A 112,635-nucleotide genomic window follows, 5' to 3' on the forward strand; every position below is an offset into this window, starting at 1 on the left:
GCACCGGGCTGCAGGTACAGGGCTCTGCTGGCCATGTGAGACCAATTTGCAGGAAGAATCTGAGTGAGGTTCAGTGAGGTCTTGTCAGGGAGCCAGGAGTTGATTCGACTCTGCCTGACTGAAGTGTGTGCTCAGAACTGCTGTGTTCCTACCTCGAGGACCTGCAGGGGTTACAGGGCCCCGCCTTTGGATTCCTTTTTACAACTGCATGAGAAGGTGCAGTGGGGGCTTTTTCTCAGCCAGCAGCTGGTAAGCACTCAGGGACAGGATCTGGGACTAGACCCCCCTCCAAATCCAAAGTTCTTTCTACCACTTTGTGCCCCCAGGACTCCAGGGCTCTCCCACAGGTTCTGCTAAAGCAATTCGCAAAGAATTCACACTCAGGCTGACCCCAAAACAGATGGCAGCCACGCCACAAGAAGGTGGGATTCCAGGGGCTGGGGAACATTTGTAGGCACAGAGGTAGGAAGGGGTGCTGATGGCAGCACTGACATCTGTGATTAAGACTCAGGGAGAGTTAGCACAGCCGTCGCTGTGTACTGGCTGGGATAAATCTCATGATGCTACCAGAAGCAGAGGAGACTTTGTTTTTTTAAGTCTGTGAAAGTCCCCGAGAAGTACTTCCCTGGTGGTCCAGTGGTAAAGAATCCAACTGCCAATGCAGGATGGGTTTGATCCCCGATCCAGGAAGATTCCACATGCCCCAGAGCAACTAAGCCCACAATTGCTGAAGTCTGCACACCCTAGAGCTCTCAAGCCACAACTAGTGAGCCCACACACTGCAACTAGAAAGTAGCCCTCACTTGATGCACCTAGAGAAATCCCATGCACAGCAATGGAGACTTAGCTCAGCCAAAAATAAATAAAAACATTTTTAATCCCCAAGAACAGTATGACTGAGACTACAGGCCCAGTGTTGGGGTATTATACACCAAATCCCTCTGGATGTGAGAAATGTTCCCGGCTGAGGCTCCACATTCTTGTCTGTGAACCAAGACCAAGGCAAGTACCTGTGCAGCCTGTTGGATGTTGTGCGGAGTCAGTGAAAAATGTACATAAAATGCTTAACACAGTAAATGGGAATTAATAACTGTGCAATAAGTGTTAGACTAAGTAAATACATTCTTGTTGATAGTAACAGCCCCGTGCCTTTTAGCAGGCAGTAGGCACTTCCTCTGCTTGGAGCCTGCTTTTTGTCAAATTATGATGCTGGGCAAAGCTAGCAGCCCTTTAGGCACCTTTCAACCCCTCTCCCTTCCTTCAAGTCTAAACTTGTTATGCAGTCTTATTGTCCACTCCAGTGCCAAAGTCACAAGTGAGCCTCCCAGGGCCTGGCACCCGCTGTCCCCTTAGCTGTTTGCGCCTTCAAGTCTGCAGGGGCCAGTTTAAATGCTACCTCCTCAGAGAGCCTCTTTCTGACCTGCCAGGAAAGTCAGAGGCTGTCTGTTCCTCTCATGCCCCTACCCCAGTGTGAAATCATTTATTTGGGTGTCTTCAAAGATCTAGTCTTTTTTTTTTTTTTTTTGCTTTTCCATGAAATTTGAAGCAAAAATGGAGGAGAGACGAAAATGACCTGCGGGGATGCTATGAGTTTGCGTGTGGCAAGGGGCTCTCTGTGGTCCTGCGCCCTCCCTTGGGGAAACCCACCTCCCAGAGAAGCTGCCTCTGGTGACCAGGGGGAGGTAGGGGTCTTCAAGCTGCATTTCAACCAGACACATTCCAACAGCCAAACCAGACCTCCACGCTTGGCCTTCCGTTGTCACAGCCACAGTGAGGACAGCTCCTGTCTGGGAAGGCGCTGTGGGAGGCCAGGCAAGAGACCAAAGAAGAGAAAGCCGGAGGCTGGGCCCCTGGAAGCTGGAGAGATGAAAGGGAGGCGGCCTCCCATCAGAGCCTCGAAAGGCCCACCCGCCAGGCTTCCTTCTAATCCAGCCCTATGCATGCAGCAGTAAGAAGCATGCTTTCCTTCCCAAGAAACTATTCTCTGTTATAACAGAGATGAAAAGGTGAGAGGATTGTGTGGGTTTAAGAGAACAGCTATTGCACAACAATATGGATGCACTTGCTGCCACAGAATGGTTAAAATGGCAAATTTTATGTTATGTGCATTTTACCACAATTTGAAAACCTAAACAACAAAAATGAAAGGCCAAAATTCTAAGCATTTACCCAACCCTAAATGAGATGGAATGAAAATGTTAAAAAATACTACAGGTGATTTTCATTTTTGTTATGCAATAATGCAATTTCTAAATTTTCCATTAGAAGTACTATTTTAACACTAGAAAAGTTATAAACACACACTAGTTTCATAGACAATTTCAGAATTCTTTATGACTTCATTAACCTCAAAACTCTGTGCAGTAACTATAAACCAAATGATGATGAAAAATTCTAAAAAGGCACAAACTATTAGGAACCGCTAATATTGATTCAGTGCTCACCACGTTCATTCTTCACTTACGCACGCCACACCTGTTCTGAGCTAGTTCTAGGCACAGGGACACCACAGGGACCACAGTGATGTCCAGGCCCCTCTGTGGCATCCTTCTCATGGGCAAGCCAACCAGATGGCAGAAAGTATGCAGAACTGGAATGTGGGTAGAAGAGGCGGGGCATGCCAGGGACAGGGTAGGGGACTCCTTTAGCTGTAGTGCCAGGGACATGCTCTCTGATGAGGTGGCATTTGAGCTGAGGCCAGAGGGAAATAAAGAAACCGTGGGAGGTGGTGGATTGCAAACAGAGGGAACAACATGTGCCAAGGTCCAGAGGCAGGAGCCGCTGGAAGCCAGCAGATGGCAGGGGTGAATAAGGAGGCTGGAGGTGCAGGCAGGAGGCGGAGCCCACTGGCCTGGGGGGTCCAGACCAGGATATGAGTTCACCCTGTGACATGGGAGCCATCGGAGCTTTTAGACAGAGGGGCAGTTTAGAGAGCAGGACTCAGCCTGCTGCAGGGCAGATGAAAAGGGGGCCAGATGGACATGGCCTCATTAGTCTCACCTCTACCCTATGAGGAATCAGCCTCGTGGAGATGATGACAGTCTTGAATCCCACAGCCCATGGACGCAGAGCTGGGATCTGGGCCTCAACTGTCTGACCCGATGCCCCACAACCTGACAGCCTCACTTGCTCCATGATCCCCTGATCAGGTAGACAGAGCAGCAAAATCCAGCTGCTGCCATTTTTGAAAAGCTCATGGCTGCATCCACCGTGCTTCACACCTTCCCGATCCCAGGAGCCCCAGGTGGAAGGCTGAGGGTTGCCATGTGGAGATAACCCTGGAGAAGGTACTTACTTAGCAGTTCAGAGCAGGGGCTCTGGAGTCTGAAGACCTGGTTCAAGTCTCAACTCCATCACTCCCTATCAGGTGAACTTGGCCAGGAATGGAAAAGGCTTTGGGCCTCAGCTTCCTCAGCTGTAAAACGTAGGCAAATCCCTGCAGCGCTATTGGAGGACCACCCAATGTAACCCAGGACCACCATCAGCTCCTAGCTCGGTTCCTCAAGAAAGAAGCTGCAAATAAAGAAAAGCCACTTTCAGTCTAAATAGACTCATTCTGAGATTAAATGTGCTGATGTGCTGAAAGAGCCAACTTATTTAATCTCATCAGAAAGCTCCGTAACAGCAAATATCATGAGCACCTACTAGGCAACTCTTCACCACAGGCAGAGCCACAGAAGTGACCTTCAGGATGGCAGAAAGGACAGCCCACCATCTGGAGCTGTTCACCACTGATCCCATTTCATGATTCAAAACAACTCTTTTTTAATTGGTTAGAGAGGTATTGTGAAAATGCACTATTATTACCCTCAGGCATCCAATTCCATCTATAAGTTGCATGTTCTAATTAAATGTTCCTGATGTCACATCTACTTGGCTCACTTCTCTTAATTACTGAATAAAACTCTCCTGTGAAGTTGGCTCTGCCTCATCCACCTCATCCATCACTCTCTTTTCCTGCTCTTGCCTGGCAGGCTGGGCCTCCTGTGTCCCCAAGGATGGATTCCTTTTGAGGACCCACTGTGGAGGCGTCCCCTGTGACAGACGAGGACCCACAAGCAGGAGGAAAAGTGAGTGTTGCTGAACAAACACAGTGAACCTGATCACTGCAGGAGGCCTCTCTGAAGTACCAGCAGGCCCTCCTGAAGGGATTCCAAGCCTTTCTTCACCAGCAAGGCCCTCCCACCCCTGGAGAGCCTTGACTACTCCACTGGAAGCGGGGCTTCCGATCTGGAGCCCCAGACACTGACATCTGCAGGGACTCGGCAGAGTGAGTTTCCTGACCTCTGAAGCCAGATGTTATGAGGCCCTGGATGCAGGAGGTGGTGCAAGAACCCACAGAGTAGCAGCAGAGCTTGGAGCTGCATCACTGCACCTTCCTGCTCGAGGCCATCAGTGGGGCACCAGCACTGAAGACAGCCTTCCCCATCGCACACCTGGAGGGACCACCACTCCTGCCCAAGGTTCTGCCCAGCAAGCCCCTGCCCCTACCCAGCCTGCTTTTCATATCCAGCACCTAAGACAAGGTCCTGAGGCCCAAGTCAGAGCTTCAGATGTGCTGACGACACTACAGAGAAAGACACACCACATCCTTGAGCCATATTTAGTCAACAATAACCCCCACTTGGCCCAGGGACAGCACATTCAGCTTGGGGTACATTGCTTTTCCTGCCCCAGGGGGTAGCTTTAAGGACTTGAGCACACAGGTACCAGGCTCTAGCAGGGGGACCTGGGGGCAGGGCTGTCAGCTCCCAGATGCCGCTGATCACCTGACCCTGGGCTGTCACTGAGCTCCAGGGAAAGGGCTGGGGTGCCCCTCACCATTGTCCACTCCAATGCAGAAGGACCCACAGGACCCTCGTAGTGGCTGTCCAGGCCAGGCGCCTTTCCCACTGTCTGCTGCAGCCGAGTCTCATACCTGGACCCTGGCCGAGCCCCAGAGAAGAAGGTGTCTGCTTCTCCTTAGTTGAGCAGCTCCAGTTCACCTCTCCCCGCAGAAGTCAGGGGACAGTGCTCCTTCCATGGGCCTGGCAGAGCAGAAGAAGTCACTAAAGCCTCACTTTTCTAAAGAGGAGAGGCTTGGCGCTCCCACGTGAAAGCATGGATGCTCCCTAGGGTTGGAGAGAGGAGATACCAACCAAGAGGCAAATTATTCTGTGACACAAGCCCCTGGTGGGTGATCCCCTCCGTGTTTGGACACTTTTGATCAGCCGAGAATGTTCACAAATAGCCACTGCCTCTGCCCCAGAGTGAACCTGGAACACTTAGGTGGAACAACAGTGGCTCCAACGGCAAGTGTGCCGAGGCAGGATTGTAATCATTTGATCACTGAGTCAAGCATGTGCTCAGGAGCAGTGGGAATGCACCAGTGAACAAGAAGACATGTCCTCCCCACACGATGCTTTGTCTGTAGTGGGGAGATTGATGCCAGGTTCATGGCTCCAGAAGCAGAAGTGGATTCCACAATGTGAGGTATAGGTGGTGCCTCACCAGCCACTGCCTGTGGTCACCACAAGGCGTGGGGACCAGAGCATGGGCTGGGGACCCGAGATGTCTGCACTTGAATCCTGGCTCTTCTGCTAAACATGTGAACTTGGCAAGTTCATTTGCTTCTTGGAACCTTAGTTTCCCCATCTGCAAACTGTAGGTAATATGTTAGCTATGCATAGCATTGTTGCAAAGATTAAACAAGTCAGTGTATATATAAAGTGCTGTGGGGCAGGGGGTCCCTGGCACAGAGCAAGGACTTTACAGTGTCTGCCTTTCCTGTCACTCAAGGAAGTCCTCACCAAAGACCAGATTATCAAGCTGAGACCTGGCGGATAAGAAAGAGTTGGCCAGATGAGGAGCAGGGGAAGGATGCTCCAGGCACAGGGAACAGCAAGTGTGAAGTCTGGCTCTGAGTAGGCGTGGTGCGTTGAGACTGGATCTGGGAGGCGGGGAGCAGGGTGGGAGACAGGGATGAAAACGTTGGTGAGAACCCCACCTCACAGAGCCTTAGGTCATGTGAAGACCTTGAACTTTGACCTGAGGGGCCATGGGGGTTTTATGTAGGAGTTGACTGGATATCACTCTGGCTATGACGTCAGAATGGATTGACAGGGGAACAAATTAGGTTTGCAGATGCTATGGTCCAAAGGGTTGGTGATAAAGATGGAGAGACGTGTGTAGGTATGTGGTGCAAAGAGGAAAGGAAATCAGAAATGATGCCAAGGTGTCGTCCTTCACGGACTGGTCCAGTGGTGGTACCATTCATTGGGCTTCATGTGAAATATCCCTGAAGGAGATGTTATCTGTCCTGGCCTGGCCATGTGACATCCCAAGGGAGAAACTGACTAGGTATTTGGATAAAGAGCTTCTGATCTTCAAGGGGTGGCTAACATAATGCAGGAGCTGTTGAAACCCTAGGTGGGAAGGTCCCTTAAGTTTGGAATCAGCCATCACTGTGCTGACACCTGCAAGGTACCATGCCCTGTGGAGGGCGCCAAGGTTCCAGAGATGAGTCAGCATCATGAGGTCACAATCTCACTGGCCCTGCAGCCGTTCCCAGGCTGCCTTGATGGTACAGAATATCTGAAGTTCTTCAGGAACTTGTTCACCAGAAACAAGTGGGCTGAAGCCCGAGCTTATCTGGAGCGTGCTAAGACACTGTGTCCACTTCCTCGTCAAGACAGACAGATTCCATTAAAGCACCCACAGCCCTGAAGCCCTGCTTCTCTCTACCGCCTCCCCACAAGAAGTAAAAGAGGAAGATTTAAAAATTACAAGTGCTATCCTCCACACTCCATCTCCCAAACTTCATTTCACAATGGCTGCTGACATCAATAACGTCGGACAGGATAATCAAGTTTGCATAATGTAGCTGCTCTCGAAGGGTCCCTCTGCACAAACACCCCTCCTGGTATGAATGCCAGGAAGCAAGCAGCCTGCGATTGCAGAGAAAAGGCCCTTAGAGGTGGGACATAAGAGTCTTTTACCATGGTACCCACGTGTGATCTTACAGGCATAACCTTCCATCAGCAAAGCTGGCTTCTTCTCCCAGTTTGACCCCTTACTAGTAGAGGCTTCTTGTTGTTTAGTCACTAAGTGTGCCCAACTCTTTTGCAACCCCATGGACTGCAGCCCACCAGGCTCCACTGTCCATGGGATTTCCCAGACAAGAATACTGGAGTGGGTTGCTATTTCCTTCTCCAGGGGATCTTCCTGACCCAGGGATCAAACCTGTATCTCCTGCACTGGCAGCAGGATTCTTTACCACTGAGCCACCAGGGAAGCCCTCCTAGCGGGGGGACCACAGACAAATCATGTCATCATCCTGTGCCTCCATCTTCTCCACTTTAAAACGGAAATAACCCTGAGGGATTCTAAAAGATCCAAGACATTGGATGCCATATTACTGCTGAGAGAATAAACTTCAGGAGATAGTTAAATAAGTTACTCATTGAATTACATAACATGTATCAACTTTTAATTTGAAAAAATAGCTGATCTTTAGAAAGACAGACCAACACAGAATTGCTGGACTTGAGTATATCCTAACGCAGACTCTAGATGAAATACTGAAAAATTCAAAAATTAGTGACACGTATGGGAAAATTAGGTTAAGATGATGAATAAATTTAAACGGCATCCTGTTGCATCTTGGTAAATTGTACAGGTTGGACTCTATGTCACTGGTGTCCAAATTAAGACGCAGATCCTAAAATGGATCAGTGATAAGCAGCTCAATGAGCCAATCTCTGAAGACACGGTGTCCCCGGCCATCACGTGTGACGCTTCAAGGGCTTCCTCGTCTCTCACTTTCCTTCCCTTTCTCTCGCTTTCCAGACCCGCCAAGTGTCCCCATCCCTCACATCTTATTTTCCCTAAAGCAGAGGCTCTGTGGCACAGTATGCATCAGCATCACCTGGAGGGCTGGGTTCACGTTTGCCGTCTGCTGGTCCAGGCACCACACTCTGAGAGTCTCTGGCCTGAAATGGCTCCCTGCTCCTCACTTCTCGACTCTGGGATTCCCGCTCAAGCCTCCCTCCCACCTGGACCCTCCAGGTCCTGCCTCCTCTCCTCCTCTCTGGCATTTACTCTTGGAGTCTCCCTTTTAGCCTCACTCGGAGCCTATGTCTTGCAGCCAAGGACAGGGTCAGGTCTCCAGGTCCCAGCCTCCAGTACACACACACATACATAGGGAGGACACCCATCAGGCAGGGTTGAGTGTAAGTCACCCAGTCTTCTCTTCTGAAAAGCTGGTGGGCGCTGCGAGAGCTTACGTCGTGTCAGTGGGCTCTGAACTCCAGGCTGCCTGTCTTCAACTGATGCTTGCCAAGGGTCCCTGGGGAAGCCACTGGCCTTCCCTGGGCCTCAGTTTCTCCACCTGCAAAAGGGCCACAATACCACTTACCCTAATCTCAGGAGTATCAGGTGTGATGGAGCAGGGAGAAATGCTCATGGCATGGATGAGGTGGCCTGTAAATGCTTATGATGGTGAATATACTTTTCTCTCTGGCACGAGGTAAGTCAGATGTGTCTGCTCCCTCAGCGGTGCTGGATGGAATTGTGCAGCTGGGGGTGTTCCTTGGTGGAGACAGGGCTGAGAGAGGCCAAACAAAGCCACTGAAAAGCCTGGTGTTTTGACCAGGAATATGGGTCTCCTCCAGATTTCAGCATGTTCTTGGGCCAGAAGCTGTGCCTTACGAGGCTGTCCCATTGCTGCCCACCCCCAACCCAGGGCACCCTGCACATAGCTGCGTGCAGGTCAGGGGCTCAGGCCTAGGAGAAGTGGACAGACTAATAAGGTTGATTTCCAAGCATGTCTCTTACCCTAACACAAATGCTTTTGCAACCGCTGCACCCCAAGCTCATGTTTCACACTGATGCAGGCCCTGGAGGCAGAGCTGAGCTGACACCAGGCAGCTGACCCTTGGAGGAAAGAAAGAACTCGATTATTCGAGGCCAGAATGGTCCAGCCTTCACCTCCTTGGCCTTTTGCTCTGGAACAAGGCCAGTGGAACCTTTCTGCCCCTGCTGGTGGTGATTTGGTTTAATCAAACAGCTGCGTGTCTGGAAGAGCTCCCTGGCTGCCTTGGTTACACATGCCTCGCCCCTGCCCAGCCTCACACACACTCTCGGGTCACAGTCACCCAATTTCATTCCATTTCTGTGAACCACAGGGCGGTCCATGAGGCAGTCCTGCAGCCCAGTGTCTTGGAGAACACTCTGTCTAAGCACCGCCACTCTGTGGGCTCTGCTTGGCCGTGACCTTGCTGCCCCGAAGCGTTTCGGGTCCTGAGTGGTGGGAGCGAGAGGGCCTAGCCAACTCTCTTCTCTTCTCACTGCTCTGTCCACTTGCAGCTGCTGGCAGTTTCCGGGCCTCTCCCCGTCACTGCCCACTGATGTGTGGGATGGCTGGCAGGGAGCAGGGAAGGGCTCATTCCCCAGGCACCTTCTTCAGCCTTTTGAAGGGCTAGCACTGTAGTTTGAAGAATTGCAACTGAAGACCCCAAAGCAGGATTTGTCAACCTTTCTGACATCAGAGATTGGCTCGTTTTTCTGCTAGGAGCTGCCCTGAGGACCGCGGGGAGTTTAGCAGCCTCCCTCCGCTCTCCTAGGTGCCAGTAGCACCCTCCCCCACCCCCCACATGACAGCCGAAGGAACCTGCAGACATCACCAAGGTCGCTGGAAGTCAAACTGCCCGGCCGAGACACAGAGACAGTGACGAGCAGAGCAGGGCCAGACCGCTCAGTGGGCGAAGACTCGGCGGTCAGCCCCAGAGACGCCTCAGAGCTTCGGCAAAGCGGGGAGACTTTCCAAGGCCTTGCTGACCCCACCAAGAAGCAATGCGCTGCCCAGGCCCACCCTCGGCTGCTCAGCAGGCCCCAGGGCAGAACAGGCCTCACCTTGGCCTTGGAGTCCCTGCACCGCTCCTCTCCGAGCCTGAATCCACCTGGGAGGTCCTGCGACAGCTCTCCTGTCCCTCTTGCCCACGGCTCTCTCCCCCCTCCCCAGGCTTTCGGCTTAGGGGTCAAAGGATTCATGACCCCAGCAGCCGCTTCCTCTTCTATTGGCTGGAAGCTCTGATGTTATTGTCCTCCCTTTGCCAGTATATTTTTGTAAATTACTCAGATAATGAGATAAAACATGTAAAAATGGGTAAAAACTGGCACTCATCCTGCAGGAGGCACTGGCCTATTCAGGTGAAGGGCTTTTGATGAGGAAGGTTTAAGGGCCAGACTTTCCCCCACAATTATCATTTATAGATCAGTTCAACTAATCTGTCCCAATTTACTGATCGGGCTCCTATGTGCATGTATAGAATAGCTTCATCTGACTTACAAAATTAATAACAAGAAAGAAAGGCTGACACTTGCGGATTGTGTGAGGACCTGGCCCAGACGGTCGCCTGTAAAAGCCGCCCATTCATTACGGAGCTCCCCGCAAATAGCTTAGGTATAATTGGCACATTTGACTGCAGATTGCCCGATCCTTTAAATATCTCTTCTGATGTGTTAAAATTAGCCTTTTCCTAAACCACAAAAAAAGAAAGGACTGTCCTTTTTAAGCAAATGTGCAGAGAAAGCTCCATTTGTCTGGATCAGTTGAAAGGGTTCCTGTCTAAAGTCAAGGTTGTATAACAGGTGACCTTTCAAGGCACCATCCCGACTTAAGATGTTAGAATTCTCCTCTTTTGATTAAGAAAAAAAGGTTTTTCTTGACACTTGAGAGTGGCTGACTCACAATGGGGGTTGGAGAGAAGGAAGGGAAGAGGAAGGGGAGAGAAGAGATATGAAGCGCCACAGAGTCTGGGTTCTGAGTTAGGGTGCCAGGAGGTGGGGAGGGGCCCATGGTTTGTTGCACACAAAAAGAAACTATTTGACAGCCCCCCTTCCTGACCTAAAGCAGTTGCCCATGGTGCCTAAGGTTCAAGGGAAAGAGCAGGGATGTGAACCCACGCCTGTCTGACTCCGAGGGCTAGCTGCATGAAATTGTGCCACTGATGAGGCCCAGGTTCTCGCTCAGAGCGTGCTGAGGTCAGGCTGTTAGGGCCGGACCTGGGGTCTGACAGGAAGCTGTGGACACCACCACCAATAATACCAGGTGAAGTTCAAGACCAGCATTCCCAAAGGGCTTAATTTTATTTTATTTTTTAGTCCAAAATGTGTTCTCTAAGTCTTTGGGGAACTTCTGTTTAATTAGAGAAACAAGCAAGATCGGGCAGGGTGTGCAAAGGCAGGTGTGTGGCCACTGCCCTTGGGACACAGGAGCGGGAGGAGGCACTGAGAAGGGTTGCAGGGGACACATTGTTCTGACTTCACTGCTACTTCAAGAGTCAGTGCTACACTTAGAAAAACAAGACATGAAAAAAAAAAAAAGAAAAACAAGACATGAAACAGCTAGTACAAAGTTTCAATCACACATCATGGGACAAAAATAGAATGGGAGGAGAACAGAAGAGATAAACATCCATGGATCATTAATCAGAACGGAGCCAAATGCCAGACTTGTCAGTTCTTGACTGGGAGACCTCACTCAAGTGACTCTAGCTTTCTAAGTCTCAGTTCACTCCTGTTATGTGGGGATGACTGGAACAGCCTCAGCTCAGGAGTATGTGGGGCCAGATCCCTAGTAAGCTGATGACAACACAGCCGGCACTGGTGAGCCCCAGGGTCAGAGCTGTATCATCCAATCCTCGTTCTGTCCCCTACATGCTGTGGCTCTTGTTTGGTCACTTCACTTACCTGAGCTCAGTGCTGTCATCTGGGAAAAAAAAAGATCAAGAGTGGAAACAAAAATGTGAAGGCGAAGGGAGAACCACCTCCCAGGTTTGGCCTGGAGACACACAGCTAACGGAACGGAAGCTTCTCTACAAAGTAGAAGAGGGCACACAACTAGGAGCAGGACTGCTGATGAGATCCTACTGACTGGGGCTGAGAATTCTCAGACTTCTTCCTCCTGCACCCTCCATCAACTAAAGACAACCTTGCTTTTGCTGGACCAAATTCTTCCCCTGCCCACAATGTGGAGACAGACAGGGTGGAAGAGTCAGGATCCAGTGTGAAGGGATTCCAATGAAAGGATTCTGGCCAGCTGGAAAAGTCCGAGGGTTCTCCTTCGTTATGAAGAATCTGGTTTTAGGTAAATTCAGGGGATGCTGCAGTGGCTGGAGAATCTACACAATGATAGGGCAGGCCAGGAGGAGGAGAGGAAGAGAGGATAGATCTGGGGTATCAGGAGATTTATTTGGGGGTTTGGCAGGTGAGAAGGATGGAGGATTTGAGGAGATTGGGGAGAAAAGGAAATTTGGAGAAAGGAAGCTTTGGGTTTCTAACAGGATCCCCATTAATGTTTGTGAAAAAATGTAAGAGAAGATCGCAGTTCTTTTCTAATCATTTTTAGTTGTGGGATTTGCTTCTTTGAACATGATTCCTTTCAAAGACGGGGCCACACAGGACGCTGATGTGTGTTAGGGCATACTGCAATGGAGTTCTAGGCTGATCTGTGGGAAACAGCTTTTTCACCATGAGGGCAGTTCATGAGATGCTCTTACAAGCATTTTCTCCTTTGAGTTTCTACTGAGCATTGTGAAAAATGCATAGTGTGGATTTTCATATGTGTGAATCCTTAGAGCTGTACCTATCATGAATACTAAGCTCTGGCCACTCACTAAATGTTAGTTTCTATTATTGCATTAGTAAATTTGTTTAAGGAATGTACACAAACATTCACTCTGTGCCACACACTGTGCTTGGCAAACAAATGTGGCCATGCATTGACTCCTGGAGGAAGCAGTACTGAAAACACTCCAGCAGGATGAACAGGAATTAGTTATGAGGTGAATGACCTGGGGAGTGTGTATGAGGCCAGGCAAGGATGAGGCGTATGTAATCAGGGCAGCCAGGGAGCTCTCCCAGACAAGCAGTTGTTTGATTAAACCAAGTCACCACCGGCCAGAGCAGACAGAATCAACTGGCCTTGTTCCAGGGCAAAAGGCCAGGGAGGGGAAGGCTGGACCATTCTGGCCTCAAATAATCAAATGCTTTTTTCCTCCAAGGGTCAGCTGCCTAATGTCAGCTCAGCTCTGCCTCCAGGGCCTGTATCAGTGTGAAACATGACCTTGGGGCACAGGGGTTGCAAAAGCATTTGTGTTAGGGTAAGAGAGGTGCTTGGAAAGCAGCCTCGTTAGTCTGTTCACTTCTCTCAGGCCAGAACCCCCAACCTGTGTGCAGCTCTGTGCAAGGTGCCCTGGGGTTGGGGTTGGGGGTGGGCAGCAAAGGGACAGCCCTGGAGGGCGGGGCCTACAATGAAACTGTCCGTGTCTTATGGGTTTCATAGCTGAAATGATTCCTTGCTATAATGGGTTGAAGGGTAACCTCCAGAAAAATATGTCCACACCTCAACCCCCAGAACCTTAAATGTGACCTTATCTGGGAAAAAGGGTCTGGTCTCTACAGATGTAATTAAGTTAATGATCTTGAGATTAGATCATTCCAAGCAGACCCTAAATCCAATGTCAAGTGTCCTTATGAGAAACAGAGGAGACACAGAAATGCCACATGGAGGCGAGGCAGAGACAGGGTGAGGTTGCCACCATCAAGGAAGTGCTGGAGCCTCCAGAGGCTGGAGAGGTGAGCAAGGCCTTTCAGAGTCTGTGGGGAGCCCACCCTGCCTACCCCTGGACTAGATAGCGATCAGGCCTCCAGACTGCGAGATAATGCCTTTCAGGAGTTTTAAGTCACCAAGCTTGAGGTAATCTGTTACAGCAGCCGCAGGAAACTGATACACCACCTGCCAACATACTCTCTGAATTACTTCCTTCCTGCTGAACACTGCCGTCTTGAAATGTGCCGTGATTTATTCGCTTACTTGTTTACTTCCCGTATTCACGCTGGACTGTGAGCACCAGAAGGGTGTATTCTGGCTCCAGATCTGGTTCCTTATAGGTGCCCTGCAAATTTCTTAAATGAATACGTGGAAAAAAGTGACATAACAAAGATTCAAACCCATCCTCGGATGTCAAACAGTTTGTACTGTGCATGTGAACAGAGTTGCTAGATAGATGGGAGGTCAGCCAGCAGTAGTACAGTAACATGCCCGGTGTGTGTTAAATCAACTAGATGGCCTTGATGCTGGAGCACACATCCCTTCTCCAAGCCCAAACCATTGGGTAAAATGGTGCAGAACTGGATAAATGGCTCACTGAGCCTAAAGCAAGCTTTCTTAGCCTCAGTGCCAGGTACAGTTGAACTGTTGGAACAGGATCCTTCTTTACTGGGATGGGAACTGTCCTCCCTGTGCATTGTGGGGTGTTTAGCAGCTTCCTGTCTCTCCCCACCAGATGCCAGAAACACAGTCCTCACCCACCCAACCCCCAAGCCAGGTGTGACAACTAAAAATGTTTCTGGGCATTGCCAGGTGTTCCTGGGATGTAGGAAACATCATTTAATGTTGAGAACCACTGACCTAAGGACTCAAATGGACGAATAAACTTGACTTCTTAAATAAGGAAACAAGAACACCCTCCCCCAAGCCACATATACGGACAGAAATCCGCCAGCCACAGTCAGAGCTGGGAGACTACTGAGGAACATGCATCATCTCAACTCACTGAGAAACTAGAGGAGAAGCTGTTAAAGCTGCCAGGGAGAAGGGGGACCCTCGGTGAGTGGGCTGTTCCCACAGTCAGGACAGAGGAGGGGGCAGAGCTACAGCCCTCTTATCACCACCAACCCAGCGGGGCAGGTCCTGAAGAGTAACCTGGGAGTCAGCAGCTAGTGGACGAAGCAGACCAGTGACACACACAGGGCCCAGTGAGAACTAGCGTCCATGCCCCGACTCCTCACTGCTGCCATGCCCACTCATGCCTGGAAATGACCACCGCCCAAGGGTGTCATACCCAGGCAGGGGGTGTGGAGAGTCTGGGGAGGCATGCGTAGTGCTGGAGTGGGGATGATGTCATCTCGTGTTTATGGGACACCTGCTCTGTCCTGAGCACTATGCCATCCAGGTCAGGGTACCCAGAGAATAACAGTAATCACCATCAGCCTCCATCTCCAACTCTGAAAAGGTCATAAGCAGGGGAAATGATCAGAGACATAACAGACGACTTTGGAAGACCTCTCTCAGCCCTTTATCTAGAAACCAGGTTAAAGCTGATAAAGGCAGCAGAAGCTGCGGTAAAGCCATAAATGATATGTGGTTAATATAGCAAATACCCATGTCCCACCACTCAGCTTTAGGAACTGCCACAATTGTTCTGTATTTACAGCAGACCTTTTTGATTTAGTGAATAAAATAACACCAAGACATGTCAAGGACCATTTCTGTTCCTTTCTTTCCCTCCCCAGTGGAAACCTGGATCCTTAAAAGTGGTCAATATCCTTCTTTTTTGTACTTTTGATAATATATGTGCATCCAAAAATCTTACCAGAGTGCTGTTTTCTCTGCCATTTTTATGCAAATCATATCTAAATGGACGTATTCTTTTCACTTTCTTCTTTCCCTCGTGTTTTGTTTTTGAGCATTTTCCAGATTGATATGGGAGATCTAATTCAATCACTTTAACTGCTACAGATTAATCTGTTGCATAAATTACCTTATCCAATCCCTGTTAGAACCTTTAGGTCATTTTTGATTTGTTAACCAAAACAACACTGCAATGAAAATTCTTGTACATGTCTCCCTGTACGCATAAGAGTGTTTCTCTAGGCTATAGATAGAGTGGTATTGTGGGATTATAGGGTATAAACGTTTTTTACTTAACTAGATATTAACAAATTACTTTCCAAAGTGGCTGAACAATTTATACTGTAAATAGCAGGGCATGAGTTGGTGCTTGCCAGAGTCCTATTTTCTCAAACCTTCAAGAACTGATGATCCCTACACTATTCCAACAATGCCAATGTATGGAGAAACACAAAGATCACTTGGCTGTTTGTATGAAACCTGTATAACCCGGAAGCCAGGACATGGATCACCACAGAAAATGTAATTAGAGGAAGTTTCTGCGAACAGCTTGAACAAAGAGCAACACACCGTGACAATTTGCATAGTCTAGGAACTGTTCAGTTTAGCAAACTTTTAAAAACACCTTTACCAAATTAACAGGGTAAAGGTAAACAAGCTTGCGATGATTTCTTTTCTTACAAGCCACAAAGACATCTCATGAAATTTAGACCCCACTTCTGACACTTGAAATGGAAATGGAGGATATCTCCTTACAAATATTTTTTAAGCATACATTTCCATCTAAAAATTACCGTCATAATTCATTGTAAAAATGCTACAAGCATTCCACTAAAGTCACAAAGTTGTGAGTACTCTTTGTCACTACTATTGTATAACATTTTTCCAGAAATGCTAAACAAAGCAATCAGACAAGAATATAAAAGCAGTCATGAATGTTGGGAGAGGCAAAACAATCATAATTTGTAGATAACAAGGTTGTATTCTTGGAACAATTCAAGATAATAGCAAAAGCAGGGACCATGAGATGGGAGCCTGCCTCCTTCAGCCCTGAGTCTCCACAGCCCAGCTCTGCCCTGGCCCAGAGTCTGCTTGATAAATGCCTGTGGATGGGCTCAGGGTCTTGAAGCCAGCTTTACCAGAGCATGCTTCCTGCAAGGAGCGCAAGCCCATTATAGAATAAGATACAACATGGACACGCGGGACTGGGGATCAAAACATCTGAGATCCATTAACATGAGAACACACATCAAGACCCTCCAAGAGTCCCCAGCCATCATGACCACAGAGCCCCTGGCTTGGAGCACTTTGAAATAACCTGTATTATGGAACATTTGGCATGGCGCATGTCCAGAAGAATACTCAGCATAGTATTAAATTAGGGGATGGGATTTGGGTGGTCGCTAGCTTCCCAGGTGTCACTAGTGGTAAAGAATCTGCTGCCAATGCAGGAAACATAAGAGACATGGGTTCAATCCCTGGGTCAGGAAGATCCCCTGCATGGCACTCACTCCACTATGCTTGCCTGAAGAATCCCCACGGATAGAGGAGCCTGGTAGGCTGCAGTCCACAGGGTCGCAGAGTCAGACATGACTGAGTAATTTGTGTATTGTTGTTAATTTGTCTTTGTACTTTGTGTTGTTGAAAATGTTTACAATGGGTGTGAAGTCGCTCAGTCGTGTCCGACTCTTTGTGACCCCATGGACTGTAGCCTGTCAGGCTCCTCCATCCATGGGATTTTCCAGGCAAGAGTGCTGGAGTGGATTGCCATTTCCTTCTCCAGGGGATCTTCCCAACCCAGGGATTGAACCCAGGTCTCCTGAATTGCAGGCAGACACTTTAACCTCTGCGCCACCAGGGAAGCCCTACAATGGGTGAGCAGGTATCATTTTACATGCACACAAAATAAAAAAAGAGCAACACTAAAATGCAATCTTTTGCTGTATCTCAAACCAATTTTATTTTATAAAATCATGAGTTCTACTGAAGTTGTTTTGAAATATGAAAGGCCAGCTTGAACCCAGTGGAAACTTGTAAAATAGTAGAATTAGATACTCAGTCCTTAAATTCCACCTCTCCCACCTACTTCTAGAGGGACTTTGGGAAAATCATTTCACCTCTTTGAATCTCATTCTGTAACATGAGTTACCTCATTGAGTGGAGGAGTCAAGGTGGTTAAGATGCAATAATCCCCCAATACTGTGTAGCAGAGAGAACTCTGCTTGGTATTTTGCAACAACCTAAATGGGAAAGAGTATATGTATAACGTATATATCAATTCAGTTCAGTTCAGTCCCTCAGTCATGTCCGACTTTTTGCGACCCCATGAATCACAGCACGCCAGGCCTCCCTGTCCATCACCAACTTCCGGAGTTCACTCAAACTCATGTCCATTGAGTCGGTGATGCCATCCAGCCATCTCATCCTCTGTCGTCCTCTTCTCCTCCTGCCCCCAATCTCTCCCAGCATCAGGGTCTTTTCCAATGAATCAACTCTTCACAGGAGGTGGCCAAAGTATTGGAGTTTCAGCTTTAGCACCAGTTCTTCCATTGAAAACCCAGGACTGATCTCCTTTAGAATGGACTGGTTGGATCTCCTTGCAGTCCAAGGGACTCTCAAGAGTCTTCTCCAGCACCACAGTTTAAAAACATCAATTCTTTGGCACTCAGCTTTCTTCACAGTCCAACTCTCTCATCCATACATGACTACTGGAAAAACCATAGCCTTGACTAGATGGACCTTTGTTGGCTAAGTAATGTCTCTGCTTTTTAATATGCTATCTAGTTTGGTCATAACTTTCCTTCCAAGGAGTAAGCCTTTTAATTTCATGGCTGCAGTCACCATCTGCAGTGATTTTGGAGCCCCCAAAAATAAAGTCTGACACTGTTTCCACTGTTTCCCCATCTATTTCCCATGAAGTGATGGGACCAGATGCCATGATCTTCGTTTTCTGAATGTTGAGCTTTAAGCCAATTTTTTCACTCTCCTCTTTCACTTTCATCAAGAGGCTTTTTAGTTCCTCTTCACTTTCTGCCATAAGGGTGGTGTCATCTGCATATCTGCACATCTGCATATCAATATCTTATTGATATTTCTCCCAGCAATGTTGATTCCAGCTTGTGCTTCTTGCAGCCCAGCATTCCTCATGATATACTCTGGGTATAAGTTAAATAAGCAGGGTGACAATATACAGCCTTGATGTACTCCTTTTCCTATTTGGAACCAGTCTGTTGTTCCATGTCCAGTTCTAACTGTTGCTTCCTAACCTGCATATAGGTTTCTCAAGAGGCAGGTCAGGTGGTCTGGGATTCCCATTTCTCTCAGAATTTTCCAGAGTTTATTGTGATCCACATAGTCAAAGGCTTTGGCATAGTCAATAAAGCAGAAATCAATGTTTTTCTGGAACTCTTTTGCTTTTTCAATGATCCAGCGGATGTTGGCAACTTGATCTCTGGTTCCTCTGCCTTTTCTAAAACCAGCTTGAAAATCTGTATATACATACACATGTATATGTATGAATCACTTTGCTGTATACCAGAAACTACCACAACATTGTTAATAAATTATACTTTTAAATTATACTTCAGTATAAACTAAAATTACAAAAAAAAAAATCATGTGTAACCACCAAAAAAAAAATTCCCCAATAAATATTAGCTACTTTCCCTGTCACTAATGTTGATGGACCTAAATTAAATTGTACCATCTAAGTATGTTTGGGTTTTTTTAACATGTATTTTTATTTATTTGGCTGCACCAGGTCTTAGTTGTGGCACATAGGATCTCTGATCTTCATTGAGACAACCAGGATCTTTTAGTTGTGGCGTTGGGGTCTAGTTACCTTAGCCACTGGACCACCAGGGAAGTCCCTGTTTGAATATTTGAGTTAAATGTATTTCAATCTGTTTAAGTCATCCTTTTCTATACCCAGACCCCCAAGGTTTGCTTAAAACAGACAAAGGTTTCACATGTGTCCCAGGTTTAATTATGCTCACATTCAGCAGGTTCCTCCCAGCAACCGCCCTTGTGGTGTGCACGCCAGCACGGGGCTATGGCCACGCTGAGCAGCAGTCAGGACCCCAGCCTGGGAGGAGACTTGGGGAGGCACATGAACACTGGGAAGTCAGTCCTACAGCTGGGTCTTCTGTTTGTAGAGCTGTCGTTACAGGAACATCTGGATTCCTTAGATGATACTGGGAAAAGCAAAGATTATGTTTGGCTGTCTGGTGTATTTTAAGGGCTGTATCTCTTATTCTGCGTGATTAGGAAGTCATCAGCAGCTTAAACTTGATGCCTCCCTCAGAGCCAATTCCATGGCTCTCTCCATCTTCCAGGGCAGGATGAGAATGTGGGGGAACTCCTTTTATTAATAAGCTACCATTGTCCACCCCAGATTTTTAGGCTCGAAGCAAACAAAACTTTCTGTCCTTCTGTTGAATAATTGATCACATAAGCCAACTTTTTCATGGGGCCCCATGGATCTTGGGAAAGGCAAGATGGACAAGTCAGCCAGTGGCCTGAGCCCTAACAAGCTGCACCCAAACAGTCCCATCCAGCTCCTACCGAGCACAAGAGGGACTACCTGGAAGAAAAGAGAGAAAAAAAAAAATCAGAATAAAGGCTCAACTACAGAGTAGTGTGGGACTGAAGGGATCTTCAGGCTCGTGACCGGCTTAATCTGTGCTCGGGTCCCACCTCCACTGCGCAGCCTCTATTTCCATTCAGAATCAGCGCTCTCCTCACCTGTGAAGCATAGCAGGTGACAGACCAACCTCATCATGCGATTGGAGAACCCATGAAGTAGACCACCCCCCAAGCCGGGTGTGGAGCATCACACATACACACGCACACACATGCAAGTGCAAGAACATGTGTGTGCATGCATGCACACATAAACCCCTGAGCCATGAATGAGGGTAAAGAGGGAAGCGCCTTCAGGACTGCTGTGAAGAGGAAATGGCAGAGTGCAACCACAGGACGTGGAATGAAGACTTGCATGTCACAAAAGCTCAGTGAACACTTACTATTGTTGTTATTGTTATTAATATTAGTCTGGTTTATATTTATTCACAAACCAAAATACGTCAAACTCCCCCCATCTCACTCTTTGGAATATACATGCTTGCTTTTTGCCAAGAAGAACTCTTGCCAAGAAATGCTTTTGCTCTATGTATTTAGAAAACCCAGCCTAAACTATTCTTGGCTTTATACCAGGAACTGAGCTAACTCTGCCTAAGACAGCATGTAGACCCTCCCCACAGGAAAGCCAATAGCCCCTCAGCAGACCGCCACTAGGCACCACAGCTGAGGAGAAACTCCAAATCTCAGACATAGATTCTCCCAACCTTCTCCATATAAAATGGTTTTTAATTTTTTAAACTGAATCTCATAAGTTTAAAACTCCTCCATGTGATTCTACTCCTTTCCCTGGCATTCTTGTTGAGATCAGGAAAAATACAGTTTTCCTTCCTGAGGAAAGGGAGATTAGGTGTGCACTGATTTTCTCTGAGTAACACAGCCTCAGCCCTGTAATTAATATCCCGGCCGTCCACAGCCTCATAATTAAACATGAGACGCACAGAATGGGGAGAAGTCATAGGAAGGCAGGAGGTAAATCACTGGGCTAGTTTCTGCCACCCATTCCTGGGAGCCACAAGGAAGGCATGAGGCCTCTTGGGGAACAGGGTGCCCCTGAAGCCAGCTGGAGGTCACCTGAGCCCACATGATCATTTATTTCCCATGGTGGCCTGTTTCCCAGGGTGCTTCATGGAACATTAGGCAAGCAGCGCCTGATAATGGCTGCAGAGTCTCTGTTCACCTCCTAACACATACACCGCCTGCAGAAGACACAGCTACTCCATCACCCAGGTGAGAGTCCATGCGAAAGGAAATGGAGGATTTGTCCTGAGTCCTTGCCTGCTGTTCAGCGAGACCATTAGTGTCTAGAAGAACGCAGGCAGGGAAAGTCTCAGGGAGGCTTCCATGCTTGTTTCCATGGGTGTGGTCACCCTCCCCTACGGAACGTTTGGCTCATAAGTATCTCTTGCGCCAGATCCTCCTGTTCACGCTCACCCAGCACCCTGCCTCCTCCGTTTTCCAGAAAGTTGGAGCTGTGTGGCCGGACAGGGCAAATGGACAAGAATAGAAACGGCACACAGGGCTGCCAGGCCGTGAAAGCCACACGCCTCCATTTTCTCTTGCTTCCTCCTCCTGGCAAACTTCGCAGGACATTTAGTCCAGATGAAGAGGCTCTGAGGTGGCAGAGCCCCCATTTAGAGGGAATGTGGCAAGCAGAGTTCCCCACCCATTAGCACTAGGTAAGGGTGAGCCTTGTGATTAAGAAAGAACCCTTTCCGAGATGAGCCTCCAAGAGCATCAGCCTACTGTACTCTTATTACCTCTTTAACTAAAATAAGCACCTACTATGTGCAAGGCCCTGGATGGAACACCCAGCAGCACAGTAGAAAAGACAGGAAAAACAAACACGGAAGCACGCTTTAAGCAGCCTGATCATTTCTGTGAAGGACACAGACAGGAGTACGTCTTGGGCAATAGTAGGGCACCCTCTGTGTTTTGTTTAAGGGAGGCCTCTCTGAAGAGGGATGATGGTGATGAAATTCAAGAAACCTTCCTGGCCGAGTGTGGGAGGAAGGGCAGAGCACTGCACCAGTGGAACCGTGTACGCAAAGGCCCTGGGGTAGAAGAGAGAGGGGGATTCTGGGAGGAGCAGAACGGCAGCCAGTGTGGCTGTGGATTGCTACAGTCGGTTCAGGCATGGACCAAGTGAGGGAGAGGACACAGGCAGGGACAGATGACCGGGGCTCCTATTTCTCCCCGTGAGAGGAGAGCCCATTGGGGGGTTTTCAGTAAGAGACAGACATGATCTGATTGACTTTTAAAAGGACCACCCTGGCTGCTATAAGGAGGAGCAGGTGGAAGAGGAGAGAGCCTGTGGGCATCATCCCAGTGGGAGGTGACAGTGCTCAGGGAGAAGGGAAAAAGGTCAGGCTTGAGAAAACTGTCATGGGGACTTAATCAGGTGCCACCAGTTCTGCAGATATTTCTGCCCTGCACCCCACACCCGGAAGTTCACAGTTCCCCTTGCTGAGGCCCCCGGCTTCTGCCAGCAGCAATTTGTGGCTTCCAGCCTGGTTCCATCAGAGGACACTATGACTTGACCCTAAGGAAAAACTGAATGTCCTTGGATCCAGGGGAGGGCTTGCTGAGAGGCAAGAAGGCTGCAGGTCACTGGGGGATTCTGAGCTCCAACAGAATCAGGGGGAGCTACCCCTAGGCATCTGAAACCCCCACCTGCTTATCAGAGGCCCAAGGTGCCAGGAATAAAACAAAGACAGTAATGGGCATGGCCATTTATCATGGAGTGTTTCTTGCTGTGGAGTTACAGGGAGTTGAATTGGGAGAGGATTTGGAGAACATTCCGGAAGGAGCCGATAGGAGGGCTCCGTGAGTCTCGGGAAAAGCCAGGTGCCTGCAGGGCAGGCCGGACCCTGGGGTCTCCAGGTCTCCCCAGGACCGCAGGTGGGCAGAGCTCAAAGGCAGAGGAGAGGAAGAGCAGCCGTGTCCGGCACAGGGACCACGGTCTATACTCAGGCAGTGTGTCCACTTCCAGGTTCTGTGTTTCCATAGCAACTCCAGGTCCTCACCCTCCCAGCCCTACTGCTTCAGGCTTTAAATGGGCAAATGAAAGAGAGAGGATAAAATCTGGCTTTTCGTTGAGCAGGACAGCAATCCAGGAATTAAATTGCCCCTATTTAAGGCTGTTCTCTCCCGGCCCTGTGAGAAGATGTAATTTCACAAATTAGCCCGAGAACCCCCGAATAAGTTAACCCCTCGGAGGCAGGAGTGGGGCCCCTTCCACCACAGAAGGCTTGGGCCCACGCGTTCAAAAGGCTTTCTGCTGCCCTTTCCCTCTGGGCCTGTTCAAGTCACTCCAGCTTCCTCCAAGGAGCTAGCTCAGTCTGGCCTGAGACGCTGCCAATTGCAAAAAGCCGTGAGCATTCAAAGTGGCGACCTGGACCAGCAAACATGGAAAGGAGGAATTCTGTGTGTGACTAATGGATCCCAGACAGAGCCATTCCCCAGTCACAGCCACAACTTTACAGTGAATTTCCAGTCGACTATAGCTGCCTGATTACAGACAGCTCTGCGCAGAGGTCGCCGGTCAGGCTCACTCCCAGATGCCTGGGTCAATGCTTTCTGAAGCAGCCACTCAGCCATTCCTGATCCTCCATGAGAGCCCGGCTCTCTCCTCCATCTCCCGGTCCCAGGATGGAATCTGGGGCTCCAGGTGTGGGGGGCTGCCCTGATCCATGGCAGATGGCAGGCGCTTCTCCCCGCTCTGCCTCCAGGCCCCCAGGTGAGTAAACGAAGAAAGCCTGTTTGAGTTCATTTGAGGCTGACAGGTTCTTCTGGTCGGCCTGACCTCCGCAGACACCTCCACAGTGAGATTTCTATTAGGGAAACACGACTTGAGAGTTTGTAATGTGCTTCCTGCCCCGATGCTGTGGTTTTAATTAACAGGGTCACTGGTGGCTGTCCCTGGCAGACATCACAGTGGAGGCCAGGGGGGCCTGAGGAGGAGGAGCAGAGCAGCTTCTGTCTGCCTGGATCCTGCCAACACAGAAGCTGCAGCTCAGAGCAGAGCCACTGTTCCAGGCCACAGGAGTATTCAGACGGAACCCGAGGTGTTTCAGCTCCCAGGTGCAGTGGGCACACACAGTCCACGCCCCAGTGTCAGGCAGGCTGTTGGCCATCCCCAATTTGTTGCAGGAATGGCTGCGGTGAAATCTTGGTTGCAGCTGGCTCTGGGGCAGGCCAGGCTGCACTTTGGCACAACAGACCCACCAGGCCTCTAGGGCCCTGGCATGAGTGCCAGCCTTGAGAAAATCAATCAGCTGCACTCTGATTAATTTCAAGTTCAGCTCACCCCACAGCTGGCACTGTGAGAGGCAGAGCCTGCATCCCAACCTGGCACAGCCCTAGGCTGGACCAGCGTCCAGCTGCAGCATGGCAGCAAGGTGCCCTCCCCTGCCAGGGTCGCGGCGGTGGGCTGCTACCAGACAACGAGCAGGGGAGCCCTAAGAGAGGGTTTTCAGCAGCTGATCACCCGGCAGATTCCTTGAGGCATTTCCTAATTTTCTGTTAATGACAAAGAGAGGCAGGGATTCATCATGTGGACCCCCGTCCTCTCCCCACTCTCAGTCTGTTTGGCCTCAGCCAATCATATGATGACCTCCACCAGCAGTTCAGACCAATAAAATACAGGTGCCCCTCATTATCCATCTATTATCAATTCCTGGAAATGCTTTGCAGAGTGAATTTTCAGACATCGGAAGCTCAGATCCCATTATGTAAAATGGGAAAAAACAATAATGCATTCCCAGACTGTTCAAAAACCCCCAAACAATTTCCCAAATACCTCTAAAATGCTCTGAAACACCCATGTAACAACACACTAAGGGTTCTGGCATAATGCAAACATGTAAAACACCTTCTTTCTAATTAGTCCACACTAAAAGACCTCACAGAGGGGAGTGTTGAGGTGCAATATTTAGCTGCACTGAACAGAAGCAGATTCAGGTTGTATTTTCCTTCTCCACTGCAAGGGGCACATATAAAATGTAGCCCCACAAATGCAGATTGAAGAAAGGATCTCCTCAGGTAGAGCCCATCAGGAGTGCCCCCAGAGCCCGGCAGGAGCAAGCTGGGCACCACGGAGGGCTCAGCCCCCGGGGAAGGGAGGCAGGGGAGGTCTGATAGGAGGAGATCCGGGGTAGCAAAGGGGTCCCTGCAGTGCCCACCTGGCCACTCAGCTGCATGCCCACACCGTGCTTTCCACTGGCCTATCCTTGCAGATCCGTCACAGGGACTTTTTATTCTATGGGTGAATTTGCATGAAATGTTGACTAGTCATTAAGACGACTGATCAGGTCATGGGAGTTTGGGTGGCATGGCGGTCAGTACTCGGGCTTGTCTCCCAAAGTTACTTGACCAATCGCTGTGTGTGACAAGAAAGGCAGTGACCACGGGGAAGACTCCAGCCCTCCTCTCCTCCATTACCTGTTCCAGAAAATGGTCCTGTGCTGTTTCCCCATCCACCTCCTCCCCACACAAGCCCCAGGCCGGGGTGTCATCACCAGGGGGAGGGACCAGGAAGGAGCAGAAAGCAAGACAAGGCCCCTGAGGGTGGCTCAGCTGAGGGTCTGGGAAAGAGAAAGGTTCTGGAAGAGGCACGGTGTGGAGGGGCATGAGAGAGCCTGGGGAGCGGAAAGCCAAGGAAGAGGGTTAGGTGTGGCAAGAAGTCAGAACTGGATCTTTTTAACGTCCTTTGAGAAACCCACACGGAGACTCCACTCACTTTGAGGGGTTTTGCTCGCTGGACTGTGCTCTCCTAAATGGGACACTGATCTGAGTCGAGACAGGTGGGGCCCCAAGTTCCAACGGCAAGTCTGTTTCGGTTTTTCCTCAAACTTACTTTGTTGTGTAGCAGCGTCCAGTTTCTAACAGGACCGTGTGTGCCGCCAGGAAGCCTCGTGTTTCAAGGGTGCCCCAAATGCGCAGCCGCGGGTCACAACGCCCAGTCACCTTCTCACTGAAAATGTGCCGTCACCCTGTCCGGCCGCAGGTGAGAACTAAGCCCACGGTGGGCAGGCAGTTCCCTGCAGGCCTCAGTGAACCAGGCTTGGACCCAGGCCGGCTGATTTATGCAGGTACATGTCTACATTGTTTGCATAGGCATCTATGTGTGCCCAGCTGTGTGTACAGGTAGGCATAGGTATACATGTCTGTGTACATGCATGTGTGTCCGTGCATGTCTACATGCACGCCTAGATGCGTGGGTCTGAGTGTGTATATGTGTATCTTCTATGTGTGTATATTTGCATGTCCATGTGTATGTCTATATGTGTATGTGTGAGTATACGTGTGTATGTGTCTATATAATGGGTGTGTGTTTACATGTACTTCACTGTGTGTGTCCACAGCTACGCTGTAAGATCCACACAGAGAGGAGGCAGGTGTTCCATGGCTGTGTCCCTGGAACACATGCTCCCAGCACCCCTCAGTGACTACCTGCTAGGCTCACCTCTGGGTCCCCACCCGCCCTCTGGACCCTGTCCTGGGGGCTCCCCAGCCTCAGCTCTGCTGCACGGGTCCCGGTTTCCCCAGACATTGCCGGGACCTCGGCTGCTTCCCTGGCCACATCGTGTGACTACAGCAGGCCAGGAGAGGCAAGGCCTTGAGAGGAGGCCCGGGAAGGAAGTGAAATCCCCTCTCACTTAACAGCCTAATAAGGATTTGAACCGAAGTCTGTGAGGAATTCTCAGTTTAACTGTTTTCTCAGATATGGAGACCACGTCTCAGCTTTCCAGCACCAGGGGAGGAACAAGTCAAGCTGGAAGGGGGAGGATGCCGGCCTCTGGCACCGGCTCTGCAGGCCCGAGCCCCCCGCCCATCCCCAAGAGTCCCCAGCAAACTGCTCAGGGCCTCCCTAGACCCGGAGCTGGGGGCGGAGGGAGGGGAGAGCCATATGTGCAGGTGAGGGACGGGTCAGCCACCTGCAGGAGACCATGGGGAAATTATGTCATTGAGACACAGCGAGGAGCCGCTTGAAGACTTGAAGATGTTTCCAGATGCCTGGGCAACTGAGTCACCTGGAGGAGGGGCCGGCGGAAGGAGGGGATCTGCAAAGCTCATGACCAGATCCTCAGGGATGTGTGTGGATGCACCAGGTAGAAGCATACAGACAATTTCACATTCTCTGCAGGTGGAATCCACTCCTGATCCTCCCCTCAGGTGCCCAGGCCCCCGCCTCACCTCTGTTCTCCCCCCACCCCCGTGTATTCTGCTGTGACCAGACCACACTGGTTCTCAACACAGGAGCCACCCCACCTCCAGGGTCAGGCCAGCCACCCCTGTGCCTGGGACACCCTCCAGCTACCTGGGCGGCGGCTCCTTCCACTAACTCAGGTCTCATACTTCCTTCTCCAAACACCCTCGCTAAAGCTGTCCCCCACATAAATCCTACCGGACAGCCTCTTCCCGTCCCGTAATCGGGTTTTCCCCTTTGCACCTAGCACCATCCTGCTTTATCTTAACCCCTTGCAGGCTGTTTATTTCCACCCCACTGGAACGTGAGCTTTCTGGCAGTCACAGACCTGTCATGCGCAGGCCATGCTGCACCCCAGAGCTGGGAAGAGGACCGGCATGCAGTCGAGTCCCATCAGCCTTTAATGGTGAGTGAGTGATGAAGCGCGGCACCAGGACTGCCCTGTCGGGAGCACTGTCAAGGACTCCTTCTTAGAGCACCGTGCTGTCACCACTCCCATCCTGAGCCTCGGTGCTCTGGATGTTCAAGGAGCAGAGAGAAGACCATCGCCTCCACAAGGGGCCCACTTTTGGAGCACGTGGGCATCAGTGCCTGCTGGGAGCACACGGGAGCCCCGGGGCCCTGGGCGCAGCCACAAAAACCTGCACTGAGTTTGTTTAGAGTCCTGCTCAGAATGAAGGACGGCTCTCAGGCTGGAGACCTCTTAATACAACAAGCAAACACCACGGGGTTTTATAAGGCAGCTGCCGCCCGACAGGCAGGGCACAGGCTCCCTTTCCTGGCTCGCTTCTGCCATCTGCTGGCCACTCCTTGACATGCATGGGAGAAGAAGAGTTTTGTTTCCCAGACTCACACAGGCCTTTGTTTCCTTCTGGGAAGAATTCATTGCCAATTTTACTCCTCCCTTGGCAAGAGCCACCCAGCTGACCCATCCCTTGAGTAGAGCAGACTCTAGGCCCTAGGTGGACTGGGGAAAGTCACCTGGTCCCGCAGCTTATGACTCCCCCACTTTACGTATTTACTCTATTAGCACTCAATATCAAACCTGAGTAAGGGGCACAATTTACAGATGAGGGTGTGAAGGCAGAGAGATGTTGAGTAAGCTGCTCAGAGTTGCACAGCAAGGAGGTGGAGCCAAGCATGAAGGCACCTGGGCACACATACCAACAACTATGCAAACGGCCCAGGTGCCCTGCCCTTCCTGCTCCAAGGGACCCCAAGGGAGCACCAAAGAAAGAGGGATGTGGGGAAAGTGGAGGACAGGGCAGGGGGTCCTGCAATTCATCTCCATCCTCTCAGAGGCTTAGAGAAGCCTCCATCTTGACTTTCATCTTCTGATCTGGACAATGTAAGCACTGAACTGCATGATTTCAAGGTTCCATCTAGGGTTCTCTGGACAGGATAGAGAGACAGAGAGTATGATGGTTAGAGGACAGGCTCTTTGGTCAGACAGACCCATGGTAAAGACTCGGCACTTTCACTCAGTAGCTCTGTGGACAAGAGGGAAGTTGTTTATAATCTCTAAGCCCCAGCTATATGGATAAAGGTCCATATAGTCAAAGCTATGGTTTTTCCAGTAGTCATGTACGGAGCTGAGAGCTGTACTGTAAAAAAGGCTTAGCATTGAAGAACTGATGCCCTCGAACTGTGGGGCTGGGGAAGACTCTTAAAAGTCCCTTGGACTGCAAGGAGATCAAGCCGGTTGATAAAGGAAATCAACACTGAATATTCATTGGAAGGACTGATGCTGAAGCTGAAGATCCAATACTTTGGCCACCTGATGCAAACAACTGACTCATTGGAAAAGGCCCTGATGCTGGGAAAGATTGAAGGCAGGAAGAGAAGGGGTTGACAGAGGACCAGATGGTTGGATGGCATCACTGATTCAGTGGACATGAGTTTGAACAAACCCCAGGAGACAGTGAAGGTCAGCGGAGCCTGGTGTGCTGCAGTTCATGGGGTTGCAGAGTCAGACATGACTTAGCAACTGAACAACAACAGCGGCTTCTCCTGGCCTACGGATTAATGAAGATAAAAGGAGGCCAAATGCAATGTGATGGCTCAGAGTAAGTGCTTAATAAATATTATCTGTCATTATAACACTATTCAAGGCTCTGAGAAGTCTTACAGGAAAGCACTCCGCTCGACTCTAGCTCAGCCTCTCCCCAGTGTAGCTGCCTGCAGTGCCACCATGGAAGCAAGCAAGATGCATCGTCCTCATCAGTGTACACGGCTTTCTGAAAGTCACTAGAACCTCAGGCCCCACAGAGACAGAATCAGGGCAGGAACCTGGGCTGGTGGCTCCCAGCTCTATGCTCTCTGCTGCCTTTTACAACATCTCTCTACCCCGAAGGCACTTCTCACCACCAATAAACAAAAGAATTAGGAGCCATTCTCCCAGACTCCCAAAACTAAATATTTCACATTTGGATTCTGCAGTGCTTAGTTGTCAGCTTTACAGACCACAGGCAATTAAGAGTCCAAGCCCGGGAAGCCGGTTGTTAATAATTCTGTCATTATTCTCAATTTTCAGCACCACCACACATGAAACACCCATTTCCAATTTCTGTAAAGGTGCTAAATGGCTTTTGCACTGTGTCATGAAAGTTTACCATCAGCCAAATGGCTGCAAAGAGGACCTGCAGTCCCCAGGCCCGGGGCTGTGAGAACTGCTGGTTGGCCTGCCTCCGGGCAATACCCTTTCTCTCTGTGCGTCATGCTCAGGACAGGTAACCTCCCGAGACATGGCAGTCGTTGGTCACACTCAGGCTTGCGGGGCGTCGCTGTCCATCCAGAGTTCACAGGGCCCAAAGCGCAGGATGTAAGCAGGAAACCACTCCTTCCTGCTGGGGCAACACCCCAGAGCCAGATGGAGAAAACTAGTGACCAGCCGCTCTGACTGGTCTGAGTTGAGAAGAGGGAAGTGTGTGGTCATCAGACCATGTCTGCAGAGAGAGCAAGTGGGAAGGTGGGCTCGAGGGCTGCTGAGGCTGCCAGGGCTGCGTTTCCTTCTCACAACAAGGAAGCCCTTGAATCAGAAAGCAGAGATTTTAGGAGCGGTGACAAGGCCTGGAGGTCGACAGCAGGAGATCCCTGCCCTGAAGCTGTGACCATAACCAGCACCAGGTCACGGCTACCTGTCTGCACAGTACGTCCACCAGCCAGCCTTCTGAGAGTTTTCCTAGAGTGACTGCTCCTGAGACCCCGTGGGCCACCCCTGTTAGCAAGATGGGACGCAGTGAGGCCAGGAGCTTGGGACGAGGCCCTGGGGATGCTGTCCGGCACTCTCCTGGCCTGGAGACACCGAAACTGCATGGATGTGTCACGAGGCTCCTCTCCCACACGGCTCTGAAGAGGGAACGTGGTGACTTTGCTGAGTCAGGTAACTCAGAGGGGAGCATAAGCCTGGGCAGTGAAGGGAACAGGTAAGGTGGGAGGGGGTGTCCCAGCAAGGGGAGACGCTGTGACAATGGTGGCCTCGTGCCAGGAGGGGCCAGGCCACAACTGAAGGACAGAATGACGAGGAGTTCGACATCAAGAGCCACGCGGAGGGGCATGGTGGGCAGGGCCATGGGCAGGGCAGCTTGGGCCAGGCTGAGGAGACAGGCAGCACCACAAGCAGGCAGTCATGCAGAGTTTTGAACTGTGTGCTGTGAAGACATGTGGCCCCAGCTAGCTGGAGGCTGAGAGCCCACCTCCACAGGGAGAGACCCCGGGCTTCTGTGTTCAGAGGATGTTCCACAGAATATGGGGCTCCACAAGCCTTCCCTAAGGCGCCCGTCAGGAGAGGATGAAGGACCTCAGGAGTGGTGGATGTCCCCCTAAACATACACACACACATCCATACACACGCTTATACACATAGACACGCACACTCGTACACAAACATGCACACATACAACATGCATACATATATACACACATATACACACATATTCTCACACACGTATACACATGCACATACATGCATATACGTGTATACACACACAAACACCTACACACACAGCCATACATTAACACATATAAACACACACCCAGCTGGGGCAGGGCATGTGTGTCTCATACCTAAGGCTTCGTTTGTTACAGGATCTCTAAGCTCTCGTCCAGCACAAACATTTCATAACTGGGTCCATTTAGTGTGGTGATTAGCAGGCGGTGACTCAATAAATGTTCACCAAGAGGTACTGATGAGACAAAGATGGATAAGAAATTTAACAGCAAACAAAACCTCCAGGAGACACACCTGGTGCCCTCTTCGTCTACCCCCAAACTCAGAGAGGAAATCAGGGAAACAAAGCTTCTAGGTCTGAAACGCCCAAGGACCCTCAGAAGGCAGCAGTGGCCTCCAGGGGACATCAGTGCAGGTACAAAGGCTTGCTCTTGTACACAGAGCATTCCAACACAGATGTAACACAGCATTCTGTGTGCCTGAAGCAAAGGTAAATACTTCTTCCGAATTTTTCTGACTCTAGAAGTAATATATTCTCATCCCCTGGAGAAGGAAATGGCAATCCACTCCAGCACTCTTGCCTGGAAAATCCCATAGACGGAAGAGCCTGATAGGCTATAGTCCATGGGGTCACAAAGAGTTGGACACGACTGAGCGACTTCACTTGCAGGCGTAAAATTTAGGGTTTGTAGAAGCTTATAGAGAAGAAACACAGCCAGTGAGCAGTAACCATTATAAATGGTTTAGATGACCCTCTTCCTCCTCATCTACCAAGGCTCAGGCAGACATTTTGTTTTTTTTCAAAAATGGGAATAATATAAAAGAATTATATTCTGATTTTTCCTCAAATTGTTATTGCTAGTATTTTATCATCATAATAAAATGTTTAACACTTTTAATGGCAGTGTATTATTCCATTTACCTGGAGGTACCATAATGGACCCTCTGTTTTTAGACTTAAGGTGTTTCTAAGTTTTCATGCACATTGTTTGGGGAAAGTTCTTCTTCCTAGAAAACACTAGCCTAGGTCTCTGAGCCAATCCTCTCACTTAAAAAAATAACAAAATCTGGACAAAAATTTAAAATCATCTGTTCAAAGATAGCAAAGAGTTAACAGACTAATGAGAATACATGGGGCCAAAATCTGGGAGAGAAAGGAAGGCACGAGGCAGGAAGACAAATGTTGGAGTGAACAAATGAGCAAATGAATGCACAGTCTGTGAAGGGGGAACGAATGGGCCAACCCTGAGGGGCCTTTTAGCCACACACACAGCTGCTCTGGCTCCATCTCGTCTCTCAGCCTGCTGACCAGTCATCCGCCTTGCTTTTCTAGAAGCGGTGCGTGCAGAGAACAGTGCCTGTCTGTGCTGCTCAGGGTGTGTTTTCATTTAGGATCACGGAGTTTACCCAATTAATAAATGGAATGGGAAAGAGGCCTCTGCCTGGTAGACAAAACAAAGTGAGGAGAGGGTCTCGGGCTGCCTCTTCCCGCTCTCAACTTAAAGCAGAAACTGCTCTCCCCATGCTCTTTCCCCTTCTTTCCAGGCTCCTCCTGTGCACACACGACACAGCCCGACATCCCTGCAGGTGGCAGTGAGCTTCCTGGCCACGTCTCTTTTCCTACAATAATCAGGCTGTGAGCTTGTGTGAACATGTTTGCAGCTAACCTTATGGAGCATTACATGAACTTATCTAAGCCTCATAACAAGCCAGGGAGGTAGGAACCACTGTTGCCATATTACAGAGATGGGAACGCTGAGACCAGAGAGGTTGATGTGACTTGCTCATGGGCAAGATTTGCTCAGATTTAAACTCCGGCAACCTATGCCTTTTTGATCACCAGAAGCCTCAGAAACTAACATGATAATTTCTAAACAAATTCCAGCACATGTCTGCTGTATTTACTCAGCCTGCTATATCCAGGGGCTGTAAGTTTCTTGGGTTTAATTTAATGAGAGCTATTATTGGAAAAGATACTTTCATTTCACTTATACATAAGCAGACAAAAGATTATATGGAGATGCATACTGAATACATCGTGGCTATAATTATTTTTAAATAAACTGTTATCTTCTAGATCAATTAAGAATAAGAAAAAGAAAGGTTTTTATCTTACCTTGACCTCTTCCTTCTCTGATGCTCTTCTTTCTTCGTGTAGATGTGAGTGGCTGACCCATATCATTGTCCTTCTCTCTGAAGAACTTCTAACATTTCTTGCAAGGCAGGTCTACCGGCAACAAATTCCCTCAATTTTTGTTTGACTGAGAAAGTCTTTATCTCCTCTTCACTTCTGAAAGATAATTTCACAGGATACAGAACTGTAGACTGGTGGGGCTTTCCTCTCAACACTTCGTATCTTTCACGTCTCTCTCTTGCTTGCATAGTTTTTGAAAAGTTGGATGTCATTCTTATCTTTGCTCCTCGAGAGGTATTGTGTGTTTTTTTTTCCTTTGACTTCTTTCACGATTTTTTCTTTCTCTTTGATTTTTCTGTAGTTTGTCTGAAAATGATACATCTAGATGTAGGTAGGTGTAGGGGCATTCTACCATGTTTATTGTTCTCTGAGCTTCCTGGATCTGTAACTTGGTGTCTGACGTTCATCTGGGGGAAGTTCTCAGTCATTGTGATTTACATGTTTCTTCCCTCTTTCTTCTCCTTTCGTAATTCCCATTACTTGCGTGTCATACCTTTGGTAGTAGCCCCACAATTCTTGGATATCCTGTTCTGTTTTTTTTTTTTAATCTTTTGTTCTCTTTGCTTTTAAGTTTGGCTGCTTTCTATTGAGATCTTTAAGCACAGAGATTCTTTTCTCAGCCATATCCAATCTACTAACAAGCCCATCAAAGGCATTCTTCATTTCTCTCATGTGTTTTTGATCTCTAGCGTTTCATTTCAGTTCTTTCTTAGAATTTCTATTTACATTGCCCATTTGGTCTTACATGCTGTTTACGTTATCCGTTAAAGCTCTTAGCATCTTAATCATAGTTGTTTTAAATTCATGGTTTGATAATTCTAAATACCCCTGCCATATCTGAATCGGATTCTGCTATTTTTCTCTGTCTTTTCAAATTGTGTTTTTTGTCTTCTGGTATGCCTTGTAATTTTTTATTGATAAGTGAATATGATGTATCAGGAGGGAAAAAGGAAATGCTGTAAATAGGCCTTCAGTAATATGTTGGTGAGGAGTCGGGGGAGGGGACGAGTCCTTTCGCCTGTATTCAGGTCTCAGTCTTTTAATGAGCCTGTGCCTCTGGGCTGTGAACGTCACAAGTGTTTCTGACTTTTTAAATTTCCCCGTAGGTGGGACAGAATGGCTGCTGTGAGCAGGAGTTGGGTATTTCCCTTCCTCCAGGTCAGTTGGGGCTGGGGGGGAGGGAGGGGGGAGGCCCGCTGATGAATCCCCAAGAGGTTAGATTCTGGCTGACGCGTTTCTCCTGAGGGCAGACCTTGTTGAAAACAGACTGCCCTGATGTATTTAAAAATGATTCCTTTTCCCCTACCCTCTCGGAAGCAAGAGTGAATTCCCCCAACCCCACTTTCCTCCACCTGCCACGCTCACTATGAAAACCTGGCCGAGCTCCTCCAGGTAAAATTCATGCAGTGTCAGGGCCCCGATGTCTGGATCTTCCTGGAGTTTGTCCTTCTCAGACTTGTCCACACTGAGCTTCAGCAACTCCTCCAGAGTTTAGGTTTCCTGACCCCAGGACTGACCACTGCGAGCTTTCTGCCCAAGCACGTTGTGTTTCTCTATACCTATCAGTCTCTCCAGTCTGGGGGCAACAGTCTGCCCCGTGACCTCACTACTCTGAAAGATCGAAGAAGAGCTGGTGGTTTCAGCTTTTTCAGCTTTTTACCTGTTCTCAAGATGAAATGGCGTCTTTCAGCTTCTTACTTGGCCAGGCAGAAACCAGAAGTCTCTAATTACATATTTCATATCATCTTTTTATGGTTTTCTCCCATTCGTGACAAATGTTATTAGTTTTCCATTTAGAAGACATTTTCCATTTGGGAGATTTACTTTTTAAGTCCATTTATTTTAAGAGGGAAAATGAGAGTGTGTTTGTATTTTGTTTTTAATGAAGGAGATAACAGGACCAGTGTTACACAAACGACAAAGATCTTGAAGGTGGTATTTGAACGACCGAAGTTGGGGAGCTGGAGATAGTGGATTCAACACAGCAGGAGCTCAGTAAGCGTGCTGCAAATTGGAGCTGTTGTCGTTAGGATTATTAGCCCTGGTTATCTGGCCCAGTGTGAGCAAAGGAGTCAGCTTGTGCTAACCCACTTCAAGCCACCACCCTTGGGGAACATAGATGGGCTCTGAGGGCAGAAGGGTAACTACACAGGGGCCTGGAGCCACTGTGCCGGGCGGCAATTCATTGCCTTCTCTCCGTGAAGCTTCCAAACAACCCCTGCTGATGGTTGCAATCAAACCCCTCAACTTGGGCTTCCCTCCAGCCACAAAAATATACCCCTTATGGCTCAAACAGATGTTCCTTGGGTTTTAGACCATGAGCAAATTAACAGGCTAATTCATCCCCACTCCATTAGGAACAATATTTCAGCCCTGTCAATAGCCACCAGCTCCACACTGGCAGACAAGACCACCTACTGCTCAGGAGACCCAAAGAGGCAGATGGCATCCTTTGCCTGTGATCATTCAGCAGAGTCCTGGGGTGGCAGACCCAGAGATGGGACACATCTCCTGGACACCTGGGCAGCAATCTTCCAGCCTCTAGAACCGCCCTGCCCTTCACGATACGGTTTCAATAACCCAAGCGTCGACGTCACACATTTCTCTGGTGAATTCAGTCCTCCCCAGAATACTTCCGAGAATTCTAGGAAATCAAGGAGGAGGGCATATCCTTTCTGACAGTCACTGAACCCTTCCTCTTACTTCTGTCCAGGACCCTTTATGTCTCGACTTTGTCATAGTTAGGGTCCACACACTGCTGCGTTCTATCTCAAACCCAAACATGCCCTCTTTTCCTTTCCCCAGTACATGACCCCACCAAGGCTCATGCAGAGTTAGTGGGCATAAAATTGCACAGTGCTTCTGAGTAGGGCTTCCCTGGTGGCTCAGTGGTAAAAAATCCACCTGCCTATGCAGGAGACGCAAGAGATGCCGGTTCCATCCCTGGGTCAGGAAGATCCCTTGGAGAAGAAACTGACAACCCACTCTAGTGTTCTTGCCTGGAGAATCCCATGGACAGAGGAGCCTGGCGGGCTACAGTCCGTGTGGTCACAAAGCGTCGAACATGACTGAGCATGCACCCATGCAGGCCTCGGAGGAGGAGCAGCATGCTAAAGGCAAGTGGTAGCAGAATACAGACAACAACTGGAAACAAGACTCCACACGAGGTTCTGGGCTCCCAGATCCTCTCCCCCCGCTTCCCTGGAGCCCCATGCCCTGCCTCTAACCTTCTCTCTCTGGGCCTCCCAATTCTTTGGGGCCTCCCAAAAGAACTACATTAGGGGCCACTGCTCAGAGGACCAGGAAGTGTAACCTACAATGGGGAACATTTCCATCCCTGAGAGTGAAAAACATTTCTAATCGGAACATGGACTCATGTTTATCTTACTAGTGTGGCGGAGATATCCCCATTCTAGGCAATGCCCTGCACTTTGTCTCTTGCGACAAACAAGCCCCACTATTTCTCTGACAGTGAATTTTCCTTCCACTTGGCAATTCAGCCGGCATGGTTTACGTGCAATTTTCAGGCAGGACCTTCTCCTGGTCCTGTTTCCTCTCAGAGTAGATCTCTGTGGCTCTCTGCTTCCATGCTGGGAGCAGTTTGGATGACCTCAGGCCAGCCGTTTTTTTTTTTTTGGAAGGCTGCCCAAGAAGCTGCTAATCCCCTTGATCTTGGTCACAAATCTGTCATCTTCTATGTTGACCTTCTTGGCAGATAATCAAAATGTGCTAAATTCTAAAACCACTTTTCCTTTGGTGTCTGAATACCTCGTGGGTTTGGTGGGACTTCAGAAACCAGTAGGGGTAATTTGTCTTCTCTCTCTTCTGCTATTCAAACATGAATTTAAAGTCTGTCCCCAAAGTAGAAATAAACCTTGAGTGTGTGTTAAGCTTTGGACCCAGTGGGATGTGGTTGGCAAGGTGTGGGTCCTTATCCTAACATGGTATAACCTACATCTCCCACATTCCCTTGACTGTGTATTCCAGGTCAGGGGTGGCCAGGAGAGAAACGTCTGGGCAGCTTGGAAGGCAGACATGACATGGCGTGAAATGGGCTCTGATGGGCCAGGCCTTGTGGAAGCTCTTGCCTGTCGCTGCCAATTGTCCTAGAGCAGCGAGAGGACCAGCGGCTCCTCCAGCTCCAGCAACTCCTGGGCCAAGCGCATGACCAGTAATATGTGAAGGTGGCCAGCAAATCACTCATGTTGTCGATTTGGGGATGCTATGAGACTAAAGCAGGTTCTAGTCCATCCTGTGGGTTCCAGTCTCACGCCACCCCACCCCTTGCTGTGTGCCCTGCCCTGCAGACCCCTGGGAACTTTGGGCCAAACACCCAGCGTGAAAGCATCAGCCTTCCAGAGGCTCCATCACCACCTTCATCACCACATAACTTCATCACCACTTCACAACCTCACCATCCATCCGAGAACACACAGGCCCTGTAATAAATCTTATTCCAAATAGGTCATAGGATTTGATCAAGGAAGCACAACGGCTTATCAACACACCCCTGTACTCGATGGTTCTGAGGCCATAATTAAATTCTGGGGGTCACAGGTCAACATGAGAATAAAGTGAAAGCCACGGACTCCGTCACAGACATGTGCTTAAACATAACACGTTTTGCCGATGATAGTGGGTGTTAGTGGTTAGCCCACTCTAAGATGCACACGTATCACCGGGGGATCTCAGACACTTACTGAAATGCAGACACAGGTGCTGCAGGCCTGGGGTGGGGCCCAGGGTTCTGCATTTCAAATAAGCTCCCCGGGCCGTTCTGGCACATTCCATCCATCACCGTGTATCCTGTGGCCATTTGTCCTCCACATGAACCAGCAAGGGGCTTTGTCACTCAGCTGTTACTTCAGCTCTCACTGCTGAAGCGTCCAGCTCACACCAGGCACCGTGCAGTGTAACAGAAGAGGTTAAGACAGCTCTTGCCCCCGAAAGGCTTGCCTGTGGCCAAACGGCAAGGCAGACATGCCAGGAGGTGGCGCACTTCCCCCGCGCCACGCGAGGGGGCCGTGTGAGGAGCCCGCGGGCCCGAGGAGAACACAGCCGGGGCCTGGGTGCTGGCCAGGCCACCTCAGCTGGCACCTGCAGGCAAGAGGGAGGGAGCCAGGAGAATCTCGGTGTGACTGGGGTATAGGATTCCAGGCCAGGCGTGGGCAAGACAGGCTGGAGGGGCACTCCCAGAACCTGGCTGCCCATCCGAGAACACAGCATGTGAAGGCTACACCTCGCTGCCCAACTCTTATGCAATGGGTGTGAATGGCCCACATTCTGCAACATCTTCTGAGGAAGTATCACCCATTCTTAGGACCTAAGGATCACCCATCTGAAGACTGTTTGCAATAAATGTCTTCACGGTTACTGAGAGTTTGCCCTGATCCCTTCAGTCCCATGCTTGATTTAAAATCCTTCCATCTGGAATTATTAGTTAAGGGCAGTTTAATCAAAGTAAAGATGGATGGCGGAAGCAGATTTCACTGCTGGCATTCAGAAAAGCATGCTATAGTTCTTTAATCGTGGTTGAGTGAAGCTTACCCACTTTGAATTATTAGTTAGTGGCGTCTCCGCAAACGAATGATGTATTAGGCAAGGAAACTTTGCAAACAAATAGCAGATCCTGAACGCCTGGGTGTTTCATCCGAAGCTGAAATGTGCATCAGTTGAACAATCTGTCTTCCTAGTGGAAACAAAGTCCAAATCAGAGGCTGATATTCAGCCTTGAGCTCAGATCTCTCTGTGCATTTGAGATGCTGGGGAGCACAATGGGCTCCCTGAACTCCCTGTTCACCTATGTACCAGAAAGCCCCCTCGCAGCAGGCCTGGCCACTTTGGAGCAGCCATGAGAGAGAAGCACGCTTTCTGTGACTAACTAGGTTGCCCTTCACTAGGGCCCTGTCCTGAAACAGCCGCCCAGCCAGGCCAGCTCTTTTCACTGCCCGCACACACCAAGGACCTGACACCAGCCCCCAGCCCTTCCCAAGAGGGGCAACTCGCCATCAGGGTCTCCTTGTTGGGACCTACCCCTACACTGCCTGTCATTAAAGAGGTTCTCAGGGACCACAAGGAAGGACATGAAGGGGACCGGTCATCTCCCCAGGCCATCCTCCTCAGATGGCTCAGCATCAGATCCCTGGGGAGGGCTCGCTAATACATGCAATAGTGGCATCACCTGAGCCTGTAGGTCTGAGGCTGGGCCTGAGAACATGCACTTGAAGGAGTTCTTGGGTCATGATGTTGCCTCTGGCCTAGAGGCACCCCACTTTGAAAACCGCTGCTATAGTCTGTGTCAGAGGCTTCTGATCTAGGACAAAGCTCACCAGGAACCCAGCAAAACACCCCACCAGGGATCAAAAGTGCACCTTCTATTTCAGCCTCAGGATCCTGGCCAAATCCTGCCTTCAAAAATAACCAATGCTAGGATCATGACCTGGCCTCCTTAATCACGGCCCATGAGATCCCTCAGTGCACTCAGGGCTCCCTGCCTGCCTAACCCTGAGAATGTCAGCCCAGGCAGAGCAGCAGTGTCGGAGGACTCCAGGCCAGTCCCCACTCTCCCATGACCAGCAGTGTCATGCAGGCAGCCCGCAGGACCCCAGTGAGCGGAGGGCCCAGCCAGGTGCTCTTGCCATGAGGACTCATCACGATGGTACAAGGAGAAGTAGGCTTCCCCAGTGGCTCAGCGGTAAAGAATCCTCCTACAATCCAGGCGATGTGGGTCCAGTCCCTGGACTGGGAAGATCCCCTGGAGGAGGAAATGGCAACCCACTCCAGTGTTCTTTCCTGAGAAATCCCATGGACGGAGGAGCCTGGCGGGCCACAGTCCATGGGGTGCCAAAGAGCAAGACACCACTTAGTGGCTAAACAACAGGGGGAAGCACTTTGGACCTGGCACGTACTAGGGGCTCAATTAAAGCAGCTGTGGTGAATCATACTATTAAGAGCCGCTCTACCCGATTCTGCCCCTGGAAACTTAGTGTCTGCTTGAAGAGATGGCCTATACTCATAAATCAGTTACACAACGGTCCTGCCTGTTTGTGTGGCTTCTCAGCGGAGCGTCTTCCTTGTTCATAGTTGGGGCATTAATCAGCTCCTCCACCCTCTGCCCCAGGCTGGTCAGCAGCAAGAGCTGGACAGATTTCCTGCCCACAGCCCCTCCCCAAGTGAACTGATTCATTTCCTCTCCACGTCTGTCCCTCCTCAGAGGCCAAGACCTGAAAGCATAATGCTAGCACCCACGTCCCTGTGAGTTCCCTTATACCTGCAGGAATTTGAGATGCAGCTGCCCAGAGACACAGGGGCGCATTTCTGAACTGCTATGGGGTTAAAGCCTGCCCCTTGGGCTTCCCAGGTGGTGCTAGGGGTAAAAGCTGCCCGCCAATGCAGGAGATGTAAGAGACTCAGGTTCGATCCCTGGGTTGGGAAGATCCCCTAGAGGAGGGTGTGGCATCCCACTCCAGTATTCTTGACCCATGGACAGCGGAGCCTGGTGGGCTACAGTCCTTGGGGTCACAAAGAGTCAGACACAACTAAAGTAACTTAGCATAGCATGCATGCTTCCTTTCAAAGTGTTCCTTTGCAAACTTTCCCAGTAAAGGTTTGCTGTTAAGACAGTCACGCAGAGAGGCCTGGGTTACAGAGTTCTGCAAATCTCTTAAGCAAAGGTGCCGAAAGTGGCATTTCGCTTGAGCCTGAGTGCTAAGGCCATCCGGGCAGAAGCCAAGTGCAAGCATCCAGGGCTGGCTGACCTTTGCAGCCAGAAGGCCTGCCTGCTGACCCTGGGTTATATCAGCTCTCCCCGGGCTGCCTCTGGAGAGCAGTTCTCTAAATGTAAGCCCTCAGCCCAGGACCAAGGTATTTTTAGCCAATCGTGTGATGGCCGCGGCTCTGAGGCTATGGTCAGGATGGGACCAGAGAACATTCCTGAACTGTGAGTCCCTGCTCTGGGCTGACTGGTTCCCAGGGCTTCCCTCCTAACCCTTTCCCCAGAGCACACAGCTCTTCCTGACCAGTGTCAAGACAGACTTTGGCCCTAATGCCTGTAACACATCATCCCTTCATGGTTAACAGCACTGGGACACCGTTCCCCCCACTTGGATGAATGTGGCATTATTGACAAAGAGCCACTCACACTCAGACAAACTCCAAGAGCAAGGTGTCCAACCTGGACAGGACAGAGACATCCTCGGACCCAGGTTCCTGAATCTTCAGCTCCCCTGGGCTCCCCTCCTTCACTATTTGTACCATCCCTCTCACCCTCCATAATGCCATTTGTCCCAGAGCACTTTCTTAAGTGAAAGTGTTAGTTGCTAAGTCATGTCCAACTCTTTTGCAACCCCATAGACTGTAGCCCACCAGGCTCCTCTGTTCATAGAATTTCTCAGTCAAGAATACTGGAGTGGGTTGCTATTCCCTTCCCCAGGGTATCTTCCCAACCCAAGGTTCAAACTCTTTACCATCTGAACCACCAGGGAAGCTCTTTCTTAACCTGTGTCTTAACTTTACCTACATTCCAAGCACTACCATATATAATATCACGGGTTTGACATGTTATTATTTATTTTCTCCCATGCTTAAAAGGAACTTTTATTAAAATATGGTGAAACCAATACAATATTGTAAAGTAATTAACCTCCAATTAAAATAAATAAATCTATATTTTAAAAAATTTTTTGTAGGAAAAGAAAGTCTTCTGTGTGCCTCTGATAAGCAGTAATAAACCAGTGGAGAGGAAATCACACTGAAAACATCCCCGCACTGTAGCCCCCTTAATAATTTTCCCCCCAGGGAAAGTTATTTCTTGCCAGGCCTTTGCACAAGTTATTTCCTTGGCCGTGTTCTCATTTTCTTTCCCCACCCCTCTCTCTCTTTCACAAACACACACTCACCTCTTGCCCTCCTGAATAACTGACACCTCCTGCAGGAATCCATTTCCAAGGTACTCACCCCAGAGAATAGACATTCACCCCTCTACCACCTTCTCCTCAGCCCTGAGGTGGCCTGACAGTTTTATTGCCTATTGTGCTTTGTGCTCTAGTGGCTCCTGGAAAAGACCCCTTTCTGTTAAGGGGTGATGAGGGGTGCAAGCTCTGGACTCAGCTCCCCTGCTTCTTCACTTCCGAGGTGCGTGGCCTTGGGTGAGTTACTTGTTTTCCCCAAGTCTACCACTGTCATCTACAAAGTGAGGTTGATAACAGAATGTGAGAAATAATGTAGGCAAATGTTTAACACAGGCCTGGCACTTAAATGAGAGCTCAGTAAATATTTGTCAAATGCATGTAGTCTATATACAGACTGAGCTTGAACAATACTCCATAGCCTATTTAAGAGCTCCTACAGGTTTTTGAGAAATCATTGGCATCACCATTATCACCATTTGACAGGTTCCCAGACCTGTAGCCAGACTTCCTAAGTCAGATCTAGAACCTGTATTTGTACAAGCTCTCAGTGTGTTGTCTTGCTTCAGAACTAGGCTGTTTCTTCATAGGGACAGTGCTCAGCAGCTCAATGACCACTGACAGCCTGGAGATGATTCCACAGATGCAAAGTCCCCAGGTCCACTCACATTTTCCCATCACTGTCATACCTGATGTACCACTGCTTAAGCTGGCAGTGGAGTTCTCTATGGAGCTATGGCCACATGCGATAGATATTAGTATTTGGAGACCATTCCATGGGAAGGTGGTGCCCAAATAATAACTAATCTGTTCAGGACCCTAAAAATACAAGTTTGTTAGGGTTATTTATGACGATGGTGGTGGTGATGGTGATGATGGAGGTGATGGTGATGATGAAGATGGTGATGCCAATGATGGTGATATCAATGATTTCTTGAAAACCTGTAAGAGAAGGACTATTGTTTTCCTTACCTTACAGACCAGGCAACAGGGGCTCAGTGTTGAATAAACTTAATCAGGCAGGAGGTGCATGATGGACTTGATGCCAAGCCCTGGCTTTCTCCCAAACCTCAGCAGATGTTCTAAACACCTACAATATGTCTTCTGTTAATATATATACAGTGTTTTCATCCCCTGTGGGACACCAGGGTTGGAAACATGATTCTTTTGTTAGGGTTACATTCGAGTTCTCCATAATTCTACCATCTCAATCAGAGTCTCAAGTTTAGTTCCTGACTAACAGACACAGGAATAGAAGTCCATCTCATGGTGGTAGAGAGGTAACGTGCTTTTAATATCTGTGTGTTCCTCTCCATCTCTCAGTGAAAATTCCTTGTGGCCAAGGGACCACTTCTAGCCAAAAGGATTAAAGAGCCACTGTGTTTCTTCATCTTTTCCCCACTGCAGCAAACTTGGAAGTCCAAATTGTACCGTTACTGGCCTTTGTCAAAATGAGAAATAAAGCACTGTTAGGTTAAGGGAACTTGTGGATTTATCTGCTCAAGCTGCTTGCTTTAACTTCCCTGGCTGCACACAGAGATTAATTTCAGGGTTAATTTCTCATTCTAACTTCTCCCATTCATTGCAAAGCTCAGGCCTTTATGGTGGCATTTTAATAATTAGAGTTACTGCATTATTCTAAAATTATTCTTAGCCTGTTTGGCTTTTGATGAGCAATTCAGTGTTTGCTCCATGTTTAAAAACTGATTTATAGAATGTGTCAAGTCTTACAGTCAATGTCACCGAAGTTATTAAAAGCTAAGAGAAACAGACAGCTGTCTGTTGGGTCTTGATTTACAAATCATGTGATGGATTAAGTTAATAAGCTTCCAAAGCAGGAGATAAAAGCTTCAAAAAGGCAGATCCAGAAAGTGAAAACACAAAGACAGTGCTGGCCTCGTGGCCTCTAATAAACACCCAGAGAAGCCCAGAGTAGGGGCAGGAGTCCTGTAGCTGCTCACCTTGTCCCGTTCCTACTCTCCCTCAACCTGTCTTCCAAAGAAACTTGCCTATCCCACAAAGCTGAGCAAAAAATGCAACAGAAGAATATCAACTTCTGTGGAAATTACAAACAGAATTTCATGAATATCACCCTCCTTTCATCTAAAGAACCTAAGGAAGTTTTTACAAATAATTAATTAAATTCAGTTAACCCCCAAGTATTAAATCTCAGATGTCTGAATCCATAACTGAATCTTTTGAAGGAGGAGAAATCCATTACATGCACAAACACATAGACTCAGACCTTGATGGCAAGGAAGAACTTTCTTGAAATTGGGCATTTGGGTCAAAGCCCAGTGTTTCCATCTTCCAGGTTCTGCTAGTCTTGGTTTCATCATTTTCTCATAACTATTCTGCTGCAGCCCCTGTCTAGCTGTGGCCCATCTCATCAATGTGGTCCCTTTAAGCCATTCAAAGCAGGGGGAGCAGCTCATGGGGGTCCCAGGGGTCTCTGGGAAAGTTTGACTCCAAGTTAAAACTTCTGAAGCAAGTCATTTCATTAAAGGGAGTTTTCTTACTTAGGCTTATTTCTAAAAACCAAAATCAAGCACAGAAGTAAGCTAATTGGTACAGATAATTGTCCAGAGGGTTGTGGCATCACAAGTTAGTACAGGACCAGAGAAATGCAGTCAGCCATTATTAGGGGTCAGCCTCTGTCCTCTCTCTTGTCAGCTCCCCTCCATGCTGCCTAATATGGTGCCCTTGGCCCTCGAAGCACCACAGCTTCCCCTCATGGTTGCAAAATGGCTGCCACTGCCCCTGCACTTATACCCACTCAGGTTCCCTACCCAAAGACTTGAGTAGAAAGAACTCCTGGGCCTGACCCTCATTGCCTCAGATTGGCTGATATGCTCATCTCTGAGCCAATTATGGTTGTGATCCTAACTAGCTTAGGTCATTCACAATCTACCTCTAGAGCCCATGTGATCAGGGGATGAAGAAAGAGGACTGCCCAAAGGAATTCCCATATGTGCTTTCCCAGAAGAAGAGTGAAAAGACGTGTTGGAAAGACAGTCCTACAGACAGATTCCTACAATACCAACATACCAAAGTTCCTCTGCCATAGTTGATTCTGGATCACATTGATGTCCTTGAAAATGCTGAGACTCTGGGGAGCTGAGGTGAGAAAACCATCCATCAAAATGGAACCTCAGTCTTACAAACAGACACTGATGCACCGATTTTGGGGAAGATTCCAGCAAGGGAGAGGCAGAGCTGGACCCCTTTTCAGACCACATGTCCTGCTGTGGGCTGTGCCTGGCTCTGGTCTCCGTAAACGCTACAGATTCCACATCAAATTTCTGTTAAACGTGGTACCTGGCATGATGAGCTCGTTTTGCTGGGTTGAAAGCATTTCACATGTGAATTCTGTCTACTCCAGGTTTGTTTGGTCAGGGGCAAGCAGCTCCTGTCTAATTATCTTTATTCTGTTTTCAGTCCCTGCAGGAAGTGGCTTAAGAGCATTTTGATGACAGGGCAGTGTCAACCAGGGTAAGTGGTGGGAGGGAGGCAGCCCTGGCCTAGAGGGACCCCCTGAATACACGATTGACTGCACAGCTTATGTGTCTCAGCTCATCTGAGGGGGGATGTTCTTTTAAAAGAGAGTCATTCGCTTCCTGCCATCTGAGTGGGTCCGCATGGGTCTGTGGCAGGGTTTTCCACCCTGGGCACTACTGGCCTTCTTGACTGGCTCATTCTCTGTTGTGGGCACCATCCTGTGCCCTGTGGGAAGTTTAGCAGGATGCCTAGCCTCCACCCCCTGCCCCCTGCCCATTCCAGGAGCACCCTTCCCTGAGTTGTACCAACTAAACTGTCTCCAGACATCGCCCAGGGCCCCTGAAACAAAATCGCCATGATTGGGACCCCTGGCCTGTGGAACATGCCTTTAAAGTACAGCCCCCTAGAGCTCTCTGAGGCTGCTGACTCCAACTTCATTAAGCTGGGCTTCTCCCCATGGAGACAGCAAAATACAGAGTGAATTTCAGCTCTCGGAGGTGGTTCATTAGGATGATGGGAATAAGAGTAACAACAAAATCACTCTTTTTTTTCCCCTCAGTTAGTTTTATAAATGATCAATTAATGAACACTGCAGCATCTGAAAACCGCAAGCAGTGGACGATACTGTTCCTAAAACCTGGGAACGGCCCAGTGATCTCTCCTGGTGAAGGCTCCTTCAGGGGTTCAGATTTCTATGTGAATTTTCCCGATTGGCAGACATAGCATCCTCAGGAAATTACCTTTTTCTTAAAACAAGTGTCCTGGTAACACCGCCTCCCCCAGGTATGTGAATCCACTTAGCCACAGAATCCTAGGAGCCTGGTTGTGAACATCTCAAAGTGAAAGTGAAAAAGTGTCAGTGTTAGTCACCCAGTCGTGCCCAGCTGTTTGCAACCCCATGGACAGCAGCCCGCCAGGCCCCTCTGTTCATGGGATCCTCCAGGCAAGAATACTGAAGCGGGTAGTCATTCCCTTCTCCAGGGGATCTCCCAGGGCAATGACTATAGAATTGATTGTTTTTAAATAGACATATGGGGAATACAGATGTCAAATGAGCACTCTCCCCTCACCTGGGCCAGCTGCCCAATGATGCCAAACATTTCCCAGGTTCTGAACCCCAGCCCCCTTCACCCCACTTTCAGCCCATAGAGCTGTCACTCAGGCTAATTCCTCACCTGCTTACCCAGCGAGGCCCTGAATGACTTCTGGCACTTTCCAAAAGTCAAATCCCAAGCTCAAAAAGTACTATGTGGCCAGAAAAATAAAAAAAGAATATTTAAAATAACCTTGTCGCAGGGGAGCAACAGCCATTTTGGAGAGTTTTAGAACTACAGTAAGTCATGCAACACAACGAGTGACACCTGCGCTGTACAAATATTTGAACAAAATGGAAAAACTGTTCAATGAAGAAAACTAAACAAGGTAATTGCTCTGAAGTATGACACACATATTTTGCTATGTCAATGTTTTTTCTATTTATTGGTTTGCTTTGTAGGTCATATAACCTGCATTAATCAGTACTAAGTTTGGCTGTGAATGACAGAATACAAACCCCCAGTAAACAGAGACAAATGTATTTTTCACTCATGAAAGTCAGGTGATTCAGGCCCTCATGGTCCCCAAGGGGATGAGGCTTCTTCTAACACATCATTCTCCACTGGGAAGTCTCCATTCCCAAGGTCCCCAATAGCCTTCCTTCACGGCCACATTCCCACCAGCGAGGAGGGGAGAGGGCTGGAAAGACACTCCCTGCTCTCTTCCATCTCAGGCATCCACTGAGACGCGCTGCTGCGGTGTGAGGTTCATTGGCCAGAACATGGTCACCTGGTCACATCAAGTTCAAGGAGGGCTGGAAAATGTCATTGTCATTTAGGGAAGCCATTGCCCTTGCTCAGACTTGGGAAAGAAGGACAGAAGGGACAGTGGGGATGGGGGACAGTAGTTTCTGCTGCCACCCATCCTTGGGCGCCCACCTATCTGTGCTCACACACAGAGAACGCCCTCCCCTGCATCCCCCAAGGGAACCGGCTATAAGGCCCCAGCCAATTTCTGCACCTGGCTCCCAATCCAGGATCCCAGGCAAAGCAACATCCTCTCCAACAGAAATGGACGAGGTTCTTCATGATTTCACAACCTACAAACTAGATCATAAGTTCCTGGTCTCAGCACACCAAACATAAGGTCGATGAGTATGAACAGGAGGATGCAGCCATTTGGAAAAAAGCAAAATACTGAACAGTGTCACCAGTGACCCACCTGCAGGAGCAAACCCAGGGAAGCAGGAACAGTGGCAACACCTCGGCAGCATCACCATGCCTGGCCCCACCTGCGTCCTGGCTGCTGCCTCCCCTGCACTGGGCTGGGATGGGATGCCCCTCCTGGGACCTGCATGGTTTTCACAGTTTGCTCCTTGTTTTCAGGGATTGCTCTAGAGCTGAACAATCACAGGCTTTTTCAGACCAGGCTGTGGTTTCTTAGGCAAAGCACTTTTTTAAAAACATAAAGATTTCTGATCTATTTGTTTCCAGTGGGCTCTCTTTGTTGAGACATAGTTTATAACCCTGGAGCATCTGACCTTCCTTGTTGGCCTCTAAGCTCGCTTTCTCTCTCTGCTGACACCTTCCATCCCTTGGTACATGGCACCACCCACCTCAAGCCACCTGAAATGATGGCCCTGGGTAGGAAGGCAAAATCCTTAGAGATACTCTTGCCCTCAGGCTCACAGATTGGTGGGATGGGGCACTTGTTTTATTTTCCACTAAGTGTACTGCTTTGCACAAAACCGTTTCAATGACTGATGTCATTTGAGAGACACAGCAGTTGCTTTTTCAGCCCTGCAAGGCTCCAAATTACCCAGCTCTCAGTCAACTTAGATTGCAGGCTGCAGGCGAGACCGTCTCCATTAGCACAGCTGCCTACATTTCATGCCACTCCAGCCCTGGCCAGCAGTCGCCCATGTCCATCTCTCCTGTGGGACTTTAATGCATTTCTACAGTATGAATTTCTCCCACAACTTTCTTCCTCAATCCTTTTTCAGAACAAGGAAAGTGAAAGTGTTAGTTACTCAGTCATATCTGACTTTTTGTAACCCCATGGACTGTAGCCTGCCAGGCTGCTCTGTCCATGGAATTCTCCAGGCAAGAATACTGGAGTGGATTGCTATTCTCTTCTCCAAAGGATCTTCCTGACCCAGGGATTAAGCCCCTCTCCTGCATTGCAGGCAGATTCTTTACCATCTAAGCCACCAGGGAAGCCCAAGGGCTGCTTTCCAAAAAACAACAGATGAGAGTTGTTAGTAAATGCTTTGTTTCTGCTTGATATGGGTCACCTGTCCTCCAGACCCACTGCCTGAATCCCTGCCCCCAGATGCATCTACAAGCTCATGCCCCAAGTTCGAGTTCTTCTATTTACAGCTTGCTTATCCTGCTCCTATATTTTATAACACTTAAAAGTGCATGTGGCCTTGAGTGACAGAAAATCCAAAACAGCAGTGGCTTGAACAAAATGTATTTAATTCTCTTTCATTTGAGTCCAGAGTAACATGGTCCTGGGATGGGTCCAGCAGGGCTCCCTGGTGTTAGAGACCTCCACCCCTTCTATCCTGTCAGTGCACCACGCATCAGCTAATGACAATGTCCAGAGCGGCTGCCCCTGTGCCAGTCATCATCTCCTCATTCCAACCAGTAGAAAGAGAAGAGAGGGAAGAGATGAGTCTACATCCCCATCCTTCCAGGACACTTCCGGGAAGTTGCCTTCCATTGACTGGAATGTAGTCACATGGCCACACTGGCTGCAAGGGAGGATGGGAAATGTCATTCCCATTCCGGCCACACATTCTGGGTCTTTTATTGAGGAAGGAGAGGTAACAGATACTGAAGCAATTATGCTGCAGCTGCATATTCTTGTCACATTCCAGTACCAGTGACCTCACGCTGGGAAAGTGAAAGGACCAGTCTTTTCTGTCTTTGTAGCTCCAGCATTCTTTCTCCTCCTCCTTCTTCTCCTGACGGCAGAGGCAGATTTATTTGGCCTCTAACACACACATTTCAGAGGAGACAACAACCACATGAGGTCTGCCATCTCCTGCCCACATGCCATCTTTCAGGGGACTGTTGCTATGCCTACTCAACAAGGGCATAAGATAAGGTTTCCTGGGTTAGTGTTTCAGCTGGGAAACTTTTAACTGAGATAACTTCTGTGCTCAGTAAATTAGAAAAGTAAGAAAAACAAACTCCCTTGATGAAAAATTCCATAAAGCCAATGAGACTGTAAATGGAAATGGAAACCCAAAATTGATGAAATGCAAAATAAATATTTAACTTATGAGATGGCAGCTATCTTTGGATTGCTAAGTAATTTGGAGGCTAATGTTCTTTAAAAAAATCACATTTTCTCGGAAAATATTTACTATTTCTGTTTTATTGCTTTCTTCATTGCCATTAGTAAGACTTGGTTTCATTCACGAGTGTACATAAATTCCACTGGAGGCTAACATTTTTTTCCCCAAAACTTCCAGGTGAGGCTGTTTCTAATGGAAACTGTTTAAAGCATGGAGATAGACCTGGGAATCAATCTGTGGGGAGAACCAGCCAATATTCAAGAATGTTCCCTGCAGACGTCAGTTGGGGCAGGTGATAATATATAATATAGACTGGAATCTAAAGGGGAAAGTCAAAGCATTATACCAGGTGGGCTTCATAAACACGCCAACAGGACCAGTGTCTCCACTGGACAATATACCCCAAAGGCTCAAGACCTATAAAAACACATATACAGGCTTCAGAATACACAAAGAAAACAGCAAAATCAAAATTAATAAATGTCTAATTAAATATCTACAAAATACAACATTTTGCTCTTGCTAATTGTTCAATTCCACATTCTTGAATTTTTCATGAGTATTTTATTTATTTATTTCATGAGTATTTATTTTACTTTTGAGAACAGTTAGTGGGAGAGAGCCTCACAATGTAAGAATGCACTAATAGGCACAACTGCCAAGATTTCATAGCCATTAGTAAAGGAGTCAAGTTACCTACAGCCGAAAGCAAGCTTATCTAAAACCTGTCAGAGTTGTATGGCAATGTATTTGATTTTAACACAGAGCATAGATAAAGTTGGGCTTCACTTATGGCTCAGGAGGTAAAGAATCTTCCTGCAATGCAGGAGACCCAGGTTCAATCCCTGGGTTGGGAAGATCCCCTGGAAAAGGAAAGGGCCCCCTACTCCAATATTGTTGCCTGGAGAATTCCATGGACAGAGGAGCCTGGCAGATTACAGTCCATGGGGTTGCAAAGGGTGGGATGCAACTGAGCAACTCACACTTTCACTTTTCAGTTTTCATGGATATATTTAAATGTTAGATGAGATGTGGAGTTCCTGAAAAGAACGCCTTAGACAAGGGGGTCAGCGTTCTTGTTTTCTTTAAAAGGCCAGGAAGTAAATGTGTTGGGCTTTGTGAGCCATATATCCCCATCATGATTACTCAGCACTGCTATGGAAGCACAAAGTGGTCATAGATGGCCCTTAAATAACATATGAGCACAACTGTGTACCAATAAAGCTTTATTTACAAAAACAGATGGTGGGCCAGTTGTTCCCCATGGCCATAGTTTTCTGTCCCTTGCTTCAGATCCAGGAGCATCCAATGACTTCCTACTGACCCTCACCAACCATTCAGACTCAAGAAGTATACTGTTCTAAGACAGGACTAAGATAGGAATCCTGAATTTCCCAGAAAACTTCGTAGACTTTCCTCAGAATCATTCCAGAATTAGCACAGCTATTCTACAGAACTGTGAGTCAGTTTCAGACTTTCCAATCCTTTAGAGACGGTTTTCTTCTTTTTCAGTTACCCAAAGCACTAGGTGACACATGAAATAACTATGTACTAATTCTTGTGATCTCTTTCAGTATTTCCACAGCTTCTTTAGAAAGAAAAGTTTTAACTCTGCATCAGCTAAAACTTGGGGCTTCCCAGGTGGCACTAGTGATAAAGAACTTGCCAGCCAGTGCTGGAGATATAAGAGACACAAGTCTGATCTCTGGGTCAGGACAATCCCTTGGAAGAAGTCATGGAAACCCACGCCAGTATTCCTGCCTGGGAAATCCCATGGACAGAGGAGCCTGGTGGGTTACAGTTCATAGGATCACAAAGAGTTGGACTCGAATTCAAGAGGGTGTGCACAAAAGACTATGCTCATTAGTTATATAATTTTTTTTAGAGTTTGCCATAGGCTGTTAGATAACTAATATATATATTAAAGTGCCCTGGTATCTTTTAAAATTTTGCCTAACCAGTTTCTTATATATTACACAGCCAAGAAAACAGTATATATAGGGCACATGTCCTACTGTTTACTTTTTTTTTTTTTTCAGATAAAGGACATTATCACCTCCCCCACAGTTTCCACTAGTGGTAAATGGACATGTAAAAATCAATTAAAGTTTGTGGTGTTGTATAAAAATAGAATTTAATCAGAATTTAGTCACTCAAAGGCTCCTAAGTTATTTTAATTACATAGTATATGCGAGTTAAATTATGTCGGTTTTTTAAAATATTTACCACTCGTAAAGTTTTAAGTTTTAATTATTTCTCTTATGGCAATAAATTTTATCTATTTATCTACTCAAAAAGTGCAATGGGATTAATATATTTTTAAAAATCACTAAAACTAATTGCGAATATTCTACAAAATATTACCCTATTGTTTTTCACTTATACTGAAGCAGAACCATAATAAAGAAATTTAAGTAAGCACTTAAAAATCTTTTCCCAGTTTTACCTGTAGTTTTTCCCAGCATTACCTATTGTTCTCAAATAATTGGGGTACTCTGTGGATTATGTTTCATATATTCTCAGAGTTGGGCTGCTCATGGAAGCAAGGAATTACACAATTAAATTCAAATTTCTCTAGAAAATATGCCTGACAAATTTTTTTAAAAGTATGGCCTGCTGTTTTGTTTTGGTTCAAGATGTCCCAGAATCTCCAATCATTTAATCCAGACTCAGTTTACCCTCATTCTGTTAGAACTAGAAGGTAATGTTTTAAAAACAAAAGGAGAAAAGCATTCTAGAATAGTGATTTCCGCTTGTGAATTATTCCAATTCACCAAAATATGCATTTTTTAGGAACGAAAAGCTGACTCAGAATATATTTCTTCTAGCAGAGCAGCCTTTGGCCCCAAAGAGTCCAGCAAGTCAGGCGGTAGGTCATGTTCAGAGAAGGTGAGAGAACTGAGGCTGTCTGCTTGCTCACACTCGCCCTCCTCTGCATAGACGTGAGGTGGGTAGCCAAGATCACCCTCGGGGTCGTGGGTGCCACAGAGCTGCTGGAGGGGAACCAGGGAGAGCAGGTGAGTGCCGTGGCCTGTCCCATCACAGGCCTTTCTACAGACTCAGATAAGGCAGCAAGCTCAGGGGAGGGACCCCATCACACTCCTCCTCATCTCAGGGAGGGAACACTGACAATGATGGTGCCCCTGACCTGGGTAGGATGACAGGAACACGGAAGAAAACCGCCCACCCCTTCCACCCTCTTAGGGTAGACTCATCCCTCACCCAGGCCTGAGACCTCCCCTCCTGGCCCTATGCCTGCTGTCACCTTGAATGACCATCCTCAATACATGTTTGTGGGATGGACGGATGGGTGAGGTTAAAGGGCTTTCCCCTGTTGACCTTCAAATACCCTAGAAGGTTGCTAATGGAAGTCTGAGCCTGTTTCATAGGTTGAGGTGGGGATGGGTTTACAAGACTCTTCTAAGCCATCACTGGCTCACAGCATTCGTGTGAGAATGAACTCATCTAGGACCTGAAGACGTTCAGAATCAGACCCCCACACACACCATGTCCCCAGGGTCTCAGCCAGCTGTGTCCACCTTGCTCGGCTCGCGGGGGCTCCTCCAGGCTCTCCATTTGGTGGGAATATAGTCTCCTGGCCCTGCATCTACTGGTGCCCAGACCTGCTGACCACAGTACCTGGGAACCTTCATCCTTACATCACACACCAGCAGGGACTGTGGTCACCGTGTGGCCCTATGCCTTGGGGCATGGGTGGTGGGGGGAAGCCAGCTGACAGGTGAATCCAGGGGCTGGGACTGGGGTGTCATCAGTCCTGTCATGTTCCCTCAGTGCAGCCAAGTAGATAACAAGGATGGGACTGGTGAGCACACAGCAAACCAGGGTCTGCAGGGGTTCTGTGCTCAAAGCTCCCAAGGCCTGTGACAGCAGAATCTTCCAGCCCTGATTCAGCAGTTTAGAAGCCCTGTGAGATCAATAATTCATCATAAACCCCAACTAAGTTAGAAGGCTCACAAGGGAAAGCACTGGGCCTTCTAATCTGCTGTTTTTCCCTCCTCTCACACCACCCAGCTCAGCTCCAAGTTTGCACTAATGAAGGCTCCCTGCCTGCCTGGGGGACAGGAGGATGGGCCTCAGCAGGAAGCAGCCTCCTTCAGCCCAGTCAGACGGTGAACTGGTCCCCACCCGCTCCATCCACAGGGCACAGCTGTGTGGGTTGGAGAGGGCAGATACACAGATGTGAATGTGGGTAAGCAAGATGACACGTAATGATAACCAGGGACTAAACTAGAAGGGTTCTCACTTCCCATGACCCGTCTTCATCCACTCTAATAGCCAGAGGAAGGGGCCCCCAGGCATGTCTCACAAAACAGGTCCCCAGGAGGCTCCGATGAGCACCCAGACCCTCTAACACGGCATCTGCAGAGTTGGGGGCCTCTTACCTGACTCAGCACCTCCGCCATCACTCCTGCTCTCATTTCCAGGGGTCCTCTGGGCACCGCGGTATCGAGCCAAACCTGAAAAGTGAAGAAAAGAGTCCTAACCCTATCGGAGTCAGCTCACAGCTCCCCTCAGTTGATGGCCTCTGCTGGCTGGCACACAGGGGCCACCACCAGGTGGAGGACTGTCTCAGCTCTCCTGGAGGGGGACAACAGGCCTAGGGCAGTTTAACCAGATGTCACCTCCATGTGTGCAGAGAGAGAGGGCAGCCCTGCCGGTTTTGACTGATGGACTGGTGGACCCTCCACTCCTTGGCTTCCAGGGAAGAAGGAAGCCGAGTGAGCCTGGCCAGCAGGGTTTGGGTCTGGTCCACAAACGTGAATCAGCAAGAGGCTGACTGCCCCACATGGGGAAGCTCATCTCACTGCCTGTCCCCACAACACACAGCTCATCTCAGGTTCCAATCCCCCTCCTCCTGCCTTGGCAGGTCAGCTGCACCTCGTGCGCACAGGGTGCCGAGCGGCCTTCTCTCTCTCATGGACCTGGGTCTCAGGTTATGGTTGAGGAGTAGGGTAGAACCATGAGGAGGTGGGCTTAGCATGCCCCACATGGGGGCGACCTGGGACCCCAGAGAGCCCCACCTGCATCGTGTAGTCAGGCCCGTGCAGGTGAGGCCAAGCAGCCCCTCACTCAGCCTCACACAGGTGTGGGGCCTCCACCCAAGGTGAGAGGAAGGTAGTGATGGGCATGCAAGGTGCAAGAGAGGCCGCCTGCACCTGGGGCCTCTCAGGAAGAGGAGGGAAGGCCAGCAGAGGCCAGGAGGCTGGAGGCAGCCCAGACCTGCAGGCGGAGGACAGTGCAAGAGAGACGAGATGACCGCAGGTCTCAGGGCTGCAGACCATCCCAGGACAACGGCCAGCTGTCAGGTGGGTTTAAATTGGAGAGTGACATGAGAGCTTTCCCTGGTGGCTCAGAGGGTAAAGTGTCTGCCTGCAATGCAGGAGACCCAGATTCGATCCCTGGGTTGAGAAGATTCCCTGGAGAAAGAAATGGCAACCCATTCCAATATTCTTGCCTGGAGAATCCCATGGATGGAGGAGCCTGGTAGGCCATAGTCCACGGGGTCGGTCCCAAAGAGTGGGACACAACTGAGTGACTTCACTTTCACTTTCAGAAACACATTGGTGACTTTTACAGCTGCAATGACTTCTGATCACCCCTGAATTTAGGGGTACTTTGTATACTCCGGGCTTCCCTGGTGGTACAGAGGTTAAAGCGTCTGCCTGCAATATGGGAGACCTGGGTTCGATCCCTGGGTCGGGAAGATCCCCTGGAGAAGGAAATGGCAACCCACTCCAGTATTCTTGCCTGGAGAATCCCATGGACAGAGGAGCTTGGTGGGCTACAGTCCACGGGTTGCAAAGAGTCGGACACGACTGAGCAACTTCACTCTCACTTTGTATACCCCAGAAGATGTGTATAAAACACTGTGAAGTTTGGGATAATTTTACATGTCCATGAAGATATACAAACACACACCTGTCTGTACCCGTATCTGTCTATACACATAAACCCATCCTATCACCATTGCAAACTGAACTAAACACTCTAAGCCAAAGAGATAGCAGGGATAACCCCTACCAACAACCCTGGAGACCTGCTGCCTGGCGATGCTGTGCCCTCAGTCACTGCCCTCCAGCTCCGTGGGCCTCTCGGAGGAGGATACAAGAGACATAGGCCCTTCCTCCAATGTGCTTGCTGGTCAGATCCTGTGGTCCTTCCCAGTCTGGTGGAAGGCACAACACCAGTCTCCAGGGCAACTCAGGGTCGATTTTTGCTTGAGTAGATTTTAAGTTCCACCACACGCCACTTTTTGCTGCTTTTGCTTCATTTTGCTGCATTTACAGCACGTGACTCTGTCAAGGCCAAGAGCACAGTTTCCCTCCCCCAGCCACTCGGAACGGAGGACCTGGCTTCAGGCATGTTCCCAGGACCCACGACTCCTCGAAGGTACTTCAGCAAGAGTGTTTGAATTTCATTCTGATTATGTGAAAGTTGTTTTAATAATAATATTTAATGTTATTTTTCCAATATAATAGAGAAGGGCTTACATCTTTTTAACTGAGCCCTCCCAACATGTTAATAAAAGCAAAAATGTTATAATTTGCTTTTATGAAACTTGAATGAAGCTTTTTATCACTTGTTTGCTAAATCAAGAGAACCTGATATGATAAGCTGAGCTCCCTTAAAGATATCTGAAACTGCTTATTGTCATAAATTGAAATTTTCTTGACACGTTAAGAATAGATTTCAACAATGTGAGGCAATGAATTAGGTTCTAAGGAAGAACTCTGCAAACTTCCTCCACTATAGCCAACTTCCTTTTTATTGTTATTATTTCCAGTTGAATCACTGTTTTTATTTGTTGCTTTGGTAACAGGTGTATGTTGTAAATGGCATTGCACTTCAAAATCAGTACTAATAAAAAGCAGCTCTTTCCTGTTTTATTTATAATTGCATTCTTTGTAAGATCTCATTTGTAAAGAAGGATACAGTATTGTAAAGTAAAAAAATAAAAATAAAATAAAGGTGGGGGAAAAAAAAGAAAGGTTTAGGAGGAAATGGACTAGTGGCCCCTATGGTCCCCTTAGTTCAAAACTTCTATAAATCCATAAAGAATCAAAGCAAAACAATACTCAGGCCTTCACCAAGTTCCTAGCTTCTCAGCAGCAAAAGAAACTTGTCAGGGACTGAAATCCTCTGGTGCTTTCAGGTCTGGAGGTAACTTTACTCAGTTCCCATCTGCTCCCTAGAAGTCATGGTTCAGACCGTAAAGAATCCGCCTGCCAATTCAGGAGACCCAGGTTCAGTCCCTGGGTTGGGAAGACCCCCTAGAGAAGGTAATGGCTACTCACTCCAGTATTCTTGCCTGGAGAATCCCATGGACAGAGAAGCCTGGTGGGCTACAGTCCATAGGGCTGCAAAGAGTCAGACAGGACTGAGTGACTAACACTTTCACCTTTTTCACTGCTTCCCACATTCACTGCTTTCAGCTTATTTGGATGTTGGTCGGGTGTATTTTTTCCACCTTCCCCATTCCCAGTTTCCCATTTTCAGGGCTTCCCATGGCTGCCAGGACCGTAAGGTCACTCTTTTCATGGTAACTTCTTCATTGATACTTACAGGAGTAGAGTACTTGTTTCTCACACTTGGCTCAAAACACACGCCATGACCCTGAAATTATTTTAGAAAATGAAAAATTAGTTAAAGTAAAAAAAATGAATTGTTTATTGGTTTCATATAAGTTACCCAAGATGCAAACACATAACTAGAAATTCTTGTAACCATAAGGCCTCCTGTTTCTGCACTAAAGGTATCTAATGATAGCTGCTGCTGCTGCTGCTAAGTCATTTCAGTCGTGTCCGACTCTGTGCGACCCCATAGACGGCAGCCCACCAGGCTCCCCCGTCCCTGGGATTCTCCAGACAAGAACACTGGAGTGGATTGCCATTTCCTTCTCCAATGCATGAAAGTGAAAAGTGAAAGTGAAGTTGCCCAGTCGTGTCCGACTCCTAGCAATCCCATGGACTGCAGCCTACCAGGCTCCTGCGTCCATGGGATTTTCCAGGCAAGAGTACTGAAGTGGGGTGCCATTGCCTTCTCCATCTAATGATAGCAGTGTAGGTATTCCTAGCAGAAACCCGTGGGTGAGTTTTATAGTTGCTTCGTGGGGATAGAACACAAAAACATGAGATTTTCAAGCCCAGCTTGGGTCTACAAAATTCACATCAGACTCACGGTATGCCGAGAGTGTGGCCTCAAAGTCTGTGAATGTGGCCCATTCATCCCTAAGACCCAAGACTGGTTACATAATTGGAAGGACCCAGCACAAAAAATGTGAGCCCCTTGCCAGATATGAAGTGTTTCAAGATGGTGACAGGAGAGTATTAACCAAGTACAAGGCCCTTCTGAGCACAGGGGCCTGTGGGACTGACTGGGTTCCATACCTATGAAGCTGACCCTTCCACAGTCAGAGGGACACACCTATCAATACACAAGCCCTTTCAACAATTCATGGGATCATGTTTGTGCAAAAGAGAAGAACTCATTTTTATCTTGGCTCAAACGTAGCCTGAGAAAAATAATGAATTATAGAGGTCTTGAATTTTTCCTTAAAAGCTTTCCGTCATGAAAACAATGACTCTTTGGCCCTTGAGAACCCATTTTAGCTCTTGTCAGAAGAGTAAATTTTTTGTTAAACTAATAGCTAGCTACACTGCTGCTGCTGCTGCTAAGTCACTTCAGTCATGTCCGACTCTGTGCGACCCCATAGACGGAAGCCCACCAGGCTCCGCCATGCCTGGGATTCTCCAGGCAAGAACACGGGAGTGGGTTGCCATTTCCTTCTCCAATGCATGAAAGTGAAAAGTGGAAGTGAATTTACTCAGTCGTGTCCGACTCTTCGCAACCCCATGGACTGCAGCCTACCAGCTCCTCCATCCATGGAATTTTCCAGGCAAGAGTACTGGAGTGGGGTGCCATTGCATTCTCTGAGCTAGCTACACTAATGAAGTCCAAATAAGGTCTGTATTTGAGGCCTGTGTCAATGGTGTCATACCGAAGTCAGTTTTCTGGTTCTGATAACATACTATGTAGACTATTATCTTGGAGAAAGCTGTGTGGAAGGTACACAGGAACTCTGAACTATTTTTACAACCTTGTGTAAGCCTGAAAAGTCATGTTAAAAAGCACAGCTATAGTTTTAGAATGTGTACATGGATTATATAAGGACATGGATCAGTTTGGCAGGAGGTGTGGAGTCACTGAACTGGAAGTTGGTTAGGGCCAAGGCCACTGCTCTTGATCTTATAGATGACCTCTGATACCCAGACATGAACACAGAGAAATGTATTTATTTGTGGCTGTCATATTTGATCAGAGCTATCAAATAACAACTCAGTAACAACCAACAATCACAATAGTTAGTTAGATATATAAGAAGGTTTTCACCACTATGTGTTTGTTCTACCAGAATCACAGAACCCTGTAGAAGGGAACCCACTGTCCATCACCAGTGAAGTCCCAGCAGCAGGAGCAAAGCCATGCAGCTCACTGGAGTTCCCAGGACAAGGTGTACTTGGTCAGATGCACTCAATGGAGAAGGTAGTGTTTCTTTTATATCCTAGGGGAAAACGCTGGTTTGCTCCAAAGGTAACGCATTTCCCTCTAGGTGAACATAAAGAAGCTACACCTTTTCCTGCTCAGATACTCACATGCAAATAAAAATTAGCATTATGATGAGGGGGAGGGGAAATGGAAGTAGAAAAGGAAAGGTGAAGAGAAGCAAGAAAAAAAGAATAAAATAAAGTGGGTATATGTGACCCAACGTGACTTGAAGATTCTAACATTCTATGGATGATATTATAGACACCTGCCAACTGAATATGCACACAAGATCTAGAGGCTGACACAGACAGATGAAACTGTTTAGATCCAGGGATGGGATTGTGGACAATTTTTGCTTTGGGTTTCTATTTTTAACATAAGCCCTTCAATCATGAAATAAAATTTCAAAAAAAAATAAAGCAGGCACAGGTCCTCAGTAACAGTTCTAAGGAAGTCTGTGCCTTGTCACAGATTTTAAAATAGCAGGTCACCTGATAATCATAAGTGACAATCTCACTGAGGGAAGGTGTGTGAATGGCTGACTATCAAACCAGCCACAACAGGTACACTGACTATTTGCAGGACATCATAAAGGGAACCTAGAGACCCACCAGAAAATAGAAGAGCAGCCTTGGTGTCCTCCCCTGCAGATGGGGGAGCAAGGTACTCTCCGGCAGGGGTTTGGTAAAGATGCAGAGGGATTATACTTGCAGAGTGCAAACCCCCGGGCACGATTAGTGGGCCAGAGTTCTTACTGTGCCTACCAGGAGCTCTGGCCTCCAGAAGCTTATAGACCAGTCAAGGAAGAGAGGCCCCTGCCAGCCCTCCCCAGGAGTCTCCGTGCTTCCTCCCCCTGGGAACATGGAGCGGTGGGCAGATGCCCTCTGGACCTGGCCCTGCTCTCCCCAGCCAGGTGCCTGCACAATAAATGAATTCAGCCCTGGGTCAACTTGGTCTTTTCCAAAGTGGAGTCTTCATCCGCTTAGAGAAGGGAAAGTTTAGCCAGACAGGGAACAGGGTTTCAAATGACACTGAACTGCGTGGTAAGAAAAATCAGTCCCTGTCTAATTCCTCGTCCATGCTCCTAATGACATCAAGGAGGAAGTGTCCATCAGGTGCCAGCCTGTCCTGGTTCTCTCTCTCTTTCCACATTTTCTATTGTGTCTATGTTTCACCCCACCTGCTCTTTATACAAGTAAAACTTGTTTTCTGCTTACAATTGAAATATTAAATTTCCCGTTTAAAGAAATGCACTTCTTTTGGACACAAGTCCATTTAAAGGAAATAATGTTTAAACTCATGAAATTAGCATTGGACGGACTGGAGTATGGCCCTGAGCCATCCAACACTTGAGCTGGGAGCAAAGGCATGTGAGGCTGAGCAGAATTGCAGGGGCTTTGCAGGTGGGGGTGGGGTGAAAGCAGGTGTGGCGTGGGCCTGTAGGGGGACTTCCCAGGATGTGGGTGGGGGAGTAGCCATGGTGTCCCCCTCGCATTGAATGATCATCGAAGTCACCCCTCTTGTTTCAACACAAGCAGCAAATGAGCCACACTCACCTTAGCTCCCAGCTTGGCGCCTGCCTCGGCTGGGCTGATGGACAGGGCTGGCATGTGATCCCTGAGGTATGATCTTCCCTGTGGGACAGAGGGAAAGAAATATGACTGGGGCTGAAATTACAGATGGCGGCATTAAACACAGAGAACAGGGAGTAATGTCTCCCCTCTGGCATCACAGACAGCATCCTGAGCCTGGAAAACACAGCCTGCGCTGTGAAGCAGGAGGGCAACCCTGACAAGCGGACGCTTTGTAATCGCTGGTCAGGAAGTGAAGTTTCTTGTTGTTTAGCGGTTCACCTGAAGTGATGGCAACAACAAAAACAAGCAACCAAAGAGAAAACCTTGTTGCAATCAGCCTCAGCATCTCAAAACTGGTCCTTGCCCTCTTCTAAGCCTCAATGATGGCTCTTGGGGTCACCACGGTGGGCAGTGCTGTGTGGAGCCTTATCCATTTCTCACTCAACAAATACTCACTGAGGGACTCAGAAGTTGAGAAGTGCTGGATTTCTTCTCTTTTAAAAAGACTGATGTATTTATTATTTCAGCTGTGGTGGGTCTTTGTTGCTGCGAGGGCTTTCTCTAGTTGCTCCAGGTGGGGACTACTCTTCGTCTTGGTGCTTGGAATTCTCACTGTGGTGGCTTCTCTTGTTGCAGAGCACAGGCTCTAGGGCACACGCTCAGTAGTTGTGGCCCACGGGCTCAGTTGCTCTGCAGCATGTGGGATCTTCCCAGACCAGGGATCGAACCAGTGTCTCTTTTCCTGCACCGGCAGGCAGATTCTTGACCACTGGACCACCAGGAAAGGCCTGGATTTCTTTTCTAAGGGCTCACTGGCTTCCCCACAGAGAGGGGAGGACCCAGTGCTGTCCTGCAGACCCTTTTGATCAGGGGGCGTGTCCGGTGGCAGACAAGGAGAAGGCAGGTGGAATCAGTGATGGTGTCTAGATGAAGGGAATCTTCTCAAGAGTATGCAATGTGCCCAGTGTGTGGATGCAGGCTGGTGTATTCTATTCACATAAGATGGAATAACAGGGAAGTGTGGACACAGTGGGGCAGCCTTATTTACCAATGGCTACAAGGACATAATTGGTAGCTGCTGTTAGTAATACTAGAGAAACTCACCTGAAAATGTCATTTGCCCTAAATAAAGTTTCTCGGCCTCATCACTGCTAACACTCGGGCAGGTGACTTCTCTGTCATGGGGGCTGTCCTGAGCACAGCAGAACGGCCTGCCACGTCCCCCAGTTGGTTCTACCCAACAGACACAATAGCATCACCCGCCCCCACCCCCCCGGCCAACTCTGCACTCGCAGTTGAGTTGTAACCACCAACACACCTCTAGACACTGCCAGCTATCCCCTGGGGTGGGGATGGGGGTCAGAATCGCCCCCAGTTGAGAGCCAGTGCCCTAGACAAGTGTGGCGAGATGATGACATGAGGGGTGGTGAATGAGAGCAGTATGGAGGGCCTACCGCATGGTCCTCATGAGTCACAGCCCAGCTCCACTACCTGGGGAGGATCAGCTCTGCTCTCCTCGTTCCACGCGATCAGGGTCTGGATCCCCTCATCCTGTGGCACGGAGCGACCCTGCCCCTTGGCTTCAGATACAAGGTGGCATCGCAGCAGGAGGAGCAGAGCGGCTGTGACGAGACGAGGAGGAGAGGAGATGCCGGAGCTCCAGCCGATCAGAGGTTCCCTCCCACAGGAGCCTGAGCTGCTGGCATAGAACTCGGCTGGGGGCTCATGGGGGCAAGCTGAACCTTCATCAATCTTTGCAGCCTCAGCACTTAGCACAGCCTGGGGCACAGTAGGTGAGAGGTCTGATTTGTCAGACTGATTGAGTAACACTATGTGACCAGCAATATTCTACTATCTCCTTGAAAACTGAGCTTCCTTGTTAGCCTTTGCCAAGCCTGGGAGCTTGTGTACATTGCTGTCCTCAGCGATTAAAATCACCTCTGCTCTGTTGCTCAGTCATGTCTGACTTTTTGCGACCCCATGGACTATAGCCCGCCAGGTTCCTCTGCCCATGGGATTTCTCAGGCAAGAATACTGGAGCGGGTTGTCATTTCCTTCTCCAGGGGATCTTCCCGACCCAGGGATTGAACCCGCATCTCCTGCTTGGCAGGAATCCACAGACAGTGGACTGCTGTCCTTAGACAGTGTCTGTCTCTAGGTTCCATTGCTATAAAGTCTACTACTGAGCAGAAGCCCCCCTTGCCAGGCAGGCAGCCTGTCTGACCAGGGTGGAAACCTCCCATCCAAGCCTGGGCCTCCCATGAGCCTGGGGGTCATTCTCAAAGGCACCCCGCTGACCTCGGCCATCTGCGCTCCCTACCCCTGAGGACTCTATGCCCTTGGCTTATACCCAGGGAGAGGAGCTGCATTCCCAGGACAGCTCCTGTCTATGCTGACCTGCCAGAGCCAGGAACGCTACACAGAGAGGGACCAGGGCACCTGGCAGGACCCCAGCTCTTGCGACGAGGGGCTCCGCACAGGTGAATCCATTGGGACAGGAGCAGACCCTCACGTGGACAGTCTGCTTCTGGGAAAGTCCCTGTTTGTCTCCGATGAGAAGCGGCACAGAGTAGTCACCAAGTGGAAGGGTTCTCTGCATTAGAAGTTCCACTGAATAACCTGCAGAGGGAGGGAGACCTTAGCTGCGTTGTGTTCATTCGCTCACTGCTCGGGGGTTATTTCTTAATGCCTCCCTCGTGCCAGGCTCTGTAGGAAGTTTGAGGTGGCCATGACCACTCTCTCCCATGGACACCTTCTACTGCTAAGTTGCTTCAGTCGTGTCCGACTCTTAGCGACCCCATGGACTGCAGCCTACCAGGCTCCTCCGTCCATGGGCTTTTCCAGGCAAGAGTTCTGGAGTGGGGTGTCATTGCCTTCTCCCCCATGGACACCAGCTGCATGTAAAGTGGTTCCCAAGACCACCCTCAGGTTGATGATTCTCTAGAAGGGCTCAGGACTCACTGTGAACTGTCTACTCATGGCTATGGAAACAGCACCCCAGTTTTTCTTTAGGGGCACCCACACTTTCTGAACTCTTTGCCCGTGTGGATCAGGAGGGGCTAAGCCCAGATCCCAGCCCGGTCCAGGTTTGGGCTCAGAACCAGCCATCCAGTACATCTGCCCTCCCAACCCCCACCCAGGGTTGAGCAGGGCAGATGGCTCAAGCCTTGTGATGATGTACACCTTCTTGCCAGGCACCAGAAAGAGTCCCAGGGACTCCTGCCACCCTACTCTCTCCAAAGGAGAGCCTGCCTGCAGACGAAGGGACCACAAAGCCAAGGTCAAGAGCCACCGCCTCCAGGAAGTCCTCTGTGCACCCAGGTCTGCTGGGACACAGGCTTACCTGCCCCTTTCTTGGTGACATAAGCTAGCACATTCCCCTTGGCCTGAGTGTGTGAGTCAGGTTTCTGTCCTTTTCCAGCCTTTCTCTCTAGCCAGTGTGATACGCACCCCTGTTTTCCCCCAGTCTCCACATGTCTTCCGTGTCTCCCCACGTGCTGTCCAGTTTGAAGGTGAACGGGTTGGAGTAGGGCTCTAGGTCGCTGTCCTCCGCCTCGATGAGGAGGGGTTTGTCTCCCGCAGACTGACAGACTTCCAGGTGCTGAGAGCTCGGGCGGAGCATGGGAGCGTTGTCGTTGACGTCTGACAGGAAGAGCAGCATGGTCCCCGTTCCCGTCTGTGGAGGGACACCTGGGTGGGGAGGAGGATATCCCAGCAGGGCTGCTGATTAATTCCAGAGGCTGCTCAAGCACACAGATGCCTGCGAATGAGCGCTCTCGGCCTCTGCAGAAAAGAACCACTCCACGGAGACACTGAAGCCAATTCCCTTTCAATAACCTTTATTGCAAGGGCTGGATCTGTTTTCCTGCTCTTTTGAAAATCTGGGTAGGATAAGTTAATAAAACATTTGTTGAATGAGGGACAATTATCGAGTAGATGATAATATCAGCCATGGAAGTTGTTAAAGCAGGAGGGGGGGCGGGGGAGGAGCAGCAGTGGGGGATGGATGTGATGTAGTTCTGGAGACCTCAGCTTCTACACTGGGTCCACACTGTGATCCTGGTCTGGATCCTGCACTAGAGTTTTGCAAGGTGTCGCCCCGGGAGGACACTGGGCAACAGGTACTTGGGATCCCACTACCTTATTTCTAAAAGCTGCATGTGTGTCTACAATGACCTCAAAATAAAAATTTATTTTTTAAAAACTATTCCACTCAAAAAACAGTGCCATTCAATAAAATATCCATGACAGAATTATGCAACCCTCACCTAAAACCAATTAGGAACACAGATTTAATATCTCCCTAAGCAACATTAATTATACAACTGTTAATTATGCAAATGTGATATACAACCATATATGCCTGGGAATCTGGGTTCATAAGACAACTCTTATTACAATTCTAATTTGCAGATTTTCTTAAATACAATCATTAAAATTACTTGATATATTTTATTTTTCTAGCTTTCTGCTTTGGTAGGTTTAGAAATACAGCCTTGAGAGAGATTATAGAGAAAAGTGTTAAAACATGCTGATAAAAATCACCGATCCTGGTTGATGACAAATTTGTCCTGCACAGTCACATTTTTCTGAGCTTATAAGACGGTCCAAGTGCAGAGAAACTGCTCATGTTTATCATATGCAATTGGCTTTAACAAAGAGCTAGAGAGTTGTCTCATGAACAGATGAAAAAGATGCTGTGGTGGTGGCTGTGTCCTTATCAGGCTCATCATCTCTTCTAAATGAACACTGCCCCTCTTTCTATGGCATAGCCCCCTAATTTGCCATTTCAAGAATTATCATCAAAAATAATTATCAGTATAGATGCACAATGATAAAAAGGTTTATATCTTTCCCAGTTGTGCTGAAAGACACTCACCTGTGTCATTTCCCTTAGGAGCAAGAAAACATAGCCCCCTCTGACAATTCTGGGTCAGTGCTTACCATCATCAACAGCATGAGCGATGATTATGTAAATGCTGTCATTGACATGAGGAGATTCGCGGTCAACTGGCTTCACAGTGATGACCACCCCAGAGCGCTCATCTATGCTGACCCAGTTTGCGGGATCATAAGCCAGTTTGTATCTTGCAGAAGAAAACACATGTAATTTTTAAAATTAAAAAGTTACATCAAGAGACAAGTCCAAATATACCACGGCAGACACAATTCCCTTTGTGAATCCAGGAAATTGTAAGAACCTCTGTTAGGAGTGTTCCTGGCTCTGATGAAGGCCCAGAGACCTGAGACCTGACCAGAATGTCAGAGCAATATTCACTGAACACCAGGTGTCCTGTCCTTGTCAGGCTGCACATAACTCTGTCCACCTCGGGGAAAACATTTCATCCTGGAACAGAGCCAGTCTTCAGTTGCCTGCAGGAGCTGGCGGCTTCATGTTAAGCCAAGCCCGCCTGTGCAACAGAAGCACAAGACTATATTACCCCTGGAGCCTAGAGGATTCACACGTGGGTAATACAGCCAGGCAACGTGGTTGTCTACATCCTGCTTCATCTGTGTGCACCTGGTAACCCTTTTAATGGGCGAGCACACCTGGCCTACCAGAATTCCCCAAGATCTGTCAGAGTCAGATGGCAGCCATCAGAACCAACTGGGACCATCGGAACCCAACCTACCTGCTGAGAGACCCACAGAAGGAAAGGCCCGGACCCCCAGGCAAACAGAAAAGATGTCACTCCCCAAAACAGCTGAAGACAGGGGATTTCATGTGCCTTCTCTTCCTCATCACTTAAAGGCCCTGGAAGAGGTCATAACTCTGTCTGATATTTGTCAAGTCAGGGTTTACAAAGGGACCAACCATACTCTAGGGACAGGAATATAGCCCTGAATCAGATTTGGGGTCTCTGTGGGTATCCCCCAGATGAGGTCCAGGCAGGGACTAGAAGCATTGGCATCATCTTGGAACTTGTTAGAAATGCAAATCCCAGACCTCAAAATCAGAGACCCCAAGGGTGAGACCCAGCAAAGGGCATTTAACAGGCCTTCCAAGTGACTCTGATTCATGCTGCAGTTGGGCCTCTTTAACTCAGCACTTGCCTGCATAGACCTGTGGTGGTCTAGAACTCCAGGTTAGCTGCCCCCAAGGAGATAAGAAAACTGAGAAGCAAGCGTCAGGAAATTTTTATAGTCAGTGGCATTACTGTGACCCCCAAGCACATGATCATTTTTTTGTAATTTATTTTTAAATATTTTTAAAAATTATTATTCCACAGTGAACTGGAAATTTTAAAAAGCAAATCTGGTCCTTCTCAATGGTTAAGTCAAGAAGCATTGCTCTAAGGAAGAATCTCAAACTCTAGTGCACACAGGGGTGTCCCGAGCAGGTGCAAGAAATGAGCAAAGCTGGTCGGATAAGGATTGATGTCAACTGATGAGCAAGAGGTCAAAGGGATCTCCCCCCATGCCCCAAATGATCATGACCCCATTGGACACAGACTCAGTAATGCGAAATCTTCCTGTTTCAAGAACATTCAGATAATTCTGGTTGTTAGCATAGTCTTGATTTTTAAATGCTGGCAGCTTTATTATCTCTTTCTTTTTATTGCAGTAAAATGCACATAACATACAATTTACCACCTTCCCCATTTTAAATTGCATTTCAGTGGGATTAAATATTAATACATCACACTGCTATGAAACCATCACCACCATCCATCTCCACAGCTCTTTTCATTCTTGTAAAATTGAACTCTATGCCTACCAAACAATAACTCTCCATTTCCCCTCCTGCCAGCCCCTAGAAATCACCATTATATTTTATTTCTTTATGAGTTTTGACTACTCTAAGTACCTCCTATAAGTGGAATTGTACAGAATTTGTCTTTTTGTGACTAGTGCATTTCACTTAGCACAATGTCCTTAGGGTTCGTCCATGTTGGAGCATATTGTAGAATTCTGTTCATTTTTAAGGCCGAATAATATTCCATGGCATGTATGGACCACATTTTGTTTTCCCATTCATCATCAATGTCTCCCTGGGTTGCTTCCACATGTTAGCTGTTTTGATTAATGCTGCTATCTACATGGGTGTACAAGCATCTCTTTGAGGCCCTGTTTTCAGTTCTCTTGGGCATGTACCCAGAAGTAGAATTGCTGGATCATATGGTAATTCTATTTTTAATTTTTTGAGGAACTCCCCTACTGTTTTTCTCAGAGGCTGTATCACCTTATATTCCCACCAGCAGTGCCCAAGGATACCAATTTCTCCACATTCTCCCCAACACTTGTTTTCCTTCTTGTGTGTGTGCTTTTTTTTAAATTGGAGGATAATTGCTTTACAATGTTATGTTGTCTTCTGCTGTACAACAGTGTGAATCAGCCATTGAACTGAGGTGGTTCAAATCTGGTGAACCTAGAGCCTGTTTTCTGGGGTTTTTTGATGAGTGTGAAGTGGTATCTCACTGCAGCTTTGATTTGCATTCCCCTCATGATTAGTGATGTTGAGCATCTTTCATGTGCTTATTTGCCACTTGTATCTTCTTCAGAGAAATGTCAGATTTCTTGTCCGTTTTTGGATCAGGGTGTTGTTGTTGCTCTTGTTGAGTTTTCAAAGTTCTCTATATTTTCTGGATATTAATCCCTTATCAGATGTATGGCTTGCCAGTATTTTCTCCCATTCTGCCTTTGCACTCTGTGGATAGTGTCTTCTGATGCAAAAAAAAAAAAAAAGTTTCGGTTTTCATGAAGTCCGATTTGACTATCTTCTGTTTTGTCATCTGTGCCATTGGTGTCATTTCCAAGAAATGATTGCCACATCCAGCGTTGTGAAGTTTTGTCCTAGGTTTTCTTCGAATAGCTGTATTATTTTAGGTCTTACATTTACTTACTTGATCCATTGTGAGTTAATTTTTTTAATAATTTTATTTATTTATTTTTGGCTGTGCTGGGTCTTCGTTGCTGCTCAGACTTTTCTGTTAATTGCAGCGAGCAGGGGCTCCTTTCTAGTTGTGGTGCACAGACTGCTCATTGCTGTGGCTTCTTTGGTTGCTGAGCAGAAGCTCTAGCGCACGAGGGCTTCAACAGTGGCATCCCCCTCTAGAACACAGGTTCAACAGTTGTGACGCATGGGCTTAGTTGCTCCACTGCGTGTGGAATCATCCCAGATCAGGAATCGATCCCATGTCTCCTGCATTGGCAGGCAGATTCTTTACCATTGATCCAGCAGGGAAACCCTTGAGTTAATTTCTGTATATGGTGTTAGGTTTTCCGTTTGTGTCTTTGGATATCAAGAAAGCCTCTTGAAGATAAAAGAAAAGAAAGTGAAAATGAAGTCGCTCAGTCGTGTCCGACTCTTTGCGACCCCATGGGCTGTAGCCTACCAGGCTTCTCTGTCCATCGGATTTTCCATGCAAGGGTACTGGAGTGGGTTTTATCCATTCTTCCAAGCTCTTTTAATTGGAGAGTTTAATTTTTATATGTCTAAATTAATTACTGATGAGAAGGGAATTAATGTCTGTTAATTTTTTGCCCACCCCGGCTTCCACAGGCTGTGTAACCAGTTCCAGGGATAGAGACACAGCTGCCTTGCATGGGGCTGGATGTGAGGGAGGTACTGAGCTAAGAGCCGAGATGAACCGCAATGAACCACGGTTTGCACTGTCTTCCCTGGAAGTTGCAATCCTTCCACAGATTCCTGAGTTCCAAATTCAGTCCATCAGATGAATTCTGCCAGCACCATCATTGTCCGGATGGGGAGACCAGTTCCCGGCGCTATCCACTCTCCCACCTTCCTGGGGATTGTGGCAACTTCATTTTTAAAAAACAAAACACTAAGCAATCCAAGTATGCATCAACAGATGAATGGGTAAACAAAACGTGGTATATATACACACAGTGGAAATACTATTCAGCTTTAAAAGGAAGGAAATTCTGGCACATGCTGAGCATGAATGAAACTTGAAGACACTATGTATGCTAAGTGAAATATGCCAGTCACAAAAGGAAAGTCTGTGTGATCCCATTTGTGTGAAGTACTTAGAGCAGTCACATGCATAGAGACAGAAAGTAAAATGGCTGTGCAGGGTCCTAGAGGTGGGGGAGAATGGGGGGTTTATTGTTCACTGGGTGCAGAATTTTAATTTGGGGAAATGAAGAGACGGAGGAGAGATTTTGCAGATGGGTGGTGGGAAGGTGCAATGTGACATACAGTATAAATGTACTCAATGTCCCTGAACCGCACACTTGAAAACAGTGATAATGGTAAACTCTATGTACATTTTGCCACAATTGAAAACACTTCTGCTGGCCAGAAGCCACAAGGCTGCCAGTTTACAACATTTGGTAAAGAGGGACTAGAAATACATAACAAATAATTTTAACACAGGAAAAAGACTGTGAAATAATTGTGTGCTCTATGCGAAGGAAACAAACAAGTGAATTCCTCCCGCGAGGGTCAGAGGACACTACAGAAGGAAAACGGCATCGAACCTGGGCTAGGGGAGTTCTGGGGTGGGTGACTTATGGCATTTTCACAACTGGGATGCAGTCGCCCTCAGGAGCACGTAGAAGGAGCCAGTTTCGAACAGGAACCCTCTCTGGCACATGGCTAATTCTGCATGAATTCCCGCCCTTCCCACTCCAGTCTCCCCACCTTATCTGGCCGGCGGTTCGATCTGGATCTGTAGCGTTGAACATTCCCAGCTGAGTCCCCGGCCCTGCGCCATCGACCTCACTGACGATGAAGGTCCCCGGGTGGAAGGTGGGTGGGTCGTTGGCATTGGTCACCCGCACACTCACGGTGGCGCTGGCCGAGGCCTGTTGGGGCCTCCGCAGCTGCCCCCCTTCACAGGAGAAGAGCGGCTCTTCGTTCTCCATGACCACGACCAGGCTCCACGCTGGCTGAGTCTCATGGTCCAAAGGCTGCCACCCCAGAGAGAAGGTTTCATTAGTCCCCGTGGCTCTGCGGCCAGAGGGAGCCTCTCAGCATGAGTTGTCACTGCTAACCCAGCGCCTGTGGCTTCTGTGCTTCATTTATTATTTACATTGTCTTTGATAATGATCAAAAGACAGTTGTCAGCCCATTTTCAAATCATTTATAGAGTTCTTTTTTTTCCCCCCTCCCTCCTCCTGGTTGAAAAGAGCCACCATCAGTCAGAGGGTAATGAAAAATGCAACAAAAACCATAACCTAATGAAACATTAATGTGACAACTCTCCTGCAAAACCCCAGTGGCGCTTAGGGAAATATGGGTATTAATGATCATAGCTATTCAGGGGACAAAGTGGTCAGTGACTTAAAAGGGTTGAAAGACTAGGAATATTTGGGAAATCCAGCCCCAGGCATTTGGCATGGAAAACCCACAGAGCCCCGCTATTTACAGCGTGGTATGGCCCCTCAGCATCATCTGGGAGCTTGTTACACTGACAAGCAGAATCGGCCCCACTCCAGATATATTCATTCAGGTCTGCCTTTGAAGCTGACCCCCAGGCTGACTCACTTGCACTACACCAAAGGCACTGGTCATTCTAGGGTCTACCGAGAGCAATTAAGACTAAAGGGGCTAGGGTCAGACTGCTCCAGTCAGAACCCCTACTCCAGTCATGTGACTTTGTGAAAACAACCCAGCCTCTCTGGGCTTCAGTTTCTTCATCATTAAATGAGATAATAATACTTTATTGCAGGGCCAACTCTCTATTAGGCACAGCAGGCATAGTGTCAGGAGCCCACAGTATTTTTACGGGTCCATGCAAATGTTTTAATTTATTTCAAACCCAGAATAAAAATGCACTCATGGGGTTCGAGAAAATGTCGTCGATGATTTTATCACATCAGGAGAAAGAAACTGATGGGACTACATAAACCTACTAAATTTTGTCTAAAACAGACCCAAAGAATTGAATGTTGAAGTAACTGGTCATATCAAAAATAATCTTGAATACTGATATGATTTTGATGGGAGGAGCCATGAAGGCAAAAAGCTGAGGATCCACACAGCCCTGCATTCCTCACTGGCCATGGTGACTTGTGACCCAGCAGGCCATGTGCTCAGAACACATGGATCATCTGTTGGCACCTACTTCATTGTCAGGAGTCCTACAGAAAGGGCCTCGATATCTATAGCCACCTTCTCAGATGCATTTACCTTGATAACATTTAAAATCCCTTCATTGGTCTCAGGATCCGTCGAAATGTCAAAATGTCCCTCTTCATTGCCGTTCGTTATGTTGAACTTCACTCTCCACGCTGCTGTAGATGGTGAATCACCATCTTGAACCCCGAGACGTAACACACCCTGGCTGGCCCAGCCTTCCGAAATCTGAATGTTATACTGAGAGAGATGATCGTCATTGTCGTGGAGAAAAAGAAACACAGTCGGAAAAGAGAACAGAGAAGAAGAAAGAAAACGTAGAGAGACAACAACTTGGATGCTTCTCCTATGATTGAACTTGACCACTAAGGATCTGGAAGTCTGTCTGTTATAGCAGAAAACGTGTCAACAACAAATTATCTCGTCCCTGTGACTGGATGCCCAAATAACTGAAGAGCTGCGTAACTTTAAAAGTGCCCTTCTATCCAATGCAAGGCACCACTTTTTAGAATAATAGTACACACCTTATTTTATGCTGCCTACAAAAATCTAACTCTACTAGGATAGAGCTCTTATGTATTTTAATTAAGGTAATAATCTTTCTAATACATAATAGATCTTTAAAATAGCTCCTTATTCAATACTTTTGGTGACAAGATAATTTCTCCAGCACATCAAAATAACAATGTGTATTTTTTTCTCCAGCCCTACTTTCAAGAGTACAGCTTTTTACTAAGTTGGAGAAGGATTTTGAAACAAGACTCAGATATAATAAATATGTTCCAGTTATTACATACTGTTAAGTGAGGTGCTTTCATTGGAAATATTTAAACTTCAGTTTATACAATTAATTTTTTTTAATGACACAAAAAATAAGTGTTTGTAGCACTTGTTTATTCAGCAAAGACAGTTGTGTACCAGATTCTGGTTTAGATGCTGTGAACTAAACAGCAAAAATCCCATCCCCAAGGAGCTGAGAACTGAGTGTATGTATGTTGGGGGGTCAGGTTGGGAATTTAACCAGGTCATCAGAAAAGACTTCCCTGAGAGGGGTCAGAAGAAAGACAGAAATACAATGGACGTTTTCCTCTTAAAAATTAATATGGAAGAGTGAAAAATTAAGAAATTAAAAGCAGATCATGACTGGTTTTTATTTCCTCTCTTAGCAATCTTCTGCATTTTAAGTGGTTTCGTATTCCCAAACTGATTGGGACAATGAGTGCCGGCACCTTCCTCAAGCCTGAGGACCTAGCAGCCTGTGAAATCTTGTGCGGAGCCCTATATATAAACCAGGTGAGCTGGGGAAGGCCTGGCCCAAGTCTGCCTGCCCATCTTCTTATTTCAGAGCCCCGAACATTGTGGGTCAGGCTTGGGACAACTGGGCATGGTGTCAGACATTTCTGGTTGTCACAACTTGGGATGCTACTGGCTTCCAGTGGGCAGAGGTCAAGGATGCTATTGTTCAACATGGTACAGGTCACTGGGCAGCCCCTCCCCACCCTCCCTGTGCCCTTCCTCCATCTCCAAAACATCAGCAGTGTGGAAAGTGAGAGGCCCTGAAGTGGGCAGAGCCTGGATCCTTTGTCTTCCCCGAGCCTTGGCCATCTCACCTGCAGGATGGAAAATGCAGCAGCTCCAACCAGTGAAAACCTAGGGATTCCTGTCAACACACTGAACACTGTTCTGGCCCAAAATAGTAACAAATGTAGGCTCACGTGATTGCTATTAACTGGTTCCCTATCGATGCAATTGACTTCTTGATTCTAAGCTGGAGTTATTTTGGAGATTGCCTGTATCTTGGGTGATGGAGGAATTCCCTCAGCAAACAGAGCCTGGGGCACGGAGGCTGTTCGTGGGGACTTACGTGGTCCTGCGTGAACCTGGGCATGTGGTTGTTGCTGTCTTGCACGTGCACATGGACGGTGGCTGTGGATGAGAGCGGCGGGTGGCCATAATCCCTCGCTCCAATGAGTAGTGTAAACCGAGGCGCCATCTACATAAGGAGGAAAAGGTAGGTGAAACCCTTCAAACACAGGAGAAGGAAATCTAATACATAAATGTTCCATTTTAGCAATTTTAGTAGCCAGTCTAGCCACAGAGGGTTTCTCACTGCAAATGCAAACCCTAAGTCTGGGGCTCAGAGAGGGAGAACCCATTTTATTTTTCCAAAGCAATAAAGTGCACATAACCTCATAATCTAAGCATCCTGACAGTCGCACTTCTCCACTAACACGGTCAATCCGGAAACCACTCTCTCTCAGTACCGGTGTTTGAGAAACAAGGAAGTAAAGCACTTGAGAGTTTGGAGTATTTTCTTGATCCAGATCCACTGCTAACATCTGAAAAACAGGTTGACCTGGAAAGAATTTTTTAAATTGTTACTATTGGCCAATAGCAGCCTATCCAACCAGTAGAAGAATGATTCTTTGCTGAATGGCACTGGGGCTTACACCAGAACGGATTGAGTATGTAAATACAAAGGTCAAGCTATAGACATACTAGACAAAGTGAAGAGGAATATTTAAATCGTCATAAGGTCAAGAAGGACTTTCTAATCATGATTGCAAATTCAGAGGCTTAAAGGACAAAATCCATAGATCAATGTTTAAGTGTGTGGCAAAAAAACTATATAAAAGGAAGGAAATGATAAACCAGGAAAATATATTTGGAATACATGTTGGCCGACAGAGACATAGACATTCTTAATGTCAAAGGAGGAGGTTGAAGTCAAGAAGAAAAACTGACAGTGATGCTAACAGAAGTGGACAAAGAAAAGAAACAAGCAACTGACAAGGGAGCTAGAAATGGCCAGGAAAGTTATCACGTGTTCAAGCACTTGGTAATTAGAGATGAACAATACACTAAGCCCTGTCATATGCTGCTGGGCTATGGATAAACTGCAACATGAAAGTTGTTTGTGTGGTTTGGAGCAGCAATTCTACCTGTCTGAATTTGTGCTAAGTAGCCAATGCTTGATGGCACACGCTTTTAGCTCAGATATGTTCACTGAAGCATGTTTTGTAAAAATAACAAAATGTGACAATGAGATGTAAATGCAACAAAAGAAGATCGGTTAAAAATCTTAAAGCACGTCCATAAAATTAAATATGATACACAAGATGCTCTAGGAGAATACTGTTAGGTTATAAACAGTAAAATTGCATTTTTAAAGAGAAAATTCTTAAATATGCACACATAAAAAGTCATGCTCATATATTTGTGTGTGTGTTAGTCACTCAGTTGTGTTTGACACTTTGTGACCCCATGAACCATAGTCCACCAGGCTTCTGCCCATGAGATTCTCCAGGCAAGAATCCTGGAATGGGTGGCCATGTTCTTCTTCAGGTCATATATTTATACATATGTGATACCAAGGGAACATTTCATGCAAAGATGGGCTAGATAAAGGACAGAAATGGTATGGACCTAACAGAAGCAGAAGATATTAAGAAGAGGTGGCAAGAATACACAGAAGAACTGTACAAAAAAGATCATCACAACCCAGATAATCACGATGGTGTGATCACTCATCTAGAGCCAGACATCCTGGAATGTGAAGTCAAGTGGGCCTTAGAAAGCATCACTACGACCAAAGCTAGTGGAAGTAATGGAATTTCAGTGGAGCTATTTCAAATCCTGAAAGATGATGCTGTGAAAGTGCTGCACTCAATATGCCAGCAAATTTGGAAAACTCAGCAGCGGTCACAGGACTGGAAAAGGTCAGTTTTCATTCCAATCCCTAAGAAAGGCAATACCAAAGAATGCTCAAACTACCACACAGTTGCACTCATCTCACATGCTAGTAAAGTAATGCTCAAAATTCTCCAAGCCAGGCTTCAACAATATGTGAACCATGAACTCCCTGATGTTCAAGCTGGTTTTAGAAAAGGCAGAGGAGCCAGAGATCAAATTGCCAACATCCGCTGGATCATGGAAAAAGCAAGACAGTTCCAGAAAAACATCTATTTCTGCTTTATTGACTATGCCAAAGCCTTTGACTGTATGGATCACAGTAAACTGTGGAAAATTCTGAGAGAGACTGGAATACCAGACCATCTGACCTGCCTCTTGGGAAACCTATATGCAGGTCAGGAAGCAACAGTTAGAACTGGACATGGAACAACAGACTGGCTCCAAATAGCAAAAGGAGTACGTCAAGGCTGTATATTGTCACCCTGCTTATTTAACTTATATGCAGAGTACATCATGAGAAACGCTGGACTGGAAGAAACACAAGCTGGAATCAAGATTGCCGGGAGAAATACCAATAACCTCAGATATGCAGATGACACCACTCTTATGGCAGAAAGTGAAGAGGAACTAAAAAGCCTCTTGATGAAAGTGAAAGAGGAGAGTGAAAAAGTTGGCTTAAAGCTCAACATTCAGAAAACGAAGATCATGGCATCTGGTCCCATCACTTCATGGGAAATAGATGGGGAAACAGTGGAAACAGTGTCAGACTTTATTTTGGGGGGCTCCAAAATCACTGCAGATGGTGACTGCAGCCATGAAATTAAAAGACGCTTACTCCTTGGAAGAAAAGTTATGACCAACCTAGATAGCATATTCAAAAGAAGAGACATTACTTTGCCAACTAAGGTCCGCTTAGTCAAGGCTATGGTTTTTCCTGCGGTCATGTATGGATGTGAGAGTTGGACTGTGAAGAAGGCTGAGCACCGAAGAATTCATGCTTTTGAACTGTGGTGTTGGAGAAGACTCTTGAGAGTCCCTTGGACTGCAAGGAGATCCAACCAGTCCATTCTGAAGGAGATCAACCCTGGGATTTCTTTGGAAGGAATGATGCTAAAGCTGAAACTCCAGTACTTTGGCCACCTCATGCGAAGAGTTGACTCACTGGAAAAGACTCTGATGCTGGGAGGGATTGGGGGCAGGAGAAGGGAACGACAGAGGATGAGATGGCTGGATGGCATCACGGAATCGATGGACGTGAGTCTGTGTGAACTCCGGGAGATGGTGATGGACATGGAGGCCTGGCATGCTGCAATTCATGGGGTCGCAAAGAGTCGGACAAGACTGAGTGACTGAACTGAACTGAATATAAACACATATACATTTTGTACTATGATAAAGATGAAAAAAATATGTAGATATACAAATATACATTTGTAATTATCTGTATAAATCTGTGAGTATATACACACATATAAATGTAACATACCATGTGTGTATACACACACACATATGTAAAGTACAAAGAAGAATATTGAAAGAATCTAAACTAGAACATTAACGGTACTTATCTCTAATTGGTAGCATTAAAGATGCTTCCTATTTCAGTCTTTTTGTTTTTTGGAATTTTCCAAATTTCCCAGAGACTGTTTTGCAAAATAAATAATGCTTTTTGTTATTCAAATAGATGCACATTTAAATGAGGATGATTTGGGTTTCAAGACTTGCAGAATCCTAGCTCAGGACTTTTAGATGCCGTCTTGCTGCTATTTTATAGATGTTTACAGATGAGAACTTCGCAGAGATATGCAGGATCCCACCACCCACCTCTGCTTCTTCTTCCTCCGTTCATTTATTTTAGGTTGATATTTACAGATTAGCTTTTCCAACTGACAATTTCCACATCATTTTGCTGCTGATACAAAATGAGGCATGGAGACCTCATGGCATTTTGCTCTCATCCAGGGCCTGTGACCTTTGGGATGTGAACAGTGAGAGGCTCCCTGAAGACAACTAGGACTGAGGCGCCCTGTCAGTACAGAAGCTGGAAAACCTTCACAGCACAGAGAAGGCAGGGACCCCCTCAGCCCCACCTTGCGCACCTGCGGCATGGTCCTCGTTCACACTGATGTTAAATTCCTTCTCAGGGAACTCGGGAGCATGATCATTCACATCGTTGATCCTGATGTTGATAATCAAGGATTTATCCACGATGTGTCCTGTTAAGCGGTTGGCAACATCAAAATAAACCTAAGAAGCAGAGAAACCATATTACTGTTGCAGAACCATTGATTTGATGGCACGAATCCCATCCCAGTCAGTAATACTGTGTGTCCTGCATCAGTGTCCTCCATAGACTGAAAGTTCCTGAAGGCAGGGGTCACAGGCTCTCATTCACCCTGTGACCCCAGGGACTGAGCGTAGACTGGGCACTCAACAAGTGTTTGTAGGACAGATCAATGAGCTGACTTGAAAAAACACTTCACTCATTATTATTATTAATAGTAGGTTCAAATCTCAATTTCTCCACTTGTATCAACATAGGCAAGTTGTTATGAGCCTCAGTTCCTATATACTATATGTCTTGTAATGAAAAGTAAGCACACTACTGCATATTGGTAAAACGTTGCAGAGAGAAAACACTTAAGCTTTGGGGAGAGGGAACATTTAAAAGCAACTAGGACTAGGGATTCCCTGCAGCTCTAGTGCTTAGGACTTAGTACTTTCATTGCCGTGGGCCCAAGTTTGATCCCCGCAAGCCCCACAACCAATAAATAAATAAACTAGGACACCTATGGGCGTCCTTGATGGCTCGGTGGGTGAAGAATCTGCCTGCAATGCAGGAGACACAGGAGATGAGGCTTCAATCCCTGGGTTGGGAAGATGCCCTGGAGGAGAACACGGCAGCCCACGCCAGTATTCTGGCCTGAAAGATCCCATGGACAGAGGAGCCTGGTGGGCTACCATCCAAAGGGTCTCAAAGAGTCCAACACAACTGAGCAACCACACACACACACACACACACACACACACACACACAGAATAATAAGCTAGAAATCATTAAGAAAGATAATTTACAACCCCAAGTGTTCAGAAGTTACGCAAAGCATTCCTAAATAATGTACAGACCAAAGAAGAAATCACAATGGAAATCAGAAAATATTTTGAACTAAATGGTAATTAAAACACAACAAATCAAAATGCATTTTCCTCTCAACATTCAAATATCAAATTCAGACTTTCTTTTCGTGCTTTGATTCTGTAGAAGCCAGCAGCTCACTAAAAGCTTGCAAAATGATTGTTTACAGACACGCAACCATTTTTGTGTTTGGCAATAGGGATTTTTGAGATTTGCCTGTACTATAACATCTAGGTCTCAAATTCCCTGTTGAAAGCATGTTACCAAGACACTTTTGCCTGAATTATATTCTGCTTATACAAAATGTTTAGTGAAATAAACGTGCAGTTCTTTTATTCTTCACATCAAAGGCTTGGGTGTGAAGAAGCAACCAGAAGTCTTTCTGACAGTGTGGTGGTGTAAAAGTTTCTGCTTTGGTAGCATTCCTGGAGACTTTGGAGTCTTGCAAAACTCAACTCACAGTGAATCAGATTGGTGAAGTATTTATGGAATAAAAAAGTGAAGTGAAAGTGAAGTCGCTCAGTCGTGTCCGACTCTTTGCGACCCCATGGACTGTAGCCTATCAGGCTCCTCCATCCGTGGGATTTTCCAGGCAAGAGTGCTGGAGTGGATTGCCATTTCCTTCTCCAGGGGATCTTCCCGACCCAGGGATCGAACCCGGGTCTCCCACATTGCAGGCAGACGCTTTACCGTCTGAGCCACCAGGGAAGCTGGTGGAATGAAAAGGTAGAAAGAAAATAAGCCACACATTTGCCATTGACAAAGGAACAAACATGGCGAAGGCGCCATTGATCTGAGGGGTCATGATCTCACAAGGTCTTGTGAATGTCCCTGATTTGTGCCCCATAACAGAATCACTGTCAAAAGCAGAAAGCTCATGGGCCAGGTCCATCATTCTGCCTCAGCCAAATCACATCTGTAAGAGATTCAGGAACTGCATCATCACCCACTTACACAAAACAGCTGTTACATGTGGATACCAACAAAAAGGCAGCCTGAACCACAAGAGCCTTGATTCTGTTTTTTGAAAATAACAGTACCCATCCCAGCACTGACTAATGATTGCTTGCTGGAAAGGGCATTCTCTGGAACTGCTGAAGATGTAAGTGAATGGAAGCATCTTGAGAGGACAAGTGTCCTTACACAACCCCCGCTGCAGAGCTCCTCCCATCATTCTGCTCTGAGCAGATGCTAAAATTGGTATGCATGCGTGCGTGCATACATGCACGTGTGCAACAAAAGCTGAGGTGCCAGTGGGAATCCTTGGGTCCTTCTGTCTCCTTGAAAGCCAATTACACCCTGTTGTTACCATATTTTTTGCAAATGATTATGTGAAGTTGTGCGTGCATGCGTGCTAAGTCCTTTAGTCAAATCTGACTTTCTGCGACCCTATGGGCTGTAGCCCACCAGGCTCCTCTGTCCATGGGATTCTCCAGGCAAGAATACTGGAGTAGGTTGCCATTTCTTTCTCCAGGGGCTCTTTCTGAACCAGAGATCAAACTCACATCTCCTGCACTGGCAAGCAGGTTCTTTACCACTAGTACCACCTGGGAAGCTCCATGTGAAGCTGTAAGGACACACAAAATATTAAATATAAAAACATATAAACAAAAGCAATGTTCTTAAGTCCACTCCTGAGGAAACTTAGAGAGCATCTTCCTCAAATGGTTCATTCAGGAGGGTGGTCCATGAGATTGCCTCAGCACCAATGAGGCATTTGGTGCCAACTCTTGAAGACAACAACAACAGACTGGTTCCAAATAGAAAAAGGGGTATGTCAAGGCTATATATTGTCACCCTGCTTATTTAACATATGCAGAGTACATCGTGAGAAACACTGGGCTGGAGGAAGCACAAGCTGGACTCAAGATTGCCGGGAGAAATATCAATAACCTCCCATATGCAGATGACACCACCCTGATGGCAGAAAGTGAAGAGGAACTAAACAGCCTCTTGATGAAAGTGAAAGAGAAGAGTGAAAAAGTTGACTTAAAGCTCAACATTCAGAAAACGAAGATCATGGCATCTGGTCCCATCACTTCATGGCAAATAGATGGAGAAACAGTGGAAAGAGTGGCTGACTTTATTTGGGGGGCCTCCAAAATCACTGCAGACTGTGATTGCAGCCATGAAATTAAAAGACGCTTACTCCTTGGAAGGAGAGTTATGACCAACCTAGATAGCATATTCAAAAGCAGAGACATTACTTTGTCGACAAAGGTCCATCTGGTCAAGGCTATGGTTTTTCCAGTGGTCATGTATGGATGTGAGAGTTGGACTATAAAGAAAGCTGAGCGCCGAAGAATTGATGCTTTTGAACTGTGGTGTTGGAGAAGACTCTTGAGAGTCCCTTGGACTCCACAGAGATCCAACCAGTCCATCCCAAAGGAGATCAGTCCTGGATGTTCATTGATAGGACTGAAGTTGAAGCTGAAACTCCAATACTTTGGCCACCTGATGTGAAGAGCTGACTTATGTGAAAAGACCTTGATGCTGGGAAAGATTGAGGGCAGGAAGAGAAGGGGTCAACAGAAGATGAGATGGCTGGATGGCATCACCGACTCAATGGACGTGAGTTTGAGTGAACTCCGGGAGTTGGTGATGGACAGGGAGGCCTGGCGTGCTGTGGTTCATGGTGTCTCAAAGAGCCGGACACGACTGAGTGACTGAACTGAACTGAACTTGAAGGCAAGGTTTTAAGGGAGAAGGCACCACTGTCTTAGCCATTTATCTTTAGGGCAGAAGAAACAGAAAGTGACTCAGAGACCACATCAGAGGGCTCCAGCAATGACTCTGCTCCCTGAAGAGTGAGCAGTTCTCCAGTATCACAATGCACCTGTCATGTCAGGGCAATTTAGAGACTATTCATGCAGAGAAATTACTGTTCTTGCACGAGGTCAAAATGTTTAAATGGAATCCTTAATTTTCATAAAATTTAATAATTTTTTAGCCTATGAATGTTGACAATAGGCAGTACAAATGCTTGCAAGGACATAGATGCAAGGTGGTCACCTCTGTGGAATCAGATCAGAGAAGAAATTGGGAGTGAGGAGAGGTTTTTAATGACTATACCATTAGCATAAATAAGTAAATAAATTCTTAGGGATTTTTAAATTCCATAAGAAGCCTTTATTAGCTTTATACCTAAAAAATAAGATAAGCAACAGGAAAGTCTCATTCACTACTTGTGGGAATGCAAACGGTGTAGCTACTTTGGAAGACAGTTTGGCAATTTCTTACAAAACTAAACATACTCTTACCACACAATCCAACAATCATGTTACGTCCTGAACATGGGTGTTCAGTTTTATTCATAATCATTAAAATTTGGAAGCAACCAAGATGGCCTTCAGCAGGTGAACGGATAAACAAAGAGCGGTACATCCATAGTATTCCACAATGGAATATTTTTCAGCAATGGGAAGACATGGAGGAAGCTTCCGTGCATATTGCCAAGAGAAAGGAGACAATCTTGAACAGGTGACAGACTGTACCATTCCAACCCTATGATATTCTGGAAAAGGCAAAACCGTGCAGACAGTAACAGGATCAGCCGGTGCCAAGGGCTCCGAGGAAAGGAAGGAATGAATAGATGGAGCACAGGGAAACCTTAGGGCAGTGAAACCATGATGCCAGAAGGGTGGGTGCATGTCACTATACATTGCCAAAACCCAGAATGTACAGCACAAAGAGTGAATCCACGTGTAAACTATGGGCTTTGGTTAATGATTATGTATGGCATTGGTTCATCGATCGTAACAAATGTCCTATAGTAATGCAGAATATTAATAATAGAGCAAACTATGGGATGAGTGGGAAAGTGAGCAGGTAATAGGAACTCTGTGCATGTATGCGTGCTATGTCCCTTCAGTCGTGTCTGACTCTTTGCGACCCCATGGACTGTAGCCAGCCAGGGTCCTTTGTCCATGCCATTCTCCAGGCAAGAATACTGGAGTGGGTTGCCATACCCTCCTCCAGGGGATCTTTCTGACCTCGGGGTCAAACTCGCATCTCCAAGAGGTAGATTCTTTACCACTGAGTCACTGGGGAAGCCCATAGGAATTCTGTACTTTCTATCTATTTTTCTGTAACCCTAAAACGGTTCTAAGAAATAAAGTCTATTAATTTTAAAAAAGGGCCCCTGCTTGCAAAATAAGGCATAGGCAATCATATATATATATATATATATATATATATATATATATAAAGTAGGTCTACTCTGACTTGCTACTGAATCTCTCATTGCTTTAGGAAAAAAATAGCAATTTTATTTGTTGAAGACTGAAAAGCTTTCAGGGAGTCTGCAGAGAGTCAGAAGGAACACCAAGGAGCTCTCAAGCAAATGACCTTTTATGGTGGGAATGCTGGTTTCTCCTCTCAAGGGGCCTCTGGTGACTAGATGCAGAGCCCTGCTCAGGGACAATGAGTAAGTATGGGGCTTATTGCCAGAGAAGAAGCTCCAATGTGGCCCAGGGAGGGTGGACTTGCCTGGGGCCTGGCTGAGTCTGAGTCTGAGTCTGAGTCTGAAGTCGCTCAGTCGTGTCCGACTCTTTGCGACCCCATGGACTGTAGCCTATCAGGCTCCTCCGTCCATGGGATTTTCCAGGCAAGAGTGCTGGAGTGGATTGCCATTTCCTTCTCCAGGGGATCTTCCCGACCCAGGGATCAAAACCGGGTCTCCCGCATTGTAGGCAGACGCTTTAACGTCTGAGCCACCAGGGAAGCTCAGCTCCTTTCTTTTTTCATAAATCCTGGAGGGAGGCTCCCTTGTATTCCTCCTCTGCAACATTTTAAAAATATATTTATTTATCTGGCTGCAGTGAGTCTTAGTTGCGGCACACAAAATCTTGGGTCTTCTTGTGGCAGGAAGATCTTTATGAACTCAGTTGCAGCATGTGGGCTCTTGTTCCCTGACCCGGGATCGAACCCAGGCCCTCTGCACTGGGAGTACTGAGTCTTAGCCATGGGACCACCAGGGAAGTCCACCTGCTCTGAATTATTTGAGAGAGTCCATGACTGTCAGGCTCACAGCCTGGAGGCAGAGCAGCCCAAATTCAAGTGCAGTTAGGTGTGGGGTCGACTTGATGGTGCCACCAGCTGGTACTTCGTCTCTTCCCTCTATGGCCCCAGAGTCCAGAGTAGGCTGCTTCACCAGACAGTCGTCTTAGGACCCTAAGAGCTTCAGGCAGCCATCTGCCCCACCCTCCACTTTTCCTCGTAGCCCACAAGGCCTGATCTACTTCACTGTTTGTACCTCCTCAGGCCTTTTCCCCAGCAGACTCGCTGCTCGCTGATCAGCAGCCACCATGGTGGTCCCGCTCAGCATCGTAAGATGCTGCCCCAGGCCCCACGTTCACTCTCGTTCAGCTCTCTCCTCTCCCTCTATGAGATAAAGGATGCTGCGGGGCTGCTAGTCCTGAACTTGTCTGCTTTGGGGACTCCAACATACATTTTTAAATTTCTGTGCAAGCTAACTGGCTTTCTCCAGCACTGTTTTTCCACATGCTCCTCCATAATTTATGATGGTGCTGGCAAAGCTCTGCTCCTTAATCACCCTGACTTCTGGCTCTAAGTTTGTGCCAACTATAATCCTCCCACTTAAAAACAAGAGCCACAGGTTTGTTTTATGTTTATTATTCTATGTTACATTTATTATCCTACAGCTACATCTGAGACCTTTAGTTCTGAAAGATGCCTGAGAGGCATAAGTGCTATTTGTTTCTGGCAAGATGCTAAGAATTTCCAGGGACTCAGAATCACAATGGGGAAAGGAAATGTCATGGATATTCTCCACACTTTTAAAGGGTTTTCAGACTTTTGTTACAGCCTTCAGATTTATATCCTTGGGTAAACACACCACAGGGCATTGATGTGATAGCTACATGAAATTACATGTACCAGATCCTTTATCCTAGGCACAAGCATATAAAAGGAAACATCTTAAATGCCAAGCACACAATACAAACTCACATCTATGCATAGCTTAGAAATAGGTGAAGATAACTATGTTGGGATAAAGAGCCACAAATAATTATTATGAGGAATGTAAAAAGGTGACTTTCTTGAGTGTACTTGTACCCTATGAAATTGAGCATATTTTGATATAAATAGAAAAGATCTCTACACAGAAAAACGACTTTTTCCCTCTCTCGGTCTTAAATCTTCCAGCAATTCTCAGTTGGTGCTGCTGTTTCCTTTTTTAAAATGTTTTATTTACTTATTTATTTTTGGTTGTTCTTGGTCTTTCTTGCTGCACAGGCTTTAGTCTGGTTTCAGTGAGTGGGGGCTGCTCTCTAGCTGTGGTACACGCTGGCCTCGGATTGCAGTGGCTTCTATGTTGCAGAGCTTTACTCTGGGGCATGTGGAGTCTTTCCAGACCAGGAATCAAACCCAGGTCTCCTGCATTGGCAGGCAGATTCTTTACCACTGAGCCAACAGGGAAGCCCCTGCTATTGCTTTCTTGTAGGTTTTGTATGGGATTAACCAGAAATTAGCTCCTCCCACCACCCTGTCACCTTCGGAACACAAGTTTTAGCCAGCTTTAGTGTCTCCTTTGGAGAAGGCAGTGGCACCCCACTCCAGTACTCTTGCCTGGAAAATCCCATGGACGGAGGAGCCTGGTAGGCTACAGTCCATTGGATCACTAAGAGTCGGACACGACTGAGCGACTTCACTTTCACCTTTCACTTTTATGCATTGGAGAAGGAAATGGCAGTCCACTCCAGTGTTCTTGCCAGGAGAATCCCAGGGACAGGGGAGCCTGGTGGGCTGCCGTCTATGGTGTTGCACAGAGTCAGACACGACTGAAACGACTCAGCAGCAGCAGCAGCAGTGTCTCCTTTGCTATCTGCAGGAGTAAAGCAGTGCTGCTAGAGCTGTCTTCTTGCCAATACATTAGACTTACTGAATTTTTAATAACATCCTGTCCTTAAGGACCGTCAAAAAGCGGTAGTAAGCATTCTTAGAGAAGCCGGTGATTGAGCTAGAGCACTCAGTTTGGGTAGTGTGCCTATGACACTCTGCTTGTCCCACCTTCAGGGCTGATAATCCTCAGCAGCCTGTCTTACATCTTGCTAACTAGTAGCTAACCCCTTGGGTTAGTCCCCTATGACTTTTGCATCAAGCTGGGTACCTACGACAAAAATGCATTCTCCTGCAGTTCTGGAGGCCAGCACCAAAACTGGGGTGTCTATAGGGTGGATTCCTTCCTGGGACTCTGCAGAATGGTCCACTCCAGGCCCCTCTTCTTACTTCCCACGGTGTCAGCGATCCTTAGTGTTTTCCTGGCCTATAGACCCATCCAGTTTCTGTCTCCAGCTTCCCATGGCCTCCTTTTCTTTCTCTCTGTGTCCAAATCTCCCTCCCCTTACAAGGATGCTGGTTACTAGACCAAGACCTAACCCAATTCAGCATGGTATTCAGATGCTGTCATAACCAACTCTTAGCAACCCCATGGACTGTAGCCCACCAGGATCCTCTGTGCATGGGATTTCCCAGGCAAGAATACTGGAGTGGGTTGCCATTCCCTCCTCCCTGACCCAGGGATTGACCCAATATCCTTTGCTACCTGGGAATCCCAAATGCCAACCTTAGTACATTATTAAAGATGTTAAAAGCAATCAAACAACAGTAACCAAAATGAAACCACCCCAAGCACTATGTATTTTGTTCCATCCTTGCACAGCTTGTGCCTGTTAACTGTTGTGTCCTAGCTCCTCCACAGTCAACCTGCAGAGGCCTGGGGACCAGCAGCAGCATCTCCTGGGAGCTTGTGAGAGATGCAGGAGCTCAGGCCTCTCCACCCACTGAAACAGAAACTGCATTTTAGCCAGATTCCTAAGTGACCTGTTTGCCCAGTAAAGATAGAGAAGTGCTGTCCCAGGGTCCCCCTTATGACCTTATATTCCATCGTATTTTAATTATTTATCTATTTTCTTTTTGGCTGAGCTGGGTCTTCACTGCTGCATACAGGCGTTCTCTAGTTGTGGTATGTGGGTGCCTCATTGTGGAGGCTTCTCTTGTTGCAGAGCACAGGCTCTAGGCTCAGAGGCTTCAGTGGTTCCAGCTCCCATACTCTAGAGCAGGTGCTCTGTGTTTGTGGTGCACGGGCTTAGTTGCCCTGTGGCATGTGGGATCTTCCTGGACCAGGGATTGAATCTGGGCTTCCTGCATTGGTAGGTGAATTCTAAACCACTGGACCATCAGGGAAGTCTCTATATTCCCTCTTTTTTTTCAAAAACTGCACATTTTATGGAGGGGTTTGAAGGATTATATGGAGAGAGAAGACCTAGACCGTCATCTTTGCATGTCCTTTTGAAGTTTCGGAGAATTTCTGCCTGTTTAAAAATTACAGAGTCCAAGACCACTGATGTGTTAAGGGTATATAGCTTATCATGTATATGAATTTTCTAAGTCAGTGGAGAAAAGCTTCACAAATTACTTCTTGCCAATATTAAAAACATCTCCCCCCTTGAAGGAGGAAATGCTTAGGCAAGCATGTCCGAGAACAGAGCCCAGGTTCCAGCAGAATTCAAACCAGAACATGGGCTGCAGACTTCTAAGAAGCCCTGTAAGCTTTGGCTGGTAGCACAAGATACTACCATGTCATTGTGGGCATTTTTATTTCAAGTTTCCTTTACAGTTTTGAACTTGAATTTCAGCCTCATGGCAGACCATGGTATGTGTGCAGTTGCTCAGTCATGTCCCACTCTTTGTGACCCCACAGACAGCCTGCCAGGCTACTCTGTCCATGGAATTTCCCAGGTAAGAATGCTGGAGTGGGTTGCCATTTCCTCCTCCAGGGGGTCTTCCCAATTTAGGGATCAAACCCATGTCTCCTGAGGCCTCTGCATTGGCGGGTGGATCCTATACCACCTGGGAAGCCCAGACCACATTACTGGGGTGATAAATCAGAAAGAACACCTAGACTCATAGGAACAAACCATCGCCAGGGCTATACTTCATCAGGTTACTACACAATCCGTGGAGTCCATTTGCAGCCTCTCTCCATAGACGTCATCTGTGACTCACCAAAAACTAAATCAGCCCATTTTATAAACATTCCATAGCTCTATACCCAAACACTTTCAAATATCCTGATCATATCAGTATATCAGTTGTTAGAAGGGAAACCTGCATCGATTCACAGATTAGAGAAGTTATGATAAAGCCAAAGTCCAGAACTCGAAGAGATTACAAAATTAATCTCTAGGTCCCAGGCACATTTCTAAAGCACGTCACAGTTTATAAGATGTCAAGCTCCCAGAGCCTGGCACAGAGCCAGCTTACAGAATGCTTGCCAAATACAATATTCCTGCACAATCTTTGCAGTAAATCCTAGCTTATGTGCTTAATCACTCAGTCATGTTTGACTCCTTGACCCTATGGACTATAGTCCACCAGGCTCCTCTGTTCACAGGATTCTCCATGCAAAAATACTGGAGTGGGTTGCCATTTCCTTCTCCAGAGGATCTTTCCGAGCCAGGGATCAAACCAGGGTCTCTTGCATTGCAGGCAAATTCTTTTCCGTCTAAGCCACCAAAGAAGCCCAAGTTTAGAATGCATCACATTTTAGGTACCTTAAAAAACGGTGTTTTCTCTCGATCAACAGGGCGGTGAACATATATTTTCCCATTCACATTATCTTCTATAGAAAACAAACCAATCTCTGGATATTCATCCACACCAGGTCCTCTGATTAAATATATTATTTCCATGTTAGCGGACATATTATTGAACAGCTGGAAGGGAAAAAAAGGAGAGGGGAAACAAACAGAGTGAGAGTACCTATCAAATATCTAGGCTAATATTTAAAGGCAGTTTTAAATTATAGTTTTGAGAATTTATCCTAAAGAAATAAACAGGTAGGGAAAGATGCAGGAACAAGGAATACAGCAGCAGTTTTTTTTTGTGATAGTGAAGAATGGGAAACAGCATAAATGTCCATCCTTATTGGAAGAATCTCATAGGGGTCCTCTCCTCCCATGACACCCATGCCTCCTACCACTTCTCTGCCTGGCGTCTTAGCCTCCTGCCAACAGGGACGTGTTGAATTGGACAGGATGATGGGCCTTTCCCAACAGCAGCTGCCTTACCTCACCCACAAATTTGGGGAAGGGTCCCGGGTCTTCCTCCTCCAGCTCCAAGGTGGTAATAACCCATCTTCTCTTGGATCGCCGTAGAAGCCGGCTGTCTCCCTGGGGATCACAGAGACTGCAGTGAGGGGGAGGGTGTTGGTGAGGGGCTGGGGGTGGGGCACAGTGATTGACATGCCTTCCCTTTCTCATCCTCACAACAACCTCCAATGCCTAAAAATCCCAAGTGCCCATTCTCTTTACAACTACAGAGTCGGTACTAAACTGTGGGCCACGTGATGCCCGGGGATTTCACATACATATGTGGCTCCTGAGATGTTTCAGGGGCTATGGAGACAATGCTAAAGATCATTGTCTAGTGTGGGCTGACGTCTAAAGTTGACATGCACAGAGTTGTGGGATCAATAAAAAAATTACCCCCTCTCTATTCCTCTCTCTGGGTTTCCCTTGTGGCTCAGACAGTAAAGAACCTGCTATGCAGGATATCTGCTTAGATCCCTGGGTGGAGAAGATCCCCTGGAGAAGGGAATGGCAACCTACTCCAGTATTCTTGCCTGGAGAATCCCATGGACAGAAGAGCCCGGCAGGCAACAGGTCATAGGGTTGCAAGAGGCAGACATGACTGAGTGAGAAACACATATTCTTCTCTCCCTGTTTCTGAAACCCTTGGTTGAGAAAGCCTCCATTCAGTGCTGTGGGGTCTGCAATGCCTCTCTGTCTACTCACCTCCCTCGTGACAGAGACTGAGACTTAGACCCAAATATGAGGGTCAGAGATTTGTTGGGCAGAAGAATATAGATAGAATTGAACAGTGGGGTTTCATTTGTTTTACAGATATTTTACTGTTGTTCTTCAGTTGCTCAGTTGAGTCCGACTCCTTGCGACCCCATGGACTGCAGCACACCAGGCTTCCCTGTCCCCCACCATCTCTCAGAGCCTGCCCAAACTCATGTCCATTGAGTCAGCAATACCATCCAACCATCTCATCCTCTGTTGTCGCCTTTTCCTCCTGCCTTCCATCTTTCCCAGCATCAGGGTCTTTTCCAATGAGTCAGCTCTTTGCATCAGGTGGCCTAACTATTGGAGCTTCAGCTTCAGCACCAGTCCTTCTAATGAATATTCAGGATTGATTTCCTTTAGGATTGACTGGTTTGATCTCCTTGCAGTCCAAGGGACTCTCAAGAGTCTTCTCCAACACTACAGTTCAAAAGCATTAATTCCTCAATGTTCAGCCTTCTTTACGGTACAGCTTTCACATCTATAACATGACTACTAGCAAAACCATAGTTTTGACTATACAGACCTTTGTCAGCTAAGTAATATCTCTGCTTTTTAATATGCTGTCTAGGTTTGTCATAGATTTTCTTCTAAGGAGCAAGCATCTTTTAATTTCATGGTTGCAGTCACTGTCTGCAGTGATTTTGGAACCCAAGAAAATAAAGTCTGTCACTGTTTCTATTGTTTCCCCATCTTTTTGCCATGAAGTGGTGTGGCCAGATGCCATGATCTTCATTTTTTGAATGTTGAGTTTTAAGCCAGCTTTTTCACTATCCTCTTTCACTCTCATAAGAGGCTCTTTAGTTCCTCTTCACTTTCTGCCATCAGGGTAGTGTCATCTGCATATCTTAAATTATTGATATTTCTCCCAGCAATCTTGATTCCAGCTTGTGCTTCATCCAACCAGGCATTTTGCATGAGACCCTCTGCATATAAGTTAAATAAGCAGGGTGACAATATACAGCCTTGACGTACTCCTTTCCCAGTTTGGAACCAGTCCGTTGTTCCATGTCCGGTTCTAACTGTTGCTTCTTGACCTGCATACAGGTTTCTCAGAAGGCAGGTCAGGTGGTCTGGTATTCCCATCTCTTTCAGAATTTTCCACAGTTTGTTGTGATCCACACAGTCAAAGGCTTTAGTGTAGTCAATGAAGCAGAATTAGATGTCTTTCTGGAACTCTCTTGCTTTTTGTATGATCCAACAGGTGTTGGCAATTTGATCTCTGGTTCCTCTGCCTTTTCTAAATCCAGCTTGAACACCTGGAAGGTCTCGGTTCACGTACTATTGAAGCCTGGCTTGGAGGATTTTGAGCGTTACTTTGCCAGCATGTGAACTGAGTGCAACTGTGCAGTAGTTTGAACACTCTTTGGCATTGCCCTTCTTTAGGATTGGAATGAAAACTGACTTTTTCCAGTTTTACTGTTCAGTTCAGTCCAGTTCCATCGCTCAGTCGTGTCCGACTCTTTGCGACCCCATGAGTCGCAGCACACCAGGCCTCCCTATCCATCACCAACTCCCGGAGTTCACTCAGATTCTGTTAGCATATATTTATTATTTTGGTTGGCCAAAAAGTTCGCTCAGGTCCATAAGATGTTAATGGAAAAGCCTGAACAAACTTTTTGACCAACCCAATATAAGTATAGTTGGTATCTAGCCACATTCATTTTTATTCAGAAGATGTGCTCCTAAAACATTACTGAATTAGACAGTGAGTTGATCACAGGAATTACAGGAAGGAAACCATCACAAGGTGGATGGTGATATGGTGAAACCTCGAAGTGGTGGTGGCGACAGGGTCCCCTGCACTGGCCTGCACCCACATACTGGAAGACAGCAGGTCTGCTTCCTCCAGCTCCCTAAGGTGGAAAGGAGTGTGGGCGACCCTGGGGCCAGGACCGTATACTCAACTTCTGACTTTCACAGATTGTTCCTCTTTTAATTAGACATAAAGGCATCCTCTGCAAGTCTCCACAGTCCTTCAAGATTCTAAAAGGCCACACCTAGTTACTCATCTATTTTGTGGCAACTGAATATTGACAGGGCACTAAAAAACTCAAAGTTGCAAGGCAGCCTCTAAGTAAAGTACAATCTCACTTGGTTTATTGAAAAACTGAATTCCAAACCCCACCTTTGTTTGATTAGTAAGATCATCATTTTCTTGCCGGGTGCTGTTGACAGTGCTGACCTTAAAAATAAAAATGACATTAATTAGCAAGGAGTGTACTTAGCAGATGGAGAAGGCACTGGCACCCCACTCCAGTACTCTTGCCCAGAAAATCCCATGGAGGAGCCTGGTGGGCTGCAGTCCATGGGATCTCGAAGAGTCGGACATGACTGAGCGACTTCACTTTCACTTTTCACTTTCATGCATTGGAGAAGGAAATGGCAACCCACTCCAGTGTTCTTGCCTGGAGAATCCCAGGGATGGGGGAGCCTGGTGGGCTGCTGTCTATGGGGTTGCACAGTCGGACATGACTGAAGCGACTTAGCAGCAGCAGCAGCAGTACTTAGCAGAACCAGGTAGACCCTGCCTGAAGTCACACAAATCTTCTAGAATTAGAGCAGAGAAAAAAAGGAACTGCTTTTGGTTTTGATAACTAATTTCTTGCTCTTGACATCTCAATTCAAAATTGCCATTTTCCTTCTGTGACTGTAAGAGAAGTAACCAGAAAATTCTGATCTAGTGTTACCAATGGTAGGGACATTTAAAGCCCTACCTGCTACTGTTATGTGAGCATAACACAATAAGTGGGAAGTCAAACTGTCTGTTCAGGGTTAGCCAAGTGTATTTATACGTGCACATGTAAAATAGCACGAAATGTTAATTGGTGGTGGGATTCAAGTGGACTTTTATTTAGGTTTTTTATTTTTCCCTTATTCGTAGACTTATCCCTTATTTTTAGACTTTATCATAAAATAACAAAACTAGGGGATTTGGTACTTTACAGTTACATAATGATTTGCATCGATAATTATGATATGCTATGCTAAGTTGCGTCAGTTGTGTCCAGCTCTTTGTGATGCTATAGAATGTAGTCCACCAGGCTCCTCTGTCCATGGATTCTCTGAGCAAGAATACTGGAGTGAGTTGCCATGCCCTCCTCCAGGAGATCTTCCCAACCCAGAGGTTGAACCCCTGTCTCCTATGTCTCCTATGTTGGCAGATAGGTTCCTTCCCATCTGGGAAGACTTGATAATTATTTTATCAGTTTTTCAACAACATTCCCCCTCTGGAAAAATCTCCACACGTGAACAGTAAGAGTGTTGAACTTGAAAGAGACAAGCTATGCAATGCATGTCAAACCAACACAAAACACGTGTGCCTGTATGTTTGTGTATATGTGTGCATGTATGCGTGCGTGTGCACTGACACTCATATTTCTACCTCCTTCATTTTCACTACCATATAACTTTTAACTATATGAAAAGGGGACAATTTGTCATTCTCCAATGATGGCCATTTACGTTACTTCCAGTTGTTTGTTATCACACATACACAGTGATGCTGTGGTTATAGACTATACATAAAGAAAATTTCTCTGGAGGACAGTTTTCAGTTTGTTTCGCCGGGGTCCCTGACCTTATCAGAGACTCCACAAGGCCAAACACATTTATAATAATCGAAGACACTACTTGTCTATTTCTCTGTGTGACATTTGCACTGATGGTAGCAAGTATTGGTGATAAAAATATTGTAAAGTAGTTAACCTCCAATTAAAATAAATAAATTTATATTTAAAAATGCTGGTGCCTTAGGACCATTGGAGACCATGACATAAACTCCTCTGATAGTCTCACATGCTTCATCACCACGTACAGGCAGGAAAGAGGAAAGGAGGGAAGGATAAGGGAAGGTGGGAGGGAGGGAAGACTGAAGGAGGAAGGGAGAAATGAAGGAAGTGGAAAAAGGGCCAGTCTCAGTTAAGAATGATATGATTGATAAATTCACCTCGTTGTTGAAATGAGAAGGGATGCGGCAGGAAACACTGTCAATTATACCCCATGCCACTCCTGCGTGTGTATCTTTTAGACACTCTGTGTGTCTAGATGGAGGTATGAACCCAGTGCTGCCCATCGGTGTAGAAGGTTTGTCTCGGAGAAAAGCGCGTGTGTGATTGTCACAGTTGACAGCTAAACAGGCCACAATTTTTTTTTTTTTTTAATGAAGCAGCATTTTCCCCAAAAGAATGACTGACCAACCGTGGCTGTTCAGGAATGATTACTTGATCGACAGGTCTTTGATAATGAACAGTCAGCCCATCATTTCAAGAAAAACAATGGACGGTGTCATGTTGCCGATGATAAATTTTAAGCTTTCAAGCAAAAAAATAGAACTTTGGAAAACTTGAGCTTGACAGCTTTCCAGCACATAAAGATTTTTCTGCTGATATCGGTGGACAGATTAATGAATGTGACTTTTTGATTTTTTAGAATGAAATATGTCAACGTGGAAGAACTGCATAGCTCCGTGAGCAAAGAGTTTCCTACTGATTAAGATACCACAGTCCAAAATAACACACAGGTGGGAGTTATTCAAAATTCAAGAGACTCCAGTGGTTTTCATAGAACAGAGTAATGAAAGTTATTAACATGCTTTCAGGCTCCACATGGCAAGTGACTGTTAAAAATGGACTACTTGTCAAATTCTGGCATGACATCAAAAAGAGTACCCACAGTTCCAGGCTATAAAAATATTCCTCCCTTTCCATAAGAATTGCTTCATATACTTGAAGCAAACAGCATTTACAACAGACTGAGTTCAGAATCAGAGAGGAGAGTCCAGGTATCTGCTTTTAAGCCAGACAGCCAAGAGATTTGCAAAAATATGAAATTGTACCATTCTTCACCCTGAATGGAAATGTGGAAAATACATTAATTTTTCATAGATGTTTGGTTTATATTAGTTTGTAATGGATTTATTATTATCTCTTTACAAATTTGCGTTTTTGCTGTATAGCAAAGTGATTCAGTTATATATATATCTATATATTCTTTTTCATATTCTTTTCCATTATGGTTTATTAGGATGTTGAATATAGTTCCCTGTGCTAGACAGTAAGTTTTTGTTTATCTGTTAATATTTTATTCCAAACACCTTTTAAAAATTTATTGTTATTAAAAAAATTTTGAAATATAATTGATTTACAATGCATCAGTTTCAGGTGTACAGTAAAATGACTTAGTTATATATATACATATTCTTTTTTTATATTCTCTTACATTATAGATTATTATAAGGTATTGAATATTTTCCCTGTGCTATGCAGTAGGCCCTTGTTAGTTGTCTATTTTAATCAGTATCTTTAATGAATTGAGAAGTACATTTAAAATTTCCCAGTCTTGGAAATTCCCTGGTGGTCCAGTGATTAGGACTCTGTGCTTCTACTGCAAGAGGCCTGGGTTTGATCCCTGGACAGGGAACTAGAATCCCACAAGCTGCATAGTGTAGCCAAAAAAAAAAAATCAGTCTTAATTTCTATTATGGGGAGCACCAGTAGATATAACCACATAAACAATAATTCTTTGGGTTCTGCCTAAAGTTTACAAGTGGAAAGGCATCCTGAGAGTAAGAGGCTTGATAACTGCTACTCTAGGATGTATGAGGCTTCCCAGGTTGTAGAAAACCTGCCTGCCAATACAGGAGACATAAGAGATGCAGGTTCGATCCCTGGATCAGGAAGATCCCCTGGAGGAGGGCCTGGCAACCCACTCCAGTATTCTTGCCTGGAGAGTCCCACGGACAGAGGAGCCTGGCGGGCTACAGCCCATAGGGTCAAAAGGAGTTAGACACAACTCAAATGCCTTAGCACAGCACAGCACAGCACAGTAGCACTCTAGGATTTATACCTAAAATCTCCTGGGGACAGGGTGAGCCATCACCAGCCCACCTAGATCCTGCCAAACATCCTTCACTGTGGTCGCGTCCCTGCCCCCACCTGTAAAGATGTAACCTTAGCCAAGAGCTTGTCACAGCATAAAGGACTGTGTATTAGATAATGGTGTCATAGCGCATGAAGAAATATCCTTCAGATCTTCCCTTCTTGTGGTTGGCCACCCTCCTGGTGGGTGGGGATGATATTGCATCATCTGGTTTTGTTAACGTCAAATTTAACTGTAATGTTTGTTTCCTGCCACAGACTCTATTTCTGTCTTTTTTTCCTAAAGGCAAAGTTTTTTTTTAACTCCTTTCGTTCCAAAATATCAAATATTGATTTATTCATATAACTGCTTCTTGATTAATGTAACTAATTTTAAATGAAGGGTCCAACCAGGTGTGTGAAGCTTCCCTGGTGGCTCAGAGGGTAATTAATGTGTCTACAGTGTGGGAGACCTGGGCTCATTCCCTGTGTCAGGAAGATCTCCTGGAGAAGGGAATGGCTACGCATTCCAGTATTCTTGCCTCTGTCTATGGACAGAGGAGCCTGGCAGGCTACAATCCATGGGATCACAAAGAGTCAGACACGACTGAGCAACTAACACAACCAGGTGTGTAGTTTTAACAAGTAGAAAATTGCAGTCCTGGAACAGCATGAAAAAATTCATCCCGTTTCTAAAACAGGTGTATTTCCAGGTGGCCCAGGTCATGAACAAAGAATACCTTAAGGTTTTGTATCCTCTCTGGCCTCAGTTTCCCCTTTTGTGAGCAAGGGTGTGAAGCAAGGTATCTTTAAGGCCCTTTCAGTCAGAAAGCTCTAGGTTCATTTTCCTAGGATGACACATAAGGGCACAGCTGACAGTCACGTGGGAGTGGCTGGAGAGCTGGAAAAGAGGCCTGAGATAGTGTATTTCTTCACCCAGAGATGCCTGAAATTTCACATCCTGAATGTACACATGTATTACTTCTCCTCTGGTGCACAGCTTAGAATTAACTTGCATCATCTTGTCTGGGTAAGGCAGAGAGACTGGAAAATGGTTACACTTGCCAAAATGATCTTGTTAAGTATGCTTATTCTATTTCCCATCCTTGACAATTTTAGGTTGTTTGTCCAAACAGGATGCCGTTCAAATGATTTCCATAATGCTTCCTATAATTCAGTGGGGGAGAAAAATGTTCTCAAAGTGTGTCTCCAGCTGCAGTGTCCACCTGACTGTTTCATGGGAGTGTGGCAGGTGGGCAGTCATTGCAAGATCCAACCTGCCTATCACTTGAAAGGTGCTGCTGGACTTGAGGGAATGTCACGGGCATTGTGCTGGCCTGGCTGAGTAGCCGTGGCTGCCTCAGGGAAGAAGTTATCTGAGTAAATAAAGGCTTTGTGTTTATAGAAGAACCTAGATAGTATATTCAAAAGCAGAGACATTATTTTGCTGACTAAGGTCCGTCTAGTCAAGGCTTTGGTTTTTCCTGTGGTCATGTATGGATGTGAGAGTTGGACTGTGAAGAAGGCTGAGTGCTGAAGAATTGGTGCTTTTGAACTGTGGTATTGGAGAAGACTCTTGAGAGTCCCTTGGACTGCAAGGAGATCCAACCAGTCCATTCTGAAGGAGATCAACCCTGGGATTTCTTTGGAGGGAATGATGCTGAAGCTGAAACTCCAGTACTTTGGCCACCTCATGTGAAGAGTTGACTCATTGGAAAAGACTCTGATGCTGGGAGGGATTGGGGGCAGGAGGAGAAGGGGACGACCGAGGATGAGATGGCTGGATGGCATCACTGACTCAATGGACGTGAGTCTGAGTGAACTCCGGGAGATGGGGATGGACAGGGAGGCCTGGCGTGCTGCGATTCATGGAGTTGCAAAGAGTCTGAGCGACTGAGCGACTGAACTGAACTGAACTGAAAGAACTAAGAAGGCAATATGGAAATAATTGTTTCCTGCAAATATTTCACTGTTGACAGCAAATTTGAATTCAAGAACAACTTTTTTACTGAGGTATGATTGACATACACCATTATATTCCTTTCATGAGAACAGTACAAGGATTCAATCCATATTTGTATGTATTTCGAAATGATCATCACATTGAAAAGTAGTGAAAACATTAGTCACTCAGTCATGTCTGACTCTTTGAGACCCCATGGACTGTATCCCACCGGGCTCCTCTGTCTGTGGGATTCTCCAGGCAAGAATACTGGAGTGGGTGGCCATTCCCTTCTCCAGGGGATCTTCCCCACCCAGGAATGAAACCCACGTCTGCTCCTTTGCAGGCAGATTCTTTACCATCTGAGCCACATCACAATAAGTCTACTTAATATCTGTCACCATTTATAGTAACAGATATTTTTTCTTGTGATGAGAACTTCTACATTCTACTCTGTTAATGAATTTTATATATGCATATGGTCTTATGAACTAGAGCCACCATGCTGTACATTTAACTTGCTTTAAGCCACCAGTTTGTCCTTTGTTATGGCAGCCCTTGGAGACGAGTATGTGGTCCAAACAGTCTCTGCATACAGAAGCTTGGCTGATCCTTTACAAGTGCAGATTCAGCATGGGGCAGCAGCAAACAGAGTTCCCAGGATTCTTAGGACAGAGTCTGGCCACCCAGTCTCTGCTGAGGGCTCAGCATCACCTCTGACCACACAATTCCTCATGTCTTGCAATCCACTGACTCTTGTTCTTGAATGAGGGGTTTGAGTGAATTAATCGGGCAGATCATACAGGCTAACATACTTTTTAACAATAACTCAACTCAGAATTTCCCAGATTAAATAGCAACAACAACCTACCAACCATAACAGACATTGTTGTCTAACTTCATTCTCAAACCCTCCCTCCTCTCAGGTTCTAGAAGCTGCCCCAGCCCAAAGCCGAGGGTGTGCAAGCTCTCAGGGCTGGAAATGGCAAAGAGGGGGATAGGACCCTGCTTCTGCGGCTTGTCATGGGATTTGGAACAAAGACCCGCAGCAGAGTTGCAACTTTGTTCTTTGCTTCATGTCAGGATGACAACGTGAAGGTGGAGATTTGGGGAGAACACTGTTGTAGATATCTCAGCTCTTCAGCAGAATGGGTACCAGTTTTAAATCTGGAGGTCAAGGGAGGGGTAGTGGGTGCCTTATTTGCATATCATCAGTGGTTAAAAGTCAGTGTAGGTGGGAGAAGATAGGGGCTGAAAGGAATAGGTTACTTATAGCCAATTCAGCAAAAAATTGGGCACCTCTTGGACACAAAGGTCTTCTCCAATTGAGGGTCCAGAGTACAGATTGCTCAAAACCACGGAACACTTGTTTATCCCATTATCTCCCTTGGCCTTGATCCCCGGAATCTATATATAGTTGCTTCCACCAAACACTGAATTGCTACCCACAGTCCAGCCCTGCTGCCCACTGCCCACCCCACCCACCACACCCTCAGTCATGAATTAACCTGCCTGGGCTCTGTGCTAACACGCAGAAATGAGAAACAGACAGCTCTGTTTTCTAATGAGTTCAGTTAGGGGTAGGAGCAAGAGTAAGAGAAAGATGGGAACAAGGTTTGATTTGTGACATATCCAAATCCAGGCTAATGTGGGCTACTGAAACAGAGTTCTACTAGGAGCGGTCAGAAAGAAAAAAACAAATGTCATATATTATGCATGTATGTGGAATCTAGAAAAATGGTGCAGAAGAACCTATTTGCAAAGCAGAGATAGAGACAGAGACATAGTGAACAAATGTATGGACACCAAGGGGAGAAGTGTGAGGTGGGATGAATTGGGAGACTGGGGTTGACATCCACACACTACTACTACTGCCGTCGCTTCAGTCGTGTCCGACTCTGTGCAGCCCCATAGACGGCAGCCCACCAGGCTCCCCCGTCCCTGGGATTCTCCAGGCAAGAACACTGGAGTGGGTTGCCATTTCCTTTTCCAATGCATGAAAGTGAAAAGTGAAAGTCGTGCCCTTAGTGACTCTTAGTGACCCCATGGACTGCAGCCCACCAGGCTCCTCCGTCCATGGGATTTTCCAGGCAAGAGTACTGGAGTGGGGTGCCATTGCCTTCTCCTACTATGTATAAAATAGATAATTAATGAGAACTTACTGGGTGGCACAGAGAACTCTGCTCAGTGCTCAGTGGTGACCTGAACAGGAATGAAATGCCCCCCTAAATGTATACATTTAGCTCTTTCTCTTTGCCATATAGCAGAAAGTAGCAACACTGTAAAGCAACTATACTCCAATTAAAACTTTTTTCAAAGTAGCCAAGAAAAATTTCTGAACATTAAGCAAAGGGTGGCGAACAGGGCATCGAATTTCAGAAGCAGAGCTGGCCAGACAACTAGGGACTTTTTGTTTCCTCTTCTGTTTACAGTAATACCCAGCACTTATGAAAGCACCTGGCCCGGAACAAGTGGCCCACCAACAGTCGCAGCCCAGGCACTGAGTGAAGAGAATAACCGTCCTATCAGGGCGCGGAGAACAGCAAGAAAAGATCCTCTGCATTTCCTCATTGACTCCCACAGCCACCCAGGTCAAGTAAGTGCCTGCAGTAGCTCCATTTTCAGATGGAGGCAATGAGGCTTAACAAGATGAAGGTAGAGCCTTGAAAACCCAGATGCCCAGGCCGCATCCCCAGATCAGCTCTGCTGAATCCAGGGGTGAGTGGCCTCTGGGCACTGGGACTCTCGCAGCATCTGAGAAGAGTCAAGCTTGAACCAAGGTGAGGACCGAGGCCAAGCAACAGCCCAGGTGCCAAGCCAGGTTACGATGCAGTGCAGACCCACCATCCTGACCCCCACCCACTGCAGGGCCTCCTGCCTCTGCCCTGGCCGGGTTTATAAGGGAAAACCCAGGAGCAGTGCCAGAGCCCCATGGCTCTCCCTCTCTGTCTGAGGAAAGCGGGCTGAGCAGAGCGGCCATGCCCCACAGGCAGATGCAGCCTAAACTCTGTCCACGGTAAGTACAAGCAACAAGCCCAGACATTTCCATCTTGATTCTACTGTTTGTTTCCAAGTTGAGCCATGGCAACTGGTGAGGGGCAGAGGGTGGGGAGGCAGGGGGATTTAGCCCTCCCACCCCCATGGGTTTGCTCAAACCCTCTTCGACATACACAATTGAGATTTTTTCAGTCTTATGTAAAGTGAAAAGAAATGTCCTTAGGAAACGCATTGATACAAATCTAAACGTATGTATCCTATATAAACCAGTCTTAGCCTGTTCCCACTACTCTGCCAAATCCCTCCTTGGTGTTAATTCTGGAACCCCTCTTCTTTCCCTAAAGAAAGTACTAAAGCTCCCAACCCCCCCACCCCCGCCCGCAGCTGCAGGGCATCACACTCAGCCCCGTTCCCCCACCCTTGAACAGGCAGAGCCAGCTGGAGCTGTGCGGTCAGCTCCCGGTCCCCAGCAGGTAAACCCCACGTTGTGGGTACCAGTCCCTGCTCACCAGCATCAGGAGCGCGAGGAGCAGCAGCAGCGCGGGGTGAACCCTGCAGCGCATGCCGCCTGGTGAGCACCCACAGCCCACGGGCATGGCAAGTCCTCCTGGCTGTGGGCCCGTCCTTCCCAGCAGGCTCTCTTCTCCTATCACCGTCTGGTCACCTCGTCACAGACACTCTCTCAACTCTTCCCATCCCTCCTCCCGAGCATTCTTGTATTTATCAGGGGTGGGATGGGAGGCTGAGGCTTAGCCTTTGGCCTCATTAACCACAGGCAGAATTCTCAGGAAGGGAGTGGGGGAAATAAAACTGCCCCAGCGATACGCACAGCAGGCGTCTGACCCCAGGAGACCAGGGCTCAGTCAGAGGAGGGTGAAGCCAGTATCTATGGGGAAATAGGGGTTTGGTTTCTTTGTTTTTGGTTCCAAAATCAGTGGAATGCCTACTGATCTCTTCCTTGTAGCAGAGTATTTTAATGCTCATTTCCTTATAGGCTCTATTGCTTGAAATCAAAGAACTGGAAAAGGACTCCAAAAAAGAATAACTTTATTAAGAGACGAAAAAAAAGAGAAAAGTATAATTTTACCTTCCAAAGCATTAACCATCTTTATCCCAATCATTTCTTGAGGTTCTGGGGTTCATAGACTTCACCAAAATCTCCTTTACGTTTAGATGAACCTGCCTTTTTGATTCTGAGATGAAAGAAAGAGGGAGGAGGGATGGGAAAGAGGCTCCCTGTGGGAGGGTCTCTGTACCGACCTGGGGCCTTTACATTAGGATTCTGGAAAAAAGACAAGTTGAGGTTCTAACATACCAATACTTCAGGCTGCAATGAATAAGTGGAAAACAAGATCTAACACTCATTAGTCCTCATTACCTTAACGTATTACCTGTGATCACATCACCTTGTTGAAAACACTAAACAGTTCTTCAAGAGGTGAAATAAAAGATAATATTTACCTTGTCTTAATGTATTTTCATGGCTCTGTGACAGGTTGCTGCACTTTTTAATTTGAATTGTTTATAATCTGAATCCAAGTTGTTTGTTACTAAAAGGAGTAAGTAATGCAATTTTTAAACCTTTCTATATTTCCTGTACATTTCCTCCAGTGGGGAGGAGAGTGGGAGGAGTGTTCAGGACACATGTATACCTATGGCCAATTCATACTGATGTACGGCAAAACCCATCACAATATTGTAATTATCCATCCTCCAATTAAAATAAAGAAATAATTTTTTTAAAGAAGCAGAATAATAATGATCAAATTTACAACTTTGAATAAATAAATCTTCATTTACTTTCAAGATGGATATTTTTATTCCATGTAAATCTATTGGCCACCTGATGCGAAGGGCTGACTCATTTGGAAAGACCCTGATGCTGGGAAAGATTGAGGGCAGAAGGGAGGGCACGAGAAGGGGACGACAGAGGGTGACATGGTTGGATGGCATCACCGACTCGATGGACATGAGTTTGGGTAAACTCCGGGAGTTGGTGATGGACAGGGAGGCCTGGCGTGCTGCAGTTCATGGGGTCGCAAAGAGTCGGACACAACCAAGCAACTGAACTGAAGTCAGTTGAAAAACTTGTTAGAGTCATGAATTCAGAACTTACAGATCAGGTAAGTAAGCTAAGCCATGCGGAATGTTTGTGAGAGATGCATGTTGTACACCCCTAATACTGGGGCTGATAATGTTGATCAAGAAAGACAGTGTATAAAGCAATTTCCCTCCAATTAAAAAAAGCTTTTAAAAAGGCAGAAACCAACACAACCTTGTAAAGCAATTTTCCTTCAATTGAAAGATAAATAAAAATTAAAAAGAAAAAATAAACTGTTGGCCTGCAGAGATCCAGAGAGGGGCCAGGGAATGTGAGCAAAGGATTCCACTTTTATATTTGCTTTAAGTTGTAAAAAATTGGTATTTTAATGATGGACAGGGAGGCCTGGAGTGCTGCGATTCATGGGGTCGCAAAGAGTCGGACACAACTGAGCTACTGAACTGAGCTGAATATATTAAAAACAGCCAAAATTTCAATACTCTCAAACATTTAAAACTGAACAAGAAGCCAGTTTGCCACAAGACAGGCCTTCTCAGGCTGTGTAACTTACTCAGCTGGTGACTCCAGGCTTCACCTGCCTCACGTCTTAGGTGAGTCGGAGCTTCAAGATGTCGTTTCTCTTTCTGTTCTGTGTATCCACGATTCCGAAGGAGATGTCGGTGTTCCTGCGTTCTTAGAAGTGCAGTAATACCTTATGGCCACAAGGTGGCAGCTCCCAGCTCAATGAAAGCCTAAACGAAGAAAGTGATGGTGAGATCAAAGTCACTTGATTAAAAGGAAGGTCAGGATGAGAATTAATTTCCTACATTCGACATTCTACTCTACATTCTCACCTTGGGCATCGAGGGGAGCCCAACCCACTTCAAGTTCTCAGTATAATATAAATTTTTTAATAATATAAATGCATCATGACTGCTACTAAGCAAGGATTACTTTTGTCTTGAATTATCTTTGTCCTTCAGGTTCCTGAAAATGCCGGGCACAGGTATGTAGTGAGTTGCATTTTCAGAGTTGTCAGTCAAGACAACCGAATCAGGTTCATTTTCCATTTTCCATTTTCTACTTGCCCAGAAAGCGGTGAGTAGAGCCCTTCATTGAAAGTAAAGAAGCAGTCAATTCATGACATTCTAAAGAGACACCAAGAGTCAGGACCAGACACCTCTGGCGTCCCTTGAATGGCAGGACCAACCTTCTCACCCCCAGCCTGCATTGCAGCCCAGTCTCTTGGTCTAGCCCCGCCCACCGGGCAGGAGTCAGTGGCGGAGTCAGCTGGCCTCCTTGGGCCTCAATTGCACTGAGGGCTGGTCCCACCCTCCCTGCTGCAGACACATGAGATGCTTTCTTTCCACCTCAGAAAGTGGAGGGGCCCGTGAGGAGGGGTGGGAGTCTGGGGTAGAGGGGGGTGGAGGGATGGAGGGGTGGGAGGGTGTGGATTTCTCCAGTGAATGTGACCGGAGCTTCCTGAGAATGACTGGTCTCATAGGAGGGTCCCCGCCTCCCCAACTCTGACTTCTGCTTGGTCAGTGGCCCTGTGCCCAGCTGAGATGAGGGCCTTGTGGTGGATAGCAGGACTCAGAGAAGGATACCACAAAAGTGGTATCCATCCCTTCCTCCATCTGGCATGGCGAGGAGACAGTTTCTCCTGTGGGTCAAGTCTACACTGAAGACAGGCAATGATCTGTTACCAGCCTTCTTCCTGCCTCCCCAGAGGGATGCTGCTGCGGGCAGGTGGAGGACATCCCCCAGGCACGGCGACATTTAGATGCTCTCTCTACAGAGGGGAGCCAACCTCAGTGACCACCTGGACAAAGAAGGGTGGGGGGAGGTGTCCGAGGGGGACCACCCCAGCCACACCCTCCTGTGTTGGTGAGAGCTGGAGAGAAGAGGGAATAGTCCATTTCTTCACAGTGATGCAAAAAGCTTAACTTCTGAGAATAGCCTCCAAGGAACAAAACAACCCAAGGAAGAGCTGTGCTTAGAGAAATAAGGAGGTGGTTCACATAAGCCCAGATCATTCCCTATCTTGAGGAATGATCCCCTTTCAACAACATGTAAAACAGCAACTACATGGAGGCTCCGGAGAGAGACCAGGGACACAGAAACTGGGGCTAGCCAGGCTCCTAGAAGAGGACGGTCAGGCCAAGGACGAACAGACAGGACCTGGGACCTGGGTACTAAGCTTGTGGGTGTTTCCGGCACGGTTTTCAACTTTTCCGTACATTCAAGATTTTTTTATAATACAGTGTTAGGAGGAAAATCATTAAGTGACTTTGACTCCAGCAGTAACAAATCCAAGTTATTGTGTCATTTTACCCCAACATCAATATTGTGCATCTACTTGTAGCCCAGTGTCTAACACGAGTATGAGCCAACACACCTAATGTGTGTTAGATTTCACATCAGAATAAAATAACCCTTCATTTGTATTTCTGGATCTATTTTCAGTGACTCAAGTCACTCAGGTTGATCAGAAGTGGTTCCTTATGTTTCAGTACTCCAAGTCCTCCCCCAAGAACGGGTTGGAAAATTTCCTTTGAGAGGTTTTAATTTCTTATCCCTATTTGTTCCGCTAATCATTGTAGATGAGCAATAGGGGAGGGAAATGCTGTCAAATACAACAGATTGGAGTGTATTTCACTTTTTGCAAGTATAGTCTAATACTAATAATATTGATAGTGGAGTTACCAAGCTCTTTCTTGAGTTGTTTATGTACGTGGATTTTTCTGTGCTTTGAGGGGGAAGAAGAAGGGAGATAAAAAGAAAGATTTGAGGCTGCTTACTTTGTCTTCCCACATCAAAATCATCCTCTTGAGGTAAAAATATATGCTTCTTTTAAAATTAGAATATATTTCAATTAAACTTGGTGGATCATTCATTTAATCATTGTGTGTGTGTGTTAGTCACTTAGTCGTGTCCGACTCTTTGTGACCCCACGAACTGCAGCCCATCAGGCTCCTCTGTCCATGGGATTCTCCAGGCAAGAATACTGGAGTGTTGCCATTCCCTTCTCCAGGGGATCTTCCCCACCCAGGGATCAAACCCAGGTCTCCTGCATTGCAGGCGGATTCTTTACCATCTGAGCCAGCAGGGAAGCCCTCATTTCTTTATATTGCAGAAGACCTATTAGCAAAACGCATTTCATTGCAGTACTGAGAAAATTGGAACAACACAGAAAAAAAGCCAAGTCTTTTCTTTCCCTTTACTTTATTAAGGTGAACATCTCTAGAGAGATTAGAGGAAAAACTTGGTGACCCTTAAAAAGGCAGTGATGACCCTTCCAGACTTGGCTGGAGTATTGAATGAAGTATGTGGGGGAAAAAAAAAAAATCAGCTGGGGGCAGGGTGAGTTCTCCACACCTGAAGTTTAAAAACAGAGGAGTGTGGATGTAAGAAAAACATACTCAAGGTGGACATGTTCTGAGAAACCTCCACTCCTTCATATTCACCTGTGGCCTAGGTCATCAGAGCCATAATGCTTCAGATTTGTGCCCTACTGTATTTTTTATTGAAGTATAATTGATGTGCAATACAAATAAGTCACAGATGATTCACAGTTTCTAAAGATTTTATTCCATTTGCAGTTATTGTAAAATACTGGCTATATTCCCTAAATGCTTTCCCAGATAACACTAGTGGTAAAGAACCCTGACAATACAGGAGACGTAAGAGACTTGGGCTCCATCCCTGGGTCAAGAAGATGGCCTGGAGAAAATAATGGCAGCCCACTCCAGTATTCTTGCCTGGAAAATTCTGTGGGCAGCATATCCTGGTGGGCTGTAGTCCGTATGCTGTACATATATCCTTGTAGCTTATTTGATACATAACAGTTTGTACCTCTTAATCCTCCACCCCTGTACTGCCCCTTTCCCCACTGGTAAGCACTAGATTGCTCTCTGTATCTGCGATTCTGCTTCTTTTGTTGTTGTTGTTATAGTCACGAGTTGATTATATTAGATTCCACATATAACTGAAATCATACAATATTTCTCTTTCTCTATCTGACTTATTTCCCTTAGCACAATGCCCTTCAGGTCCATCCATGTGGTTGCAAAATTTCCTTCTGTTTTGATGACTGACGAGAGACCTATTCTGGAGGTAAAGAGCCAGCTAGGTGCCTTTAAACCCTCGAGAAAGCAGAGAGAGGCGAAGAAGCAGAAGCCTTTGTGGCCAGAGCACAGAGGGGACCGGTCCGGCAGGTGGAATGCTGTGACAGCAGCCGGTTCAACCTCGTAGACTTGAAGTGTTGTAAAGGTGAGCTTCTCAGACTTTAACCTCCAGAGATCTTAAAACGCAGCCTCTGATTCTGGAGGTCAACGTTTACCTTTACCCTCATCGGGAAGGAAAGATCATGTTTCCCCTGCCCTTTTAGTGTGTTGGCTGAGATCCCCTGTAATAAAAGACAGATTAACAAGAGAAAAATCAACAGAAGTTTAGTAACCTGTGTGTCCCCTGTACACATGGGAGAGACTCAGGAAAACTGAGGAACTCCCAGAAAAGACCGAACTGCCAGAAATAACATCTCCAGCCCAAGAGGAAAAAGGACGTTTGGGTTTGGGGGAGCGAGTGACAGGAGGTTGTCAGGAAAAGCACAGAAAATGAGAGTATAGTTGTTCAGTCAGTTCACTTCAGTTCAGTCGCTCAGTCGTGTCCGATTCTTTGCAACCCTATGAATCGCAGCAGCCAGGCCTCCCTGTCCATCCCCATCTCCCGGAGTTCACTCAGACTCACGTCCATTGAGTCCGTGATGCCATCCAGCCATCTCATCCTCGGTCGTCCCCTTCTCCTCCTGCCCCCAATCCCTCCCAGCATCAGAGTCTTTTCCAATAAGTCAGCTCTTCGCATGAGGTGGCCAAAGTACTGGAGTTTCAGCTTTAGCATCATTCCTTCCAAAGAAATCCGAGGGTTGATCTCCTTCAGAATGGACTGGTTGGATCTCCTTGCAGTCCAAGGGACTCTCAAGAGTCTTCTCCAACACCACAGTTCAAAAGCATCAATTCTTCAGCACTCAGCCTTCTTCACAGTCCAACTCTCACATCCATACATGACCGCAGGAAAAACCATAGCCTTGACTAGACGGACCTTAGTCGGCAAAGTAACGTTTCTGCTTTTGAATATACTATCTAGGTTGGTCATAACTTTTCTTCCAAGGAGTAAGCGTCTTTTAATTTCATGGCTGCATTCACCATCTGCAGTGATTTTGGAGCCAGAAAAAATAAAGTCTGACACTGTTTCCACTGTTTCCCCATCTATTTCCCATGAAGTGATGGGACCGGATGCCACGATCTTCGTTTTCTGAATGTTGAGCTTTAAGCCAACTTTTCCGCTCTCCTCTTTCACTTTCATCAAGAGGCTCTTTATTTCTTCTTCACTTTCTGCCATAAGGGTGGTGTCTTCTGCATATCTGAGGTGATTGATATTTCTCCTGGCAATCTTGATTCCAGCTTGTGTTTCTTCCAGCCCAGCATTTCTCATGATGTACTCTGCATGGAAGTTAAATAAGCAGGGTGACAATATACAACCTTGACGTACTCCTTTTCCTATTTGGAACCAGTCTGTTGTTCCATGTCCAGTTCTAACTGTTGCTTGCTGACCTGCGTACAGATTTCTCAAGAGGCAGGTTAGGTGGTCTGGTATTCCCATCACTTTCAGAATTTTCCACAGTTTATTGTGATCCACACAGTCAAAGGCTTTGGCATAGTCAATAAAGCAGAAATAGATGTTTTTCTGGAACTGTCTTGCTTTTTCCATGATCCAGCGGATGTTGGCAATTTAATCTCTGGTTCATCTGCCTTTTCTAAAACCAACTTGAACATCAGGGAGTTCACGGTTCACATATTGCTGAAGCCTGGCTTGGAGAATTTTGAGCATTACTTTACTAGCATGTGAGACGAGTGCAATTGTGTGGTAGTTTGAGCATTCTTTGGCATTGCCTTTCTTAGGGATTGGAATGAAAACTGACCTTTTCCAGTCCTGTGGCCACTGCTGAGTTTTCCAAATTTGCTGGCATATTGAGTGCAGCACTTTCACAGCATCATCTTTCAGGATTTGAAACAGCTCAACTGGAATTCCATCACCTCCACTAGCTTTGGTCGTAGTGATGCTTTCTAAGGCCCACTTGACTTCACATTCCAAGATGTCTGGCTCTAGATTAGTGATCACATCATCATGATTATCTTGGTCGTGAAGATCTTTTTTGTACAGTTCTTTGTATTCTTGCCACCTCTTCTTAATATCTTCTGCTTCTGTTAGGTCCATACCATTTCTGTCCTTTATCGAGCCCATCTTTGCATGAAATGTTCCCTTGGTATCTCTAATTTTCTTAAAGAGATCTCTAGTCTTTCCCATTCTGTTGTTTTCCTCTATTTCTTTGCATTGATCACTGAAGAAGGCTTTCTTATCTCTTCTTGCTATTCTTTGGAACTCTGCATTCAGATTCTTATATCTTTCCTTTTCTCCTTTGCTTTTCGCCTCTCTTCTTTTCACAGGTATTTGTAAGGCCTCCCCAGACAGCCATTTTGCTCAGATTTAACTCCTGCCTTAATATGATCCTTCCCTGGTGGCTCAGATGGTAAAGCGTCTGCCTACAATGCGGGAGACCTGGATTCGATCCCTGGGTCAGGAAGATCCTCTGGAGAAGGAAATGGCAACCCACTCTAGTACCCTTGCCTGGAAAATCCCATGGACGGAGGAGTGTGGTAGACTACAGTCTATGGGGTCGCAAAGAGTTGGACACGACTGAGCGACTTCACTTTCACTTTAATATGATCAGAGTTGATAAGATGAATAGGAATTTCTGAGATTTCTAGATTTAGTCCATCCCCCTCTTACAGGTACAGACAGGACGTCACCCTTACAAATGGAGATTTCCCTTACAAATCTAAATGTCTTTTACTGAAAAATAACTTCTCAGTTTTCAGAGCCTCTCCAGTATCTGCTGTTTCTTAAAAATAACCAGCCTAGAAAACAATCCTCACACCAATGAGGCATATTTTGGGATGGCAGATTCTGCCCCCCTTCACCCTCTTACAGTGTTTTTTGACTGGGCCTGACAGCTACACTGACAAGAGACAGCTCAGCAGAAGAAAAGCACACCTGTTTATTTAATATTAATACATGACACACAAGACTTCATACAGAATGAAGACCCAGAGAAATGGCAACACTTCCTTGCTCTCATATTAGGTTGAACAAAGTGGAAAAGTGATGAAACTGGGGGGAGATGAGACGATGAGTATCGTTTGAACAAATAAAGTTTGTGTAGAATTCTCTCGGCCTCAACTTCTCATCCCTGATGATAAATATGTTGCTTTCCTCCTGATATAGGGAGCACGTCTTAGAGGAATTTCATCTCCTGCCTTTAAAGAAAAGGAAGATAAGAGTGTTTTTCTCATATTTGCTGTCTTTCAAATGCCTTTAACTCAAAATCATCCCTATGCCAGCGCGATTTTGGCATATGTGGTGTGTTCTGAACTCCTTTAGATTCAGTGGGTCTGAAGTGGGGCTCAGAATATGAGGAACAGGCATAGAATAGTGCTAGCTGAATGGAATCAAAAGTTAAATATCATTATTCAGTTCAGTTTAGTTCAGTCACTCAGTCGTGTCCGACTCTGCGACCCCATGAATCGCAGCACGCCAGGCCTCCCTGTCCATCACTAACTCCCGGAGTTCACTCAGACTCACGTCCATTGAGTTGTGATGCAATCCAGCCATCTCATCCTCTGTCGTCCCCTTTTCCTCCTGCCCCCAATCCCTCCCAGCATCAGAGTCTTTTCCAATAAGTCAGCTCTTCGCATGAGGTGGCCAAAGTACTGGAGCTTCAGCTTTAGCATCGTTCCTTCCAAAGAACACCCAGGGCTGATCTTTAGAATGGACTGGTTGGACCTCCTTGCAGTCCAAGGGACTCTCAAGAGTCTTCTCCAACACCACAGTTCAAAAGCATAAATTCTTCAGTGCTCAGCTTTCTTCACAGTCCAACTCTCACATCCATACATGACTACTGGAAAAACCATAGCCTTGACTAGACGGACCTTTGTTGGCAGGGTAATGTCTCTGCTTTTCAATATGCTATCTAGGTTGGTCATAACTTTTCTTCCAAGGAGTAAGAGTCTTTTAATTTCATGGCTGCAGTCACCATCCGCAGTGATTTTGGAGCCCAAAAAAATTAAGTCTGACACTGTTTCCACTGTTTCCCTTTCTATTTCCCATGAAGTGATGGGACCAGATGCCATGATCTTCGTTTTCTGAATTAGCTTTCTCTAAAATATCCTACAAGCTGGGACAATGATATATATGACTATCCCATTTTTTAAATTCCAAATATATTTTCCAGAAATATCTCAGTTAATCTCTTAAACATCAAATTGCTGAGGACAGAGATGTATGAATTGGATCTTTTGAGTGTCTATGAAGATTTTTATAAAACGAATGATTTATGTTCCTTCTTTGAGCATTGTTCTATAAACAGTGTTTTATGATGTCAAAGTAATGATGCAAGGAGGCTTTTGGACTGAAGTGGTTTTTACCCTTTCCTTGCCTACCAATGAAACCAAACCCTAAGTGGAGTATTTCCTGTAAAAGCCTCAAGAGTAAGAAAAATAACCCAATCACAAACAGCCAGTCAGGGTTTCCCAAATGGTGCAACCACTTAAGCCACAGCCAATCAAATGGTTTCCTTGTTTTGCATCTTTTCCTTGCCTTCAGGTCCTGTCTGGGAAGTGCTCCTAACCTCTAAGCCTTTGGTACTGCCCAATACACACTGATTTTTGCTCAAATGAGTTCTCAAATCTTTGAAAGAAAAAAAGCTTAAAATATTCTTGTTTCTGAAATCGAACACTCCTCCTCCCTCTCCATGTCTTCCGGATCACAATAAAAATCTTTCATTTGATCAGAAAGCATCACAGAATCAATTCAATGCTGCCTGAAAAGGATTAGTCGCCACCTTGTGGATAAGAAAATTGCCACATCCAAAAATAATCTACCATTTTACGTGCAAACTAATGATGTGAAACCTCCAGCACGGTTCAAACTATCAAACAGTTATTTGTAAACCCCCTGTTAAAAACGAGACAGCAGGCCCCAAATGAGTCGCTTATGCTAAGCCCCACTTCAGCCAACTGAGAGTTACCATTTCGGCTCTCCTGAAGAGGAACCGTAAGCCAGTCCATCAGGAATAGCCTAGTCAGGCAAGTCATCTGCCTGGTTGCCCCTTGCCATCCTGGCCCCCGAAGGAAGGTGATCTTGCCACAACCAATCTGCTCTTTGCTGGTATAACTTTCTTGTCAGGTCCCTTCTGCTTGTAAAGGTTCCATTTTGTACAGCCCCTCCCTCACAGCTCCTTTCTGCCTGCTAGGCTGGGTGCTGTCAATTCATTAATCACAGGGTAAAGCCAACAGGAATTAAATTTACTCAGTGAACTTGTTTTCTAACACCCCCAAAATTCTTTTTAAACTGCCACTGTTTGGCAGACACAAAAGAGGGCACCTCATTGTCACAGTGAATTTAGAAAGAGGAACTAAAAGGTTTTCAGAATGTTTACAGCAGTAGCTGCTCACAATTGCTATTTCCTAACCTGGGGACTCCCTCGAAAGAACAGGGCTCGTTTCTGGACATGTACATTAAAATGCAATTTATTTCTAACATATTAATTTTATTGAATTTCCATCTATGTCCCTAACCACCCTTGGGGATAATAATAAGAAGAGGG

At 46.7% G+C, this 112,635-nt stretch overlaps 1 protein-coding gene across 1 annotated transcript; it reads right to left on the reverse strand.

Moving 5' to 3' along the window:
* Positions 1 to 52,210: 52,210 nt before the first annotated feature.
* Positions 52,211 to 101,433, reverse strand: CDH26 (cadherin 26). Its single transcript, XM_069546348.1, has 17 exons — positions 101,380 to 101,433; positions 92,185 to 92,258; positions 89,297 to 89,390; positions 88,781 to 88,942; positions 78,166 to 78,313; positions 74,563 to 74,729; positions 74,238 to 74,366; positions 72,428 to 72,613; positions 70,937 to 71,205; positions 66,274 to 66,416; positions 64,780 to 65,019; positions 63,727 to 63,948; positions 62,821 to 62,951; positions 61,312 to 61,389; positions 57,773 to 57,823; positions 54,592 to 54,666; positions 52,211 to 53,181 (listed from the first exon to the last, which is right to left on the reverse strand). The coding sequence occupies exons 1-17, from the start codon at positions 101,431 to 101,433 to the stop codon at positions 52,978 to 52,980; spliced, it is 2,427 nt and encodes an 808-aa protein (XP_069402449.1). The 3' UTR covers positions 52,211 to 52,977.
* Positions 101,434 to 112,635: the final 11,202 nt, after the last annotated feature.

The sequence above is a fragment of the Ovis canadensis genome, chromosome 13 (assembly GCF_042477335.2).
Source record: "Ovis canadensis isolate MfBH-ARS-UI-01 breed Bighorn chromosome 13, ARS-UI_OviCan_v2, whole genome shotgun sequence".
Lineage (NCBI taxonomy): Eukaryota > Metazoa > Chordata > Mammalia > Artiodactyla > Bovidae > Ovis > Ovis canadensis.

Coding starts and splice junctions, on each gene's coding strand:
- CDH26 (XM_069546348.1), bottom strand. CDS start 101,433: ATGCGCTGCAGGGTTCACCCCGCGCTGCTGCTGCTCCTCGCGCTCCTG. Junction 66,417..70,936: donor CGAACCGCCGGCCAGATAAG/GTGGGGAGACTG, acceptor TTCTTCTGCAAG/ATACAAACTGGCTTATGATC. Junction 65,020..66,273: donor CGCTCATGCTGTTGATGATG/GTAAGCACTGAC, acceptor CTCCCCACCCAG/GTGTCCCTCCACAGACGGGA.